This window comes from Osmerus mordax, chromosome 6, assembly GCF_038355195.1.
Source record: "Osmerus mordax isolate fOsmMor3 chromosome 6, fOsmMor3.pri, whole genome shotgun sequence".
Taxonomy (NCBI): domain Eukaryota; kingdom Metazoa; phylum Chordata; class Actinopteri; order Osmeriformes; family Osmeridae; genus Osmerus; species Osmerus mordax.
In genome coordinates, this window is record NC_090055.1 from 12,005,026 (window position 1) to 12,149,204 (window position 144,179).

Sequence of the window (144,179 nt, forward strand, 5' to 3'; positions counted from 1 at the left end):
CGCTCTCTCCCCCCCTGTAACCCACTGCCAGGGTGCAACTAGAGAAGCCCCAGGACTGCAGACCTCCAAGAGACCGATAACAGCCAGATAGGAGAGTGAGAATGAGCGCGAGAGACATACATCAAGTCACAAGGCCACAAACAGCATCCAGATACACAACACTGATGTAAATCGATGCAAGGTTCACATTTGAATCAACTAGTCTGTTCCGCCTTCCCAGAAAGCTGCTAGGCATTATCTGTTGGACGGTTTGAGAGCGTACAGCCACTATAGTGCCAGCCTGTGCCAACCGTGCGCCCCTGCCCTGCACTGGGTGGGATGGCCTCTACACGAGGAGGAAGCCGAGCGCATGCTGATCACATCACCAACGCCTCCATGGCCTGTGGACACTGGGTTGGTGGCTACAGCTGCTGACACGCACACACACACACACACACGTGAGGTTACTTGAGCTTGTCTCCCCCCAGCAATGCCCACAACAGCCGACTGCTCTCCAAAAGATGTGTCAACATCTGAACAAGGTGTAGGAAGTGGAGGATTTACTGAAGCAAGACTGGGCCGTTCTCTGTGGTTGTGTGTGTGTTCTCCTTTCCCTTGTCCTGTCAAAACCCCATTGTCACATTAGGTCAGTTACCCTTTATGACAGAGAGAAGAACATTATTGAACTAGTGGGGATTAAACACACACAAACATGCACACACACACACACACACACAATCACAGGCACACTCACAGGCACACGGAGGGCTGTGTAAAGCTGTCAACTATATGAACTATATGAGTCCAAGTGAAAAGCTCACATTTCTTCCATCCTGTACCAACCCCTCTAAACTTTGTGTGGATACACAAGGCATAATTCTACCTTCACAGCAACAATTTGGATGCAATTCTTTTTTTAACGTTTTTAACAGGTTAAGAAATGCCAGTTTGAGATATTTCAGTGTTGCAAATAGAAAACAATGCAGTTTTACTCTAGTTCTACTGAATAACACCTTGGCTGTCGTACCCAAATCCGACTCCCATCACATTGCGGAACCACAGTAGCAGAGGGGGTTTGGAGCACCACTCTTATAATAAGACGGTGCTGTCTAAAGCATCAACTAACGCGCTACGAGCTAACGCGCTACGTGGGACTCAAAATCAAGAATTGTCAAAGCCTTGTATCCTCAGTCTACGTCGGACCATGAGGCCACCCTATTGGTCTAGTGGTAGATGGGAGAGACAAACTCACGCACACCCACCAGCTAGTCACTAAAGTGCTCCAAATGACCAGCCTGGGAAAGTTCCATTGGATTCCTTTAGCCAGAACAACAGGGCAGAGGTAAAGCATCATGGGGCTGCAAGGCCGAACTGTATTGACATGTGCTCAAGGCAAAAGTCTACTAACAGGTCTGGACACACTGGTTGTATCGTGTGTGGTTCCTACTGAAAGTGTGCCGGTGTGTGTGTGTGTGTTTGACGAGTTCACTGTTTAACTGGTGAAGCCGTTTCAGAAGAGCTGGAAACAAGGCCAAAGGCAGTAATCAGCACAGAAGCGGTAAATATAGGTAGAGGGGGACCATAGACTGTCATTTGGGTAGCACACACACACCTCAGACACATACACTAAGAAAAGCACAAAGAGACACCGAGCAGAAAGGAAGAGGGGATTTTAATCTATTCCACGGTGGTTTGCCATATGTCATCCTGATGAAAGATCCCAGAGCGCTCGACAGATTTGTGACTCAGTCTCCTGTCTCTGGGTATCTAAATATACACCGCTTAAAATAGACACCCAGCTGGATAGGCCATACACATGCTTCTGTGTGTGTCTTGCATTCCATCACATTATAGTACTGGTATACCTTGTAGGTGAGTCACAGTGTACAACGGACCCTCGGGCTCACCAAAGGTCGGCCCACTAACAGAGGCTGGTGTATTGGCTGAGTTAGCTCATTAGAACTACAGTGAATGTCTATTGACAGGAGGGTAAGCCGTCAGCAAGGGTTAATGTTTGGGGTCATATTCTGTATTTGGCTCTCCTGTTTGACAGAATAATTACATTGATACATTTAGCATAAGATAATGACAACAACCAGGTCAAATACATTCAATGAAGTTATCAACTGAGAGGGACTGTGTCCTTTGAATTAACCTAGTTTTCTGTCTGACCTTATATTGGGCTACACATTTGAATGAATTGTGGATGGATGGATGGCTGGATGTGCTTGCGTGAAGTGCGTTTGAGCTTGGCATAGATACATGAGACGTTACTAAAAAGACGTGTCTGGCCATTGACCAACTGATGAAGACTGGTAGCACTTTAACAGAGGACCTCCTTCAGTAGAGTTTGTGGGCAGTGGGAACAACAGAAAGCTCATCAAATAAACAGCTACAGCTGCAGCTAGCTGAAATGGAGGATGGGGTCGACCTGACCCATGATCCGATCCATATAAGGGCATGGCATGGAAAACCAGAAGTCATACCCGTGATTCTGCTGACATTTATGACATAAGTACATTGTGTTCACACTTGGATTCCCTCATAAACAAATGAACAGATTAGGATCCACGGGTTCCAGCTAGTCCACAAACAGAGCCTTACCTAGGTAAAGCAGGTTATTATAGTTAGACGTCTAACGGTCCTAACAAGATAAGATTATGTTTATGGCTATTGTCAGCCATGCCAGAATCTGTTTTGAGTGATCGTGGTGTCTGATATTTGAAGCAGAAGACCTTTGGTGTGGACTATGCACCAGGCAGCCAACAGCTCAGTCCTTGTTTCTGGAAATCTTCATGGAGGCTGGGTGTGTTTTAACTAAACAAGGGTCGCCGTTTACCGACTGTTCCAACACAGACTGTGAGAGCTGATTTTATCACTGGCAGTGTGTAGAAAGATAACAGGCTCATACAACACTGATAGGGATCAATGATTTGAGAACAAATAATTCAATCAACAACCATTTTGTATATAATTCCTGTTCTTAATGTTTAGTCACATTAATGTTCATAGTAGGTCTAACCTATGAAATACTATCTTCTGCTCTGCCTTGTACTGTAGAGGTTGCTTAAACTGTCTAATACATTGTCATCTAAACCTTAGCTTTCGAATTTTCTAGCTTCTTTGTTTGAACTTATTGATATCCACTCAGTCCCCAAGGCCAACAAGGCCCACTGTCTTGCACATGTTCATCCAATTGATGTACTTCCTCCTATTGACCTCCACATGCTCACTCGAGCACACACACACCTGGCCCATTACACCACAGAGACTTAGATTGTCAATGTCAATAATCAATACCCTGGCTATTCCACTAGCAAAGTACTTATAAGGACAGGAAGCACAGTGAAGGGAATGAATTACCCTAAGGTTGCTCCTTCAGCTCGCCTTTCTGTAGCTAGCCTCTACCTTTTCTAGCAGGAACACTTTGCAAAGCGAGTTACGAACAACTGAAGTTACTCTTAAGAAATTGTTCCACCGTGCTTTCTCCCAGCTCTCAGTTAGAGAGGTCCTTCACCTCCCTCAGGAAGTCTCTCCACTCCCATTATCTCACAGAGCCCGTCTCCAACTGCATTTCTCTCTCACGCTCTCTCTCTCTCTCTCTCTCTCTCTCTCTCTCTCTCTCTCTCTCTCTCTCTCTCTCTCTCTCTCTCTCTCTCTCTCTCAGACTCTAACAAAACTAGTTGGAAAAGCTCTTAACTGACCTGGCCAAACAGAAGACCCTTGAGCCAGGTCTTAACCCTTGTGTTATCTTCGGGTCGTTCTGACCCATCAGTCATTGTGACCCACCGTCGTATTGCGACAACTTTACCGCATACAAAAACAAAGTGAAGCATTTTCTTTTAACCATTGGGCTGTCTCAGACCCCCCACATTGCGAAGGTTAAAAGAAAATTATTTTTTATTTGTTTTTGTATTGGGTAAAATTGGGTAAACACAAAGATGGTTCGTTATGAACCTTTGGGTCATGTGACCCGAAGACAGCACGAGGGTTAAGGGGGGGTCTCCTTAGCTACTATTATTTAGTATTTATACCCTCTCAGCAAGTACCACTGCTTACAGTACAACACACCCAGGCACAAAGACAGATTTTCTGAGGAAGTGCGAGAGACAGTTTCAAGGCAGAATTATATTAAATATCTAAACTACTTTAGAGGCATGCTCTTACTTCACCATGGGCCTACATTTCCCAACTGCCATGAGGAACATAAGAGAGGCTTTGACCGACACCACCCATGTGGTCTTCAATGGCAGTTCAGTAACGTTGGGAGCTGCCGTCTCTGCTGTGGTGATAGGAGGCCAAGAGGGGGGAAGGCTGACAGACAAAAGCTTTGCTTTACAAAGGAGAGGGCCAAAGCCCCGAAGAGAGTCCAGCAGTAGATCCAAGCTATTGTCAGGCAGGCAGGCAGGCAAGCAGGCAGGCAGGCAGGCAAGAAAGCAGGAACACAGGCAGGCAGGAGAAAGAGTGCCAGGATGAGGCAGCACGGCAGGCAGACAGGCATGCAGGTTGGTGGGCAGGCAGACAGACAGAAGTAGGCAGGCAATTAAGGAGTAGGAAAAACAAGGATGCCGGCTGGCAAACAGAGAGAGAAACAAGCAGATTATTCTTTTAGGTTGGTGGATGAAGATGTGTGCGCATGTCAAACTGTCCTGAAGATTTAACACCAGAAACCTTACCACAACAGTGCTCTTCAAACTGCTCAGCAACACCAACAAAACATTAATGGTTGCTGACCGGTTTGGGCTTCCCATGTATACAATCTAGCACTTCATTTTAGAACTCCACTCCTCCAACTTAGGCCAATTCCCATTCCTTATGATTTTATCTCCTTTTGGAAGCACAGATCTTACACTGTGACAAAAACACTTCTCAAAATGTTGTACATCTTATAGATTAGAAAATAATTAATAGAAAGAGGATGTTATAAATCACACAACACTTAATTTCTTGTCAGGCAGAAAATGCTGCCATGTTAGACATAACCTCTGTCTAGTCTAACCTTAATGCACTAGAACAGACCCATTAGATAGTGGGGGAGTGGGACTCACTCACATTAATCCATTAAGTCTGGACAACAGTAGGCCAGACCCAACTAATCTATCAGACTTGCATTTGCAGGATTGGATTTCACTTGCCGACACAACATCATGTAGTACTGAATTATAGAGACACTCACTCCCACCCATGGGGGAAACCAGAATGAAAAGGGGGAGTGGGCTGAGAGGGGGGCTTGAGAAAGAAAAAAAACAGGTTGAAGGGTAAGAAAGAGAGAGAGACAGAAGAGAGAGAGAGAGAGACAGAGAGAGAGAGACGGAGTGAGAGAGAGACACATTATGAGTATGGGATCTGGAATCTGTCAAGACACAGATGTCAACACACGTAACGTGCGGTTGAACAGCGGAAGAAATCATGCAGAAGAAAAAATGGATGGATGAGACAGAAAAGATGAAAATTATTGTCCCAGACATTAGCAAACTATGACCAAGATGTCCCTAAAACGCTTAAACCAGGGGATGTCACATTCACCCTAATTCACAGTTTAGATCAACAGAGATCTTCAGGAACAGTGTGAGCCCTTTAATAAGCTGTGTGATATTACATAATAACCTTCCTTCCCTTCCGTTCCGTTGGGAACGCCAAATCACGGTGCCTGGGTGTTTGGATCTGCAATCTGTTTGGAACACAGGGATTATGAATCCTGCATGCAAGACCCCATCTGAACCTGCCTGGCGTGGCCGTCTCCTGGGCCTGCACACGCTCTGCTGCTTTCACTTTCACACACGAGGCCGCTTCACACACACACACACACACAACACGTTTCACATGTCACCACTGTAACAGAGGTGGTTCAATGGGCCTAACCTGGGGTGAGTAACTTCATGCTTGACACCGGAAGCCGTGTTCTGGCTCTCTGGGGTTGGAGTAAAGGCCAGGGCTTTGGCTCCATGGGCTAAACCAGGGTGGAGTTTGCATCAGGGTTGCAACATCATTACCACAGATCAGTGCCAAGGAGTTCGGGTGTCCAGTGTGACAAAACCCATGTAAATCCCGATTGATATAGATAGAGAACGCCCACACTGTTCTGGTAAACCTAGCACACAACCCCATTATCACACACACACCACTGTGATCCAACACAAAGGAGGCAAATATACACAACACAGTCTGGCTTCAAAGCAAACATTAATATCACAGATACTAATATCACAAATTTATGCCTTTGACTGATCACCATGTGCCTGACTGAGGGCAGGTCAGGCCACACGGGCAGTATGACTAGTTATCACTGCCAGTTCCAGCTATAACGGTCTGGGTCTGGTGCTGGCCAAACATAGCCAGTCATGTGGACCTGACACCTTGTCTTGAGAAAGGAAAGGGGAATAGTGGGAGTACAGCCAATGCAATATGCTCAATTCTAAATGTCTGTACATAATGCACCGTCTGACGGCTGCTGCTTCAGGAGAAGTAGAGATTAATTTATTTCATCGGTATAAAAAATTTAATAAACAAATTAGGGATGTGATATTTTTTCCTACCAGACCATCCATTACCATGGAACTCCCACAAGGACCCCTTTCCAAAAGGATATAGCACGCATTAATAAGCGTCTGTATCAATTATTGTAAACTGAGTTTTGGCTAACACCATAGTAAAGACAAGCAGATTTACTGTAATCTGATCTGCGTAATCGGCCTGGTTTCGAGATCCCCTATTAAACACTGTCCAGAACCGGCATCAATGTAACTTAAAATTAAATGTAGCCTAACTTAAATTAAAAGTGTATAGGGCCTGATGTATTTTACTTGCCATATTGTTTAGAATTAAAATATAACTTCACATCACGAATACACCACTACACGATCACCTGTGCGAACCTCCTCGGTCAGAATAATGAGAGATCAAGGTTTAAATGTAACTGCGTTTGCTACAGAATGGAGAGTACTCACCACTCTTAAGCAAAAGTGGACTAGGCTACCAATCGTTCAGTAGCCTAGGTGTAAAATTTGACGAAGCTTTTTCCGTATTTAAAACGAATCAGATCCATCCATGCCGAATGCGTAGCCCCGTAAAGTCCATGCGCTTTTGTTAAACATTCAGTTTAAGTGTTTGATGTTTTGGAAAAAAATACACACAAATAAATATAGGCTTCGCAACGCCACTTGTAAGATCCCACGTTTGAAATAAAGCGGTCAAAACTTCTTAAGCGACGCAGAATACCGATTTAAGAAACTAACTCAGATGGCAGCGAGTTTATCGCTTTTTTTTGGGCTTTTAGCAGCGGTCAGTCAGTCGCAGGCTACTTTGTGGCAGGCTTAAGCATATTGCACTCAAAAAGAATGTAGTATAGTCTCCTACAGTATATCAAATTGAATCTCAGAGGATTAATACCTTTAGACTAGCCGGAATTATCCTCGGAGCAAAGAAAGCCGGGTGTATCCTACAAGACTAGCGACTAAACGTTCGAATGCATTGGCAAATGACATCACTCTACCCACAGCTGGAGGGTGCTCGTGTGAAAGGGGTGCTAGGGTAATTTTCCACTATTCTGAAAAGTGGTTGTCTCACGTTTAGTTGTCGAAACTGCCTAGGCGTAAATCTGTAATAAATACGGTCATTTGGGGCATTTAAAATACTCGATGTACTGTCTACTGTTTTAAGTTACAAACTTACACTCTGCTACACTGCAGATTGCATTTGGCATCTCATCTCTGGCATGTCATCATGGCAGCTATTTTAAACGATGTGCGTATACGCCTTTATCGAGATCAGCGTCGAACACACACACAATGATATATTGTTACGGTCAGAGAAGAAAAGGCCATTTGACAACTCTAAAGGAACATCTGCCCTCTATCTTGCCTGAAGCACTTTGCGTATGTCTCACACTACTGTACTGTATATACAGTAGCCTACCCTTCTTCCTCAGTTCGGTTGGCTGGCTGGCCATTAGAGTCAATCCAAGTTTATAAACAAGACTCTAAAGAATTATAGATGTTCCGAGGTTATTTATTTAAAACCATAAATGTTATATTGTGATCGGTGTCCATTGACAATATTTTAAAGCATGATTGATTAAATACGTTGAGAAGTCTGCAGGTACGCGTGTGTCTTGTATCCTAGCAACTGAAGAATAACCCATTAAGAGGTATTTTAAATGAAAAACTTGTTAAAAAAAAGTGTTAACTTCATATACAAGTGCCCAATTTAGACACATTAGTGTAAATATATATCAGGATTTTAAACATAGTAATATTATTTATCGTGAGAATGTCGGGAATTTGAATACGTTACGTCACGAGGTGTACTTGCTTCCCCTAAACATGGAATGGAACAACCCAAAATTGTTTCCGGTAACAGTTAGAGCGCGTTTATTGTTAAGAAGTTTGTGACTTTTCGAGGTACAGTTGAGCTAACCTGACGTTTATTGAAGCAATTTCAGTATGCCATAATTATACTGTTTGAATAACATTAGCGCTACATCACGTATATTAACTGTTGCATGCTGCCAAACTGTTATATTGTGTTTCTTAGTTTTTCAAGAACGTATTTCATTCATTGCTTCCATTCGGGCACTACTAAACTGTGCCCAGTAAGTAGGCAATGTTGTGCTAGCTAGTTGTGCTAACAAACCCAGCTACGTCGTAAGGCTTGCTTTCTAACAAATTATGCCGTTTTTTGTGTATTTTTTTAATGAATGACATAACTTTAAGAATAAGCTTTAATGCTAGAATAATCCAGTTATAGCACATTGTGTAAGTATGTTGTTGACAAAAATACCAGATATACCTTCATTCTTCCATTGCATTACAGATCAGATGGAGAATTTCGTGTTGTATGAGGAGATAGGAACAGGCAGCAAGTCAGTGGTGTATAAAGGACGGAGGAAAGGCAGCATCAAATTCGTGGCCATCATCTGCAGTGACAAGTCGAAAAGGCCTGAAATCACCAACCATGTAAGTAATCATCAACAGAATGTTTTACTATGTTGTAACTTTTGACTCATCTCAACTTAGCAATCAACTTTCAACTGAGCTCATCCTGGCTATTTCTTAGGTACGACTGACCCACGATATCAAACATGAGAATGTGGTGACCTTCTATGAGTGGTATGAAACCAGCAACCACCTGTGGCTGGTGGTGGAGTTGTGTACAGGTGAGATACAGAGGGGTCATGATTATGATACATAAAATCGAACATCTTTAGGTCATGGTGCGCCCGTAAACCACATATTGTTCTTCTACTATACCATGGGTATTGACAGTGTTTAGGCTTGTGGAGTCTTAGACCAGGGTCTTTTACGATTCAGAAATACTTGATGAGAATGTTGCATTTGCTCCTGATTGGTTTATGCTGTAGGGGGCTCTTTGGAGTCAGTCATCACCCAGGATGAGTGTCTGTCAGAGGAGGTGGTCCGGGAGTTTGCCATTGATCTGATCAAAGGCCTCAGACACATCCATGATGCTGGCATTGTCTTCTCTGACCTCACCCCCTCCAAGGTGCACTATAGAGATTGTCCAGATAATTTAAGAGGCTCTATGTACAGTACAGTATATGATCTGTTTGCTAACCATTATGTACTAATTAATGTATCACATACAATCTTATAAAATCTACTAAAACAGTATTCAGATAAAAATGTAATTTGGTTAAAAATCCAGTGCTTCTCTCCAGATCTTGTTGGATGGACCAGGGACGTTGAAGCTGTCTAACTTCGTCCTGTCGAAAGCAGAAGGAGAGAACCTGGAGGAGTTCTTTGCCCTGGTCTCTACCGAGGAGCCGGGAGGAGAAGGCCAGGAGAACACCAGCAGGAACATCAAGAATAGAACACAAGGCAAGGAGTGTGTTATCACTTAACTTTCCAGGTGTCTTTCAGCTGACACTTGTTTAAGGCACTTGTACTTGTAGAATGTACATTAGGTTTAGATAATTTACGCTCCACAATGCTGTTAGACTGGAAAGCAATGCTTATGTTAGAATGGACTGAGGACAGTAGGTATAAGGTATCGTCTCGGCTAAGAGCTGTGTCTCTGCAGGTTCTCCTCTGTTCTGTGCTCCAGAGGTAGTGAAGGGAGGAGAAACTACTGTCAGTAGTGACCTGTGGGCTTTGGGCTGTATCCTCTACAACATGTATTCAGGTACCAAACCAACCTCTCACACACACACACACACACACACACACACACACACACACACATACATACATACATACATACATACATACATACATACATACATACATACATACATACATACATACATACATACATACATACATACATACATACATACATACATTAAGAGAATAACACAACCAGATCTGTTTATCTTCTCTGTGTTTGATATGTTCATATTCTTAGATATGTTTTGCTATAATGTGTGCGTCTCAGGAAAGCCGCCGTTCTACTCCGAGTCTTTCCCTGAGCTGATTGAGAAGATTCTACATGATGATACTCCGTCTCCAAGACAACCGGGTAGAGTGATAATCCCTCCTATATATATATATATACTATATACTATTAGTCTTCATCACATGGCCAAAATATGTTTTGTTCTCAAAAGGGTCTTCCTCAAGCAAGCCTAGTAAGGAGTTCCAAAGCCTTCTCAAAGGTCTGCTCCAGAAAGATCCACAGAAGAGGTGAGCCTTTCACAATTAAGCTAGCTGAGTCAATGAGCAGAACCTTTTCATGAACCGTAGACGCCAAATCTTCCCCTCGCCTACAAAGTCTGGATTGGAAAAGCTCTAACTGCTTTGCATTGTTTTTCACTGGGATTGTGCTCCAACCAGAATGAGCTGGCCTCAGGTTGTGGCTCACCCCTTCTGGACAGGAGCTCTCACTGATGAGGAGGAGAGAGAGGCCTCAGTCTGCTCCAGGTGGGGTTGGTATTCGACAGCATCAGATTTGCATTGTGACAATCCGAATCAATTTCCTTTTATCCGCCACCAGAAATGTATAATAATGTGAACCAGTGTGGCTTCCTAACAGGAGGCTAACTCTCTTTCCACCTCCTGCCGACATGCACCATTTCCACCTATTGTAGTTCCCAGAACAACAACACAGAATGTTGTGCTGGGTCTTTTGTACTTGAAATATGCGAGGCGGGGCAGTCGCAGATACTGGACTGCATATTAGGGTCACAGGGGCCATTTCCATGCACCGAGTCGTACATGATGATTAATTCAAAGCCATGAAAATCGTCAGGTCCCTGTCCTGTGACTTTTCCACATGTGCCGATGTTCTGGGTAACTGAAGCCTGGTCTGGTAACGGATCCTTGACCCATGTGTTTTGCCAGCATGGAGAGAGAGGGGGCTGGGCTGCCCCCCCCCAGCCAGCCAGCAGAAGCCAGACCAGCCTCAGGGAACCTCCCGAGACAGGGTTGGCCGGGGACAACAGTGGCAGCTGGTGTTGAGGAACCAGTTGTCATGCACCCCAATAAGTCATTTCGATTAGGTAATGCTTTCAGTGAGGGCTGGGGGCCGGATGGGGGCAGGGTGGGTCCGTGGAGACATGTTGTGTTGCACGTAGCCCATAAGACATACTATGGCTGTGCTGTACATTGGGTGCGTGTACGTGTGTGTAATATGAGTTGATTGTCAGTTGAACATGAGGCCAACGGGGTTCGGGCGGCCTCCTTCAGAAGGGAGAATATGCCTAGTTATCAGACAGCACACATTTCAGGCATCAGCATCATGGTGGTTTCTTCTTCTCTCCTGTCTAGACAATGTACCAGAGCTCAGACCTAAGAGTGCGCTGGATGGAGACGCCAGAGAATCCATTTTCCTGCTCAGGTGCTTTTTCTGTCCCATTTCTTTTTGTGCCCAGTTGATAAAGCATAAGTCAAGTAAAATATCTTATATCAACATATTTTTGATACTCTAATGAATTTGAAATTGGGGCTGACCCCCATTTTATTATTATTACCAATTATCTAAGGATCAATATTGGGAGATAACATACACATATTCTTCTATTCTTCTATTTTCATGAATCCATTGTACAGATACAAATGTGAAAGATAAGTGAACATTCTTATCTTTATGTGCCCATACTTACTACTATCTAATACTAAGGGCAACACCATTGTAGATATGATCAAACAACATCAGTCATTTCCACATTTCTCTTTAGAAGTATGGCCATAATATGACAGGTACTTGACTATATGGTCGGCAGTTATCTCTAAATCCATTTTGCCGTAGGTTTCAGTTTGAGTGCAACTTTTAAAATGAAAGTGAGCTGTAGTGACAAGAAGATGAACTCGGAGGATTAAAGCATGCAATAAAAAAATTACAATCTGTAAACTACCGGTAGTTAAACCATTAAAATATAAGCCATTATACTTTAGCTAGAAATAATGATAATTGTCATGGTAAATCAGATATGTATAGCTATATATTTGTTGTTATCCAACAGTTCCCGTCCAACTCCAAGAATGAGTTGCACTGCCAGAGACACAACTAGCAATGCACCAAGTTGCTTAACTCAGGTGAGTGCAACATAGATTAGATAAGAGATAAGATCTGTCTTTGATCTCTGATGTCTCTAAGATTGATGTACTGTAATGTCTTAACAGTCAGAAATGCACAGACTGTCCCAATGTGAAGTTGTAACGGCTGTAGAAATGAGGTCTAGAAATGTTACGCTCAAGCACGTCTGTTTTAGGATCATATTCCGCCCTCTGTTGTTTTGATGGTGAACTACAACCACCATTTATTTATCCAAAACCCTAATTGGGCGTTCCGATACTTTGTGTCGCACACATCTTCCCTACAAGTTTCCGAGTCACCCAGTATCTGAAGTACGTTTTTATGAAAGTATATAATGACAATAACAACTTGTTCTACATCATTAAACCAGCCCTGTCCCTAACCCCCCAGGAGAGCCTACTGCTTAGTGGTGTGGGTGACATCACTTCCTGTATCAAGGAGCTGGTCCACACTGAGGCTGACCTCACCGTGACCCCTATTATGGACAACCCCAAGGTGTGTGTGTGTGTGTGAATAAGGCCTACAAACACATATTTGGGTGTGTTTGCGTGTATGCACTCTTTTCTGACGCAGCGTGTAAAACACTTTTCCACAGATTCTGAAAAGTGCACCAGTGCGATATGACCCCAAGACTCTGTGTGTCCCAGCACACTCAGGTAAGGCCTCTGATGGAACATCTGTCGCCATTCATAAAGGAGCCGATGTGAGATACACACAGACACACACACACACACATCTCCCTCCCACTCTGTGCATGTGTGTACAGTACACACACACACACACACACACACACACAAGCAGGGGTCCGCAGCCTGCAAACACATTTCATTTTCTCTTTCCTCCCTTATCTTCTCTTATCTCCCCTTATCTTTTCTCTTTTCTCCCTTGCCCCTCTGCAGTGGAGAAGCTGGTGTCCATGAGTCCCGGCGATTGGTCAGCTTTCCTGCAGCAGCTGTGTGCCTGTCTGGAACCTTCCCCCGCCTGTGCCGCCTCCACCCCTCCCGGCCTCCACCCGCTCCAGACTCAACCTGCTCTGCTACCTCTGCTCCGTGGCTGCACACCGGGCCACCGCCACCCGCCTCATCAACTCCAAACTGGTGAGGGATTAAAGTTGGAGACTTTCAGACTTCGATTCTCAAGGCTGAACACACACACACACACAGTGGGCAGCTCTAGTCAGACTAATCGAAGTGTGTTGAAGTACTACTGTGTCCGATTGAATTCTTAGACGCCTTTGTCATTCTCTCGGCCTGAAAGCCTTTCTGTACAAAGGGATGGTGCAGGAAGTAGGAAGTACAGTGACTGTCCTATTTCCTGTAGAAGTGAACAGACTGTCACTTCCTGTGCTTTAATCAGCAAACCTTCACCGGTCATGTAACACAATACAATACAACAGCCACGCCTCACGTCTGCACAAACTATGTGGAGGTTGTTGTCAGGACCAAGTTGCAAGCTGCCCCACAGCTGATGGAAGGTTTTATATTTCAAACACATTGTTTACTTCAAATACAAGTATAAATACTGTATTTCATCGATATTATTAACCTAGGTCTGATGCTATTATTAAATACATTATACGTTGGTAGATGAGTTTCGTTAAGAGATTCCACACTCTTATCACATTATTAACTGTAGAAAGTCAAGCTTTAGAGAGAAGTAGAAAACTGACTTAAACAGCTTTCTAAAAAAAAGATTAAGACTTAAGACTGGAAAATGTAAATGTGTCTTTTGATCATTGTAAATCAATTCGATTTAAAAACAAGTCCCACAAAATATTCATATCCAACCACTAGATGGACCCGTAGATACATTTGAACAGATGTAAACAGAAATGCTACTATTATTACTAATATATGATTTCAACTTAGAGAAATAGACCTTACACAAAATAAATTGTTGTATTAACTAATCTACTATAGAATGCTCTTTCTGCATACCAGTCAAGGTCTTTTTAGACAGAATGTGATTGTGCAGAGTTCAGTGTTTCCCCTAGGTTTACAGCTTTGGGGGAAAGAGCAAGCTATAGACCTGTTTTATAGGAAAGGTAACCTTAAATGACTTATTTTGTGGTCTGGCGCTATATATATATATATATTTTTAATATAAAATAAATAAATAATTGTTTTACAAAATTAACTTGACCTTCCAGCAGGGGCAGGGGGTGCCGTTGGGGGGGCGGGGCGCGCCCCTAATATAATGGTAGGGGAAACACTGGAGTGTGCCCCGCGCTCGCTGGCAGGTTCAGCTCACAACTGACTAGGAGTTCATAACTGACTAGGAGTTCATAACTGACTAGGAGTTCATAACTGACTAGGAGTTCATAACTGACTAGGAGTTCAGCTCACAACTGACTAGGAGTTCAGCTCACAACTGACTAGGAGTTCACAACTGACTAGGAGTTCAGCTCACAACTGACTAGGAGTTCATAACTGACTAGGAGTTCACAACTGACTAGAAGTTCATAACTGACTAGGAGTTCATAACTGACTAGGAGTTCAGCTCACAACTGACTAGGAGTTCATAACTGACTAGGAGTTCAGCTCACAACTGACTAGGAGTTCACAACTGACTAGGAGTTCACAACTGACTAGGAGTTCAGCTCACAACTGACTAGGAGTTCATAACTGACTAGGAGTTCACAACTGACTAGGAGTTCATAACTGACTAGGAGTTCACAACTGACTAGGAGTTCACAACTGACTAGGAGTTCATAACTGACTAGGAGTTCACAACTGACTAGGAGTTCATAACTGACTAGGAGTTCAGCTCACAACTGACTAGGAGTTCATAACTGACTAGGAGTTCAGCTCACAACTGACTAGGAGTTCACAACTGACTAGGAGTTCACAACTGACTAGGAGTTCAGCTCACAACTGACTAGGAGTTCAGCTCACAACTGACTCGTGGCTTTCAGGGCGCGGTGGTGCCGTTGTGGCGTTCTGTCTGAAAGGGCCTTTACACTTGCTACCAAACTGTCAAACTATGCTGTGTGGTCTGTTTGGCTGCTCCACATTAGTGAGCCAGTGGGGCCGGGACAGCTGTACTAGATGCCACAGATGCACCACGGTGGTGTCCAGTGACCAGTGTTGACCAGGGTGACCTTGTCCTTCTCTTCCCCTGTGCCCCAGTTCCCAGTGCTGACCCAACAGCTGAGACTGGCTCCTAATTGGGATGTGTGAGTATGCAATAACCTCTACCCGGCACCAGGACTCTATATAGGATAAGGTCCAAAAAGCTGATATTGTCTTCCAACCGAGAAATAGTAATCCCAATAGTTATTGGAAAAGGTAGAACAAAAAATAGAATATGTTTTTTCAATGATCACAAGCCCCTCAACCGTGAAGGTAAATACAGGATTTATCTTAACACGGCATAGTTTCGATTTCATACACTTACACAATTGACAAATGTAACATGTAGGGACTATTGAAACTATGTAAGTAGAAAGAAAATCAGTCTCTCCATGTCACCGTTGACAGTGTACTGGACGGCTCACCCGGTCGTCAGCCCACTGTAAAGGCGTTTCGATTCCCTGTCAACATTCTGCATGGGGCCATCGGCCCAGCATTCTCACTCTTAGGATTCTCCCTACGTTAACGTGTGGAAGGAATGTGTAGCATGCACTTTACCATGGAGCCCACTGCCCTGTGCTGTGAAATGCCAACGTCTAAGAGGACATGCCTCCGATCACGTAGTCACTCGGATAGACGACTGGATGTTAGAGGAGTTGAGTTTTATAACAATTTGGCAGCGTGGGCAATTGCATGATGTGATTATTGTGTGTGTGTGTGTGTGTGTGTGTGTTTCAGGAGAACCAAGGTGATGAGGGTTCTGGGTCTCCTGGCCCTACACTGCACCGACCTTTCAGAGGAGACCCCTGTCACTGAGGTTGGTTCATATCGCATAACCCAACACACACACACACACACCGCTTTCCAGTATACCAGGCTGTAATACCATGAAGCTCCACCAGGTATCACTATATGTCAGTGGTCGTGTCGCAGGCGGCTCCACTCACCATCGCCCCCCGAACAGACTCACCGAGCCCATCAAAGATACACACCAACGCGCGCGCGCGCACATACAAAGACATCACGCCTAATCATTTCAAACCCAGGTTTCTATTTGATGTGAAATCTGGCTCCTCTCGCCCTTGATCCACGGCTTTGTGGTGGTTTTGTCGCGGCGTTCTTTTCACGGCTTCCGTTCTGGCGGAAAGCTAAACACCTCGCCAGGGATGGAGGGGAAGAGGCTGGAAAGCGCCACAAAATGGCCGACAAAGGCAGAGTAGAGGTGTCCGGCGTTGCGGAGAGCGTGGGTTTGGATGTGTGTGTGTGAAACGTAGCGGCGAGTGTGTGTATGGCGCGGTCGAGTGTACGTTTGTCACGTTGTAGAAAGTGTGTGTGAAACGTAGCGGTTTATGGCGCCGTGACTTTTTCCTCAGTTGGCGCTGGGTCTTCCCCTGGCCCCCCCGGGCAGAGCCAGCTTAGCTAGCTTGTGTTGGTGCGTGTGTTTCTATGTTCTATGTGTTTTGGATGTTTTTCGTGTGTTTCCGTGGTCTCCACAGGGGGGCTGTGTTTGAGGGTCGGCTGCAGTCATGGCGATTTGAGTTCCAGGGCAGGGGGCTTTGTTCCCCAGATAGGAGGGGGTGGTTGGGGGGGGATTCAGAGACGCTCCACCTTCATGTGTCCCTGTCCATCGCACCGGTCCGCCATGATGGTCAAACTCTCCCTCTCTTCGTTCTCTCGTTCACTCCCCGGCACGACTGCAGTGTCCATTCTGTTTGACGCAGAAGTAAAGGACCACTGCTGTAATGAATCGTAATCACAATCGTATCGGTATTCCCGAGCTGTCATAAATACAGGCACTCTTTTAGATCTATCTCTCTGTATATATGCAGCTCTCTCGCTCTCTCTTTCTCCCGCTCTCTCTGTCTCCCTCTCTCTCTCCTGGCAGGAGCAGGGCTTTCCAGTCCCACCAGCCCACACTTGCACGTTCTCCTCACCACGCACTCCTCAAGCCGAGGATATACGTTCCGAAACCACGAGTATTCCAGTGTCTGCGCGGGGGTGCGGTCATAAATGCGCTCACCAGAGGGTGTACGTGTGGATCCAAACGGCTCGGATAGCTGGCGCGGCCGTCCCACTGAGATACGCTCTGCGATCTACTGAGCGCGTGTGGAATGTGTCCTCCGAGCGGACACCAGGAAGTACGAGCAGAGCTCGTACTACTTCAGCGTCCCTGGCTGCTTATGGACGCGTCTCTTTGGAGTACGTTCCGCAAGGTTCTGTATGACCCTCTGCACCATACCCCCCTAGCTACCGAATCCACACCAACAAGCATGCTACTTGTCAAGCGGACTTGGCGTCAATAGCATCAGCCCAGAGCCAGCGACCTTGTGTTCCATTGGTAATCCATGAGAGTGACCACAGGCTGCTGTGTGTAGCCAAGGCTCTGGGGTCAGCTGTGTCCTCTTGTCCCAAGTTCCAGCATCAAAGCCCGGCCCTTCTCCACACACGGCCCATTGATCTTAACTCTCCTCATCGTGGCAGGTCACGTCCAGTCAATGTCTAGCTGGTATTATTAGCCCCCCCACTCCCTCCATCCCCCTCCCTCTAACCCGTTCTCTGTCCATCCCTCAATAAGACATCGCTTCGTCCTATCGGGCGCCCAAGTCTCCATAGGCCGATGATGACGTCACTAAACTAGCATCCCTGTCAGCACCCAGTCATGAATTCGGACTTGCTACATACTCTGACAAGGACAACCAAAAATACTGATTTTTTTCCCTCCACGAATGCCGGAAATTTACTGTGTGTTATTGTCTGGTTGGAGTTCAGCCTAATACACACGCCTTGGTTGCTACCAAAGGGATTTCACGTTGTCTTGACTAACTATTCTTTGTCTGAGTCGTGCAGACGAGCTGGGAAATGCTGGGTGGCCTTCACCCGCCGCCTCTCCACTTTGAAGCCCTGCCTCCTTATGCGAGGCTGTGTGTGTATGCTTGTTGTGTGTCTGTGCGTCTGCCTGTGCGTGTGTGTGTATTGTATTGAGGGTACAGTGCAGGGAAAAGATAATGATGCGTTTGGGGGGAAATGGCCGTGTGGTGTGGCTCCAAGTTTGGTGTGTTTGTTGTCTTGAACGGCAGATCATCTCCACTCAGCAGCGCAGAGACAGAGAGAGCCTCCTGCCGAGGCGGCGAGGCTCGCATCGAAACGCGCCCGCAAACATCTGTTTGCTGCAAAGTCATCATTTATGTTATTTAGCGGGCGCAGGGCTCGTGCAGTCAGGCAGGAGGACAGACAGACAAGTGAGGCAGGCGGAGGATGGGCTAGCACGTACGCAGAGGCAATAGGAAGGGCGAGTGGCAGCCAGAGGCAGAAAGACAGCCACTTACCGAGGCGAAGAGGCAGGAGGACAGGTAATGGGCCGAATGAGAAGCAGAGAGAGAGGCAGTTAGAATGGTAAACAGGTAAAGAGGCTGGGTGGCAGACTTTGCAAGCAGGCAGCTCAAAGGCAAAGAGGCCGTGGCCAGCTCAGAGGCAGGGAGGCAGCTCAGAGGCAGGGAGGCAGCACAGAGGCAGGGAGGCAGCACAGAGGCAGGGAGGCAGCACAGAGGCAGGGAGGCAGCACAGAGGCAAGGAAACGGCAAGGCAGCTCAGAGGCAGGGAGGCAACACAGAGGCATGGAGGCGGCACAGAGATGGAAGGAGGCAGCTCAGAGGCAGGCAGGCAGGGGATTAACACAGGCACCCTGCTGGGAGAGGGAGCTGCTGCAGAAGCGCCCGTCACATCCTCGCCACATCACACACTCTGGAGGAGGAGAGATGGGGAAATACTCATTTCAGAAACGAGGCAATCTGTGTATATGTGTGCGAGTGTGCCAGTGTGCGCGCCCTTGCATATAGGGGCATTTGGGGGTGTGCGCACGCATAGATTACGTGTGAGTGTGTGCCCACGTACCGCAGGTGTGTGTGTGTGCGCACACGGTGGGTGTGTGTAGAGGAGGCGTTCCGCAGCTGTGTTAGTGTGTGTTCGGGGGAGTCGTGTTTGGTGGCGTCTGAGAGCGGGTGGCTACAGTTTCGCAGGAGTCCGTGAGAGCTTGTGTGTAAATATGCGTGTTTGTTTCAGACATGAGGTGATTACTTCCAGGATTCTTCAAGAGCTTTAATGACGCATCACGCGCTAATCCTCACGAGCCTCTCTCTTTTTGTTCAAACCTCAGCCAGCCAACATGCTAATTCCATACACTGAAAAACCAATGTAACCCATCCTTACGTTCTGTTGCTGTGTGTCTATCAGGATGCAGTTAAACAACATAGAGGCCTGTTTCACCTCACCTAGCACGATGGTGCTGTTTCGCTCACACAATCCAGTCAACATCATATCCAAAACGGAATGTGAATAGTTCATAGTACATGCAGCCCATTAGACATGACTAGAAATGCACAATTCTAGCCATACAGTAGTATACAGTGCAGTACATACAGTGGTTATTTCCCTGCATTTCAAATTGATTGTATGTGCCACTGTCCCCCTCTCCAGGCGGTAGCTATGTTCACCGAGCTGATCCGAGAGAACTTCCGGAACAGCAAGCTGAAGCAGTGCCTGCTCCCACCACTAGGGGAGCTGCTCTATCTCATCGCCAGCCAGGTAGGCACAGCCAACAGCGCTGAGTTACCTCAGCGCTCGCCAATAACGTCCACTCACTTCCGTGTCGAGATACAGAGGGCTTCTGTTGGCTATTTCGTTGTTTTTTCAATAAAGTTTGTCTGGTCTCCCAGAGCTTCTGGAAGTCTTTGCAGACTCAGGAGAAGGGCATTGGTTCTGGGTTGAGATATTTCCGGATGTTTCTGGAGAATTCTCATCCCACTCTGAGCTGTTGGTTTGGCCTGGGTTACTTAGCGACACAAAAACACTGGCGCGCACGCGTGTGTGTTTACGGTTTCTTTACACGCATGTACAGTCACACACACATGCACTGTTTACACACGGACACACACATGCACAATGTGAATTGATTTCAGCTCAATATCTAATTGGCAGGAGATTACAAAGTGCTCTTTGTCCACTTGGCTTATTTCCCACTGAAACGTTTAACTATTTTTAGATGCTTTTGCTATCTCTACCACAACATGCAAATACACACTTTTGTGGTACTCCTTATGTCATTGATGCACATAAATCAATGACCAACGATTACCAATACCGCTGTCTCAATACCAGTGGAATTACAGAGAAAGTTTAGTTTTCACTCGGTCCTGCCTAATCCCTATTTGGAGGTTGGAGCACAGGAAGAGTGTTGAAACGTACGTGATAGATTTTTTAGCGTTGAAGGTTGCGTTCGAGGCCAGCGTAGATCTGTGTAGCATGAACAAAGCAGCAGTCTCTGAAACACGTTGGAGCGTTCTGCTACAGTGGTACACAATCACAGATCCATACTTTGTTATCACACAAACAATTCACGGTTTTTATTTATTTATTTGTTATTATTCCTGATGATTGCTACCAGTCGGCGTAGACCCCAGAGGCCTTGGTGTGAACAGGTTGTGTGAATAAAACCTTCTCTTTCTTAAGTTTATCTTTGCTCCTTCAGATCAATGCTGCACGGTGCGAGATATGCAATAATGAAAGTTCGACATTCATGTCCTGAAAAACAACTACTGCACTGTACACATTTAAGCAAAAAAGAATTTGTCAAACCACAGCAGCAGTAGGAATAATATAAAAATACATATATAAAAAATAAAGAGAAACGGGAATAGTAGATTAGTTAACCTAAATGATTTACTTCCAGTAGTATTATATGTGCAACTTGGATCCATGCTGGTACAAATTATAAGGTATTTTCTACTGCATCCCATTCTCCAACCTCTATTTTACAGTATACATGTACAGTGATCCATATTCCCCAGCTGAGTCCTACAATTGACGTTTGGGAGTACATTGTTATGTTTATTTCGCCTAATTACGATCTCTGTTGATTTGTTTTGCTCTAATTGTTCCACCAATGTGCTGTGCAGCTGTACAGAGCTCCGTATGACTAACAGCTTCCTCCCCTCCTCCCTGTTTTTACCCTCACCCCTCTCTCTTCCTACCTCTGTTGCCCTCATTTGCTCGCTCGCTCTCTCTCTCTCCCCTCCCCCCACTCTTCCTCTCCTCCCATCTACTCTTCCTCCCTCCCCATCTCCCCCTTTTTTCCTCCCATTGCCCTTCCCTCTCCTCCTTCACTCCCTCTCTCGCCTCACTTGCTCACTCCCCCCCTCCTCCCTCAACATCCCTCACCCCTCCCCTCTTCACCTCTCCTCGCTTTCTTCTCGTCCCGTCTTCCTCCTCGCATCCCCCCATTTCCCTTCCCATTCCTCCCTCCTCCCCCCCCCCCCCCCCCCTGTAGGAGGAGAAGAAAGAGCACCCAGGAGGATTGTGGGTCGTTCCCGCTGCCTCCTACACTGTGTTAATGAGGTGCCTTCGGGAAGGGGTAAGACTGCACACTGCAAGCTCCGTGCTCAGCGGGGAGTGTGTATGTGTGTGTGAGAGTGTGTCTGTGTGTGTTAGGGGGGGGGGGGGTTCTATCCGTGCAGTAATGATACCGCCGTTGCCGCGGCTGCTGGAAGGCCTACAGGCATTGTTTGCCAGCCTGCAAGTCAAGGGCATGCAGCACAGCGAACCTCTGTCACAAACACCTGCATCAAACACAGCCCCTCAGCACTCCCCCGGTCTGACCTCTGCGGCAATTAGGGCCCCGTAGACACGCGCACACACACACATAGACACACACACATAGACACAGAGGCACCACTGTGCAAGTCACAGAGACAAGTGAGTCTGCCAGCCAGGACTGGTGGGTACAGCTCAACTGTAGCCGTGCCTCATGTCTTTATTTGGCTAATTGCCAAACTGAGTTTATTTTTTTTCTCCCCGAGTCAGAGATGCTTTTCCTCCCCCAAGGGGGGTGTTGGTTCTGCACTGTATGTTGATAGTATTCATTAGCCAAAGTTCATTAGCCAGTCTTTAGACTGGGCTGCTCCTACCAGTGTGGAGCTAATTGATTATGGAGATTGGCACATGGGGGAATTATGGGTGTGTGTGTGGGGGGGAGGTTGTTTTCATGTGCCGGGACAAACACACCAAAAAAAAAGTAGGCTGCTGTAGTCCAGCACAATTGGGGAAAATAGCGTAAGCATAAAAACTTGGTGGCGAGGGAGTTTCACATGTGTGTGTGCGGCGCGTGTGTTTGTCTGTGCCATGAATACAATACAAAGTAGCTGAGATGAGCTGGACTGCTAATTATCAGTTATGAGTGATGAGAAAACTGACAACACAGGGTGTTCCCCGAGGAACAGCCGTACCCTGTGCATCTGTATACACACACGCAAACACATACACACAAACACACCCACAGCAAAACATGAATGTAAAACTTTCTCCGAATGATGGGAGTTTCTCTTGCTTTCGATTGGCTAGCGCTAGATTCTGTGATTCCTTCGACACTTATGTAAACAAGAACATATGGCAATTAGGATCAACACCATAGCAACCATATAGGGGGTGCATGTTATATTTATGGGGGGCTGTGAATTCTATTCCCTTCCATCTAATTACAACTTGGCTGTCATTCCATGTCCTATAAATATCTATATATGGATATATATATATATATTTCACTGCACGGTTTCACAGCTGAATTGAGAGTGGATGTGTTGTTTCTTGGTGGGATCGGAGCTGTGATGGTCGCGGGTGCGCGCCAGAGGGTCACAGCCAACAGTGGGGCTCAGACCCCCTGAGTGAGATGTCAGAGAGGAGCATGGGGTCCTGTTGAGGGCAGTCCCTCACACACACACGCACACACACAAACGCACACACGCACTGCCAGGAGGCACCAGGCATGGGGGTGGGGTGTGAAAACATGGGGGGAGACAAGGGGATGGGGCAGAGAGAGGGGGAGAGAGAGAGAGATGTTCGAGGTGGAAAGAGAGAGACTGAGAGGAGGCGGGGGGGGGGGGGGGAGACTGTGTGTGAAAAGTAGGTGCGTGAGAAAGAGGGAGGGAGGGGTGGAGGCAGAGAGCGACAGAGAGGTTTCCAGGCCAGACTCGAGCGGCTGGAAATTATTTATGAGTGTGAAGATGATGTTGGCACTGGCCGTGATGAAAGGTATGTGTGAGACAGAGGCTGGGGTGTGTGTGTGTGTGTACCAGGCATAGAAACAAACCAAGGGGACACCACCCCCCTACCCCCTGGGCATCATGCCTTCACAGACAGACACACACACTCACACACACATTCACCAACCCTATGCGCCCTTGCTCGCTGATCCAGGCCTATTAAACATTTATCAGCGAGCTGACACACACACACACAATCACACACGCTACAGGAACAGAGAGTGTTCCGCTCCTCTCCAGCAGGCTCAGCCTAATCCTCCTCAGTAGCTGTGTGACCTCGGGATATCGAGGATTAATAACCAGCTACTGTACATCACACCTCCACTGAATTATGCACAGCATACATACAGTATGGTCTGGAATAGAGATAACGCCCTGTGCAGTGCTACACACAGCATTCCAATAACCTACACACTCACAGAGCACCTACTGCATTAGGATGGTGTAATGCAGGACTTTATATTTCTCCTTGAATATACCGGAAAATGATGATTTGATGATAAACAGGGGTAACACGCGTATACATTGACACACACACACGCGCGCGCTCTCTGAAGCTGTGTGAGGAGAGGCCGGTGTGTTGAGTGCAGCGTTGCGTGTTGCGGAGCGTTCGTCTGTTCCAGGTGCTGCTCCTTCTGAAGGACCTTAATTACCGTCTGGCTCCTGTTGCTGCTGGAGGGGAACCACAACATCCTCACCACCAGGCCCTGCACTGTTTGCAGAGCTCTCTCTCACACACACACACAGAACAGACATACAGAACTGAGACACAGACACACACACGGAACAGAGACCCACGCACAGATCAGAGGTGCGCACACGCACTAGTCAACACACTAATCTTGTTGAGGCGCCGCACAACCTCTGATGTACTGCTTTCTTCTCTGTACTGTGCTGTTGGTCCCTCAGGTGTGCAGACGAAGAGCATTACTGTGAAGACCATGATTTAAAACAGGCAGTTTGGACTTTGTTTCATGTTGAATTATTGCTCTTGTTTGAACCTGTTTTTCTTCAAGCTGAACCAGTGAATTGGCCCACATGAATGGAGCTGGAGTTGCATTGTGGCCTAGTCATGGCTCGGGCAGACGACTTTGTGTTACCTGGGCTTAGCCAACGCAGATACAACTGATAGGCCAGTGTGCTAGAGGAAGATTGCACCAGTCAGTGAAGCTGTGTTCTTGACTGAGGGTTTTCACTTAGTTTGTTTGGTTCTTGTTGTTGTGAGAGAGGTTCAAATGTATTCTTCTACACGCCTCTAGCTGTGAGGCGGGCCTTAGTGGTGAAGTACCACAGATACAAAAAGTGTGTTTTTAAACGCCTGGCCCTTTCCCTGTGCTGTGATTTAGGATCGTCGGCGTAGGAGAGGAACCTTAAGGCTGCTGTGTGGAATGTGATTTTATTTTAATTTTTTTAGGATTTCAATTTTTTTCCTGGTTTGTGCTCCCTGACTGGAATTTTCCGTCTCTGAAATGTTGGCTGGTACTGACTCGCCCTCCAGCATTGTGTCAATCACTGGCTGTGTCCTCCTACTCAGCTAGCCTCTCATCCAGTCTATAGACTGGTACTCTAAACCATACTTCACAATGTTACACCACACTGCACAACACTACACCACAGTGTACCACAACCACACTATACCACACTACACTTCAGTGCACCACACTATACCACACTACACCACGCTATGCCACACTACACTTCAATACACCACACTATACCACACTACACCATGCTATACCACACTACACTGCAGTATACTACACTGCACAACACCTCATAATACCGCACAACACTACCCTACTTGTGTTCAAGGCAGACGTGATTCATCATCATAATTGCAGGCTTTCCAGACTAGGTTTTTGCATTGCAGATCTCATGGTGGACTTTTACAAGAGTCCACCCCTCTCCACATGGGCTCCAATTCCCCCACTGATCGCTACTATAGCCAGTGTGTTAATCTGTTCAAGCTGGATGTTTTTGTGTGAGGACACATTTTGAATTTATATCACATTTAAATATATCTTCGTAGCACCGGCATGCGTAATTCAGAAGCGTACAATGCCTGCAGTCAAGTTGAGAAAGAGTAGTTCCATGATGTAACACAGGGAAATACAGATAATAAAGTGGCAAAAGAACTTTTTACAGTGGAGGTTTTCATTCTATAAAAACCTCCACAGAAATACCTTATCATATCGAATGCCTTGACAACTCATTCTTACTTAATATTTCATGTTTTGTCCTCATTTAAGTCAGGCAAGTCTTTGTAGCGGGGTGTGGCGATGAATAATAAAGGATCAGTTTAACGGGGTACTACTTTGATATTACTTGTGGCAAATCAAGTCGAAAAATATATAGTATATGTAATAATTGCAATATTTTGAATGAGTTAATAACATTTCTAGGAGTAGAGCAGATTGTAACAGTGATGAACACGCAGGTTAAAATGCTATTAACAAATTCTGTATTAAAAGCAATTAAGTAAAAATGAACTCCAGTTTCAATTATAAGAAATAGTCTTAAAGAAAGGCAGTAAATAGGGGTTTGGATCAAGAACCGAGTCTAGGATTTATCTAAATAAATTAGATCATGTGCAGTCAATCAATGTCCTATCAAAATCATAAACATAGCTCACGTCAATGCTCGGGGAGAAGAGGGCGTTAGACTAGTTTCATTTGATCAGGGTTGATCAATTTGAGGCCTCAGCCTCTTTTGATTGTGCGAGAGGCTCATTTAAAGAAGATCTTGAAGAAGGAGGAATATCCAAAGTTCTGCGATGTAGGTGAGACTTGGAGTTTACAACGAGAATTCCGGTTTCGAAGGCCTTGGTAAACAGTCCTGAAAACCCTTTTAATAGTCTATCCTTACAGTGTTTTGGGGAAACTTAGGTTAGCAGCGTGCCTTGGTGAGATCCTTTGTATTCGATGGCGCTTGCAGCACTATCGTCTTGGAATAGATGGACTCAAAGATGTGTTATCATCTCAGAGTTTTTATGGAGTTCAGGAAGTGTCCTGTACCTGAGGTCAGAAGATGACTGGTCAAGAGGAAAGCGGGGCCATCCTGTCTCCCCCTCTCTCATTCACAATTACTATAGGTGTGATAGTCTTACAGCTCTGTTCACTCCATTCAGTGGAGAAGTGTGTTGTTTTGTTTGGAAGGCCCGCCGAGGCAGCAGTGAGTGGGAGAACTGGTGACTGGAGTCAGGCCGTCTGGATGATCCTTTGAAGCTCCGTGGGAGAGATGAGCAAGCTATATCACGCAGAGTGGGGGGGGTATTCCCCCTGTTCGTTCCTTTGTATAGCCAATTGGTGCGGTGTCAAGAACACACTGAATGTTGAAGAATGCTGATTGTGTACAGAAGATGTGGTCAGACCAAGCAAACCACCATGTGGTTTACCAAGCAAACATTCCTCATTCACAAACAGCAATTTATAGAGACGAGTGTAATGATTCCTGTGGATCCTTTTGGATTCAGACTTGACCTTCTGTGTTTTGTACTGAGCTGTGCTTCAGGTATAAAGCCTCTCATATGAGTTATCAGTGTACACAATCGAGCTAAGGTTGAGTTTATTTTTCTGTTCTGTTTTCATTTGATTCCGTGTGTGTTGAAGAGTGAAAAGTGGGCTGGTTTAGTGTGAATCAGACCATTGCACACTGGTCAGAGTGTAAGTTTTATGGATTTATTTGAGTTCTGGCAGCACAGGCAACAATAAGGGTTCCAGATGATTGACAGTTGTAACTCTGAATTTCAAGGTGGGAATCGTTGTACGTGGGTCTGTGTGGTGAAAGCTCTACATGTGGGGTTTTCCTCTATAGCATACAAAAGGAAAATATAACAACACACAAACTAACACAGGAAAAAGTGCAATAACTAACAGAATATTGGTAGGGTTAAAGGGGAAATTAAATACATATTAAGGATATATAGGATTTAACTCAAACTTACCAGTTCATAAATATCACTTCCTTATAAAACTACTGAAAGAATCCAACCTGTGTTCCCAACACCATGCTACCACACAGGGAAAGTGGATTCTTCAGAGGTGAGTGAGTGGGAGAGCTGGTGAACGGGGCCAGCTGGTGATCTAGTGTGAGGAAAGAGGTGAGGAAGGAGCACCCTGGGGTGTGAGAGGACGGAAGGGTACTTCACATTGTAGTCTTTAGAACAGTGTGTATGCCTGTGTTTTGTTTGTGGATGGATGCTTGTGTGTGTGTGTGTGTGTGTGTGTGTGTGTGTGTGTGTAACTCTGTCCGTGTGTGTGTTTCATTAGGAGGAACTGGTGGTGAACCACATGGCAGCTAAGATTGTGGAGAATGTGTGTACCACAGTGTCACAGTTGGCTCAGGGCTTCATCACCATGGAGATAGGCCCCATGCTCTGGTACCTGTTCACACACTCCACCGTGGATGCTCTCCGTGTCACTGCCGTCTCTGTAAGTGTACACACACACACACACACACACACATTGATTGACTTAGTATCGGATGTGCGGTGCTTAATGCCGTCGCTATTTTGGATATTGATCGGACCTTATCAAACCACATGAACAACATACAGTATCGTATGGCAGATTTCTCCAGGTTCCAACACTTCCCACCCCCCTCCTCCCCTACCTGCCCCCCAGGCCTTGTGCAGAATCACACGCCACTCCGTTGGAGTCTTTCAGAGCGTGATCGACAAGGTGGGGCTGCCGGCCGTGCTGGACAGCCTGGTGTCGGGTATTAGCCGAGTGCAGCAGCACCTGCTGACCATGTTGGCCGCCATGCTGTCCTCAGGCACCCACACACACAGGCTGGTGACTGAGAAGGTAGGTCGACAACACCGGGCATAACAAACTCAGGGTGAGCTTTTGCATCCGCTTTCTGGGTTGAATAAACCCTCATCGGAAAACTCGTTTAGCCATCTTGGAAAGTTTTTGCTTGTCCCAGATTGGGCTTTGTTTGCATCTGTTTTAGCTAAATGTTATTCTGTTTGTTAATGGGGTCTTTGCCACTTTTCTATTCTCACCTTGACTTAACAAACATGCCTTTAGTAGTGACAAACAATGGTCTATAAATATTCATTCAATGCTTTAGGAAGCACATTGTTTCAGGGTAACTTTCTGCCAGTTGACAATCACTAGCCTATCTCAGTCAAGTGATTTTGCAGAGTAATGAAATGAAGAATACCCAATTTGTCAGGAAGGAGAGGCTACACTTTCATAACGTGGAGAATCTATATCTGGTAATCAATTGGAAAATCAACTGTGTAAATTGATTTAAGAAGTTACTGTACGCTCCCTTCAAGGTTCTGTGCAATTACCATTGGTAATTTAGTTTGACCTGAATTAATTTACATGTAAATTTCCAATTTAACTCAAGAAAACAAGTCTTTGAGCATACAAAACTTACTGCATCACCTCTGTACCAATTATAAAATGCTATACATTTTACTCCTTAATTCCCTTGACAAATGGGAGTCCAGAAAGCCCGCTGTTTATTCATGCATTGTCTGGCAGAGAATGTTAATTTCAATGAATCTCTGAGCAACTTTGCTAATTGGGGCAATGAGCTGCAACAATCTTGGAGTGCAGCTTGGAATACTGTTGATGTAATTACAGTTTATGCAGAGAGTCGATGCTTTTGAAATTAATTAACTCACAGACAAACACATGCACACACTTTTCTGTATTTAATCACAGTGTTTTGGTTTGGTCGTTTTTGCCATCATTTTCTTATTTTACCGATAGTGAAGTTAATCAATTCTGCCTAATTTGCTGCCCTGGAAATTCTGTTGAGTCAATTAGTCTATTAACCTTTGGTTTATGATGAGGGTGTGTTTGTGTGTTTGCTATTGAGACATTTCCCCTCCAGCACCTACTTGACAAGTGGGAGTGATAACAACAGATTTGGTCTGGACTATTGGATACTCACTAACGAACTTATCTTAGAATTGCGCAAGCGTAGCACAGCATAGTTAACAAACTGTAAGCCTAGCGTAGTTAAGCATTGTGTAAACCTATCATAGCATAATTTGGACTAATGTATGCCTAGTATAGTTTAGCATAGTGTAAGTCTAGCCGAGTCTAATCTCAGTCTAAAGCAGTGGTGTTTATTGCTGGAATGTTGCTGTTAAAGTAAATAGCCAAATTGCTCAGAAATATATTTGTTGCTAATTCCATACATAGAATAATAATTTACAATGAATTGAAAGACCAACATGTGGGCCATGTGTCTGACACATGTAGCATTAGCATAGCTTTAACCCAGACAAATTCAGGGATGTCACAGTGAGCATTAAGTAAGCATCATGTAGCAAGGCTGGCGTGCTCCTTGCAAGCATGTACATCTCACCTTAGCTCCCCATTCATCCCCCGTCCACCTGCCTGCTGTAAACCTGCAGTGGAGTGGACAGCATGTACTTCCACCCCATCGTCCCAGTTGGAATGGAAGGCTGCAGCAAGGAGCATCAATAGTGCCTTAAACTTGTCTTTCAACTCAGTGGAATGTGTTGTGTTGTGCTTTAGGAGTTTGTGTTGAAGGTGATGCGTTCCCTGGAGAGCCCTTCCCCGGCTATCAGGGCCAAGGCCTTCCTGGTGCTGCTTCTGGTCCTCCTCAACAACAGAGACATGCTGCTGCTCTGCTGCAACTCCAGGTACTGTCACTCTCCAGACATGTACACACTACCGTGTGCTAGCACGCTGCTTATTACTGCAACATCACGACAACATACGTGTACACACTACCGTGTGCTAGCACGCTGCTTATTACTGCAACATCACGACAACATACATGTACACACTACCGTGTGCTAGCACGCTGCTTATTACTGCAACATCACGACAACATACGTGTACACACTACCGTGTGCTAGCACGCTGCTTATTACTGCAACATCACGACAACATACATGTACACACTACCGTGTGCTAGCACGCTGCTTATTACTGCAACATCACGACAACATACATGTACACACTACCGTGTGCTAGCACGCTGCTTATTACTGCAACATCACGACAACATACGTGTACACACTACCGTGTGCTAGCACGCTGCTTATTACTGCAACATCACTACAACATACATGTACACACTACCATGTGCTAGCTTATTACTTCAACATACATGTGCACATTCTCAAGTACAGCGCATAAAGTTGCTGGAACAATACAACAACATCAGTACAACATACATGTTGACATTTCTGGGTACTCAGCAGTCAGCACACTGTATACTGCAATGTTTACAAGTTCACAATGAAAGGTACACCGTTCACCATGACAGCCATCATGGTTGTATTTACACTAAACAAATCCATATTTATATACACACTTGTAATTTCCTGATTCCTATATACAATTGGGTTCCACTTTTAGCAGATAGAATAAGCGTCCCTATGTCACTTGTCAGTTTTGCTTCCACCCTCACTTCAATGGGTTCGATTTCAAATACTCCAGCTGTAAACCTTTGACCAACTTTTGAAACTCCCGTATCAGCCAGCTAACCAATCAGAAAGCTAGCCGTTGGTTAGGCGGTGGTCTGTAGAGTGTTTCGAAAACACATTGAGCTCTGTTACAGAAGTTGTCCACCATTGTGTACAGTCAGTCATGTTTTCCCAGACAGGCTTAACAATGAAAATGTACCGTCGTCGAACCGTGTCCAAAGTGGCCCAGAACCAATGTTGGTGTTGTGTGAGAAATTAATAAAACGAGTTCTGTGTAAGCACACAGAAGCAGGTGAAATGGTTTCCTGTCATAAAAGCCTCATGTTTGCTCAGGGTAAAGATGGATCGAATCCAATTTCCATGTCGAGTGAGAGGACTCATCTGTGAGGCCATTGTCTGTGACGGAGATGATGAAAGAGGGGGAAGAGTTCCAGCTTTAATTCAGAGTCACAGAACAGAAGGAGAATTGATGGTTATTGGAGATGTTTTCAGTAGGCGGTAGTTGTCCTCTGTGTCTGCTGGCCAAGAAGTAGGACAGCTTTGTAGTGCAACACTGCTCAGCTCATCCCTCACATTACTAAGAGCGACCTAATCCCAGCTCTGACTCGCTTTTTATTTTGAACAGATGCTCTGTGAAATAATTCATTTTCAAACGTCCTGGATACAGTGGGATGCCCGTCCATCGTTGAAGCCTACATTCCCAGTTATGACTGGTGTGAGGAAGTGCTGCCTGCTGTTCACACACTATCCCCTTATGTCTGACTGTGATCCAATCATGCTAATAAAAATGGAACAGACTTGGCCTAGTTGCTGTTTAAACGGGACAGATGTGTGTGTGTGTGTTTGTGTGCGCCTGCCTGTATGTACAGTCTGGGTGTATTTGCTGTGAGTGTGTGCACTGTATGTAGGCAATAGCCATGGTGTGTGTGTGTGTGTGTGCGTGTGCAATAAATGGGTCCTCCTTTCCTCAGCCAACTGACATTAGCTCTTGGACTCGTACAAGTATTCCCACGATGCACCCTGTCAGCACTGACCCTCGTCTCCATCTCCCAGCGAGCACGCCGTCTGCCTCCCTCGCCCAAATGCTCGCCTAATTAGCTCCGCTGTGGCACGCGTTCGCCTCGGCCCCTCTGATAACCAGCACGTCCCCACTGTAGAGACGTCAGGCCCGGCGCTTTGTGGGGAAGGGTTCAATGGTGGAGAAAGACACACAGAGACACTTGTGGCCCAGCCCAGGCAACACTCACTGACAGTTTATCCAAGGAGTGAGAGAGAATTGCACTGAAGAAAAGTTAGCTAGCTAGGCCTTTTTATAGACAAACACGCCCTGGAAAATGTTATAAAGGGTCTTGGACGTGAAGAGGACAGTCTAGGCCCAGTTTGGGGTGAGGAGTTGAAGCAACCACCACCAGAAATCATGTTTATCATCTTAACTACTGTACTCTATGACCAGGCATGATAGTAAATCCTCTATAACAGTACTTCACATACATTATAGACAAAAGCCTAACAAGTACACCTGCTTATCAATATGGAATCAGATAATCAAATATTAGCCCTCTTACATTATGACCCAGTTCCCCAGACATGTAGTAGTCCTAAAGTAAGAGAAACATGTAATGAACATGTAATGAAAAGGTTTTTAGTCTAGGACTAGGCTTAATCCATGTCTGATTGTCTAATTATTGTTTATACAGTAGATCAGGTCAGTTTAATTGCAAATAATATAAGGCTTCCTGCCACTCCCCTTGACATAAGACCACTACTGCCAAACAAATCCAAATATTTGGAAAATATGCAGGTTGATGTCTGTTCTGAATACATTTTAAATATAGTGTGATTGCTTCACCAAATATACCTTTAGAGCTGCAGCTTTTCTTATCAGTTATATTAGTTGCTTTGGTTTTGCATCATACCATATTAATACTTTAATATATGTTAGACACTTCCTTGGGGTCATTTTGAAAGATCTGTATTCTACATGGTTAAACCTCACATTACCTATGTACTTGTTAATTTTTGGAAAATGTATTGGATGCTAAAATCCCATTCTGTCAAGTAAAGATGTACTGTAGACCATAGACTCAGGAACGTAGGAAGAGTCCAAAGGGAGATTTTGCAGTCATGTAATGTCAGTAATGCCAGTAATGTTTTTGAGCTACATACCTTTTTCATCTGCTTCTATCCTGATTGTTAGATGTTGGTGCAGCATATAATGAGGGGGATTGCTATGCACTGATTCCGATAATATCTTAGACTGCAGAGAAAGCCCTGATTAATAACATGCACACACACACACACAGAGCCCTGATTGGGTTATTGCCGTGAATTGTGAGCAGGGCTGAGGAAGAAGGGCTGTTAATTCCAGGCTCAGTGTTAATCTATCCGTGACTGCAGAGAGGGAGGCAGAGAGAGAGAGGAGAGTGAGAGAGAGACCAGCAGTGTGCTTAACAGTAACGATGATTGTGGAGAACGTCTGTCATCAGCGGAATATTCAATTCTCACCGTTCTAACACACTCACGTCTAGTTTGTAGGCCAGACTTTCATTCCTCTACGTCTAGCAGTCTATGACTTTAGTCCTGTTCCACCCCTGCTCCCTTGCTGTTCCAATTACAGAGCGGAGGCACGTAGGCTGTTTGCACCTCCCAACCCTGACACCTGGCAGGAACAGTCATTCACTGGAGGGATCACACCTTTCTCCCTCTCTCTCAAACACACCCTTTTCCCCCCACTTCACCTCCCCTCTCTCTTCCTCTCTCTCTCTCTCTCTCTCTCTCTCTCTCTCTCTCTCTCTCTCTCTCCCCCCATCCACCTATCTATCCCTCCCTCCTTCCCTCTCTCCCTCCTCAGGTGATATATCAGTAATAATGCTCTGGCGTCTTGATCCTGACAAGCTGTAATGAAAGTACATTATTATCATCCATACTGCCCTGGATGTTTCATATCCTCCCCTTCCCTCCAGAGACACAAGCTTGAAAACCCCTCCTCTCACACTTCACCATGATGTAACACATTAGGCCCATAACACCAGATATATCCTCCAGCACAGCGGCTGTCACCGTGACAATCTGTAAAATCACACTTATTTACCTGCCTGCCTATTTCTGTACCTGCCTATCTGTTTGTATACCTGCCTATATGTTTGTATACCTGCTTATATGTTTGTATACCTGCTTATATGTTTGTATACCTGCCTATATGTTTCTATACCTGCCTATCTATTTCTATTCCTGCCTATCAGTGGCTATACCTTACTATTTGTTTGTACACCTGCCTGAATATTTATACACCTGCCTATCTGTTGCAACACCTGCCTATCTGTTTCTATACCCACTTATGTATTTCTATACCTGCCTATCTAGTTGTATACCTGCCTATCTATATCTATACCTGCCTATTTATTTCTATAGCTGCTATATCTGTTTGTATGCCGTCTTCACTGCCTATCTGTTTGTATGCCGTCTTCACTGCCTATCTGTTTGTATGACGTCTTCACTGCCTATCTGTTTGTATGACGTCTTCACTGCCTATCTGTTTGTATGACGTCTTCACTGCCTATCTGTTTGTACACCTGCCAGACTGACTGTTGACAGCACAGCCACCGTGTCCTCGGACCTGTTCTCCCCTTATTATCCACGTATCAGTCAGGGCTCCAAACCAGGCCCTTAGCTGGCTCCAACACATCTTTTGTGTCAGTCCCGACTTTTTAAAACCGGTCCGCATCGATTTGGGAATCCATGACCTCTTTCTCGGATCCAAATAGTTCTAAACGAATACAATTCATCTACAGTAATGTTTCGGCCTCCTTTGGCTGTGGATGGGCGATATGGATCGGAGTTAGATGGGTGCCAGGGTGATGAATGGTAATGTGTGGTCTGGGTGCTCTTGCAGGTTGGTGATGTACACAGAGAGAGACATCAGAAAGAGCACACCTTCACGGGAGCAACAAAGCAGCAATGAATACCTGTCAAAATGCCTGGATCTGCTCATCCATCACCTGCTGCAGGAGCTGCCCAGCATCCTGGGTAAATCAATCAACAACACACACACACACACACACACACAGGCTCATAATCCAGGCACGTACACACACACACAGACCAACACAGAGGTTTTTGTGTGCGTGCATGTGTACATGCATCAATGCCGATTTGATTGGCCCGGTCTTTAATTACCTTTCTGATTGGATCCCGGACTGATGGGCCAGGTATTGACCTGTTCTTGGCGTCTGGTTGGTACATCAGTGCTGCTACACGGCACACAGGGTGGGGGATTGAGGGCCTCCACCTTCCGTCAAGAGACACCCGGTACGGGCCTGGTTCTGATCTGGAAGGATCCAGTAGATCCTGTTTCCAGTTTACATCTGTTATTTCTTTTTTTTTTACATGAGACCTTTCCCGTTTATAAGTCATCTTCTCTTTTCTTTCCTGTTCTCTCCTGTTTAACTCCTCCTCTTCTCTCCACCAGAGGACATCTTGGGAGCTCTGGGCAGCATTGTGGGAAGGAAACATCCCTCGGCCTCCCAAGCCAGACAGCTCAAACACACCCTTCCCATGATGACTGTGGTTCTGCACCTTCTCACATCCCAGGTTCGTGTGTGGCCTAGGGTGTTTGTCGAGATATGGGTGGACCCATATGTGCTTGAACTATACTGAAGTGATCCCCTGTGGAGATGGTATCTCAATCAGCCCAGATTGGTGAACGAAACAGGTCAGGACAGTTCTGACTTTCAGACACATACTCTGAACAGCCCTCAACTAGCTTTGAACATCAGTAGCACTGCCACACTCCTGCCGTTGTCATCAAGATGTCATTCAGTCATCCTGTGAAGCTTCCCACAGATGCTGGTTGATAACCTAAAGTATTTTAAAACATCAGGCTATATTATTACGTTTCTAAGATAATATCCATGGTTTGAGGAAGTATATTATCTTCTCCCAGCTAGAGCTAATGGTATAGAGAAAGAGAGATTAGCATCAGCAGGTTAGCTTAAAGACAGACACGCCTGCCTGTTCCTCACTCAGATCCTTATCAGCCTATCACAGAGAGTAGAGACCACTAATCAGCCAATCCGAGCAAGAGCAGAGAACACTGCCAGACAGAACACCCAGAGCGAATTAGATTACAGGATCCTGGTGCTGTATACACACCCTTACCGTCACACACACAGCGTCAGTCTCACAAACACACCGTGGCACACATTAGCTGTCACACTCATCAAGGAGGGAAATAATCACCAGGGCAAATAAGGGAAGGATGATTTCTGGGCAAATCAAGAGGAAAGGATATTCACACACCCTGAAATGTGTGACTCAGAAATTGAATTGACGTTGTCCTTCACATGTAGTCATTTTGCGGAGTCTTTTATCCAAAGCAATGGACAAACGTGCAGGAGATAACCAGCTAGAATAGGAGTGCACAGTTCGAACAGTATTACACTGATTAGTGTCAAGGAAAAGTCTCTTTTTTTTTTTTTACAAGACAGTGCAATCATATTTCAAGCACAATATAAAAACTTTTCACAGATACAGTCTGTACCAAAACAATATCATGTTAGCATGATTTCTCAAGTAATGCACAGAGTCGTCGGATTCAAAGAAAGTACAATAGTTTAACGCTTACCAGCAAGGAGACAAAGTCTGATTGCAATACAACGTTTGTCTGCTAGCATGTTGTGCTAGCTTAACTATTTAAACAGACGCGCTCTTGACTGGTATTGACTGGAAAGGCATGCAAATGTCCCATGGCTCTTCTTTCATTGACTCCCTTGCATAGACCTTGCGCGCGTGTGTGCGTGCATGTTTACGCGTGTGCGACATCAACCCTAATTATAGCACAACAAAAGAATCTCCGGTCCTGGGGTCGTAAAAGCTCCTTCACATATGGGTCCAGCAAATGGTCAACAGACCTCGCGTCTCCATCTAGCCCTTGTCAAACAGTATCTCTTTGAAACAAACAAACCCCCCACATCTTGTATTCTTAGTCAGTAACAAATGCTCACCCTTCCCCCAGGGTGATAAGAAAGCATAGAGTTTAGTTTGGGGGGCTCTGTTATCTGCTAACAAAGAATGCTAAGCATCTGTATAGTTCAGTGTAAAACATCACATTCTTAATTTCTCCGACATATCATATCACAATTTCAACGTAAAAAAGCAATATGCTTATACCAATAAAAGTCATGTACGGAGTCTGCATATACATATGTTGCCCTTACATCCAGTGATTAGTCATTTTAGAGTCTGATGAGGTGAGACGTTAATCTGTAACCTAAGCCCAGGTACATTTACCAGGAGAGACAGGCGTAGCCACGGGCAGACCTGGGTAGGCACAGGCCTACCCAATTTGTTCTAAGGCATACCCCAAAACGTAAATATCTCCGAAAAATTATGCATCCGGTGCACATCGCAGTGAATAAGGGAAAAAACTGAAAAGATGCCTATTCATATATTTCAAGGCCTACCCAAAAAGATTATTCTGGCATTTTGTTAAGTTGACACCCAAGCATTCGTATCTTTCAATTAGTCTTCTTTCTGATGGTCTCAGCTCAACGAGGATATGATTGACAGGAGATTTCAGCAGCTGTGTCAGGTAACACCAGAGCCTGAAAAACTAAATGTCTTCATTCCGGGTATATAATTTCCTAATATGTCATCATCGCACTGTGAACCAACAGATTGAAATGTGGATATTAAGTCGGAAGTAATTCAGTATCAGAGTTTTCTGTTTGGCCTAAACTCTATCGTCCCTTTGTCAACAAGTCGTGATAAGAAATGTGCAGAGTAGTTGTCTCAAGTGTCTGATAGATTGCATTTAGAAGTTATTTGGATTAGTCATTCTATAGTCAATCAACCACATTATGGCCAGTTCTCAAATGATGCTAAGTAGGATTGACAGGACATGCAGACATAGACAAGTACACAGACATAGACAGACAGGCAGATACAGACAGACCGACAGGCAGATACAGGCAGACAGGCAGGCATCGACAGACAGACAGGCAGGCAGACAAGCAGGTAGGCATAGAAAAAAGTCCAGGCATAGATAGACAGGCAGGCAGACAAGCAGGCATGGGTAGACAGACAGGCACGGTTGAAGAAAGGTAGGCTGGCATACAGGCAAACCAACAGACAGACAATCAGGTAGGCAGGTAGACAGGGAAGCAGAAGGATAGTTAGACCCACTGTGTGAGGGCTGAGATAATTAACCGTGTCGGACCCTCAGAGATGCCAGTAAACAGCAGGAGGTAGGAGAGCCACGAGGGTTAAACAGCTCTTCTCCCATTCGCCTGTCCATTTCTCACGGTGACTAAGTGCGCTCATAAAATACACTGGCGAATTGAGCCATCTCATTTTTGAAAGTAATAACATGTCACTCTGATCTATCTCCTCCGCCTTGAGCTCATTTGATAAGGTTGCATTTAGCTGTCCATTACTGTGGGTGACAGATAGCTGGAGCTAGCTAGCCCGCTAACCGCTCTTGTCAGTAATGAGCTGCTATTACAGCCGGGAGCTGCAGATGCTTCTGCAGTAGGCCACAGTTAGCTCAGATGCGTTACACAGTCATCTTCCTTCCGGGCCATTCCGCCGACTCATTTAGTGTGTGTGTTGGTGGATGTCTGTCTATGTGCAAACATGTGTTTGTGCGTTGCAGTTGTCAACAGGAGATTAGGATTTTTGAGGTCACAAACCGGTCAGGGAAGTAATCATTTTCTTCTCCCTCTTTCTCCCACACACACACACACACTCACACAAACACACACACACACACTGCATCTAGATCTTCCGGCCCCAGGTGGTGAACAAGGAGTTTCTTTCTAAGTTGGGAGCCTTGCTGGTAAGTCATCCCCAAAGACACAACAGGTCAACGTGATCAGAGACATCCAGGTCTAGCAGGCCTCCAGAGCCTTGGGAAGTACTTCTCCAGTGCTCTCCTGTGACCAGTCTATCTCCCTGTTATGTTCTGCAGACTCATACCGCCTCCATAGACATCAGTGACACCAGTCTGGGCACTGCTGTAGGTGAGTCTTTCCTGGGTTTTGTCACTGGACATAGTCTGGGCAAAACCTTGTGGCTGCATGGATTTGTGTTGAAATGTCTGCCATGCATGCAGGTGTAGTGTACTGTGTTTGTGCGAAGTGTGTGTGATTGGGCTGAGTTGTTCTGCAGGTTCTGCTGCCTCCGAGGAGCTGGTCAGGACCAGCCTGGCAGCCGTGGAGGCCATCACCCAGCACCCTGCTCTCCTCGGCCCCCACCACAGCACCGTGAGTCTGCCTGCCTGCCTGCCTGCCTGCCTGCCTGCCTTTCTGCCTGCCTGCCTGCCTGCCTGCCTTTCTGCCTGCCTGCCTGCCTGCCTGCCTTTCTGCCTGCCTGCCTGCCTGCCTGCCTGTCTGTCTGTCTGTCAGCCTGCCTGTCTACCCTCCACGCAATGCACACAGGGTAACGTGTCTACGGGGGTGGGCTGAGAGATGTCAGGATGACCGGGCTCATGTCGGAGGTAGAAGTAATAATGTATTGAGCTGGGGAGGCTTGCTGCAGAGGTGAGTCTCGCTAATGAATATTGACAGCAGCCGAGCAGGAGACAGAGAGAGAGAGAGAGAGAGAGAGAGAGAGAGAGACAGAACGAGAAGGAAAAGGAAAAGGAGAGAGAGATGGAGGAGTATGAGATGGCCCAGTCAGGAAGCACGGGAGCCAGTCCTCCGGTAGACAGTAATACAGGAAGGCACTTTAATTACTGCCTGGCAACTGTGATTAGAGTCTGCTGAGGCTTCACACACACACACACACACACACACACACACACACCATGGGAGCGGAAAGCCAGAACTCCAGAACTATAATAGTGTAGATGACTGTCCTTAAACTGAATAATTGACTATTTACAAATCAGTTGACACTGTACTGTATAACTGTAGTTGCCATTGCAACTATTATCCTCTCTCACCCTGTCTTCAACCCCAGGGAGAGCGAATAAACACCGGCAACTACTATTATGCACCAGTAAATGAAATGTAAAACAGGTGACAACAACACCCATCGCTTCACAAAGCATCACAAAGCCGGGTCTAACCTGTCTCTTTTGATGGATACTCTAATAAAATATAAAAGTAGTTCTCTCTTTCTTTCTCACTCTCTCCATCCCTCCCCCACCTTTCCACTTCAGGCTTCATATTCAAATGACGTGCATCCTGTTCTGCATCCAGCCTCATTGAGACGGGCGGGCGCGAGACAAGCACTTTTTTTGTCGTTTCTATGGAAATAGCCATGCTAATTCAAATCCATTGTAATTAGAAAAAGCGACAGCATCAGGTCTTTTCTTTGTGTGTGTGTGTTGCTGTGTGTGTTTGTGTGTGCATGTGATCAAAGGACCCACGCTAACAGCGTATTTACATAGAAATTGGACCTCTCACAAGCGCTGTGTTTCATCGCTCCCAGCTTTTTATGGATTAGACTGTTCTGCTTTTTAAAGAAATGCATCCCTTATTAGGAATTTGCATGCCGCGCATAAATGGCCCTGGCACTCAAGGAAGCCAATGGGAAAGGATAAACAGACTGCGAAATGTGTGTGAGCGCACGTGTGCGAGTGGGACGTCATGTTTATGCATGTCTGCCTGTCTCCTTTCCCTCGAGGTGGTCGATGTCATCCTTCCCCCCCTCACCTCCCTTGTCTTCAGTAAGAACGGTGAGTAGACATCATCCGCCGCACACCCGCATCCGTTCGTCTGGAGACGACTTAGCATGTCACCTATAGGAATGTCACCTCTAGGAATATTTATGTCTGCCGTATAATAATACAGCCGTAGGAGGCCCTAGGACATGATGGGCTGGCTGTCTAGGCCTGCAGGCTACAGGTGCGGGGCTGGCAGGCTCCCCTGGGGGTGACGTCACCCGCGTGCCCTCTGCTGCCCTCTCTGGTGGAGCTGCAGGACGACACGCTGCTGCTCCACCTGCACCCTCCCCCCTCAGCCGCTCTCTGTGTCAGCTTGGCAGCACGGGAGCGATGTGTGTGCGTTGAGGCTGTGTGTGTGTGTGTGTGTTGGGATGTGTGTGTGTGTGTGTGTGTGTTGGGATGTGTGTATGTGTGTGTTGGGCTGTGTGCATGTCGGGTGTGTGTGTGTGTGTCCGGGCTGTGTGTGTGTTTGTACGTGTGTGGATGTTGGGTGGGGGAATGCGTGTGACATTATAAGTGTGTGTGTGTCTTATCACTGTGCTGTGTGTTCCAGTGGAGTGGTGTATCGTCAGCTTGCGGGTGCTGTCAGAGATCACTCTGCTGCTACTGAGCCAGGAGGCCATTGGGGAAGGAGAGGGGGGGGAGGAGAGGAGAGAGGGAGGAGGACAGGAAAAGAAAAGCTCTTCAGCCAGCACACTATTGGCTGTCATCACTGATGCACTTTTTCCACGGCAAGTATCTTTGTTTCCTTCTTTCCTCCCTTCATCCCTTCTTTCCTTCCTTCCTACCATCCCTCCTTTCTTCCCAGCTCTCCCCTCTCCTCCATCTTCCTCTCATCTCTGTTTCCCTCCCTTCCTAACCCTCTCCTCACCCCAGGATCCCCTCCCTCTCTCCGCCTGCTCTCTCCATCCCCGTCCCTCTGCTCCTCACTAGTTTGCGCCGCTGCAGACTTTCTCATTCCTGCACTTCATAGGACGCCGCTAATGATGTGGATGCATTATAGAATAGAACCCATCTGCATCAGACATCTGCAGCTTCACACAGGGAAAGTCTGTCTGTCTGTATTTCTATCGGTGTGTGTGTGGGTGTGTTAGTGTGTGTTTGGTCTATGCTGTTTCTGCAGGGATTGATGAGTGTTGTTTGTAGTTATGTAACCGTTCCACATATTAGTGGATGTCGGGGCGTGATGGTACTGCACTCCTCTGCTGCTGCAGATCATAACAGAGGCTTATTGAGGAGAGACCTGTGAGAGACCGGCAGACTGGGTCGGCCCAGACTGGGTTTTAGTTAGTCACTCTGATTAGTTTGACTTTGTGACTTGGTCCAAAATAGTCCATCCCTTGTCACTTTTACATAACTTGTCTGTGTGTGTGCGTGTCTTTGTGTGTGTGTGCGTGTCTTTGTATGTGTGTGTGTGTGTGCGTGTGTGTGTGTTTGTGTGCATGCTCCCGCCCCCCAGGTATGACCTCATCCTCCTGGAGCCTGACCCAGTTCCAGTTTACGCTCTCAAACTTCTGGTGTCACTGAGCGAACATAGCACCCCTGTTAACAGGTAACACACCCTGCACACGCACAAACAGGTACACACATACGGCACACCTTTTACCAGGTAACACAACCACCGCACACGCACAAACAGGTACACACATACAGCACAGCTGTTACTATCTAAACACAGAACACCTGTGTTGTCTAAAGGTATTATGAGACTCAGGCTGTACTGTCTGGATAAAGACAGAATGAACGATGGAATAAGTGAATAAAGTTGAAACGTCCTCTACCAGAGAGCTCGGAGGCCTGTAGTTGGAGACGACCACCTTGTGTTTACCTCAGTGCCGAGCCTCCTATCACTGCCAAGCCACAGCATTCTGGCCTAGTTAGTATTCACCACACACTCACCACACGCGCACACACACACACATACATACCCCAGGGCAGGACCTGCATTTCGTTCAGACTCCTGGATCACAGTCAAGTGTTATGTGGTAACAAGCAGGAGTAATAGCCACTGTTGAGTACATTATCAGGCCCGGTGCCCCATTCTCTGGGAGTTCACTGCTCTCCGACAGTCACTGCTCTGTGATGAGTCACCTTTGTGTGTGTGTGTGTGTGAGTGAGTGCGTGCGTGTGTGTGCAGATTCAGGGTCTGATGGATGAGATGGGGCAGGAGCAGACATGAATCCTCCCCTCTGTCTGGAGAGAATGAGGATGGAGAGAGATGGGGGTGGAGAGAGATGGGGGTGGAGAGAGATGGGGGTGGAGAGAGATGGGGGTGGAGAGAGATGGGGGTGGAGAGAGATGGGGGTGGAGAGAGATGGGGGTGGAGAGAGATGGGGGTGGAGAGAGATGGGGGTGGAGAGAGATGGGGGTGGAGAGAGATGGGGGTGGAGAGAGATGGGGGTGGAGAGAGATGGGGGTGGAGAGAGATGGGGGTGGAGAGAGAATGAGGGTGGAGAGAGATGGGGGTGGAGAGAGATGGGGGTGGAGAGAGATGGGGGTGGAGAGAGATGGGGGTGGAGAGAGATGGGGGTGGAGAGAGATGGGGGTGGAGAGAGATGGGGGTGGAGAGAGATGGGGGTGGAGAGAGATGGGGGTGGTGGAAGTAGAGAGGGATCGAGGGAGAAGCCTTGGCCTGGTAAAGCGACTGATTGAAGTGTTGAGAGAGAACAGGAACAGACATGTAACCCTCTGTCTGAGGAGTGGATGGGCGAGATGCAGTGGGAAAGGATGGCAAGGAGGGAGGGAGGGAGGGAGGGAGGGAGGGAGGGAGGGAGGGAGGGAGGGAGGGAGGGAGGGAGGGAGGGAGGGAGGGAGGGAGGGAGGGAGGGAGGGAGGGAGGATGTGTGTGTGTGAATATGGATGAGGGTGCGGGAATCCGGGTGTTTTATATCTCGTGTGTGCAGGCATTTCTGTTTGTCCCCCGTGTTGCATTTCTGTTTGTCCCCCGTGTTGGACTTCCTGCGCGACTGGCGTTAATGATCCGCGTTTTTGGGGGGGCAGGAAGGTGGGAGTTAGTTAGCTAGTGAAGGTACCGAAGGTGCCCAAACCATCCCAGTCAGACATAGACTTGTAAACGTAAGGATCACATTGACTTCACAAACCAAGCCAGCAGCTCGGTCAGGTCAGGAGCCTGCAGGACTGAAGGAGCCATGCCAGACTCGAGCACTGAACCAAGAGAAGAAAGGCGACAACAGAAATCCCGGTGTTTGCCTCAGAGAAGGATGCGGTCATCATCGGATGTCATTAGAGCGCATGCTTCTCTGTGCTTCCGGCGGGGAGCATGATAAGGAGGAGGAAGATGGTGATGAGGAGAGGGCGAAGTGCTGTGGAACGTCTTCTTTTATAGAATTATGAAGGGTAGTAAAAAGTCCCTATGTCTCTTATCTCCTTTCTCTCTCTCTCTCCGTCTCTCCCTTCACCGTCTCCTTGGCAGTGAAGGAGTCAACCGAACTGAACTGTTAAATTGATGTCAGCAACCTGCCACCCCCTCCTGTTGCTTGTGTTTCCCTGTCTGACAGACTGCTATTACATTTACAATGAGAAATTAAATTGCATTTGGCCACGGCTTGATAAAGTCCTAAAAAAAAGTGCAGACCTCTCTCTTGATGGCTCCCAACCTAAATTAGATTGCAAATTGGGACATTAACGGGCTACGCACAAGTATGTCTTTTCCCCCTCATTATCAGCTGTGATACGAGTTCAAACTTTCCAATTATGGGAACCTCTGACCGTTGGTGCCTTTGTGTGGTCTCAGCCTGCCTTAGCAGACGCACACACACACACGCGCGTAGATACACACGTGTGCACACGCACATTGATGGCGAGAGACACACACAGAGAGAGACAGCACCAGGCAGCGCTATCAGCCTGAACAGTTCTCCGGTGATTAGCCGAGGCAGGGAGAGGCTTTCATCCCCTCTGCAGCAGTCAGCCGAGCTGAGCCGAGCCGCGCCGTCAGGCTAACCGCTCGCAGCGCAGATAAACCACGGCCGCGCTGGGAACAGGTTAACGAAGGTTACGCGCTGACTAGATCAAGGCGCATGCTTACACGTCCACCTATTACAGTCGATTTGATTGGAGTTGGATAACGCTGTGTCGGTCACTGAGTTTAGCTGGCCGGCAGTGCTAAGTGGACGATCGGTCACAGGTCACCAAGTGGTGATCTCGCCTGGTCTACGCTAACTACCAAGTGCACTTGTAAAGATTTGAATGGATGGGATCCATTTAAAGGAATAGTCCCAGGATTCTGAGTTGCCGACACGCAACCTCACAATTCCTGTCCCAATCCTCTCCTATTTCAATCCTGTTTTCTTTACTAATAAATCGTTTGATGAGATGAGCTGGCAGTAGGAGGGGGGGGGGGGGGGGCACTCCAGGTGTTCCCTCTGTCACCTGTACGCTGCATATCTCTCTTCGGCTCCTGTCTGCTCTGCTCCAAAATGATTGGACTGGACATCAGTGTGGGAGCACTGTCAGTATAAATTTGACCCCTGTCTGTGTGGCCTTGTGTGTGTGTGTGCGTGTGTGTGTGCACCTGTGTGGGTTTGCGTGTGGGTGTCTGTATGTGTGCCTGTGAGCACCAGTGTGTGTGATAGTAATCATTTCCGACAGATGGTGGGCCTGTGTACCTGTACTGACTGCTTCAAATTCACAGCATGAGTGATGCTTCATGCCGTCGCCGTTCAGCATGAAGCCAGTGTCTGGCTAGGTGTACACACTGTACAACAAGCACTTCTAGGATTCATCTAGGCTTTTGGCTCATCAAATGAACATTATGTGAATGTTGTTGGATGTATTTCTAGGTCACTACTGATGATTTTAGAATATTCCAGTTGGTAACAGAGCTGTTCAGTTCCAGTCTATTTGTGCACTGGTGGTTATTGGCCTTGTGGGGATATAAGTGAAGATAAGAGTAAGTGTCTCAGTGTGTTGGCATTCTGCAGTCTGGAGAGCCTGTGCTTGCTGGCCTGAGTGTCATGAAGGCAGGGGTAATCGTCTGAATCTGCCACTTTCTCCTGTCACGCACGTCCTATAGGAAACAAGACCAGAGGGGCCGTCTGGCGTCATGGTGATGGGGAGCGTGGCGTCCACCCGTTTATGAAGCGCTAGCGTCTCCAGGCTGACATTTACACAGTGCAAATGCCACGTCCTCACTCCGCCTCACTTCGCCACGGAAACGGCTGTTTATGTCCCCTTAATATGTTGAAGATCGGGTCACAGATTACAGTCTAGACCGACTGTCTGCTAGCCTGGAGAACGTGTGGTACGATCTGAACGACTGAGGATTGAGTCGCAAACCTTTTGGGGAAAAGGGAGAGGATTACATGCCATTGACTTCTTCACTCATGTTTGACCACACGTGTGCCGTGTGGTCAAATGTAAGAAGATTCACTCTGTCTTACAAACTGAGGCATGTTGACTTAATGTTACCCAGGCAGTCCTGATCTAGCTGTTCTACAAATCAGTGCCATGCTGTGACGGTGGTGTGAAATCATGTTCATTTAACTCGGGGTGCTGTAATGAGGGTCTAATGGAGCATCACTCTAACCAAGAGCCAGCCAGTGTCACGGGGCCATGGCCTGGTGTTTAGCCTCCTCTGTAGGCCTGTCAAAGGGATACACAAGCTCATCCATCAGCCTGGGCGACTCCCTATCCATGTCTGGAGCCAGGATGATTACCGCCTGTAAGCCAGTCTTCTAGCTTGCGAGGCAAGACATAGCAGTGTGCTCAAGCAGGTCTTGCTTTGCAAGAACATTTTGGTTGGCCCCACCAAAGTTGGCAGCCCTGCTACCCTACCCAGCCAGTTAGCCTTCCTAGCTAGCTACTGTCCCTAGCTTTGAAGCCTACCTAGCCAGCTAACTCCCTAGCTAGCTACTCTCCCTAGCTTTGAAGCCCAGCTAGCCCCCCTAGCTAGCTACTCTCCCTGGAAAGCCCTTCTCCCTAGCTTTATCAGACCCAGTTTAACCTCACTGAGGATGCATCCTCCTCTGTCAGCATTGCACTGACCAATAGGAGGTCAGATCACTGACGCTGAGCATGTGACGAGAGAAGGATGGGGGGGAGGGAGGAACAGGTGGAGAGAGAGGGAAAAGAACGTTTGAAAAGAGGAGGAGAGTGTAGGGTATTGTGAGGGTCGTTCCAGGTTAGCTTTCTATGTGACCTTCATTTGAGTTGTCCCACTGCAGCGAAGATTTGCTCTAATGCAGAGGTATTTAGCCTTATCTGGTACTCTCCACAATGGTTCGACTGCAGCACAGAAACCATTTTTCGGAACTGTAGAAGGGAGCCTCCAAGGAGGCAGACACCAGAGAGCTCTGGAGAATGTCTCCCCAGCCTCGCCATACATCATACTTATGTGGAGAGCTTCTGTAATTAATTTTTTCTGAGGGTGACCTCTAGCTCATTTATATCTACCCAGACTGCCTCTGTGCTAGGTTTGGTCCTCTGTGCACCTCCACACACACACACACACACACACACACAGTCTCTCAACCAATACACACATGTACCAGCAGTAATTGGTTGGAAATCAAAAGGCCTTAATCAATAAAGTAGGGCTCGTCGGGAGAGTGGCGTCATCTCTAATAAAGACGTCCATTACTCCTGGGCACCGAGGTGTCAGACGTCTCTCGCTCTCCCCCGTCCCGCCATCTCCCTCTCCTTTCCTTCTCTACCTCCGTTCCCAGTCAATCAATCAGAGGAGGTTTCCTCACATGACTGATCAGAGCTCTCCTCTGTGCGGGGCTGGGACCCAGCACAGATTTCTAATGAACTAGTAGCCCCCCTCCGTAGCCCTGCAGGGCCCCAAGACGGCATCCTGGGCTCCGAACTAATGAAGACAGAACAGGCCTCTGTGTTGTACGGCGGTAAACACGTCTGTGTTCTGACGGGAGGTAGCGCTCGGCTGGATTCTCAGACGTGGGCCTAATGCCAAAGCATGTAAAACATCTCTGGGAGAGAACATGGCCTGAATAACTATCGGGAGGCGGATTGATTAGTATTGTCTGCCCGTGTTACGTTGCTTCTCTTTAACCTCAACGCTTCTCAGGGCTCCGCGGCAATGTCTGTTGTGTTTCTCTCTCTTTCTGCAGGCTCATCAGCCAGAGCCGCATCCTGCCTGTGGTGTTCCAGATCATTGCGGTAAGGATCCCCTCTTTCTGTCTGTCTTCCCTCCACCCCTCTCGGTCTCTCTATCTCGGCCTATTTTTCTCTCTATTTGTCCGTATCATCATTTCTGTTTCTCTCCGAGCTCTCTCTCCTCCAGTGTTTCCCCTGTCTGCCTCAGTCAGGATTTATTTATCACCTCCACTTTGTCTTTCTCTTGTGGTCGAGCAGGAAAGCTATCTTGGACCAATAAATGGTTTGTCAAATTCCCACTACAATACTGCGCTGCTTCTCCCCGTCTTACAAAAGGCCCGGGGTGTAAAATGCAGCCAAAGGAGCGATGGGATGAAAGGGCCATTACAAACCCTGCTGGTTCAGTCCCCTCTCTTTCTTTCTTTCTTTTTTTTTTTTTTTTCTGTCATGAAAATATATGACTCACATTGGGCGGGGAGGACTTTGGGCTATTGGAACATAATTCAAAGTCTTTTTTTTTGTGGGGGAATTCTGCTGGGCTAGACTTTGTAGCTCGTAAATGCCCCCCCCCCCCCCCCTAGCCTGGCTGCTTCTCTCTTTCTCTCCCTTTCTCTCTTTCTCTCTTTCTTTCTCCATAATCATCTCAGCCTGTTTGCTGAAGCTTTATTGATTTATTATGCTAATGCATTCGCCACCGATGACCTATCAGGGTGCATGTGTAATTGAGTGACAGAACGGAGGGTGGGGCGGGAGGGGAGCTTTGATTAATGGAGTGAAAATATGAAGTCCACCCACATTTAAAATGACACACACACAGGTTCCATATTCAGCAGACCAGAACAATTTATGTTGCGGTAAACATTCAGTCTCTCATCCTGACCTCCCTGTCCCCTGCTGTAGTAAAACATAGCGTTTAATGAACGCGACGCTCCACTGCCCTCGCCGACACCACACTGCAGCCTGTGAAATGCCTTGCTTGTAAAAACAGCGCAACACACTCTGAATTACCCAGGCGTGGATTGATTAGTGCTGTCTGCTCTCCATAACCCTCTCGCCATTAAGTTAGTTAGTTTGACTCTCCTTGAAGAGTGTGACATGGTATCTCAGACACACACACACTCACCCTCCCCATACGTGTGACTTCCCTCATCTGTGTTCATAGGTTGTGCTTTTGTATGGGATAGTAATTGTGTTGGTCGGTTTTTGGATAGTTTGTTTTGAATGTTGTGTAGAACTGTTGTCAGATAATCATTGTATTGTATATTGGTTGTGTTGGTCTGTAGTTATGTTGCACTGGTGGTTGTCTTGGACGTTGTTTGTGTGTGAAAACGCAAACAACGTGTTGTCTTTGGTAGTACCGAACCGTGTTTGTGCTAAATAGGGGCCGTACTGTAGGGTAGTGGTTGTGTTGGGTTGTGTTTATCCAAACCACTAGCCTCTGCAGAAGTGAAATAGACCTCTTCTCTCTTACTCTAAAGTCCATTTCAGCAGTTTCCCAGTCAAAGTGACATTGATTTGGCCCCAGAGTGGTCAGGAGAAGAGAGGAGAGGGAAAAGATGGGAGGAGGAGAAAGCCTAATGGAGATCAGTAATGAGTGCAGCGAGGAGAAGCCGATGTGATTGGCAGGGCCATTGATTAAGGCTGGCCGCATCAGCACTCCTGATCCTTAAAGAACAGCCATGGGACCGTCCCTGTTCTTACCTCCGGCCCCTCGCGCCCTGGCCAGCACAGCTAGACCCCCGCCACTCAATACCCACTCTGTCTCTCTCACTGCCTGTCTGTGTCTTTGGAGTCCTGGCTTGCCTGTGTGTGTCTCTGCCTGTCTCACTCTCTGTACGCCTGTGTGTCAGCCTGTATGTCTCTGCGTGTTCACATACCTGTGTGTATATCTTTCCGTCTACGTGTCTCTCTGCTTGTTTACCTACTTGTCTGTCTCTCTGTTTGGAGTAAGTGCAGTGAGGGAGGGGCACCGTGCTTTTAATGACTATCGAAGATAAGCTTGGACGGTTAACTGCTCTGACTGTCAGTTTGAGACACATCAACAGGCTGTGTTTAAAGGCTAACGGCAGCAGTCGACACGAAAAGCACAACAGCAGACCGCTCCACCTAATTGCTCCGATCCCCACGTGGCGCGTGCTGTATGTGTAGTGGAGGTGGTTTGGAAACAGTCAGAAGAACCGAAGGAAGCTCTGTGCTGTCTTTCTGGGTTCGATATAAAAAATATAGTTTGTGGAAAGCCTCTCAAAATGTCATGCTCCCTCCAAGAATGATCAATGTCATTTTACAGTGCAAGACGCCACGCGGTCGGTTTTGCCTCTCTGATTCCCTCTGCTCTCATTAACAGGTGAAAAAAAAGAATCAACTGAAATGGGAAAAAAGGACTGCAGTGCGACAAATATCGATCTCGGGAGCAAATTATCTCTAGAAGCAAGTAGCTAGGCCCGGAGCGGAGTTAAACACAGTCTCTCCATCTCACGGCAGCTGTTACACCTCACGGCAGCTCAACACCTCTGCCAGTCATCCTTTGGTTAGGGAACTGTACTGTACAGTAGCTATTAGTGAGGCAAGCTTAGCCGAGCCATTCAGGTGTGCAGGTAAGAGTGTGAGGGGTTGAAACTATGACAAATACACTCAGGTGTGCAGGTAAAAGTGTGTCCATGCATCCTGAATTTGCTATATCTTTACACAGTGTAAATAAGACCATAAAATGCATCTAATATTGCTTTTTGAGGCATTTTAAAATCAGTTACTGTATGACAAGTGACATGCACTGCTCTAGGTCTGCATTGGCAGAGACCTGAGAGACCTTGCACCAAATGGACTTTCATGTTAAATGACAATCACACCTTCCAGCTCACACCCCTGGAAGAGTGGTCTCAGCAGTTGAAGAGGAAGGTGAACTGAGGAAGATACCAAAGTTAGCATTTCAAGTTGTGCTTGTGTAAATATATACCGGTCAGCCACAACATTATGACCAACTGCCTAATATTGTGTAGGTCCCCTTTTGCCGCCGAAACACTCCTGACCCGTCAAGGCGTGGACTCCACTAGACCTCTGAAGGTGTGCTGTGGTATCTGGCACCAATGCGTTAGCAGCAGATCCTTTAAGTCCTCTAAGTTGTGAGGCGGGGCCTCCATGGATCATACTTGTTTGTCCAGCACATCCCACAGATGCACGATTGGATTGAGATCTGGGGAATTTGGAGGCCATGTCAACACCTTGAACTCGGTGTTGTGTTTCTCAAACCATTCCTGAACAATTCTTGCTATGTGGCCAGGAGTTAGCATGGGCACCCTGACTAGTCTGCGGCTACGCAGCCCCATGCGCATCAAACTACAAAGCCCTGTGTGACACCTTTCTATAAGAACCAGCATGAACCTTTTCAGCTATTTGAGCTACGGTAGTTCGTCTGTTGGATCGGACCACACAGGCCAGCCTTCGCTAACCACGTGCATCAGTGAGCCTTGGCCGCCCACGACCCTCTCCCCGGTTCACCGCTTTTATCTTCCTTGGACCACTCTTTGATAGGTGCTGACCACTGCAGACCTGGAACACCCCACAAGAGCTGCAGTTTGGAGATGCTCTGACCCAGTAGACTAGCCATCACGAAGTGGCCCTTGTCAAAGCCGCTCAAATCCTTACCTTGCCCATTTTTCCTGCTACTAACTTGTCAACTTTGAGGACAAAAATGTTCACTTTCATGCCTGATACATCTCACCCACTGACAGCTACCATGATAACGAGACAATCAGTGATTCACTTCACCTGTCAGTGGTCTTAATCGGTGTAGTTCTAAAGAGCTTTTCATGTCATGTTTGATATGCTTTTGTTTCTTATTTTACGCGTGACGTGTTAATATTGGGTCCAGTCTTGTACGATTGATACTTTACAGGTTGTGCACAGTTAGTGCATGCAGCACACCCAATTGTGTCTCCATATTCCTTCGTCTTCCAAAGGTGTCACGTTTGGTCTGCTGCAGCCACTGAGCAAGCCGTGATGGTCCAATTACAATTTGTATGTGTCTTTCACATAGCGGGTGTCCCAATTTTAGTACGCATATTAGATGTAGTATATAAGGAGATGGTCAACCAATCACTTTGAGTTTTGGGTATTATACGAATTAAGGTGCGTTATGCGCCTAATACAATTTCATTGCGACTGCCTTTGTTCATGGTTTCTCTGAAGATATGTTTTTGTATTGATTTGTTTCATTATCAGTACGTATTGATTAGGTTATTATTTAGCATGTCAAGTTACTGGTTCTCCTCGTACGTATCTTACACACTAAGGCAGTGAATACACTGAGCTAGTTGGATTGATACGGCTATTAACTGTTCATAGACGCTTTCGAACTAGGTCAACTGGAGGTCTCTGAATCATTATTTCAGTTGGGCTTTCAATGCTCCCTAGTTTTACCGTAGCCTCTGGGGGTCCATTTGTGTACTGTGACGGTGGTTTATTCCATATCCACAAAATAAAATTAACAGCTGTTTAGTGTATAAGCTTGTCTTGAGATCGGTGCCCTGATCAAGCATAGGAATGATTCTCACCTACGTCGGAGATATATGTCATTGACCGTTTAGCGCAGGATGTTACAGGTAACAATATATGTACTTTTCTTTGTTGGAGTCAGATATTAATAAGTAAATCTCCCTGCCATCAAATTGTCTTCCTGTCGGGGATGAGCAAACTCAAACGTCTCCGTCCTACATAGCTAAGACTCCTCGGTCAAGTGGAGGGGTATCCTGCTTGAAGAACAGGCCATGATGCAACTCCCTGCGTATTGTAGAAAACTTACCATACAGTGAACGCCCACTTCAGATCTGACACACGTGGGCATGGGACAATGTGAGGATCTGGAGATGGAGCTGACTGTAGAGGGCCAGCGCTGGCTCCGTCACCCACCAGAGAGAGCCTCATCTGAGCCGGCTGCCAGGCTGGGTGGGGAGACCCTTGACCTCCAGCACAGCCACACTCTGGTCTGGTGGGGTAGGGTGCTGAGGAGGATCTGAGCACGGCTTGGTAGACAGACAGATAGGCAGGCAGACAGACAGACAGACAGACAGACAGACAGACAGGCAGGCAGGCAGGCAGGCAGATAGATAGGCAGGAAGACAGGCAGGCAGGCAGGCAAAGATCATGTCCCAGCTCTGGGCTCCACAATCCCACCACATATTACACTACTGATCAGATAGAGGGAAGAAATCCAGGGCATTGCAGAGAGGGAGGGAGGGTGGGGGAGGAGGAGAGTTGAAAAGTTGCTCTTTTCCCGTTATCTTGTTTCCCGGAGACTTGAGAGTTGAATCTCAACCGTGCGCCGGAACGGCATACTGTTCTTTAGTCACATTTCTTAAAGGTTACACTCCACCTGCAACGAGGATGCTAACAAGCTGGGAGCGGGCCAGTCAATACGAAGCGATGTTGCCATGTATGTATTCATTAAGGACTTGTAATATATGCATGACCCTGCACCCTGCTCCTCTCAAGTGGCCTAGCCCAGATAGCTGTTCCGGACCTGGGCCTTGAGACTCCTACACTCCCCCTGTTCCTCCAGGGGACTGGGGTGGACCTTGGGGAACCTCTCTCTCTCCATCTCTACCTCTCTCCCTGTCAAGTCTTTTTGGAGCACTGTTATGCCTTATCCCAGACCTTAATTATGGCCTTCATTGATTTTCTTGTGTGTGTGTGTTTCTTTCTGCCTGTGTGTGTGTGTGTGTGTGTGTATCCCTGCCCTGCTCACTAGATAATTATGCAGTCTTCAGACAGGAAGTCAAGGATCATCAGCTCCCCCCATGTCCCAAAGTAACCTTCACCTCTTTCTCCTCCTCTTCCCACTCCCCTCCATCTCTCCCTCCCTCCCTTCCTCCCTAGCCAGACCACACTCCCCTTCCTCACCTGAAACCTTGCATCTTAGCTTAGCGTGAAGAAAAACTCAATTTCCCACCAAGGAGCGCTGCACACATGCAGATGACTGTGTTTTCTTTTAGCACAAAGTGCTTCATCACCGCTGGGTCCTCCTGCCAGCAGTCGTGGCAGTAATGTATGTGATGCTCAGGGGAAGGCAGAAGCTAAATTCCTGTACGGGAGGGGTGGGGGGGGTGGGGCAACAGCTATCTTCCCTCAGCTGCAGTCTTTATGCTTGTGGAACCCCTGGTGTTGTGTTGATGGGAAGGGAGAAAACAGGGTAGGGCTGGGTATGTTGAGCCTATAGAGAATCACAGGCGTGTTGTGTGTGTGTGTGTGTGTATATGTGGGGAGGGGGTGGATGAGGGTGTGTTTGGATGAGCAGTCGTTATGTAAACAAGCCTTCTGCAGCGGTGTTGCCACGGTAGCTCTCGACTGAATCCTGCCCGCAGGCTTTCAATATTTGAGGATTCGGAGGAAAACCGAGAGAGAGAGAGACTGCCCCGTGAACTTCTAACTCTGCTTCTCTACCTCCCTCTCCTCTTCATCCCTCTGTTTGTCCTCTCTCCTAGTGGAAGTGTGTGTTCCCCATGCATTCGAAAGGCAGGGATGAGAAGAAAATATCAACACACACACACACGCAGGTCTCCTATAGTTGATGTGGTTGTGGGTGATAAACCTTGCCCACACACTCCTGGATGAAGACTACAGGATTGTTGACCTCATGTTGTTTTCTTTCTGTGTGTTTCTGTTTGTGCAGGAGCACCAGGAGAACCTCTTGGGTGGAACCATGCAGAACGCCATGGCTCTCCTCTCCAACCTGACAGCCCACTCAGACACAGACCTCCGGCCTCTCTACCAGCTAGGTAACGCTCTCCTCTCCTTTTCTCCTCTCTTCCCCTCTTCTTCTCTTGTTCCCTTTTTTCTCCTCTGTTCTCCTTTCTTTTCCCTCTCCACTCGAGTCTTCTCCTCATATCCTTTCTTTTTCTGCCTCTCTTCTCTCTCCTCCTCTCCTCCTCTCCCCTCTTCTTCTCCTCCCTCCTCTCTCCTCCTCTCTCTCCTCCTCTCCCTTCTTCTCCTCCCTTCTCTCTCCTCCTCTCCTCTCCTCCTGCCTTCTCCCAGCTCTCTCATGTTTGAGTCATGACTTCACAAACAGACCTGACATTCCACATGCTCCGCAGAGAAGTTTGCAGACAGCTCCTCTCCGGTCTGCCCACTGTTTTCTGGGCTGTGTGTGTGTGTGTTTTCTGTTAGCAAATAGTCTGAAAAATGCTAAAAACATGAAGGCACTTCTATTGTGATCCATGCCACACGGCGGCTCCTAAGATGAGGGGGCTCCACTTGTACACACTGTGTAGGAACTGGCCTGACCTCGGGAAAGATAGGAAGGGGGGAGGAAAGCTAGAGAGGGAGGAAAAGGAATAGGAAGGGGGGGGGAGAGACAGCCTCAGTGGGTTCTTGGAGGTAGTAAACTCTGTTGATGTGGGTAACCGTATTCCGTCTCATGTTGCATCACGCCCCCGCATGCCCTCCATGAATTATGGGTGTGTGTGTCAGAGCGCTCCGAGCTCCAGCCATTTAATTGGTCCAGAACAGGATATCCTGATTCTTAAACAATCAGGTCCCCCGTCCCCCCCGATTTTGCGGCGTCCTCTCCGGAACTAGCTCTGGACTTGAATGACTTCCTCCCTCCTCTGCTTCCCCCACCCCCTTCCTGCCTTCCTACTGTGTGTGCGTGTGTGTGTGTGGAGGCAGGGGGGGGGGATTCATCTCTACGAGGTACTTCATGAAGTCAGCATCATTATGCGCCGATGAGCTCGTCTCCTTTCTCAGGGAAATGTTGACCCAGCACTAAATATAACCCCTGCAATTAGGTCTCTCTCTTCTCTCTCCCTCCCTCTTTATCTTCCTCCTCTCCCGACCTCTCTCTCTCGCTGTCCACAATGCTGGGTTAAAGCCCTCTCCATGCAAATGCAGTGTGTGTGTGTGTGTGTGTGGGGGGGGGGGGGGTTGCATGGGACAGGGTGGAATACAGGTAGGTAGGGATGGTGGTTGGGGCGGAGGAAGGGAGGCAGGGAGAGGGGGGGGTGAGTCAGGTGGGAGGCCGCGGAGGACAGCAGGGGGGAGAGGGGGGTAAGTGGGTATAATTGGCTCTTTTAGGTGTGACTGCGAGAGAGCAGAGATGAGGATGCTGCGTGGCAGGGAGAGGGAGGAAAAAGGATGAGATGAGGTTTATAATTGGCCAGATTTCCCTCAGCCCGAGATAAGAGCCCCTTGGGAGTGGAGCAAAAGGAGGAGAGGAGGAGGAGGAGGCGAGGCAGAGGCTGAGACGCTGCTAAGAGGAGGAGGCTGAGGACAGCCGTCTCTGGGATGCTAATAACCTTTTGTGTTTCTCTATCTCTTCCTCACTCTCTCTCTCTCTTTCTAGCACTTTCTTTCTCTTCCCTCTGTCTTGCTCTTAATTCTTTCTCGCTCCATTTTTCTCTCGCTCCCCTCTTTTTTTCTTTCTCTCTCCCCTCTCTCTCTCTCTCTCGCTCTCTCGCTCTCATATTACACTAGCCAGTATTCACTAGCCAGGGCCTGACTTAGACACAGACTCGAAGAGCCCTGGATGATGCATGAGCTGACACGATCATGGTTTTAATCAGGTTTTCCTAAACTAGGTCGCCATTGTTTTGCACAAACATACTTGTCTCCGCTGGCTCTATAACTGCCACCACACCCCGGGCTGGCATGATGCAGGATATTGAACGGGCCTGGCAGGATCGTCGTGGTTCTCATCACGATGCTGTAGCCGAGACACCAAGCAGCCGTTGTCTGACTGAAGATATCCAGCTGTAATTTGATTGTCTCCACTCGCTCCTTCGCATAGGGCTTAAGTTTTTCCTCAGTGGAAATCTGGCCCATTTCCACCACTCTCCTGGTGCCAGAGTTTCTGGGTCTGGCTGTGTGGTCCATTCACCAGAGTCGTGTGTGTGTGTGTATGTGTGTGGCTGCTTGAATCTGCGTGTGCATATTTATCCCTGACTGCCTTTCTGTGTGTTCATGTTCAGTTATCTCTAGTAAGGCAGAGACAGGCACACGACTGAAAGGCTACTGTGTGACTGATCAACGACCAAACAACAGTGTCTCTGGTCAGCTACTCAAAGCTCCTACAACTCTACCCAGCTGCTATGCGGACATGTATTCCTACTGAGTTGGTCTCTACTATTTCTCCTATGACATTACTATCTTCGAGGGATTTCTGGGAATTGTGTGGCTTACCAAGTGAGGACAGCAATCAGCCATATGTTAGAATGCCGTATTCGAACTAACTTGAGGGAGATGGTGTGTGTATCTCTGGATAAGAGCGTCTGCTAAAAATGACTAAATGTGTATGGTTTGACAGGGACTATTGTGTGTGTGTGTCTGTCATTGATTGTTGTGTTGCTCCTCACAGCCTCCCAGACGGTAGGTGTTCCTCTGCAGGGTTTATTGATTCGACATTAGCAGTGTCCAAGTTAGTGCTCCTTTCATCAGCCTCTGCACATTCACACACACGCTCGCTGAAGACCACCGATCGATGCTGTTTTTACACGTGCACGTAATATATATATATATAAATATATATACGCAGTACGGTGTCGCGTATGTGTGTGTGTCTGCGTGTGACTTTTGTCAAATGGCCATGAAATGAGCCTTTAACCATGCATCACGCACCACGGTTCAACCACCCAACAGTGTTATCCACACAAGATGGATCCTTCCAGCTGTAAGAAGCAGCCGGTGCCTTCTACAGAAAGTGTCCCCCGACTAGACCTGTCTGTCTAATGGGAGGGGTAGAGAGAGGTAGAGAGAGAGAGGTAGAGAGAGGTAGAGAGAGAGAGAGAGGTAGAGAGAGAGAGAGGTAGAGAGAGAGAGGTAGAGAGAGAGAGGTAGAGAGAGAGAGAGAGGTTGTGAGAGAGAGACTGAGAGACAGACAAGGGTTCTCAGACCACAGTTCAACTCGCAGCCCTGATCCGAGGTGACGGGTGAGAGAGACGAGAGGCCGGCGAGCTCTGAAGGCTCAAACGGCCTCCGCCGTGTGAGAGCGTCTGATTATTCAGAACCATCTCAATATTTCAACAAGCGCAAGAAAAGGAAGGAGACGGGTGGAGGCAAAGGTTTCCCGTCTTCTGAAAGAGATCCTATCTCCGCACCTCTCAGTAATTGGAACGGAGGAACGACCCGATCTGTATCTCAATGATATTAAAGGAGAACAATGTCTGGAGGAGCCACGTATGAAAAGACTCAGTCTTGCATATTTTTTTTTTCAAATGTTTTTTATGGGGACATCATAATTTTTTATTCTTCCGTATTCTGCCCTCTGCATAGTCTACATTTCTATGGCCTGACTTGCAGATAGGACCCCCACACCCCACCCCCCCCACCCCCTCAAAAAAAAGAAAAAAGAAAGCTATGGCTGTATGAAGGTGGAAAGCACTTCCACTGAAGGTTTAAGTCAGTTCATGTGCGTGTTAAACGTAAGGAAGTGCAATATCATGTTAGGCTGGAGGAGCAGTATTGATGCTTTGTAAAACACAAGTTTGTACTTAACTAGGCATGTCATTCACTGTAGAGCCCTATGTATTAATGACGGCAAAGGACAAAGAACAGGGCCTGAATGGAACCTTTTTTATGTATCTGCCAAAATTAACCGTTACTTTTTCCAGGACCTTGTTGTAAAATATTTCAACCAGCACTTTGTTTACTTATATATCCACTTGTGCACTTTGTCTTATCTGTCATGGTTAATGTCATGGCCTTGTTTGGTGAACAGTCATTTTGTAATTCTTGTACTGTAATGTTTTTCAGCTATTGGTGTGTTTGTGGTGAGCATGTAGACCTTCAACCCAGTTGCTGGAGAGCTACCTTCCTGTAGGTTTATGCTCCAACATTAATCCAGCACACCTAATTCTAATAATTAGCTGGTTGATGTGTTAAATCGGGTTAGTTACAACCGTGTTTGGAGCAAAAACCTACAGGCAGGTAGTTCACAGCGAACAGGGTGTCTGTCTGTGCTCGGTTGGCCAGGTCTGATGGAGGTGGTGAGCGTGATGAGGATGGTGCTCAATCTATGCTCTGTTGGCCAGGTCTGGTGGAGGTGGTGGTGAGAGTGCTCTCTGATGCTGCTCTGCAGTACCTAGAGAGGGACGAACGCCCGGGGAGGAAGAACGTGCAGGCGATCCTGCTGTCTCTGCTGGAACTCCTCCACAACCTCCTGAGGAACATCTCCACAGTGGTGCGTCTGGCCCTGCAGGTAAGACCTTCTAGAACTTACAGTACCACGCTTTCTGTTACTGATATAGCTTGTCAGCTATTTGCTAAATGTTCTTTTTGTGGGCAAACCAGACCATGGCTCTGGACCAGCTCTGGTAGGATATAGCCTGGGACACTTGACTCAGGTGTGGGACCAAGACCTTGACCAGTCAACAATGAACTGTACCCATCTCTTTGTCAGTCCACTAGCCTGCTAACCGTCGCTAGCAGACGTGTGACTTACCTCATCTGATTGGTGTATCTGAATGATGGAAGGTCCGTCCAAGCATCTTGTTAGCGTATAGCGTAGCGTATCTCTGGTTCACCTCACTATACAGTAGGTCCCAGTCAAGGTCCTCCTCTACTAGACCTTACCCATGTCTGGGAGCCAGACCAAGCTAGTACCCCTCCACCTACCGCAGGGGACGGCGGCTCGCGTAGAGCAACATCTATTTGTCCCCCCCTTAACTTATTTGCGGCTGGGTTGACAGCGGCTGGGAGCGCGTGTCTCCTTGAAGTCAATCTTCTGAGTGAGTTTGGAGACCAGGAGCAGGTCCCCAGCCCCAGGGGCCCGCCGCCTCGTCCTCCCCCCGGCCCTCATTATCTGCCGAGGCCTCTTTTGTCCTCAACACACCAGCGAGCTCCCAGGAACCCCCGCCCCCCCCCCCCACCATACATATTTATGACTGGACATGGGGAGAGAGAGAGGGGAGAAGGCAAATGCGCAGCGGAAATCAATTCGCTCAAAGAAAAAAAAATGCAAAGCTCATTAAAAGACTTCGGCACTAAACTCAAATTCATTTGGGTAATAAACCGATAAGGGAGGAGAGTACGTGCGCCGCACTTCCCCAAGTCTCTCTCTCTCGTCTCCATCCTGTCTCTTTCTCATTCGAATACTCTCTCACTTCTACGCTTTCTCTCACTCTTTTTCTGTCTGCGATCCCCTCTCTCTCTCTTTCACTCTCTCTCTCTCACTCATTTTCTTTTTCACACTAGCTGTTCCTCTCCCTTTTTTTCTCGCACCCTCCCTCTCTCACAGCATCCTCAGTGCATCTCTCTTTCTCTCTCCCTCTCTCTCTTTCTCTCAGTCACCCAGCATTAATATTTCAAATAGATGAGGCGGTTAATGGCAAAAGTCCTCCACGTCTTAAATTAAAACAGTGTTGAGAAGAGGCAGACAGTCAGAGTCACCTCACAACAGCCAGACAAGCTGGATAAAGTTTTTTATGCAGACAAAAAAAGACTGAGTTAAAATAAGCCAGCAGGCTCAACGTACGCGTGTGCGTGAGTGAGTGAGTGTGGGAGAGGGACAGGGAGGGAACTCGACAACCCACCAGACAGAATGTCACTTTCAGTTTAGAACAATTCCACTGCCGTCTCGGAAAAAGCGAAAGTTTGCCGTGTTTAGTGGTGTGTTTTCTTCTAACATCTATTTTAATCAGCCGTGCTGACAGAATGACAGATTTGGTCTGGAAAGCGTATCTCACTCGCCAAAGGTTCGGTGTTCATTAAGACTATTAATGCCCTTCTGTTAGTCTGAAGGCAGAAACTCCACAGCCTTCAAGGCCTGAGGAGAGAACACACAAACACACACCCACACTCTCCCGGTCGCACACACACCCAGTCTCTGTTGAGTCCTGTAGTCTCTACGCCCCACTACAACTGTCAGGCTCTGGTACAGCACTCGGGTCACACAATGACAGCCCATCTCTGAGCTCAGCCATTATTAAACACGTGTGATGAAACCCCTGTCTGTCTGTCTGTCTGTCTTCATCCTCTGTACTCTGAAATCCACGCGCCCCTCTCTCTCCCCTGTCTCCGCTGTAATCCGGTGTGGCAGAGCCAAGAACATCACTCTACACACAGTATTATTGTCAATCAAGTGAGTAAATGACCTCAAGCCTTACTCTTCCTGCGTGTGTGTGTGTGTGTGTTTGTGTGTGTGTTCTCTCCTTAGGCCCAGCAGTCCGAAACAGGAGAAGAGACCCGGGCTGCAGAAGAGCTCCTGTTCATCAACAAGCCTTTGACAGACCTGACCAGTCTGCTCATAAACATGGTGAGACGGGTGTGTGTGTGCGCGCGCGTGCGTGCGCCTGTGGTTATTGTGAGAGTATGAGTGTATATAATTAAATGTAGTTCTGTTTGGGTTTGGCTTCAAGCTCGAGGCCCAATATTATTTCATTATAATCTGCAGTTTTCACATCTGGCTGTCTGTATTCGTGAGTAGAAATCTCCAGGAGCCCCCAAACTATCACCTTGCAGTGAGAGGGGGAAAGGGAGAAAGAGAGAGCATGTGGGAGAGGAGAGAGAGAGACAGAATACAATTATCATGTTTCAATCCACGCTAGCGTCGGATCTCGCCACCCCAACCTCGCCTCGGGTACCTCGGAATGCATCCCGCGGAGGACATTCTAGAGGAGGGGAGAAAAACCCAGCCTAGACCCTCAGCAGGATAGGATCAATTCCAACCACCTGAAATATTCAGCAGCCCCTCGTCACTGCCAAGGTCTGCGCTGGACCTCCACCTAACCGCTCTTCTTATGCAACATGATTAAGACGATCGGTTTTAGATTCCTCGTCGATAACGCTCACCCGTCGGACTCGATAAGTCCTGCAGGCGTCTCTGTTTGGTGTGGCCTGAGAGACCGTGAATGGAGATACGGATAGCCATGACTGAAGGTAGATGGGCTCCCAGCATGCTGGGTTGGAGTTAGGTTGTTGCTGTTATGAGCCCTGTCTCCACCGTGAAACAGGCTTAAGCAAGATGAGAGCCTGCGTGTTTGGAGCCCGAGTGCTCGTTTATCTCCAAGTGATTTCTCGTCGCATGTTAACATTGCCTTTCAGTTGAAACTCGATTTGAACACTCCCAGGCACCTGTGATTGAAGACGTGCATTAGGGTGTTGTGCTATTCGCTCAGAAGGCTCACTGTAATAATAAAGTGCGCGCGTGCACACACACACACACACACTGTTGTTAATGTCCCTATAGGATGTCCCACATTCTTTTTAATTTCACATTTAGCTTTTTGTTGATTGGTGTTCTATACTCTAGGCTCTAGTGCAGGGGTGGGCCAATAATTTTTTCGAGGGGCCACATGAGAAACCTGAAATGTGTTGGAGGGCTGCACCAACAATAACTTAAAATTCTGCTCACTATTCATTTTCTCCCATTGTAAAAAGCAGTACATTATATATTTTGATTAGCTGCTACTGGTTTTCAGAAGAATAAGGATATTCTGTAAATATTTATGTAAATATATGAAATTGTGGTGTAAGTCAAATAGGGAAATACTCCTATAGAAGTAATAAACAGTAAAAACAAAAACAATCATTACATCAGTGTTTCATTTTATTTTTAACTAGTTAATCTTAACAAACACTGAAAAGGTGTTTTGCAGTATGTTACAGATATGAAATTGATCAACTTTATACAAAAAGAAATACATGCTTTTTTTTCATTTTACTTGTTCAGTGAGAGAAATCCAGTCTGGCTTGGGCTTGAACAAGTGCATTGAAGTCTGGTTGAGTGTCTGAGGTAGATATGCCAAGGACAGCTGAGAGGTAACTAGCAAACCATCAGCGGCCCGCGGCCACTGAATAAGTCAAGTTCTTGTATTTGTCCGCGTGTTGAGTCCGGTAGTGCCGATTCAAATTGTAATCCTTTAACACAGCGACCTGTTCTCTACAAACTAAGCACACAGCTTTGCCTTTGACTCCAGTAAACAGATACTTAGAAGTCCGTGCCTTGTTAAAAACTCTACATTCTGTATCAACCTTTCTTTTTTTTACCGTGCACGTATATTTTCGAGGGCTAACCAACAGCTAATTCAGTGTCTCCTGTCGGTGAGGCTGCATGAGCGAACATACGTAAATCGCCTGATCACTGTCGTCTTTCAAGACTACAGATGAACTACCGCTCAACACATTTATTTATTTGTAATTTTTGATATACCCCGCGGGCCGGATTGCGGCCCGCCGGCCGTACAATGCCCAGGTCTGCTCTAGTGTATGTGGGTGCATGCATGCATGAGTGTGTTTGAGTGCTGGTCAGTGTCTTTGTGTGTGCCAGTGCAAGTGTGGGTACAGGGTAGAGCCCGACTGATAACTTATTTTTAAGGCCGATATCGAAAAAAACTATTTAAATATTCATTTATCGGCCATTATAAATTATACCGATATCTTGGAAAATGTCTAATATCGGCCCGCCGATAAATCGGTCAGGCTGTAGTACAGCTTAAATTGCGACCATCTTGGTCGCATATGCTCCTGAAGTTGTATCTGTGCGACCTCAAAATATATTTTGGATCATTTGTGCGAGTCATTATAGTCATTATAACTATAATCATTATAGTTTGACCTGTTTTCATTTCTTGACAAAACGCTTGCTAATCTCTAATGTAGCTGGACAAGTTATCCCTTACTATTCAGCATGAGAAAAACAAGGTGTTGCAAAATGGCTGAAATGTGAGACTTGAGAGCCCTGAATTAAACTAAATCTGTACGTTCTAAACTTTAATGCCGATTTTAGATTGGTTAATATTAGCCACTATCTGTTGTCACGTGACAGGGAGCTAACTAGCGCGCAAAATACATCTATAACATAAAGAGTTGTGGTACTTAATATTTTGTGGACAGACCAGGCAAGAAGACAGACCAGGCAGGAAGACAGACAGACCAGACAGGCAGGCAGGCAGACAGACAGACCAGGCAGGAAGACAGACAGACCAGGCAGGAAGACAGACAGACACACAGACCAGGCAGGAAGACAGACAGACCAGGCAGGCAGACAGACCAGGCAGGAAGACAGACAGACAGACCAGGCAGGAAGACAGACAGACCAGGCAGACAGACAGACAGACAGACAGACAGACAGACCAGGCAGGAAGACAGACAGACAGACAGACAGACCAGGCAGGAAGACAGACAGACCAGGCAGGAAGACACACAGACCAGGCAGGCAGGAAGACGGACAGCCTGGTGAACAGCAGCAATCTGGGCTCTGGTTTCTGAAACTCTTGAGCTGTCTGTTAGCAGAGCACCACAGTGATCCTGCCCCCTGCCCAGCTGACCTGGCCAAGTCAACACAGCCCAGGGCCCCATAGCACTGTGTCTGTGCATCTCACCAGCATGCTCTGATCCTAGTGTCCAAATGGCTCAATGTCCAAACTGGACTCCCCCAGCCCAGAGTCCTTAACCAAGCCCTAGCAGCACGGCCAAGTTCTAAATCCCTCTGAACCACAAGACAGGGTACTCGTTACATTTCCCCCTGGTGCCTGTTCCTCCTGCTGCTATCCTCTGTGTCCTGTCTCTGCCCCACCACACACACACACTGACTGCCAGCCTGGTCCAACAAAAACCCAGCAAGGAGAGCCATGCCAGGGAGACAAATAGCCGCTCCGAAGGTCAGAGCCTTCTTGTAGAGTCTAAACCTCAGCCCCAGCCTCAGCCCCAGTCTAAACCTCAGCCCCAGTCTAAACCTCAGCCCCAGCCTCAGCCCCAGTCTAAACCTCAGCCCCAGCCTCAGCCCCAGTCTAAACCTCAGCCCCAGTCTCAGCCGTTCTTCAAGCCCCAGAGTCAGGAGCCTCAGTCTTACTTTCAGCCCCAGCCTCAGCTTATCTCTGAAACAGCTTTCTGTTTCCCCCTGTCCTTGTTTACCTTTCTACTACATCTATTAAGAGCCAGATAGAATGCAGTGGAATTACATAACCCTCAGTTTCTTCAGCTATGACAGCCAACACACACATTTATGCAAATACGATTATCATCTTTTTCTAGAGCTCTCAAACTGACAGTGTGCATTTTCACTGGAGCTGTGTGGTACATTAACTAACGTTTACACAACCTAATGATGAAGACTGGTGCTTGCAGTATTTGTGTTACATTATGTAGCCCCGCGCCAACACATCGAAGCACCACCACTCGTCTGTTTTGGCAGAGCTCGCTCCTCTCTGGGAACCTTAACCAACGATGACAACTCAATAGGCAGGGAAAGGCTCCGAGCTGTGCGTTTGCTCCAAACGTCCACGTTTTGTGCGTGCGTGTGTCAGTTGGGGGGGGGGGGGGGGGGGGTCATTAGAGGGCAGCGCTGCCACACGTCGTCTTTTCGCTCTCGCTCCCCCTCTCTCTCTCTATAATCCTCCCATCCTCCCCCTGTCAGATTCATGGCATCTCATCTCTTTCTCCCCTCAAGCACCCAGCCACCACTGTTGAGTAAACATGGGGGTCTTAGAAATCCGGCTAAGCAGGTGTTAACTCGTGCCTGTTTTGACCAGCTATTGGCACGTGAACAATACCCCCGGCCAAAGCAGCACCACCACCACACTATAGGCCCATTCAGCGGTGGGCGGGGCCGGGTAGAATGTGCGGGTGGGGGGGCGGGGTCTCTGGGGAGATGGTTGAGGTCGGAGTCACTGGGTGGGGGGTGGGGGTTTGGAGTTGTGGGCGGGGATGACAAAGAGGGAGGCTGGATTAGGCGTCTCCGTGCCCCGCCCTCTTTGCCCCCCCCTGGGATTAGGCCGAGCAGAGGAGGGATGGAAGAGGGGAGGGGAGAGTAGGATCAGGGTTAGAGGTGGGAGAGGAGGGGGGCAAATTGAGCCAGGCTGTACCTATTCCAACGCTTTTAGTCAAATCGATGGGAGTAAGGGAGAGAAATGGAGGGATTGAAGGAAGAGTAGGTTGGGGCTAGGGAAAGAGAAGGAGGGAGAGGGAGGGATGGAGAGTGTATCATTATTGTACTGCTCTGATGGGTCTCTATTGAAGGGGTTTGCCTCTAACCCAGAGTGTCTCTCTACCTGATTATCTTCAAAGACCCCAGCCTCGACACAGGATCCACTCAGCCCAACCCCGATACACACACACACACACTTTCTCGCTCATCAATTTACACACATACACACACACATGCTTGCACACACACATACAATTATCACACTGACTATCCACACTCGATTGTCAACATGACATACACACAAAGAGTCCAGCATCCATCTCTCACTCAGACACACATACACACACATATTTAAACACACACATGTACAACCACCAAATCCTCACTCCTTCTCTCTTCCTACCAGAACAGTTCATACAGACCAAACCACACCTATTTGAATTTGCCATTGCTTTATTTGTTCAATCATTGGGACAGTTGTAGGGTACTGTATATGATCCTCACTCAGATCAAAAGCTTGACTGACCTGGAACCCAGAAGGATTTACAACTACAACCAGCTCATTCCACTGTACAGCCTTAAACAGCTTGGAAATCTATACAAAATCAAATACGAAATAACATTACGGACATTTTTGTCTTATGGAAATACGATTAAGTCACATTTTTGAAAACGCCTAAGGGCAAGGGATCTGTTTTAGTCCGATATGGTTCCGGGAGCCTGTTTGTCTTCAGGGAAGAGAGGAGATACTGGCAAGCAACCAGACAGGCAGACAGATAGACAGACAGGCAGACAGACAGGCAGACAGATAGACAGGCAGAAAGACATGCAGACAGTCAGTCAGGTAGATTTACTGACGACAGCCGAGGTGATGAATACGCTCGCCACCGATGAAGCCGTCAATCAGACTTCTGTGTCCCTGCCCTCCGTCCCCCTCTCTCCGTCTGTCTCTGCGTCGCTCTGGAGAGGAGGGCAGAGATGAACAGGGGACGTCAGTGGAGTGATGGAGGGTTCCCATTCTCAGGGGAAAAGAATCACTAGAGAGTCAAAGGGGAGGGGGGGAGCGTGTGTGTGTGTTGTTTTCCACATGTTGGTTTGTGTGTGCCTTACCGCCGTGTTACTGACGTGTGTGTGCGTCTCCCCCTCCCCCCAGCTGCCCGGTGAGGAGCAGGAGGTGTACGAGGAGGCCAGTCATTGTGCGTCCCTGCTGGTGCAGCTGTACGGTGGGGACGCCCCGGCCTGCCTCAGCCCCGCCACCCTGCGGAGCCTGGCCCTCAGCCTGCAGCGCCGCGCCCAGCCCCGACAGCTCCGCCTTCTGCTGCGGCTCCTCAAACGCCTGGTGGGTGATGAGCGCTCGGGCCAGGACAGGAGGGGGAGGGCCCTTCTTCCCCTTGTTCTGCCTGATTTCCTTTTCCCATTCTGTTTCTCTCCGTATCTGCTTTTCGCTCCTCCGGTATTTTGTGTGTCTGTGTGTGCGTGCGTGCTGCTGCTGCTGCTGTGTGAGTGATTCAGTTGTGCCCTGAAGGAGAGACAGGACAGGTGACCTCCTGTCTGACCTCTTGTCTGCCTCTTCCTCCCTCTCTCTCTCTCTTCACGCCTCTCCTTCCCCTCCCTCCCTTCTGTCTGGGGAAACAGGAGAGTCAGTCTACACCAGTCCTGTATAAATGATTGATAGACACGAGGACCATTTAAGAGGCACTATCACAGTGTGGTCCAGTACCATATAGGAAGCACTGCTGTGTGGTGTTTACTATACAAGCATCCAGGAAGATTGGACGTCCTCTTAAAGTGGCTTAGTCAGATCTAAGAAGCATGCATCACTGTTGAGAGGCAGTATAAAAGACATCTTATTTAACATATGATCAAGTCCTATCCTAGGATTAAGCCTCAGATAAGATGTTTGAATGGTTGTAGAATCCACAAGGTCTAAATCGCACAGATATTTATATAGCTTCAAATTGTGTTGGGTTGCCATGATCATATCTGGCCTGGGTTTAAGTTTATAGCGCTGGTTTAGGTGAATATATAGACGTGCCTCCGAATCTGGGAGCTGATCAAATGCACTGGATGACAGAGGCAGGAGAATATGGGTTTTGATAGCAGTATGAAAGCAATTAGTTTGAAAATATGAGATTTTCAAAGGAGCCTCTGGCTCCGGAGTGCTTTTATGATATTAGACTGTTTCCATGGCAACTCCTAACCATTGTTGGAAGTGGCTGTGAGACCAGAGGAACGAAAAAGATCAGACCCATACCCGACTGGTCTCTCTGAGCTTGAGAGAGGAAAGGTGTTCGTGTGATGTGCACAAATCCATCTGTGTGCGTGTGTGTGTGCACGTGTGTGTGGTGAATCATTGTGTGTGGAATGGACGTATGGTGTGTGTGAGGTATGCACATCTTAGTGTTTGGAGTCCAGGTCTGTGTTGGTGTGCGTGTGTGGCCGTGTGCGTGTGCGTATGTGTGTATGTGTGTGCACCTTTGTGGAGTGGAGTACCTCCTCTGAGAGGCTAACTGTCAGCTAGCAGGCAGTGGACAGACAGGCAGGCGAGGATGAGGAGTGAGGAAGCTCTCTGACTGTCCGAGCACAGGAGTCCCTCAGACCTTTCACCTCATTACTGTGGCAAACTACACACACACACACACTTCTTTGCCTCTTTCCCTCTCCCAACACTCAATTGTTCTCTCTCCTTCACCTAGCTCTCTGTCTGTGCCATTCTCACTTTCTTTCACTCCGTCTCCCACATCCTTCTATCTCTCCCCCACTGGCAGCACCAGGATTAATTAATGACTGTGTCTGTTTGTGTGTGTGTGTCCTGGTCAGGTGTGTGTGACATGGTCAGACAGCAGCAGTCACTTTCTGGCTCCACATCAACGGCAAACCACACCAGACTCAGACAGAGCAAATTATATTAAGCCTACTAACCAACTTTAACCAAACCTACCAACACAACCACACCAAACTATATTGACCCGACCTACCAGTATTTAGCACACCAACCAAAACAGACACAGCAGCCTATATGACCTACGCCAACCAAAGCTTATCACAACAACCAATATTATCCACTAACCTTAACCCAACCAGTATTAACTACACCAACTAATACCGACCTTAACCCAACCAGTATTAACTATACCAACTAATACCGACCTTAACCCAACCAGTATTAACTACACCAACTAATACTGACCTTAACCCAACCAGTATTAACCACATCAACAATTGCTAACCTTATCCCAACCAATCTTAACCATACCAACCGATATTAACCGTGTCAACTAATGTGTACCACTTAAACCAGGATTAACCACAGTACCAAAAGCTAACCACACTAGCTCGTTAGTAAGCAGTACTTGGCACATTAGACTGAGCCTCCAGACAGCGCCTCAGGCACACAGCTACCCTGAGAGACAAGCTGGTCTGTAATGTCAGGTCCCATGAAATATTCCTATTCAATGTCCGGCAAAAAAAGGAGAAATTGGATTCTAGTCATTTCTCAATTGATTGAGAATATATATTTAAAAAACAAGTTTTTCATTTCAAAAGTTTTTTCCCCCCAACTCATGGATTGGAATTTCAAATGAATTGCAGCAGAATTGACCTCAACCCCTCCGACCAATCCCCTTCTCCACTCTCTCTGATGTATTGTTGGTTTCCAGAAGATTCCCCAGGGTTCTTTCTTTCTCTCTGGCTCCTCTCTCTCAATCACTCAGCAAGCCTCGCTCTCGCTTTCTGTCTCCACACAGTGGAGTTCAATTCACATGAACCAAACAGATACACTGGATCTTAAATGGCCTGTAGGGAGGCAGCCCAAGGGTTCCCATTGGACCTGGCCATAGTTTTACCACAGCAAACAACACCAACAGTAAACCGTCAGCACCAAATACACAAACAAAACCAGTTGCATCCAGTATTATTGTTTCAAGTCCCTGTAAAGGAAGTTTTTCTGCAAAGTATTGCTTAAACATGTTACAAAGACTGTGAACTATACAGTACTGGATTGTGGAGTTAAACGGTTCAACAGTTTTTCAAAATTGTCGTGTTCAGGATTGGTTGAGCGGGGCTGAAATCAAAACTTGAATGGAAGCACTGAGCATGGCCCCTCCCCTAACGCTATAGTAACGAGAGCGCATTAGCATCAGTTTTCGCCAGCTCAATCCTGAGTTGCTGTCTTTTCAGCCTACAGTTTGCTAGTTCGTTATGCCTTTGTCCTTGGATGCGAGAATTTAGGGTAAGGGAGATAAAAAAATACTATTCTGTTGCAGACCGAGAAGGATTCTTGGGTAGCCGGTCAATGTCTTCGGAATTGGATTCTGGCTCTGAGCTCCAATTTATATGGCTGTGTAAATCCAATCCTGCTAAAGGGAGAATCCATTTTCGTTGTAGCAGTATTTGACAGTCGAGAGAGGCACAGCTTTCCCGTGAGTGGGCGTGGTTTCAGCCCCTCTGTGGACACGCCCCCAGTGTTTGAGATCTGATACAATTGCTTATTTTTTCAAGATTTTGATAACTTATTCTACTTATTTTTTTCAATCATTAAGATTTGTCTGGGTGGTAGTAACACATTTTCTGTGGTGTGACAAACTCAGAACACATATTTTATCATCACTTTACAGGGACTTTAATTATTTAATGCCCACTCACATCAATTAGTCTAATTGAGACCATTTGTACTATATTATGTAATTCAAGAGATATTTTATGTGAATCTAGTATTATTTTTGATGTATGATTGACTACAAAGTAATTACACTGCCATGTTGAGAAACAACATTGTAGTTACGAAGGAGCGATACAATATTTGGCCCCTCTGTGACATAACTTGTAAAATGGGCTCAACAACCCCCCCACCCTTTTCAAACCCAGCTCTGTGTGTGTTGAGTGGATGTTTTGGATCCAGGCTGCAAGCATCGATTGTTTCAACCAGGTGTGATTGGCTTGACAAAGTGAGTAATCACCTGTATAAACAGGCTGCAACTCGAAAGAGAGAGAGCGAGCCTTTAGGCTAAACACGCAGAGCGCTCCAATCTCTATCTGTCTTCACCTGCTGTCTATCCCAGAGGCAGCTCACGTACTTCGGCCACGCTAGCTAGCGAGGTAACGTAGGATGAAATGCCAGTGTGCAGGCTAGAGGGTGCTTCGGCAGAAACATCGATCGGTGTAGATTGTAGCTGGACCGGTCGCTAACACCCTTAAGCATGACGGGAAGGGATCATTGTCCTTGTAGCTGGAGTGCCGTCATGAAGACCTAATTTCACACACACAATCTGAAAGGAAGATGTGCAAATAGATGTTTCTTTGTGCCATCGATTGAGTCTGCTGTGTGGCATAGAAAACACAATGGGGCATTGTGATAACAATTAATTATCTTAAAAAACATTAACACAAGCAATATCCAAAACTCACGCAGAATTTGAGCTAGCCAGTCTTTGACTGAGTGTGGCGGTCCTACTGTGTGTGTTGGCATCCGTGTGTGTGTGTGGGGGGGGGGGCATCCGTGAGTGTGTGGGGGGGGGGGCATCCGTGAGTGTGTGTGTGTTTCTCTCTGTAGACGATAAATCCAGTTAAGAGTATTTGCTTCAGCTCCTGGCCTTCCCTCCCTGCCTGACTCCTGGAAGCTGGCTGCCTGCTGTTAATATTGTAGAGGAGGCCCAAGGCTAATTTCTCATCAGACACGTTATTGTATCTTCGCTACTCACCTCACTCGCTGAAAGGTTATTAAGTATTAACAGGCCACGCTCTCTGGACACTAGGTGGACTGGGGTAGACAGATCTAGTACTCCCTCACTCCTCCTCCTCTCCTTGGCTCAGCTAATGAGTGCAGTGGTTCTACCTTGGTGAATAAAATATACCGCCTCACCTTCCCAAATGTTGGTTACTGTTACTGCTGTTTGCAAATAATATCAGATTATTTTGGGTGTGCTTGACTAAACTCCAATGCCACTCAACTATTCAGTGGCAGCTGTGGTTCAAATCAAGTGTACCTCTAGTACTCTCCAATATTTGACAGTAAGTGATCTGTTATTAGTCTAGGTCTGATGTGTACTTACTTATGAGTCTGCGTGTGTGTGTGCTTGTTAATCCTGACTAAACCTCGTGGTCTTGCGAGCTGCTGCCGTTGTCTGCGGTCCTCCCTCCCCTCCTCTGCTCCTCCACCCGCTAGCATCTCATCACCCTCTCCGAGGCTCGTCAGTTAGCATGTATATATCTGAGCTCCGGCTCTCCTTCACAGTTACAGTACCTCGAAATCCCTCCATCTTCCTTTTTAATACACTCATGATCAGAGCGCGCATCTGTGTTAGCGTGAACACTACTGCCAATTAGATGGATCGTTAGTGAGGTGCATTATTAGCCCGTGACTGACAACAGAGAGGCAGGCACCAGTTGCTGTTGTTGTTGACAACAGCATCTCCCCCCCCATCCCTCCGTCTAGTGTTTACCTGTTCTGTCTGGTTCTGGAAACACCATCCAGGTGATCTCTGTCGTGTGGGGCTTTTCACATTCAGAGCAGCCGGATCCCATTTGCAAGGAGGATAGAGGGGCCGTGGGGTGTGTGTGTGTGTGTGTGTGTGCGTGCATCTATTAAAGCGTCTCCCATGCTGAGGGGCTCCTATTGATTCATAGCTGGCCATCCCTCTCCTAATTAGCCCACAGCCTCTTCCACCTGAGTGCTAATAGAATTAACTGACCTGTCCTTATTCAGCAGGCCCTCACTTCTCAGCCACACACACACATACACACACACCCACACACACAGCTGTCTCCAGGACAACAGCCTTCTTTGAATGCACTGTGCGGAATTTAATTACCCCCCCCCTCCTTTCCTCACCTCACCCCTACCCCCTTTCACACTTACTCTCTCATCCCTCTCTCTCTCCCTCTCTCTCTCCCTGCTCTCTCACACACACACAAACACACACCTCCGAGAGAGTTGTTCCCTCTCCAGCAGACTCACAGCCAGGTGCGTTGCCCTCTTCCCCGTTTACGCCCCCTCCCCAGCCCTCCACCTCCACCCCACCGCCTGTGTCTCTCCATCCCCATCCCCATCTCCCTCCAACCCCCCCTGCCTCCCCTCTCCGTCCCTGTGCAATGACTCACAGACAACACCGCAGTGCTAAGAGCCAAACGAGCCTCTGTGTATGACATCACCGGCCCTTGCACCAGGATGTTTGTGTTCCCCAGGCAGGGCGGGGTAAATGCCGGGACAGAGCAAAGTGTTCGGTGGTTTACGACCCCCGACACATTATGCGACCCCTTATTTGCACACACACACACAGTTCTCTCCCTCGTTAACTTCTCCGAGAGAGACAGAATTGCCCACAGCTGGTGTGTGTCGAGGCCAAACGAAGACATAAACATCCACAGACGTGCTATTATCACAAATATTGAGTCTACTCGCTTTCTAATCACCACCCGTCTATACGTCTGCAGGAGACAGCGCACGCACACACACCCGGGGCGTGGCTGAGCCTCCATCTCGGACAGCCCCAGCGCCTACAGGGGAAAGCGCAGCCTGGGCTGGTCTGCTGTATTGACAGGCAGGCTTTGTCCGTTCTAATCCCAACTAACATATCAATCCTCTGCCTCGATGGAGGTGGATCCTTCTCCTCCTGCTAGTTCTCCCTGTACACATCCACTCCTGCGACCTACGCTGCTCTGCCTTCCTTCCGTCCTGTTCCGAGTCTGTGGGTGTGGATGTGTGTGTGTGTCTATCCCAGTATTGAACATATGAATTATTCAGAGCGGGGACAGTGGGAACAGAGCAGCGGTGTAGGCAGACAGGGAGCCAAAGTATAACCCCTGTCTCTGGAGACGTATAGTATTGGTGCTCATTAAGTCCTGTGGACTGTGTGCGTGTGTGTGTGTCTATCAATCCGGTTGTGTGTCTGTCCGTGAGTCTGTCTAGGTGTGTTTGTGTGTGTGTGTATGTGTGTGTGTGTCTTATCAGTCCAGTTGTGTGTCTATCCGTGTGTCTGTCTAGGTGTGTGTGTGTGTGTCTATCTATCAGTACAGTTGTGTGTCTATCTAGGTGTGTGTGTGTGTGTGTGTGTGTGTGTGTGTGTGTGTGTGTGTGTGACAGGCTGGACTACAGAGGGGGTATTGACCAAGGTATAGCCCACCGCCTCAGGCCACTGGTCAGACCTCGCTGCTGGGAAGCTGCCTCCCTCACACCTGGAGAGCTCATTAAATATGACTGCACTGACGGAGGATGGAAGACACAAACTGGAGACAGGAAATCATGTTTAACACCTTTGTTAAACATGCACTGACAGCTTCCAGTTCTTCATTTCTTGTATTCAACACGTTTTTTTGTTGCCGTTGCCTTTGTGCTCTGTTACAGGACGTTTTAGTAAGCGTTGCCTTTTGTGTTCATTTCAGTGACTAAATGACTTCAACGTTAACATTCTCAGTCATAACAGTTGTTATGACAGAATGTTGTCTGTCAGTGTCCCGCGAACCAGCATGTTACTGCATCTCTTAGAGCAGTCAACCAGCTATAGATAGATGTCTAACAGGAAGTGTTTAGGAAGTGACTGAACCACCATGTTGCCCTCCAGGGTCAGGACCCTCGCTCGCTTGTGTTCGTCCAGTGTGTGTTCATCTACAGGGGCTTGGAACAACCGGGCTCTCTCTCTCCAGCCCCACATCCCCCTGACACAACTGTTGAACTAGAGAGGGCCATATGGTGGACCGCTTCCTTCGCTCTCAGAGCTGCTGTGTGTGAGTGTGTGTGTGTGTGTGGTGATGGAGCCAGGCTCTGGCTGCTGCCTGGGGGTGGTAGGGTTAGTCTCCAGGCATGGCTGGGCAGAGAGACACCAGTAGACCAGATGGAGCATGTGTGTGTGTCCATGACTGCATTCATCTCGTCTGTCATGGGACTCGGTGGTGATCATTCAGGGCTAGGGGCCCACGGCCAGGAGGGGGGGGCTGAGGGGGGAGGTGGGGTAAGGAGGGCCGGGGGCGGGCTGGGGGGGGGGGGGGGGGGGTGGAGGCTGGAGGGAGAGTAAATAACAAGATGCCAGCTGAATTGTGGTGGGAGGCAATAGTTGTGGCCATATATGAGTGGTGGCCAGAGACTTAACACTGGCCCTCACTCCGGACACAAACACACACGCATATAGAAACACAAACACTTGCATAGACACACTCCACCACTGTGTCTCTCATTGGCTAATCTCCAGCTCCTCCTTCTGTCTATCAATGTAGTACCCCCCCCCCACTCCCATCTGGGAGAGATGAAGCCATCAAAGACCATCCATCTAGAACCCCCCCTCCTACACACACACCTTCACAAAGCCTCTTTAATTAGCTTACATTCATTTAAGCTTTCTGGTGATCTACCCAGGCACTCTCACTGTATCAAGCCCTCATCAAAAACAACACTAACAGGCTGCTTATGTCAGAGAGGGGGTCCGCGCGTGGCTCCGGCACCAGGTCAGAGTAGTAACAGAAAGAAGGAGGCGGGGGGGGGGGGGGGGGGGGACAACAACCAAGAAACAGAGAGAGAGGCGAGGTACAGAAAGAGAGGAATGCCGGAGGAGACGGAGGGAGAAGAGAGAGGGCGGAGGAGAGAGAGAGAGACACCAGTTGTACCCACTGTACGCAACGCATGTCCAGCCAATTAGCACACAAAGAGACACGCGCCCAAGCCCTCCGGGGTTCCGAGTCCCTTCCCCCGGGTTCCGGCCGGAGCGGACAGGACGTGGCAGGTTGCTGCCTCATCCCTGGTCGTGGGCCTCATCCCCCCCCCCCCCCCCTCCCCCCACAGTCCAGGCGCAGACAGCGGGGGCAAAAGAAAAAAATGTGATTAGCATGGCTAACAATGTACCCCCTCCCTCGCTGCCCGCCGCTCCTCGTTCAGTACCCGTGCCGCTCCAGTATTCATCTCGGGAGCAACTCTGGCTAATTGAATTGAGGTTACAAAGGCCTCCGCCAGCGACGAAACTTCCTGTAATTGGATGTTCTGCCGCACGGAGTTCTCTGTCTCTCTCTATCTTGCGAGAGAGAGAGAGAGAGGGAGAGAGAGAGAGAGAGAGAGAGGGAGAGGGAGAGAGAGAGAGAGAGTGTGAAAAGTTCACCAAAGGATAGGATAATCTGTTGCATTTATACATCAATCTCATTTAGACGGATTATAAGAGTACAGCGTCGCCGCTGTGCGTGTGTGTGTGCGTGCGCCCTGTGCCCTATGTGTTCTTCTGTGCTTGTGTGTTGCGCTGGGCGCCGTGCTTGGTAAGCAGCGGGAGTTGGAACGTAGCCGTTCTAGGATGTGTGGGATTGATTGGGTTCAGGTCCAAATCCTCTCATCTCTGCCCTCTTGTCCTGGCGTGAGCATGCAGCTTTAGACTTACAGCGTGGGTGTGGGTGTTTGTGTTTGGGGGGGGGGGGGGGTTGGGAGAGTGAGAAAGAAAAGACATAAAGGAGATGCGTGTGTGTGTCCTGCTAATATCCACAGTCATGTTAATACGCTGGGTAATTACAAGCCCAGGGTTTACCAGGCCCATGTCAGGCTTTGATGTAGCGAGGCCCAGTGTGCATGCTAAACATCCTGGAGAACACACTTGTGAGGGGGGGGAGAGGTGCAGAGCAGAGGAGAGAGGTGGACAGGAGAGGAGGGGGGAAAGGAGAAGAGTGGGGGGGGGTGTAGTGGGAGAGGTAGAGAGGAGAGAGGGAGGGTGTGAAAGTTGCAGACGAGAGGATGAGCTGCGAGCGTGTGTTGCCAGTCAGCATCCGCCTCTGTGTGTGGGCTCGGGTCTTGTGTGTGTGTGTGTGTGTGTGTGTGTGTGTGTGTGTGTGTGTGTGTGTGTGTGTGTGTGTGTGTGTGTGTCTGTGAGAGGCAGCATAAAGTGATCCAAGCCCAACAGGAAGCGGAGACCTAAAGCAGCTTAACCCAGATCGACATGTGATCCAGACACACACAGTCACCACGAAGGGAACAGTCTGGACAAAGCAGTCTCCCACATCATCAACAACTCTCTCTCTGCCTTTTTTCACTTCTAGTCTAGCTGCTACCATTTCTCCTGGTATCTGGCCTAGTTCCTATCCAGTCTGTCTCTCTCTCCTCTCCCTCACCCTAATTTCCCCGCCTGGAGATTAATAAAGTGCTATCTTATCTCTCAGTCAGTAACTCCTCCAATCGCCGTCTCAGAGAGGGACCAGGTACAGAAGGGTGGCTGGTTGGAGTTCATGGACATGCTTGTGTAAAACGCTAGACCCAGAAGAAGTTTGTGGAGAGAAGCTAGATTCAGCCTGCCGTCTCCCTCACTCTCTCTTTCTCTCCCTCCCGCCTGTGGTTGCTTTTACACACGCAACACACACACACTCTCGCACACACACAATCCCGCTGACTCATATAGACTCTCTCTGTCAAACACACACATGCTCACATGGACACACACACACACCATCTCTCCTGGAAAGCCCCAGTGTGATAAACAAGCCAGTGCTTGATGAGGACCATATTGCTCATCAGGTGTAAAAACCCGCTCCCTGCTGTGACAGCTGGCTATTTTAAGCCTCCATTTCTCCGATGTGCCTCCCGCACGCAACCAGCCAACCCACTTTCCTTACTTTCCTATCCCGTCCTCTCCTATCCTGTACTATCCTATCCTATCCTGTACTATCCTCTCCTATCCTGTACTATCCTCTCCTATCCTGTACTATCCTCTCCTATCCTGTACTATCCTCTCCTATCCTGTACTATCCTCTCCTATCCTGTACTATCCTCTCCTATCCAAACCTGTAGTATCCTCTCCTATCCAAACCTGTAGTATCCTCTCCTATCCAATCCTGTACTATCCTCTCCTATCCAAACCTGTAGTATCCTCTCCTATCCAATCCTGTACTCTCCTATCCAATCCTGTACTGTACTCTCCTATCCAATCCTGTACTATCCAATCCTGTACTATCCTCTCCTATCCAATCCTGTACTATCCTGTCCTTTCCTATCCTCTACTATCATATCATATCCTAACCCTCCTACCCTCTCCTATCATATATTGACTTATCCTATCGTCTCCTGCCCTGCCCTATCCTATCATATCCCATCTGGTACTTTCCAATCACCTATCCTATCGTCTTCTTTCCTATCATATCCTATCCTGTACTCTCCTTTCCAGCCCTATCCTCTCCTATCTGCTCCTATCCTCTTCTATCCTATCCCCTCCTTTTCAATCCTGTGCTGCCCTCTCCACTCCTTTCCTATCCTGTACTCTCCCATCCTATCCTCTCTTATCATCATCTTTCAATCTTCCTTCCATCTTCTGGATCTTTTCATCTCCTCTCTCTTCTCTCCTAATCTTGTCTTTTTTTCCATTACTCTGGTTGAGAGAGAGAGAGAGAGAGAGAGAGAGAGAGAGAGAGAGAGAGAGAGAGAGAGAGAGAGAGAGAGAGAGAGAGAGAGAGAGAGAGAGAGAGAGAGAGAGAGAGAGAGAGAGAGAGAGAGATGACTGCAGAAGCACAGCTCCTCCCACTCTCTCTTTATCCGTCTCTCCCTCCCTCTCTCTTTCTGTTCATACTGTTCTATTGGGGTTACACAGCAGAAGGAGAGCTACCCAGGTCTCTCTCTCTCGGGATGGGGGGGGGGGGGGGGGGTTAAGTATCGTGAATCATGATGAGTCAAGAAAAAAAATCCTTTCTATTGACAAGAATCCCCGTAAAGAGAACCCAATGGCGTTAAAATGAACTCAGGCTGGTTTCAGGGGCGGGGGGGGTGGTAGTGTTAAGAGCCGCCGTAGTGTCGGGGAGGTGGAGGCAGAGAATTAGGGAAAGTCTCCCTCGGAGGTAAGGCAACCTTGTTGCCAGGCAACGGGCCTGCCTGCGGTGGCGAGCCGGCGGGAGGCGGCGGGCTGGCGGAGGGTGGCGATGTGGCAGGAGATTACACAGGAAATCCATTAGGCTGCTAGGAGAGCCGTTATCACCGTGTCACTGCGCCGGAGTAGACAGCTAGTTCAACAGGCAGCTGAGAGTTACTTTGTCAGTCAGTTAGTTTTGGGTGGTTGGTTAGTTAGTTTTGTGTATATATAACGAGCTTATCTTCCTCCTGTTCCAGGGTTAGAGACCCTTTTTCTCATGTTGCTTCTCTTTCTCTCACACACACATACTCAAGCAGTGATGGAGATCCACACTTTGGCCCCTAGAGCTGTGTGACCCTGCGTGCGTGCGTGCGTGCGTGCGTGTGTGTGTGTGTGGTCACAAGAACCTACTGGCTGAATATGCTGCAGGCCCTGTCTCTGTGACACAGACACCACTGTGACCTGCCCCAAACACCGTACTAGGTTACACTGTCCTCATCTCCCTCTGTGTACTGTGTGTAGGTATGCATATGTGTGGGTGGGTGTGTATATGTGTGGGTGTGTCTGTGTGTGTGTGTGGGGGGGGGGTCAGCTTCACGCTAAGCCCGAGATCACACACAGCCGCTGAAACACGACACCCTCTGTAGTGTGAATCAGCTCTCCTCCGGCCTCTTCCCCCTCCACCCCCCCCCCCCCACCCCCCCCCTTCTTCTACACTTTCCTCCCGTCGGCATTCCGTCACAGATGAAGGCTCTTGCCCCCCCAACACCCGAGGAAGGGGCCTGGCAGGGCGTGTCCGTCACCTCTCTGCTGTGGAGGGGGGGGGGGGGCCAGCACTCACATGACCGCTTCTCCTGACTCACTCGCTCCTCACTCACCCTGCCTGCCTGCCTGTCTGCAACAGTAGGCACTTCTCTATCTCTCTCTGTCTCTCTCTCCCAGTCTCTCTCTACCTGGGTCTCTCTTTCTCTCCCTCCCTCAGTCTCTCTCTACCTTGATCTCTCTTTCTCTCCCTCCCTCAGTCTCTCTCTACCTTGGTCTCTCTTTCTCTCCCTCCCTCAGTCTCTCTCTACTTTGGTTTCTCTTTCTCTCCCTCCCTCAGTCTATCTCTACCTTGGTCTCTCTTTCTCTCCCTCCCTCAGTCTCTCTCTACCTTGGTCTCTCTTTCTCTCCCTCCCTCAGTCTCTCTCTACCTTGGTCTCTCTTTCTCTCCCTCCCTCAGTCTCGCTCTGTCTCCCTCTCTCTTTCTGATATACAGCCGGGATGTGTCTGTAGAGTGGAGAGGCTGGTAGGGTGGAGCTGCCACTGGTACAGTGGAGGAGGGAGGGAGGAAACACAGGGCACCTGTTTCCCATTAGCGCACACACATTCCAATTCTGTCTGACTCCATTTTGTGCCCCTGTGGAGTTTTGGAAAGCTCCAGTGAACAGTGTGTGTGTGTGTGTGTGTGTGTGTGTGTTGTGTGTGTGTGTGTGTGTGTGTGTGTGTGTGCGTGTGCGCGCGTGTGTGTGAGCTCTACATAGTACTCTACATGTGTACTACATGTAAATGAAGCTCAATATAACTAGCTGTTGTGAGAGTAAAACCCCCAAATCAATCAGCTCTTTAAAGAACTTCCCAGACTCATCCACCAATCAGTTTAATACATTTTAAGCATAGGTGTATGTTTTTCATGATATATGTGTACGTTCTAGTGTCCTGTGTTGTTAACCGCCGTGGTGATTCATGTGTTTGTGCCTCCTCTCTCCCGCAGGTCTCTGCGTGCGACGGGGGGGTTTGGAGAGACACCCAGGAAGGTTGTGAGCTTCTGCAGGCTCTACAGAATCTGAGTCACTCCTCCAGGTGTGTTCCCCTGCCCTGGCCCCCCTCGCCCCCACCCACCCACCCACACACACACACACAGCCCCTTAGTAGAGCCCCTTGTCTCTGTGACAGGGCCAGGGCTTTGATCCATTCTCGTAGAGGTCCAAGACCCTGGTCGTGTGATGAAAGATGCCTCCAGCCGCCCGCCTCTCCCACAACACGGGGATAGTGGCCCATTGTTGCCCTCCCCTCCCTCCTCCCCTCTCTCTCTCTACCTTTTTTACCCCTCCCTCCTTTTTTCTTTCTTCCTTCCTTTCAGCCACCCTTTCTCTCGTCCTCCCTCCCCACCCTCCCTCTCCATATCCCTCCGTCTCTGCCCCTCCTCCGTCTGAAATGAAAAAGAAAAACCCACATCTCTTTGAAGTTGCCTAGCCAGGCTTGTGAGGCAGGGAGCCTTTGACAATATTGGGTTTGGGCTGAGTGGCTGGCGCTCTGATTCCAAACTCCAGACGACGTCATCGTTCTTCTCCATGGTAACCGGGGGGGGGGGGGGGGGGGGGGGTTCTTTTGAGATCCTCCCTAACAGAATACTGAATGTGTCTGAAGTGTCTTACAGCAATGAAGAGTGAGAGTCAGTGTGTGTGTGTGTGCGTGTGTGGGTAGTCTTGAAGTGGGCAAGTGAATACAAATAAAATACGCAAAAGGGGGGGGAAATGAAGACAAGTGAATAGTTGCATACTAATCAACACGAGCGCCATGTAAGTTAGAAGCTGCCTAATTTAATGACCAATCTTAGAAGTCAGATGTTGGCCAGTAGAGGACACAATCAGCCACACTTGAGTGGTTTTCAGTGTGATGTTTCAAACCGTCTTTCATTCCACTCAGTAATTATTGAGAAAACCACAATCAAATCATCCAGGCTCCCGGGTTGCAGCAGCCCTGCTCACAAGTGATTGCTCCGCTGATCAAATTAATTAGCTAGCAGTGTTTGAATGTCTTTGTAAGAGCCCCTTTTGTCAGACCAGTCTTCAGTTCCAACTCCATCAGAATGCTCTGGAAAGTTTTGAGTGTGTGTGTGAGGGGCAATGTGGGGGCAGTTGTGTTTTGAACGAGATAAAAATAGCTTTTTGAGGAATGTGACTGGTGTGCTCATGCTTCTCCCCCCAGGTGTCAAGCTGATGTTGCCGTGGCGTCGCTGGCTGCTGAAATCCTCAGAGGGTGTGGCCTGTAACACCCACAGCAACCCACCATTTTCTACTGTATAGCTGTCAGTGTATTTAATTTATAATAAAACTGATCCTGTTTGATCTTGCATTTCTAAAGCTTTTTGGAAGTCAAATCAAATTTATTTGGAAGTATAGCCATAGGTCATATCTGCACCATCCTACAATTCACAAGTTGTATTTTTCCCACAGAAAAGAAACATTGACAAGAACTGTAGGATGTGTCAAACCAGCACCAATAAATAGCATGTCCCCAAATCAGCCCAATTCCAAATTGTTTACCTCAGAGCATTGATTTCCTACTGACCCAATGCATCTAATCCTTCCATACATTTTGTATTTGGGTAGATGGACCGCAAGTCGTAGCTTTCAGTTCATGAAATGAACCAGACAGATGAAATTAAAGTCCATTTTATTGTTTAGCCATGTCATAACCATGTCTCCAATAAGCACAGCAGGCTACAATAATAAGGGAAATCTTTTCACAACCCTCGACAGCTACCATCAAAAAAGACAGACCATAATAATCACCTCTGCCCCCCACCAAGAACATACCCTTTGGAACTGTTGTGTCACTAGAACAGTGCACCCTCGTTAAAGCAAGAAAATAGTTGATATTTGGACCGTTTTCCAATTCTTGGTTTTTTTTTTTATACAAAAGCTACACAATGTTACACTTGATCAGAATACAATTCAACTGATTAATTAGTGTTCTACACCATAACTTGATAAAATCTTAATTGATGGAGCATTACCACTATAACTTAACACTACGAGAGACTAAAAAGGTACAAATTACTGCAAAAAAGGAGATGAGTATAATAAAGCAGGCTAAATCAGTCACCATTACAGACTGAAGAATCAGAATAAAAAATAAAAATAAAATGTAAAAAAATACAGACAAAGGGGTTTTTAAAATTCCATCTCCGAGATCCACTTCGTGAGCCTTCTTCCATCTTTTGAGTGAGCCACTCTGGGAATTCCTTTTAGCGGGTTTCAACTCCGACAGAGACCAGAAACAACGTTTTGTCCTCCTCCGGTTCCCATGGGAACCTCAGCTTGTAGTAGTGTGTGTGTGTGTCAGGCACTTTCTGAGATCCACGCCCACCTCCCCACCCTTCCTCTCAGCAACTCTTCAGGCCAAATCACAATGCAGGTTCATTCAGATCAGACGATACAGCTGGGAGGAACAAAAAACAAAACAACTAAGGGTTAACATGGGACCACACACACGCGTTGAGACAGCACACACACACACAACACGCTGCATTAGTGTCTGCATGCGACAGCGTGTAAAAATCCCAAGCAACACCCCCTCCCCAGCCTGGGTATCTGTGGCGGTCATCTTGTCTCTTACCTAGAAAGGTAGGGGGGGGTTATTTACAAGTCCGTATCAAACCACGCCAGCTGGTTGCTGTCTCCGGGGGGCAGGCCATCAATCAGATCCTGGGCGTGGCCCAGGTCAGGCAAGCCGTCCACGGGGTAGTCAGGCCCGGGGTGGTGCTGCCCCATGTCATGCTCCATCATGGGGTCCATGCCCAGCGAATCCTGGCCGTAGCCTCCAGAGTGGAAGGAGCGGTAGCTGGGGTCTGAGTGGGGGGGAGGGGGAGCACACACACTTTGTTAGAGAGCAGGTTAACAAACACAAGCAGCCACACGCACTAGTAAGGGTCATCCAAACCGACGCAGTCTTAACCTCCAGAGCCCCCCCGCCCCCGGAGGCACAAGGCACGGTTACACGGTTCGAGTGTTGCACACATGCACTGGACCCCCCCCCCCTCCAGTCACATCTGTTCACTCGTCTCCAGGAGAGTCAAGACTACCTCTGGACAGGAGTGAACCCAGAGGAGGAGGGATTCAGATTGGGATTAAGCCCAAATCTCTGAGTGGTCAAACTGAGGGAGGAGGAACAGAGAGAGAAGGGGGGGTCCTTACCTTCCTGGCGGTAGCCCAGGGGCTCTCCCTGAGCACCGATGTCCAGACCCAGGTCTCCAGTCTAGAGAGACACAACCACAGCAGATCAGAAGGGTGCTCCGTCAGTCCCAGCACACACAGGTGGCACTACGCAGTCATGCTGGCTCATGTCTACTACCAGTCTCAACCTAAACTGTTCTAGCAGACAGCAGCGTGTGTGTGTGTGTGTGTGTGTGTGTGTGTGTGTACCTCGTTCCAGGTCATGGGCTCTGTTCTGAAGAGGGAGCTGGTGAGCTCCACAGAGAGGCGTTTCTTGTAGTCCTGGGGCTTGTCCTCGGACATGCGGAACAGCACGGCAGCAGCGTAGGTGGCTGGAGGAAGCACACACAATCAGCCTTACACCCCAGCACTCACACACATCCTCCATCATTGCACTGGGTTTAGGTAACAGAGCGTGTGTGTGTGTGTGTGTGTGTGTGTGGGAGGGTGTACTCACCCACGCCCTCGTTCCTGGAGTGCAGCAGCTCTGTGAGGGGGGCAGTGGCTCCCTCGGCCTCGATGGCCTCGGCCGCCTCCTTGTCCTGGGCCAGCTCACACAGCACGCCGGCCGCCACGCGCTGGATGTTCTCTATGGGCGAGTACAGCAGCTGCACGTACACACACACACACACACACACACGGTTAACACTGCCCTCGCCATACACTGCATTGGAAACAGATAAGATGGGCCATTTGCTTGGACAGAAAGAGGCATGTTGAATGTAGTGCAGGTCTCTACCTGTACAAAGAGTGGAATGGTGTTGAGTCCTCTGATGACAATTCTGTTGTGGACGTCTCTGGCCAGGATGTGCAGCGCTCCAGTGCAGCCCTCCACTATTTCCTCCATACGAACTCCCTCCTGCATCACACACACAGTCAGAACTGGACTGTCTTGACACAGACTTCCAAGTCTCCCTGGAACCTGGTGGGTGTAGGAGTATCTATACGTGTGTGTGTGTGTGTGTGTGTGTCATACCACGAACTGCTGTTGCGTGCCTCCCATGGAGGTGCGTCTCTGTGTGTCCTGGTGGGCTCGGACCAGCAGCTGGACCAGCCTGGGGATGGCCCCCTGCTCCCTCAGAGGGGCGTGGTTGGCCGGGCACAGCGCCAAGTTGCGGATCAGACCTACTGTGGCCTGGAAGGAAGGAGGGGGAGAATATGTAAATAAATACATCAATGAGGAGCACGTGATCAGGTTTAGATGGCCCAGACAGTTGCCAAAGACCAAAACTGACCACTCTGCTTCTGTTGAAAGTGACAGAAGGGGCTTGTGGGTAAGGTCATGAGTTTGGACATGGGACAGTCACGAGGATAGGTAGAGGCGCGTGTGTGTGTAGGAAGGGGCATGTAAATCTCCAGACTGTGGTGATCAGGCAGTGTCATGGCAAAGAGATAATGTGTGTGTGTGTGTGTCCAGCACAGGGTGCGCTCATTTTGCCACCCACCTTGATGAGGGGCCAGTGCGAGGGCGGGTGCAGCAGCTTCACCACCACGGGCAGGCCGTAGTGCAGGCGCACGGCGTTCTGGGCCATCTCGGCGTCCTGGTGGCGCGAGGTGAGGTGGCGCAGGGCACAGATGGCGGGCTCCGTGATGTCCTCGCGGTCGCCGGCCCGCAGCACGGTGCGCACCAGCGCCTCGATGCCGCCCACCTGGCACACCATCATCTTGTTCTTGTAGTTGTTGCACGTGAGGTTGGACAGGATGCCGGCCGCGCACGTCACCACGTTGATGTCGTCGCTGCCCAGGAGCTGCACCAGCGTGCCGAGCAGCCCCTCCATGCCCTCCTGGAGAGAGGAGGAGAGAGCGGGGGGGTTAGGGGGCTCCAGGAACAGGACAGGGGGCGACCCTGCATACAGAACAAACAGCTGAGGGCGGGGAGGATGGGGGGGCAGGAGGAGACGAGGCAGGCAGGAGAACAGAAAGGGGGGGGGGGGGGGGGGTAGACGTATTCGCTCTCTTCCCTGTGTGTACATTCACAGACGATACACACACCGATACACACGGCAACACGACCCCTCCCCGTCAAGCGGCACCCCTCCTCCTCTCCCCAGACAGGCTTCTAAACTCCCTTCCTCCCGTGTGACAACCCACTAGTCAGTTGCTGAATCTCTCCAAGCAGGACCCACCCTGTGGCCCCCCCCCAGCCCAGGCCCAACTCCCCTCCCCCCCCCCGGCCCCAGGACACAGACGAAGGCAGGAATGGCTACTGTTTACCTGCATCACATCTACTTCAGCTAAGGCCAAGCTCTGCTCCACGGAGGAGAAAGGAGGAAGGAGGGGAGACAGACAGAGAGAGAGAGAGCTCTTATGTAGGAGGAGGGCAGGGAACCAGTCAGGATAGAGAGTAAAGCCAATGGGAGGGGGGGGGGAGGGGGGAGGTCAGAGGAGTAAAGAGGAGGCAGGACGCTACCTGTTTGGTGGCAGCATCTGATAGGTTCCTGAGGGTCCACAGGCAGTTCTGGACCAGTCTCTGGCTGGGGTCGTTCAGGTGGAGCCCCAGGGCCTGCATGCCACCTGGGACAAACACACACTTTAGGAGGTGGCACATGTAGGCCAAGGTTTGAATACAGCAGGCTGTACTGGTCCAGGCAGCAGGTACGCTTAAGGGGGAACCTCACCAGCCTCGACGATGGCAGGCTTGTTGCTGGAGCACACCGACAGGACCTTGAGCACTCTGCTGGTGGTCCACAGCAGCTTCTCGTATGTGTAGGTCCTCATGATGTTGACCAGAGCCTGGGGCCCTCCGCTGGCCAGGATGATCAGCTGGGGGAGGAGGGGAGAGAGGGAGAGAATTCAGAACCTAAGTTTACAAACCCTGTAAATCTCAGATTCAAACTACTTTATTGATCCCAAAAAGACCATTCAAAACCGGTTAAATCATACCACCAAATCAGGCGCAAGTCCAAGAGCATAACTGAGCTTATGTTTTACAGCTATGGAGTTGCATTTTGAACGGAATGGCCCTTTAAGACGGGGAGAAGGGCCGAGGGGCTCTCACCTTGCTCTCCTGGTTGCCGTAGGCCAGGATCTGCAGGCAGTCTGTGGTGATGGCCAGGAACTTGACGTTGGTCTTGTTGAGCAGGGCCACCATCTTCTGCAGGCCCCCGGCCAGGCGCACCGCCATCTTGGCCCCCTCCTGGTGCAGGAGCAGGTTGTGGAGGGTAGTGATGGCATAGAACAGCACAGAGTCCACTGGAGACCTGAAGACACACAGCAGGGTTAGGACCTGGATACACTCCACAGGACCACTAGTTGAGACCTGGCAGAGCAGAAACCCCCATCACCTACATAGGACCATCAACAGGAGGTTGATTCTGATCCAGATGAACCAGTCAGTACCAAACAGCTAAGAACACTGCCAATAGCCCAACTCATTACCCCTATGACGCATCTACCCACTGCCCCCCCCCCCCCCCTCCATCCCTTCGCGCTCCCTCCTCACCCCAGCATCTTGACCAGGGCGGGGATGCCCCCGGACTTGAAGATGGCGAGCAGGCCCTCTCTGTGGTGGGACAGGTTGTGCAGGGTGCCGGCCGTGCAGCGGGCCGTCTCCACGTCGTTGGTGTTCTGCATAGTGCGCACGATGGCCGACACCATCTGCGGCGAGCGCATGATGGCGTGGCGCGACGCCTCCTTCTTCGACAGCTGGTGCACCATCACCGCCGCCTTGTTCACCACCACCTGTGCGCGGGGGGGGGGAGGGGCCAAGGGTCAGACGAGCTGCAGAATCTCCACACACAACCACGTCTACGCCTGATCACTCATCAATAGTATACTTATTATCTTCAAAGATATGCGAATTTCATGGACATATCATTTAAATGACCACTTAAGAGTTACGCATGTGTAGTGGGGTCTTTTTCCCCAATTCCCCTCGTCTGGATGATTTGGGGGATGGGGGGGGAGGGGGACAACAGTGGCCTCACCTGGTCCTCGTCGTTGAGCAGCTTGGTGAGCTCTGGGATGGCGCGCGTGGCCAGCTCGGCGTCGTCTTGGTAGTTGATCAGGTTCACCACGGCGTGCTTCAGCATCTGGGACGGCTCGGCCAGGCGCTGCACGTTGGTGGGGTGGGCGCCGTCAAACTGCGTGGTCGGGATCTGCATGCCCTCGTCCAGGGTCTCGGGGAACATGGCCGCCCGCACGCGCTGGGCACGCGTCATGGCGTACTGCCCGTCTATGTCTGGGGGGCAGAGGGGAGGGGACCGCTTAGCTGGTTGGACTCTGTATTAAAGGCTAAATGGGCCAAATCCAATTCTAGCCCCTAACTACATCCTACCCCTACCAGACGTGGTATTATTAATTCATACCTCAATTCTGTGATACAAAACCCAATTGTTTGGTTTTAGAAGCTTCGTCCACTGTGCGTGTGGGACTGTGCGGTGATGAGGGTGAGTGCTTACCTGCCACCTGGTCTTGAGAGAAGGACTGGGAGAAGCCCTGCTCCCACTCGTACAGCACCTGGTTGTCCACATCCTCCTCCTCTGGGTTGCCCTTGCCGCTGAGAGAAGGGGCGGTGGTGGTGGCCCCAGAGTGGATGCCAGAGTCCAGGTAGGACTGCTGCTGCCAGTGGCTCACTGCTGCCTTACGGTCGGGCTCCATGGCCATGTCCAGCTCCATCAGGTCAGCTGGCACAAGCAACATTGACATTCATTAGCATCGTTATCGCTCAATATTCGCATTTTGTTGGGTCACACTGATTCAGCATTCACGGCACAAAGCAATTGTTTGTAATGGTACTGGAACCCCATTGAAATGCAATGTGCTATATATAGTTTACAAGAGATGCAATTATTATATATAGTTTAAAAGAGATGATTCATTCTTGGCGACATTCAAAAATGTATTCAAAGTGTTGGATGTCCTTGAAATGTGATTAAAATTGTGGTGAGGCTTTTGTGTCTGCAAGCAGGTTGCTCTGGCATCTTCACTATGGCAAAGTCATTTCTCTCATGCACAAATAAATACAGAAATTCAGGTGATGGGTGAGACATTCAAAAATTCTTGAGGTTGAGTACTTCAAAGGCAGGTATTTAAAATCCTTGGAATTGGGCAGGGTTATGAGAACTCACCCTGGGAAGCCATGATCCTTTCTCAAACCGCAGCCTGCACAGCTTCCTGATCTGAAACACACAGAACAGCGGGTCTCTTTCATACAGCAATTCCTGCATCAGCCAGGGCCAAAAACACACTGCACAAAGCAACCTTTTCACTAGGTTGAAGAGAAGCCAGGGGGAAACGATTTACGGAAGCTCAAGGAATCCTCTGTGCGTCAACTAAAATGTCACCCCGAAACTGACGAGACAACAGCAGTCGGTTCGAATTTCAAACTAATCCACTTGAACGGTCTGCGGAGCAATAACTGCTTTTATGGCGTTTCCGATTCGTAGCCTATTCCGAGACGTGTGCAGTGGTTATTGTATTGAAATATCAACTGTAAAGTCCCCGACCAAAACCTCAAAACAGAGGGCAGGAAACAGCAAATACTGCAATTTGACTCATTCGCCTACATTAGTCACAAATAGTCTCACTGCATTATCTCATTTGTTAAGTAAACACGTCCTGGAATGTTGTAAGTCACAAACCATTTATAGAGACAAGCAACTTTTGATGATGTGATGACGTCGCGGTACCCAAACATCTACATGCAAAGTCCGTCTCACTAAACTGATCAGAGTTTATGCCATCCCAACATAATGTCCACCGTGAGAAAAGGTATTCACCCCGGAGTAACAACTCACCGTCGGCGAGTAATAACTTAAAACCGAGAAAAATCTGTAGCAGCAATATGGGGTATTTCCGGAGCGGTCCTGCCGAGTTTTCTTCAAGATTTTCCACCAGTGCGATTGGTTCAGTTCCCCACCCCCACAATCGTGTCCACTTCAGTCTGCCTCACTTTCCTACAGCAACACACTAGCGACTCAAGTTTCACTCAAGCTCCTCCTCAACATCCTCTCAAATCACAACGGTTGAGGAATTTTTGTCGGTCTTTGTTTAAAAGACGACTAAACGCCTGGCCAAAGAGCCTTACAAAAACAAATGAAAACTACTCAATAAGTCGAATCTAGCTACAGTAGCGTTATCCATTTGGGTTCGGGGGAAAAACGAAAACATTTTGTTGACTTTGCTAGCTTTGATAACGTTAAAACTAGCTGGCTGGTCGACCTCATGCCATGAGCATAAGTGAGGTCAAACATGTTATCAATCTATTGAGTCAAATAAGTCAAACAACTCAAATGTAGCACCCTTAACACCATCTTAATGGGACGGGGGAACGTACGAAACTACTACTTTCAAAACAGTCCACAAATGCTCATTCTAGTTAACAAACTCGAATCTATTACCCGAAAGTTTTACGTACACCATTAATAATATAAAGTAATTAGGGCTTGCAGCCAACATCACCACTCTAATTAAATCCGTTTGCTAGACTACAGTACTTAATCTACAACAAGTATTATGAAACCAAACGCAACGCGAGTCAGAGCGATGGAATGCAAAGTGGTCCGCCAGCTAGACTGACTAGCACTAACCAACTTCTGGTTATATTATTATCAGCTAGCTTACTAGCTGTACACGCTACTCACTCATATAGCTAGAGCTAGCTGGATAAGCGAGGACAAGACACTATGGACCACAGTACTTAACCTTACTATGGCAATTAATATGGAGGATAACACTGGAATAACGTGTTACCAAACAATTTAAATGACTATCGGTAAACCGTATTTTCGAAATCCAATCCCGCATGACTCGCGTTGTGATAGTTAGCTTTGCTAGCTGGATAACTGAAAATACTCCGATACTAGGCGGTGGCTGCGGAAACCGAGAAACCAGCTGGCTAGGTAGTAGCAGCTAGTAGCTAGCAGGCTAGATACCACACCAGTCCACACAACGCAGTCCGTTCGATGAGAAGGAAAAGGAGTGAAAGAAACTTATACAAAAATTTGAATTATTTGAAGAAAAGGCATACCCTTGCAAAAGCCGTAAGTCAGTCCCCTCAGTTAAAAAGAAAATAACCAATATCGCGTTGAAAAAGACGGAGAAAATGTAAGTACAGACAAACACCAGCGGGTAGTCCAACCACCCCCTCCGCAGTCAAGGAACAACTTGGCTCTAGCGGCTGAATCAGTGATTTAAGATGGCGTCGCATGAAATGGACCGAAGCACCGTTCTTGTGGCAACAATATCCTGCCGCACGTAGGAATAAAATAGACACACGTGGTCCGTGTTTTTTGTGCATCGAATTATTTTATATACAAAAGCAACTTATGTTACGATGCCACAAGGTCATCATAAAACTCATCAACCAAAACTGAATACAAGCATACCAGCACATACTATTTACTAAGGTCTGCGTATGAATACCAGGGAGATAAAATAGGGGGCCGGCAAAATACCTTTTCCATACATTGGAAAACCAGGCAGAAATGCATTTGGGGAGAAGGGCTTGCAGACTGCAGAGTAGTTTAAATTAATTGCAGGAGACCATTCTCACAGAAACAGATATAGAAGCCGCTTGAAAAAATAGAAAATAAAAATCGAACATGAATATAAATCAACAGATGTTGTTATTTCTTTCTTTTTATTGTAAATACAGTTAAAGTGACTAACACACAGGACTTCATGAACCCTGTATGTTTACTATTTGTGTTTAAAGAGCACTGGCTCGAAACCACTTGATCATACCACTTCTACCTCACCTAAAGAGTTTATGTACAGACCTTGAAACTGTAGTAATAAGATACTTTAACGTTTGTTTTGTTTGCTTGCATATAAAATAAAAACCAATCTTGACTCAATGTAATAAAAACTGAACCTTACTCAATTGATTGTAGGTAAATGAATTAACTGTCCACTTTCAGTATGAACCAACCAAATAAAAGAGATCCTTCAAATTGTGTCACTTAAGTTATAGCTCTGTAGCATAGGTACACAACATAGATAAGCACAGAGAGTGCTAGGATAAAATATGAAACAGACTTTGCCAGTGCCCTTAGCTTTCATGGATGAACGGTTGCATGACAAGATAGCAAATTCAGCAGTAGGGTGTGGCAGTCATTGATGAGCTACTAAATATAAGTTACTTGGGTTTTGAGAAGGTTTTGGTTGTCAGCATAGTTGTGATCACAATTAGAACCATGTCACAGAATGGATCAGTTAAAGCTATGGTATTGTGACTTTATTTACCTTGATCGTCCAATAACTGTTATTGCATAATAGGCATCGACATAGGTTCCAAAAAAGTAAATAATATTGGCTATTGTTAGCCTGTTTCCATTATACAGATTTAGTATAGAACTGGATTAAAAAAGGACTTATATCTGAAATCATCAATAACAGCAGTTCTAGAGGGATTGACTCAAAGGAAGAACATTTGTGGACCTGTTTCTTGGACTCAGATACAAACCTAGATTCCAAATAAAAAGAAGTGTTGTCTGATACCATCTGTTAATTTTTCATTTGTTTCATTACATTTATTTATTCAATACGCTAGAGCAAGTGATACTTGTGGCATGTGTTCCCAATGTGTTTCAAAGTATAACAAATGGAGAGAGAGAGAGAAGACTTTTACCAAAACTTCTATAGAAAGGTGTTCTATGAGCACTCATTGGCTGGAATTCTGTCTTGAAGAATGATTTGTCATTTAAACAATTGAATCAAATCAATCAACAGGTATGGACAAGACATGGACAGTGTCTTTATTGAAAATAAACATAACAATAACAATATGTTACTCAACAATATGTATTGACCAATAAATAAAAGAGAAGTCAAGTGGTTAAATTTTTTCAAATAATTTCTCTAGTGTTTCTCTAATTAGTTTACATCTAACATTTAGCGAAGGTGGATTTATATTACAGTTATATCTTGCAAGTTCTATCTTACTTAAGTAAATTTTTTACATTTGGACTAATGATAAAGATATGGATGATATTGTGACATCTTACCGAATAATATAAAATGTGAATAAATACATCTTGCTTAAGTACTGTAGAACTGTCATCACCGAATTTTGTTTGTTTGTTTTTTATTATTAAATGGTTAATCAAGAAACACATAAGCACATTAAATATAATCCTTAAAGTGTTGTCAAATACCCTGTCAATATTTATTTCTATGATGGAATATGAGACTAAGGTTTGATAAAAGAAAATAGATTTTGTAGGCCAATTTAGGGAGTAAGGAATTTATTTGTTTTTTTGTATTGTACTGTTCTATTCCTTTATTTCAAAATAGTTTATTGATAAGTGATCATGCAATCAATCATCATCCTTTTGTTAAATAAACAGAAAGGAAATACAACTTCAAATGTATTCTGCATTCATGGTTTCAAAGAAATACTAATTATCCTCCATTTTGTGAAAAATGAAATATTTAAAAATAAATAATTTTTAACATTGAATGTGTACTGTACAGTCCTTACAATCAAGGCCAGTTCAAAAATGTGTTTATTGACCATCATCATGACAACTGTGGATAATATATGTTCATGTGATGAATAGAATTGGTTTTGCAGATAATTCGTAATACACTTGTGCTTTTTTGCATTAAAAACATACACATTCAATAACACACACTCACACACTTATTCAGTAGACACAGGCCTGGTGATAATACAGCAGAAGTGTCGTCAGGCCTTTTTTTCATGTATCATGTAAGAGGAGGAGACATTCCCATAAGCCCACATTCTCCTGGCAAGAAGAAAAAGTCAATGCATCCAGAATAAACATAGAAAGGAAGATTACATATGCATTGACTGGTTCACTCCCAATAGGCTCCTATATAGAGTGGAAGTCACAGGTCTTTCTCATTGCCAGCAGGGTTTACCAGCCTTGGGGTCACAAAGCTAGCTCCATCAAGCTCTGTTGTGATTGGCTACATAGAGCCATGTGTGCATGCGTGTATGAGTATGTATTTGTGTGTGCGCTCAAGTGGTTTTATTAGATTTGTGTGTGTGTGCGTTCCTATGAATGTATGTATGTCTGTATGCATGTATGTGTGTATTTAAGTGTGTGTGTGTTATGTATACCAGGATGATTGAGAAAGCCCTCACTCCCTGGGGAGGCTGTTGGAATGGATGCTGTATGCTGAGGGGAGGGGCTCCTTTCTTTCCCTGTGAAAAGAGGGGGCAGGCTAAACCCACTTGTGTGCTCAGAGGATTGTGTCCCCCTGACCTCCCCTCAACCAAGGGTCCTGAACCCACATCCTTATGAAGACAATAGTGATAGGTGGAAGCCACCAGGGCCCTGGGCTCCACAATTCATGTTGGCAACAAGTAGAGAAAGAGAGCGAGAGAGAGAGAGAGAGAGAGAGGGAGAGAGAGCTTTTTTGATAGTGTGTTTTTGTATGTATACACATGGAAAACTCAGTCTCTACCTGTAATGGTGCGTCTATTTGTGGGGTCTCAGTGAGTCATCAGCAGCTCTCTTTCACCATAGACAACATTAGTAGCACTGCAATCCATCAACATTTTTATCAATATAGAAAACTGTGTGTTGTAGTATGGTGATTGTACATAAAACATTCAATTAACTTGCGCTAAAATGTACAATTCAGTTTCATTCCAAAACTGAAATATACATTTAAAGGTTGTACAGATTGTCTATTATTTTACGGGGAATTTGATACTTTATATTTTCATAAGGGGGAAAATGTTATTGCGTTTATGAAGATGGAGATTACCACTGTGGTTGAAGATATTGCAGGAAAATGGAGGATGCAGTTTATAGGTAATCAACAGTCTATTAGATCCTTCCATAATAGCATGAAAATGCTAGGAGGTAGAGTTCACACAAATAACATGAATGTGAGTCCATTTCCACCTGGTTTGTACAACCATCACCATTTTTATCATCCCTTAATAGAATTATCTTTTGAAATAGGAATGATCCTAGTTCACCACAAATATGATATGACATCAAATATTGGGCTTAAATTATTTTGGGAAAAAACACCCTTTCATTAATCAGTCATTTCAAACCGGACTCAGATGTTCCATGAGATAAAGTCTATAATCAATAACAACAAATCTTTTCCTTTATAAACAGATATCATATGATACTCAATCCCATGAAATTGCATATTAACCCTTGGTATGACTATAGTGATTTATTATATAAAATACTAATGGTTTCATGGTTGCTGTGAAATTATTTTAGCTGGATACGCTATAACAAGCGCTATTAGGGTAAACTATTTTCTTCGTTGCACGGAATTTGTTGCCATAATATAGCATCAGATAAATAATGTTATGTCTCTCCTGAACCATGCAACTATTTCCAGAGGTTTTACTTGTAGCATGGTATCACGTTGACAACTCTGACCGGAAAGTCTCAGCAAATATCCTTTCTTTGTAAAGCTGCTTAGAGAACAATGTCAGGCAGGGAGACAGACGCTTTGTGCATTGAACCTCATTGTTAGTTTGAGAAATACAGCTTAAAATGTTGGTTTACTATCCTCTGCACATCAAACCACTTTGTTGTTATTCCACACTTTACTCAGAACACTGCAAAAATAAACAGCTAATAGACTGACCAGAACAGGAATTACAGTAGCCAACCTGTGTATGTAACGTTTCATCATTTCATCAGGATAAGAAAATAATTCTAAAGGCCATTATATCTTTATATCAGAATATGACAGGATTCTTAACTGAATATACATTACATACAGTGTGCCACCTAAGTACAAGGTTCTATTAATCTGTTCTGTAATGATGTCTTTACATCAAGGTATGTTAGATATGGAAATACTGTCTCATAAAGAAGAACACTATCTGTCATAATGAAACATATCTTATGTTCTCATCTTCTAGGTAATTATAGTAATTTTCAAATGAACAAAAGATTAAACAATAATATTGTGTGAGTGACAAAGATAGAAAAAAATATATGTGTACAATTTTACTGTAGTCAGTTCACCCTTTTATATAAAATGCTGGTTCAAAAAGCACTACAATACATTTGTTCACATAGCTTTATAAAAGATGGGTTAAGCGGTGTAAGGATACACAATCCTTCATTATAGTTGATTACATCTGTAAGGGGGAGATGAATTAATAATGTCAAATGTACTAAACAGGACATTATACTGAAAAACATGCATGGTCAAAAAAAGAGAGAACAAAAAGGAAATAAATAATATCACCTTTTATGAAAAAAGAAATCCCAATATGCCAATTCATTTAGCATCCAATCATTTTTCATAGAACATAGTATTGTTGGGAGCTGAAAACTCTATTTTCAGATTGCAGTCTTGATAATATTTTTTTCATAGTTTACAAAAACGGTGTACTTGTTTGTCCTTTTCAAATACTGTCTATTTTAAAAGTCCTTTCAAATATCTCCAGAATTGGGTGCAAATAGATAGAAGTAAATGCAGTACATTTGACATTAAGTCATCTTCACCATGCTTTTCAGGAAAACTGTACAGGTTCAGTATACTACAGGATTTTGTTCTCGGTGTCAGATTGAAATTTAAAACCTCTCACAACAAGGATGAAAGTGCTGAAGAGGATGCCTCTCTCTGAGCCCTTGTTAAGTCTCCATTAAGTTAGTATACTTTTGACTACAGCCCATACAGCTGCCTTGTGTCACAGCACCCTGGTTTAAACAATAGTTGCATTTAGGAGCTGTGTTGTACTGACCATCTCCTTAATCCATTTAGAGGACAAAGGACTCCACACCATTACCCATGTAAAGTCCTCCTCTGCAGTATTTTACTCCCACATACTTCATTATCGCAAATAGAGAAAAACTAGGCTATGGGAATGAAACGTTTCCTTCCCACAAACGCCATCGACGATGAATTATGAATTTTCAAGTAACTACTTGGACGAGGGGAAAGTCCACGGGAAATCATAACGAATCGGAATTGTTCGATTCAACTCTATTGAATGGTGTCCTCATCTATTGACGATTACCTTAACAAAAGGTTCTTGAGAGTGAAGCTCTCTGTATAAAGAGGACGCACAAAATGGCTGAATGGTGCAGAACATCCACTGTTTGTTCCCTTTATTCGGAAGCTAATCACCGCACAACACAATTTGTACATGCACAAACACACACACGCATACACACACGCATACACACATGCTTATATGACAAATGCAGATGTTTAATTCAATAACGTTGCCTTAAAATGTGTTGTGTAAAAGAAAGAACTTCGTAATATGAAATATTCCATATTTTGTTCCGAACTCTGCTTACAAGCTAAGAGAAAGGTTCTTCACCACTATGGAGGTAATTCCACCACCTATAGGCTCATGTTGTGAAGGGCTTCACTCAGGGACAGCAGCAGTAACATTTCACATCTTCTTGACACATATCTTGATTGGCACCCAACTCACATCTAGGCACAAACAAGATCCAATTAATTCAACTTGGACGGTTTCAACAGTTAATTGGTGTTTTTTTCCCTTACAATTTCTTGACGGTTATAATTTGCAAATCTCCCTCCGCCCCAAACCATCCCTTAAACAAGACACATTTGGACTAATACTGTTTTGAATATTTTCCTGGTATAATCACAGTGCCTGCCACATATTCTTCCTGACGATAAACATTGGAGGATATTCTGCTTGCCTTGGTTGCCATATCCTACCAGAGAGAAGCAGGAAGACAATGGTGTTGTGCTTTGGGGAATCGACCCTGCCTGTCTGCCTGGGCCACCAGGCACCCAGTCTCTTGTCTAAAGCATGACGGGGGGTAGCGAACGCTGCAAAGGCGCTTTTTGAGAGACAGAAAATGCCAGGTTTTTTATGTTGGGAGAGAGAGAGAATAAGACAAAGAGAGAGAGAGAGAGAGAGAGAGAGAAGGAGGGAAATAGGGAGAGAGAGAGAAAAAGGGAGAGAGATAGGAGAGAGGAGGCTGGGAGAGTTTAATCTCATCATGCAAGGTCTGTGGTGTCTATTTACCCCAAATGCAAAGAGGGCAGGTTCTTTAGGACATCCCTGCTGTGCCTCCTGAAAGACAGAACCAAATCAAAGACAAGGCGCATCTGTGTTTCTACTTATGACACAATAGAAACCCCAACCCTCTCCAGGCCTTTATTCTGCTTTATTGTTATAGAAAAGAAGCGTTTCCAATCAACTGCTTTCACCTCTCTTTGTCAATGCTGATGATAATTAATATGTTTTGCTGTATGCTTACATTTGTTTGTTTGTATTGTACATGTTTTTCTGGGACTTGTCGTGGACATGTGAGTGTCTGTGTGGGTTCTATGTTGAGCTGTCCCCCCTGTAAAATGACAACTGTCAAGCTGGTTTCTGGTTGTGCTCTATGGCACAAATTTGCTTGGTACAAATTGCCTCTGCTGTGTGTGCGAGTATGTGTGTGGGAGCAAGAAAGAGAGAGAGAGGTCTGTGAACTGGGCATTGTTAACACCTAGGTATGAATGAGTCCAGCAATCTGTTTTTACATTGCTCTTGTCGACATACAGTAATAATTTGAGATTTGGCAGAGTGTGTGTGTGTCTGAGTGTGTGTGTGTGTGTGCATGCGTACCACGAATATGTTTCAGAGTGGGGGTTGAAGGTTATAGCTGTGTCTCAGCCGGCTACAATAATCAAAATTCTCGGCATCTCTCTCTTCAAACCCCCCCGTCTCGACACTCCCATCCCAACCTGCCCCTCCCCACATGATAAACCAGAATACACTGCAAGACACCCAGCTACGTAGTCTTGGACTGAAAAATGCCTCATGCTCGAATTTTAATGACTGTTTTCTTTTTTTGCTGCATAGTTAGACACAGTGACTGCTTTGAAAAAAGACAGGCAGCCATCGGCGGGATGTGGGTGAGAAGAATACACTGATACTAAATTGACGAGCCTCAGCATCTCCTTGAATAAACCCCCCAGAATACAAGCTCCCTCAGACCTCCTGTCACTGATTCTCCATGAAGCAAATTGGTATAATAATGTAATGAAATACTGTGTGCAATGTAAGCACCATTTTCAAGGTGTTGTGTCCTATTGACCACATTGCTTCTTCATCACACTGTATGTAGATCTGATTGTATGTCAATGAGAGTCAATGCAGAAAACGACTCAACCGCTACGGTAGAAGAGCATTGTGAAACTGCTAGCTGCTAATTGCTACGACTGGAAACAAAGGCAATACTCACCTTCTTCATGGCGTCGCTAACCAGTCAGAGAGGACAGGCTTCATGAGGCCTGCAAAAGCCGGCCATAGTTTTTCCAGAATGCCCTGACGAAAACATAGCTCTAAAGATGGAGCAAAAACAAAAGGTGTAAATCGATTTTTTAAGAGAAAGGCAGCCTTGTCAGCGTAAGAACTGGCTTTTTCAGTGCAGAAGCTGATGCCCTCTTTTTCTTGTTCCTGCTCTCTGCAACTTTCATGTCCAACATGACAACAGCAACAGATGCCGTGGTGGTTTGAGACAGCAATTTTTTGGGGGCGGCTGCACCTCGATATTTCAAGGTCCCCCCCCCCCCCCTCCCCATTCCCAATTTCTATGGCTGTTATTTTAGCATTGGCCCATGATGCTCTGGGTGCAAGGCGTTTGAGGGAGAAGGCTGGACACAGCAGGGGCCATTAGACATGGTGGGGTGGGCCGCATAAAAGACTCGCCAAAACCAAGGTCGAATGGTGGTGGTGGTGGGAGGGGAACTCCATTGCACCCCACTAAGAGGGGGCCACTAGGCCCGAAACCAATTCTCTCTTTAAGTCCTTAAAGTTCCACAAATACCTAGTTACTGGTTCAACAGATTGTTCTCTTTGACCATCTCATTCCATGTGAAATTCCATCCTACGTGACCATCTCACTCCTTCCTGCAGTTCTTTTCAGGATATAAACTAAAGTGAACTAAACACAACGTAAACATCATTGATACATCTTTCTACATCTTTTTACATCTCACAGCACATAAACACATCCTCAAATACATCCAACCACAGCACTCCCCAGCTTTATTGTCTTTATTGTCTTCATCACAGTCATTTGCCCTTCTTTTAATTTCATCTTACTGTGTGAAACAAAAAAACGAGAATGGAAAACCAAGACTTGTGTAAAACCTTGAGTCAAGTGTGCACCCATTCAAGGATACACGGAACGAGTGAAGAATTAAATAAGTAGTTTGATTTTGTGCTTTCTCCCTTCGCATCAGACATAGATTTGAACCAACTCTGTGTGACCAACATTATTGGCAGTTGGGGGGCGACCAGAGAGTTATTGAGTAGCTATTGAGTGCAACTTAATTAAATTGAGACAAATGGGAATGCTACAGTTCTTGGACAAAAAAAACCCTGCTTTCAACATTGCGAACATGACAGATTGTTGGGGAAATGCCTTGTAAGGAGTGTGAAAGAAAGAGAAGGAGAGCTAGTTAATTACAAGATGAAAAGATATAGTGGCTCAGCCTGACCATAGCAGCTTTTGTGTCAGCACTGTAAAGACATCCTAATTCACACACACACACACACACACACACACACACACACACACACACACACACACACACACACACACACACACACACACACACACACACACACACACTGTACGTACATAGACATGCATAGACATAAGCTCAGGGTGAAGAGATGACTATTGTTCTTACCTTATAAAAGATTTACCTCCAATATGTCTGCTTATCGTATATAGCAAGTATATAGTCTAAACAAAAGATGTGACCCTCAATCTTTCACTTCCACACTTTACAATTCAAACTGAGCTTCATAATTACATAAACCCATTGTGCCAATCATATTAGAAAAGACTGAGATAAAAAATAAAGACATAAATATGGCATGGAGAATCATTGTACAAAGTCCAACAGCCAGTTTTAATTTTTGACAGCAGCTTAAACAAACCTTGTTTTTGGGGAGTTAAGGAGAAGTGGAACACAGGATAATATTTGAGCAGGCACCATGAAACATTCAGGCCTCACTGCTTTGTTGTGACAGCCTGCTAATAATTTTGTAGCTTGACTTTCAGAGTTCTCACTTAACCGCCCTGAAACTTTCTGCATTTCTCCCGCTGGCTTGATCTTTCTGGGGTCCATGTGTTCAGCTTTCCTCCCCCTTGGAGCCAACAGCTGACTGTTTGTTTCCAAGCTTTGTGAGTGTGTCATGTTCCCTGTCTGAAGACCAATATGGCGGCCTCATCCGTGCACCGCAGTCGGCCTGCATGAGTTTGTGTGTGTTTGTGTGTGTGTGTGCGGCTTTGTGCCTGGCCCTGCCTGCAGCTCCCAGCCCAGCGGGGGGGACCCAATTACACCACTGATTAAAACACTATGGTGAAGAGAGTTCTAATTGGCTGCCAGGCACAGGAGACCAGCTATAGCTGGGATTTTCAGCCAGCCACATGAAAGATCATCGTTAAATCAAAACTCAGCGCTTCCACTCTTTCTTTTCTTCCCCCATCCTCTCTCTTCCACTCTCTCTTCTTTCTCTTTCTCAGTCTCTCTTTCTCTCTGCTCTCTCTTTTTTCTCTGCTTCTCTCTCTATTTCTAAATTGTTTGACACTGGCTGTTGCCACTCTCTCGTCTGACAGGTTCGACCATGTCGTGGAAGTGGATGCACAGTGAAGCTCATTGGTTGTCTGAAAAATGTGTCCTCGAACCAAACAGGTGAAATGTTGCAGTTAACAGCTTTGAAGAGATACACACATGAATCCCTGCATCCTATTTTTTCTTTCGTTTTTTTCCCTTAACCTCTCTCTCTATCTCTTTCTATCTCACTCCATGTCTTTCTATATCTCACCCTTTCTTTCTCCTCCTCCTTATAGTTGGAAGAGAAGGGGTACCAGAGAGAGAAAGGGTAAGTCATAGATGGAGCACTGCATTTGGGGGAAGGTTGGTGGAAGCTTCTGGAGGCTGGGGGGAAGGGAGGAAGACTTCAGTGCTGATGACATTTGTCCATGGCTTGTGTGGAGGGCTCCCTGCTGCGTTCACACCAACCTCAAAGTCGGTTTGTTCTCTCAGCGCAGGCCTCTGGCAGCTCAGAGACCCAGTCCACCCAGCCCCCACAATCTCCACTCACATACGCAGTATGAATAGAAACTATGCTACACACAGGCACAGCTCATGCAAGCGTGCATGCACACATACACACACACACACACACACACTCAGACTTGTACATGCACTTCCACAAACAAGTCTATTTATCTGGAGGTGGTTTAGAACCAAAAAGTATCCCTGTCCAAAAATTGCTTGGATCAAACAGATAGAATCTGAACTCCTTTTGGACTGATGTACATATCTGGTATATGGCAAACGAGATTGGGACATAATGGTTTAGGCCTAATCTGGTACACAAATATCCATACTAAAAATATAATTGCTAAGTCTACATTCTAAGAAGGCATTTTCACTCTGCGCTGAAAGTAATAAGAAGAAAACACTGGAACAATTGAGAAACATCGAACAGCTGTTTTTTTTTAAGAGAAAGGCAGCCTTGTCAGCGTAAGAACTGGCTTTTTCAGTGCAGAAGCTGATGCCCTCTTTTTCTTGTTCCTGCTCTCTGCAACTTTCATGTCCAACATGACAACAGCAACAGATGCCGTGGTGGTTTGAGACAGAAATTTTTTGGGGGCGGCTGCACCTCGATATTTCAACGCCCCCCCCCCCCCCCATTCCCAATTTCTATGGCTGTTATTTTAGCGTTGGCCCATGATGCTCTGGGTGCAAGGCGTTTGAGGGAGAAGGCTGCACAAATATCCATACTAAAAATATGATTGCTAAGTCTACATTCTAAGAAGACATTTTCACTCTGCGCTGAAAAACACTGGAACAATTGAGAAACATCGAACAGCTGGTTTTAAGAAGCTACAAAACGGTATATGTACACCAGGACATGGTTCATTAAAATGATTTCACATTCAAACATGTCCATCTCAGTAAACACTACTGAAAGTCTGAATATTTAGCACCAAACACTACTAATTCATTGTAGATAGATGTGCTAGCCATGTGCTAGCAGGGTAATCATAATTTAACCTAAATTTCAGCTTCCAAGTTTATTTCTGTCTCACAGATGCCTCGAGCCAATTCTGTGAGCTGCGTTCACAGCCGTCCAGCTACCAGTAATTCTGGGAGCAACTTTACTCTGCTTCGGCAGCCAAATGAGATGTGATCTGCAGCTTGTCTTTGTAGTGGCAGGTGAGCAGCTATCTGCAGAGCTCACAGCCCTGGCCCCCTGCTGGGTTTAATCAATAACATTAGAATGCCAGGGATTGGTCACTCACGCTGCAATCTCCTCTCATTCTGCATACTACCTAGGGATTACTGTATGCGAGCGCACACACACACACAGACTCACACACACACCAACGCACTCACGCAGGCAGGCACGCACACACATACGCACACACACACATATCCGCTTCCAACCACCTCTACAAACACAAAGTAAACACGCATACACACACAGATGTCGAAACACACACACGCACACTCACAAACACACGCAAACACACACACAGATGCCCAAACACAACCCTTACATGTTTACTATACACTTTGCTGTTTCATGTTCGAAATGGATGTTTATAACTTGGCAGTTGTGGAGGGAGATGTGTACTAATTAAAGCTATCCTCTGGGGGTTCTGTAGCAGGACCCAGAGACAGAGAGTTGGGTGTATATCGATTCACCACTGTTGCTCATACCTCTCCAGAAGGGAGGTTGAGCAGAGAAAAGACAGCAGGAGGAGGGGAATGGAGAGAGGGAGAGAGAGTGAGAGAGAGGGAGAGCCAGAAGGAGAGTTGGACCAGGAAAGAAAAGGAAGACATGAGGATAAGACAGGGTTATTATGCTGCTTCTCTACTCCAATCTTTTTCTCTAGTGAAATGCTCTAGCTTCTACTGCAACTAAAAACTTAAATGTAATAATAAACATTTGTAATGGCAGCCAGTTTGTGTGTTTAATAGTATTTAAATGGGTTTTTAACCGCTGTTACAATCATTAGAAATTCCATTAAGTTTACAGGGAGTAAACCCCTATCACTCTAAGTGTGTCTTTGTAGAGGCCAGTTATTAATTCATGGACAAATGTTTCATGGACACATGATGACAATTTAGTACAGTTATGCATCTAACTGTCAGCAAACCACTGCTCTATGGAGTTTAGAGCGAACACGATTTCACTTGTAATTTTATGTAATCCACTTAAATATGTCATTGCGCGCATGTCAGTTTTATTTGAGGCAAGTTATGAGGCTCCACCAATAATATCATCTCATTTTGAATTTCTTTATTTTTGACCCTTTTGACAGTATGTTTACCTTTTCTCCAGCTCGGGGAAAAGAAATACCTGTCTGAAATGATCACGAGGATTTATGAATTATGTATAGGAAAGCAGTGCGCTTCTGTGTGCTTGAACATATGATATGAAATCCTTTATAGCTGGCCCACTCACTCATGTAATGGACTTTCCGATAATATATATTTTACATTCTTATTTAGGTTGAGCAAAAGTAATGTTTTTGATATTGAAAAAAATCATATACCTTATGTAATAATTTGATATACTGGTGTTAAATCAGTGGACCTGTAATTGAAGGATTTTTGTACTGTATTTCACGGGGTAAGAGATTAGGATTAAAGCATTCAACCTCCTCAGGTTGTGTTAAATTTTCCACGAATTGCTGAGACTGAATAATGCCTGGCTGGTGAATTGCTTTACATTATGAGGCCTCTATCCTCTAGGCTGCAAATTCTGACCATATAGTCCTAACTGTAACTATATAATATACTGTGGTTCATTAAATCAAGTGTTGAAAATGCCATTGCCGGTCTATCTGTTTGTTCTGAAGGACAGTCACATCTTCAGTCATCTTTGGCCAACTGTGAAAATATAGGAGAGGCTTTAGAAAAACATAAGTAAAGGTATTTATCAGTACAAAGTATTCCGTTATGTTGTGCTTCTTTACTACAACATTATTGTTTTCAACAAATTGTCCTAATTTGTGGGTCTCAAGATTTGTATTTGGCCATGCTATTAAACAGCATGGAACCAAAATATTTTAACTTTCTAACCCAAAATGTCAATACATTCAATTATATTACATATTGCAATATTTTAACATGGTGCAAAGTTACTGCATATGAGGCTCAAACATAATTCAGCGATTAGTGGTGCTAATAATACTAATAAACAGCAATATTTGTTTTAATTTAGACAATTTTAGGAGATTAAATGCACAATGTTTTAATTTGACATTATATTATACTAGAGTTTGTATTATGAGAACTGTATACAGTTTATTTGAAAAGTGTCATACACTCAAAGCATACTCTGCATTTATGACCAAAATTGCCGTAATTGGACAAAGGTATCATAATATCTTCAAATATAGATAACAAATATACATGGTTTCAATTAATCATAGTATTTTTGTTATCATCATAAGTGTGAAAACAGGCAAAGACCATACCATGAAACATACTTTCTTGACATGTTGCAACTAAAACTGAATAAATTCAACTTAAAGAAATGTGTTTTTGTTGGTCACGCAGATTTTCATTTACAATAAAATGACATACGTGTTTGAAGTTCATCCACTACAATGAATGTTTCCATGACTATTCTGAAGACATTTTGGAACCACGTAAATGTGTCAGCTGAGTCATTCAAATATAGCAGAAAACACTGTTATTCAGTTTAAGCAGCATGATGAGATTAAAGCAAATATTAATTTGTGATGTTCTAACCTTTGAATAATTCCAAAAAGTGTCTTTATGTCAACGAATAAACCCATTTGATACATACCCTGATATAGATCCTATGGATTGTCATTACTCTTTCATTAGTTTTATTTGCTCATCCGCAAGTGAATCCATGCTTGTAAGTGTATCAATACCCATTCTGTTTTGAGACCCTACAGTACAGTATGAATGTCCTGTTGACTTTTCTTGCAGAAGGAGCTCAGGGTGCTAATTCACCTATGTCTAACCAGAGGAGACAGAGGGTCACAGAGCAGGTGATTAGAATGCAGATGGTTAGAAGAGAGAGGGAGGGAGGGAGGGAGGGAGAGAGGAAGAGAGAGAGAGATAGCAGGGTAATGAGCCACCATTAGCACTAGCCTGCATGGCACCTTGGCAGGTATAATTGTCATGACGTCGGGTATAATTGCCTAGTGCATCGTCCCAGTGTGTTGGAGCCGTCGCTGCACGGCGGACACATTCTGCATTATTTAGGAAGAGAAAGGGGAGACACAGTCAGGTAGCAATCCCCTTTCACACTGCATCACACACCACTGATCCAAAGCTGGCACCACTGCCGTAAGATCCTCCACCAGCACACTAATTATACCTCATCAGTCACACTTCCTTGCCCTCTCTTCGCGGCTAGCCGAGGCGACTAGTGCAATGCAATTACAGACGTTGTGCCAGAGATCTCCAGCTAATTCATGCAGCCATGTCCCAAATGAACCTTCTACCCCACTACTAAAGTGTGCATTATTGACCGAGAGAGAGAAAGAAAGAGAGAGAGAAAGAGAGAGAGAAAGAGAAAGAGAGAGACTCAAGCTCTTCTAATCTGGTCTCAATGGCATTAGGTCAGGGGCTTCTCCATGAAAAGTAATTAAATAAAGACTTGCACAAACTTTCCCAAGCCACACACAGTCTATTGAGACTTTTACTGAATCAAGTGGTAGCAAACCATTGTTATTTGTATTTTCTTTCACTTTTATCACATCGATATTTGCCTGTGTGTAAAACCTCCCCATGTAGTCTCATTTCACAGAACACAAATAAGCCAAATAAGGTCAAGCACCAAACGCTGTACATTGCTTAGTCCAGACTTTGCATGTATTCCCTTCAGAAATAATAGGGAATATTAGATCAGTCCCAGAAATATGAAACAAAGCAGATATTCTACCTACCCGGCACTGGCTGTGGAACTCACTACAGGAACAGGAACCTCAAGGCTGAGTCAGCTCTGGTACCACATCCAAAATGTCCGCCCATTGACAGTCAGGGAGGACATTGTCTCTCTTTACTCAGCAGAAACGGTTCTAACTCGGATAGGCTACCCCAAAAAGTAACATCAGACACAAGCAGAGGAGTGCTGGGTGTGTGGTAGCTTGCCCCTGTGATATTTGTGAGCCAAAGCCTTGAAGATGCAGCTTTTCTTTCCTAATTCCGTCGACTTGGAGCTTTGATGCCCCCCAACTGTGCACAGTATGGTCTTTGAACCAGGAAAGAAACTCAAGATAGGAACTGTGAATTGAAAGCATGAGAGAGAGGAAACTTATAACAAGGCACACTGAATATTGTTCCAGCTCTCAGTTTTGTTATGGAATGAACCAGAAGAATGATTCTCTCTGCAAAATCTTCAACGAATCATCAAGCTGGCTGAAATTACCTGTTACTTTGTAATATCGATCGATTGGGACATTTGAAAATGTATATAAATTGGTACATTTACTGTCTTTTAATTTAATTCTGAACACAATAAAATAACTATGAACCCCTATCTCATAACTATCACACAAGATTAGGAAAACATTGCATATCTCATAACTATCACACAAGATTAGGAAAACATTGCATTCAATACATAATTTAATATTTAAAAATAATGTATGTATTTTATGTTAGGTTTATATCTATTCAAACTACTTTAGACATTGAAGCATCCATCTTAGGCTGGCAGTTGTTTAAATATAAAGGGCCTAAAAAGTGGTTTACCCCTCAACATTATTTGTGTTGTGGTAATATTTAAACTTGAAAGTATCTTCATAGACAAAGATATGAATAAAAAAACTGGAACTTTTTAGACATTTCTGAAAAATTGTGCAGAGATCTGCTTTCTAGAAGAAAGGGCATTAGTAATTTATTAACATTACCTGTCAGTGATTAGTGAAAAAATAATGAATCAAACTAATAAAAATACAAAGATCATACTCTCCCCCCTACTCTCTGTCAGACATTTAATGACTTGAACTCATCTACACACAGTCACACAGCATCTCCTCTACTACTGAGCAAGCCGTCTAGTCCCCAGACTCACTTCAATGGCTCCTATAGAGTCCGGCCATCTTAAAAAACACAAAAACCTACAACACTGCTGACGTTTAGGCTCTTTCTTCTGTGGGCCGGACCAAAGCCACGCCGGGCCTGGTGAGAGCCTAAACCAATAAGAGAATAATGCACTTTGTTGGAAAGGCCTAATGTTATGCAAATGGCTGTGGGCTGAGTTGGTTGTCTAGTTTTTTTCTGGCTGGGCCGTCTATAACCTCCATTAATAGAGGATTAGGCAAATGTTGATGTTCTAGCGGCTTTTGGGAGGACACCAGCCCACAGCCGCAAACGCTAATCCTCTGATCAAGTCTCCCCCTCGCAAATGTTCTTCAACTAAAGGTCCACTAGCTCACTCTTGTCTCCTCGCTACAAACGACTAGCCATTTGCTAGAAATCCTCCAGACCTTTCCTCCTCTGTCTTGTTCACTTTCTCTTTGTTCTGTTCACAATCAGCTATTGCCCAATCTTGCTTTGGAGTTCCTTGTGTTTCTGCTAATAGATGTAGATGTTTCATATAACCGTATATATATATTTTTCTTCATTTCATTTTGACTATTGATTTATGTGTCAGGAAAGTATGTTTGTCATGTCATTTTTTGTGCCTTTGTTTTATTAGTGAAGCAAAGGGTTGGTTTCAGTAAGTAACTGTGCTACAGGCCTGTACTGGCATGGTTAAAACAAACTTTAAAAAAGGGACATTTTGCTCCTATGAAAAAAGGTTCCACAAACACTTAACAGGCAAGACCATTACTGGTCTGATTTAAAACGTACATATTAAACCCTGTTAAATGTTATGCAAACCCATCATTGTGCAGCATCAACTTAAGTTTCATAAAAAAAATGGATACAGAAAATAATCTTTCAAAATGCTTTTTCAGTTTTTTACTTGAACAACCCCTGCCATTTTGATGTTATCGAAGTTATATTTATATGTTCTGCTCCTCTCTCTCACCAACCGTGTCTGGAGGAGGGGATCCCTCTCTGAATTGCTCCTCCCAAGGTTTCTTCCATTTTTTCTCCTGTTGAGAGTTTTTCTGGGAGTTTTTCCTTGTCTTCCTTGAGGGTTTAGGTTGGTTGAGGGGCAGTTCTATGGGCGTATGTGAAGCCCTCTGTGACATGCTTGCGTGTAAAAATGACTATACAAATAAATTTGATTTGATTTGATTTATTTCTGCCATAGCTGAGAAACAAATATATCACAATTTCACAGACCGGGGATCTTAAATTATTGTGATATTAAGCGCTTAGTTTTCTGCTGTGGTGCTTGATGAACTACACGGTTGCAGTGTAAATACTCTCAGTATGGGTGCCTTAAATTTATAAATAATTTGTTGCATGGCTACACCACATTTGGATCAATACCTTGCAAACCTTAGAATCAAAAAACATGGACATTTTAAATGTTGTGAATTAGGCTGTATTTACTGTCGTGCAAAATATGCCAATTTACAACCTATTTTGTCACAGAGTAATTTGCACACAACATTTTTCATTCAATTCACACATAATAAGATTTGTTTCAATTACAAGAATTGTTATGTCTGTCTGACAATAAAACATAAAGAATTTCTAATTTCATTTTAAATTAGCATAAACTCAAATGCTATAATATTAGGAAAAGTGTTTCTAGGTGAGTCTGTAGAATGAAAAGATAAGAAATGTCACATACTGCCATGAACAATGCCTGGGGACATCTAGAGTAGAAACAGGTCAGTAGTGGTAGCCAAGTATGCTTGTTGGTTCTATGTTTCATTTGGCCTTGCTACAGTATGTCAGTTGTATGTATCTGTGAATCGGCTTCTGTTCTCTTGTCCACCCGATGTGATAATGTGATAATTGAGATTCCCAGATTCTCAGGGACATTGACAGCAGTGTAGCCCTCACCACCACGTCCACCCCCACCACACCTCTGAACCCCCCCCCCCCCCCCCCCCCCCCCGCCCTGAAGCCCCTGTGCCGGGGAGCTGCACACACACACTGCAGGAGGTGGCTTAGAAAGGAGTGAAGGTCTGGACAAACGACATTGAGAACATGAGACCAAGGGCACGGTAAGCCTGAAACGCATGAGAGCATAAACAGACTGGCAGATTGAATGAACTAATTTACTGCTATGTGAAATAACACATTGCAGACATGAAACTGGCATTGGACTCATGTTTAATGACTGATCCAAGGCTGCGAGAGGGCCTGCTGTAGTTTTAGCTGAATTGCATAAGCAAACGTGTTTCATCAAACTGCATTCTATATGATTATTAGGTAACACTTTATAATAAGTCAACGCTTTTTGGCATTTACAAAGTGTTAACTAATAGTTAGTTAATCCTTTATAAAACATTTTGAAACATTAACAATACATTATTAAATAGCTAATAAGCTTATTATTAAACACTATGTTGATCATTAATAAACACTGTTAAAAATTATGTATTTTATTCATAATACAATTCATAAGGTGTTTTATAACTGCATTATCATACTTTATAGACAGCTTGTTAATATAGTTGCAAACCAGTAGTTTAAAAGGTGTTAATGGTACATGAGCTGGTATAGAAAGCATTAGCAAATGGTGAACAAACCATTTACATTACCTTTATAAAGCATGAGTAAATAACTAACAACATATTTACTTATGTCTTTAAATTATGTATGCCAAGTCGAATACAGGATGTACACTATGCTTTGCAGATATCTTAACAACTATTTTATAAAGACTTACTAATGATGCAACTTCTGATTAGTACTGCAAGTTATAAAGCATTTACTAACTGTTAGTTAAGGCTGTTGCGTGACCTAATCTAAAGTGTGAACTATTTATGCCTTATTAAAGCATTTATAGAAAGACTATAGGCCTATAGATGTTGTGTTTTTTTTTTTTTAGAAGAAATAGCTGTTAATTTATTTACCTGGGTAATAAAATAGTATTTTATTTCCATTAAGAAGCGATACAGTAGAATTGGTATAAAAGTTGGTTACCCAAAGCTGTATTTTATTTTCAAAAAATGGCTGTAATAAACTGCAAATGTTTAGCTACTCCTCGACAGGTCTGCAAACGCCTTTGAAAGCAGAGATTTGTTCAAACGTTTGTTAACCGAGACCGTAGTTCGAGGGTTACAAACAAACAAATCGTTTTAACAAATTGAGGCGACAAAGCGTTTGCTGACCTGTCGAAAAGTAAACATTTGGTTTCTTATATACTACAACAATATGTGGGAAGATCCCAAATCAAACACGGCGAATCTGGAGCAGACGCCATCTTGTCAGAGCAATCAGCGGCACTTGTACTGGTGACGTCACTACATCTCCAAGGCAACATATCAACAACTCTTTTGAGAACGTCTTCTGAACCAATAAGAACAGCATATTGGTTCAATTGCAACAACAGTACGAGCGTTCTGATTGGCTAATGGGTAGTCATGCCAGCCGCGTATTAAGTCTTTATATTCTATGCGCGTATTGACCTGCGGTCTGATACGTATTCTTATTGCCCTCCGTTGATGTCATCTTCTCAATGAGCGAGATCGAGGAGTTTTACTATCCAGATGACAATGAAGACATCAACAGCGACGAGGAAATTCTTAACTTTCTAAAAGAGCAGAAAAGTGTGAACACAGAGAGATAAACGACAAGCGCTAGGCAGATTGCTAGGTTTGGTTGCTCAGATTTCAGATTGGTTGCTAGGTACTGTACTGTAGGTGCTAACACCTGAAACACACCGTGTGAAGACTTGAGTAGAGCTGAACAAAACGACATGTTTTAAATGAAAAGAGCTAAAAATGCCATATAATAAACAACTTACTAACCTCGACCGTTCGGTCATGCCGGGAAATATCAAACTGAGGTTATAAGTATCGACCGCTGTCACTCTCGGCTAGTAGAGCTAAGTACTGTAGTTAGTAAGACACATGCCTGTCATTACTTCAATAAAATAGTAATTTTGTGTATCACATTGTGTTGTGTCTGTTTCCTTTTGAGAAACGTATGTTCAGCCTTTGTGAATGTGAGGTTCGAGAATGGACAAGAATACCTTAATAAATAACTTATAAATGTTTAATAAGGCATAGATAGTTCACACTTTAGATTAGGTCACGCAAAAGCCTTAACTAACAGTTAGTAAATGCTTTATAACTTGCATTACTAATCACAAGTTGCATCATTAGTAAGTGTTTATAAAATAGTTGTTATGATACCTTTGTGAATGTGAGGTTTGAGAATGGACAAGAACACCTTAATAAATAACACAAAAGCCTTAACTAACAGTTAGTAAATGCTTTATAACTTGCATTACTAATCACAAGTTGCATCATTAGTAAGTGTTTATAAAATAGTTGTTAAGACATCTGCTAAGTATTAGTGTACATCATGTATTCGACTTGGCGTACATTAATTAAAGACATAATTAAATATGTTGTTAGTTATTTACTCATGCTTTGTAAAGGTAATGTAAATGGTTTGTTCACCATTTGCTAATGCTTTCTATACCAGCGCATGTACCATTAACAGATTATAAACTACTGGTTTGCAACTATATTAACAAGCTGTCTATAAAGTATGGTAATGCAGTTATCAAACACCTTATGAATTGAATTATGAATCAAATCCATAATGTTTAACAGTGTTTATTAATGATTAACATAGCATTTAATAATAAGCTTATTAACTATTTAATAATGTATTGTTAATGTTTCAAAATGTTTTATAAAGGATTAACTAACTATTAGTTAACACTTTGTAAATGCCAAAAAGCGTTGACTTATTATAAAGTGTTACCGATTATTATGACCAAAAGCCCCAAATAATAATTTTTACATCATAAATGTACACGGTAGAATGTACCAGACATGACTTTGCTGCAGCCCTTGACCATCTTGGACCAGAGCCAGACAGAGAGAGCCAGTTGCATGTTGTGTCATCATGGCAGACACTCGACTCTCAATTTACGCTATTAGTCTGTCTAGACAGTCCAGTATCTTGGCCTGGACAACCTTATGCCGCCAGCACCTCAGTTCAGACACAGCTCCATAATGTTGCTATTCATCTCAAGGGCAAAGACAGACAATGGAGCCCACAGGTGCTTTTTGTAAACAGTCTGATGCAATTTTCTTATCTAGACGGTGCGAGACTTAGTCTTTGAGGCATTCTATAATATAAAACATTGAGCTTTGAATTTTGGATGGCGTTTGTTTTTGATGTCAATGTATGTTTGGGTGATTTACAAAGGAATATACAGAAATACTACACTTGTAATTCTGTAATTTTTAACTATGAATTCTCTATCTTACTGAATCACAATATCATCAGCTGCTGCCATTAGTGTGATAGTCATCTATTGGACAGAATCTTTGTAACATCATGTGAATAAAGTAATGGAAGTCTGTCCAGTGTCAGAACGGAGCATTCCTCCCTTGATGTTTCTCAGCCTGCCCGGCTTCTCGACTCTACTCTACACCTCCTGCACTCTGGCTCTACTCTGCTTCTCCACTCGTACTCTTATCACACTGTTCTTCCTCTCCTCTCTTGTATCGCAGGGCTGCACTGATAGGCAGTCTCTCACAGCGGCATGCCATTGGAGTCACAGCATTCCAACACCTCAGACATGGGTACAACTGACTACACTTAGACAGGGCCCTCCTATCACTCACACACACACATACAGAGGCAGAGACACACACATGCAAGTACGCGCTCAAATCAAACACACACACGAGCACACATGACTCACACATTCATCTCAAAGTGCTAACCCAAACTGTGCCGGGATACATAGGAAATCCTAAACGAAGGAATCAGAAGGAATGCTCAGCCCCGGCATATTGACACAGTTTCGATTGTGACAAACACTCCTAATCTCCCCGGTGACTTGAAACAGTCACTCCCAACCCAGCACATCTGCTAGTGCTACAGAATGACTGTAATGATGGTAAGTGACTGGGACTGTGGTCTGGGAAGCCTGTGGCTGTGGTCACACCACACACACAGAGAAACCCGCTCCACTGTCCCAATATGATGCAACCCAATATGACACGGCATAACCAATGCCATATTAATATGATACAATAACAATTTATGATATGATACCAGCAGTAAAGAGAGTGTCAATGTAGGACCTGTGCAAGCTTGGGACTTGGAAATATGATTGATTTTCCTACCTTTCCTTATTCCTTATTCATTTCTCCTTCTCTGTACAATGACACCCCATTTAAGCCAGGGGTTGGTTGTCCAGATATATTTGGATTGATATTTAAACAGTATGAAATAAGAGAGAGAGACTGAGACTGAGAGTGAGAGTGAGAGAGAGAATGAGAGAAAGAGAGGATGAGAGAGCAATAGAGAGAGAACAAGAGAGGGAAAGAAGAGAGAATGAGAGAGAGAAGCAAGAGAGGGCAGAGAGCAACATCGAGCTGGGGGAAGTGAAGGAAGTATCGTGAACTTGTGTCTGAGGGAATTCATGGAAGGACATTTCCTTGTTCCACAACACAGAACCTTTCCCTTGCCATATTCGTTGGCATTCTAGACCTGTAACAGTGTTACTCCCTCTGGAACCTTCAACTAAATACAACCCCCTGTATTGATCTCTAGTACCTGATGACTCTGCACCTGTGCCGGGTAGAAAATAGATGGAAGGTGGCCTCCTTCAGGATAGATGTTTGGATTACAGCACTGCAATATGCTGAGGGGACATTTCTTGATGTCACAGAGCCTTCAAATGAGGAGTTTTCAACAGGTAATATCTTGTATCTAGTATCTTGTATGGAAAACAGAAATGAAGTTCGTGACACATTATGGTTTCTTTATCAAGTGTGATGACAGCATTTCCCTAAAATCATTTGAGTGTTAATAAGTTAAATTCAGGCCCGAACACACACACACACACACACAGCGGCGCTTTATAACGCTCCTCCCAGCAACCGGTCCAGATGAGGGTGATGAATGACTCCTCATTACACGTTGTTATTTCCCGGGCCACACAGGGGCCGCACCTCCCAGCCTCTCACCGGAGTTTATGAAATACGTAGCGCCGGGGATGACAACCCCTACTACTCATCCCATTATTCAGCAATAAAGCCAGTCATCCAGAGAAGATGGGGTGCGGCTATGTACAGAACATGACCCGATGTGCAGTGATCTGTGGGTGGGGGTGGGAAAGTGGACTGGGAGCGGGGGGCGCGGTGGTCAATCATAACTCGTGTTGTAGCTTGCCCCTGAACAGCCCCCACCCCACCCAACCCCATCAGTTCTTCCGAGGCTGGTGAATCCCCAGCCTGTACCTCACCAGCACAGGATGCAGGCCTCTCGGACTGCTGGGGACAGCTCCAGGATGATGTGAACGAGGAAATCAATACTAATATACTTGAAACGCTCCTCTCATATCCCTGAGATTGACTGTTAATTGCGATGGGGGTGTTTTGTTGACTCATCCTCCCCCCTGTGTCTCTCTGAATCTCCTCAGAGTGTGTTTAGTTTAATGTTTAATTTGAATCGAAAGATGAATCGGATCTGCCTGGATTCGGGCTACCTAATTGGATAGCTGGTCGACCCAGCGGAACATGAGGGTTCTCAGAAGTAGATATGGATGGTGGTGAAGAGAAAGGAGACCAGAGAGACACAGAGGATGATGAGATAGAGGGAGGAGCAGATTTGATCTCTTTCTAGTGAATTTACAATACGTAGTTGGGTAGTTTAGGATAGAAAGGTAGGTAGATAAATAGATGGTTAGATTGATAGGATATACTGTTTAAAAATGTTGGTGAATTTAAGATGTGTCCATATCATTGCCAGGGTTGAAAACCTTTCCCGCCATTTATTTCAAACTTTCTCTACATGAAGGCCAATCAGATGTAGGGCTATCCATGCCATTACAATGAAGAGATAATGCATTCCCCCTTCAGCTGAACTTCAAATAGATCGAACCCACTGAACTCTTTCACTCTTAAGCACCAGTCGTTAGCATTTCTAAGCTACAACCATCTGGCCCATCATTTCCCAGAACTTGGGGCCCAGCCCTGCAGCTTGAATCTGGGCCTGTAATTATCTCAGAGCCTGGCTAGCCACAGCTCCTCCATCCCTCCATCTCTCCACCAGCCCACCCCCACCACAGCCCAGCTCTGTGGCTCTCTGGACCAGTATTTACTGGCACTCCTCTTGCACACAGGCCTCAACACCACAGCGGCAGCAGCAGATGTCAGGGATGCAGAGGAAGGTTCCCCATACAGTCGAGAGTGGACTGGGATAGTTGGATAAGGTAGACAGTAGGATAAGGGTAGACAGTAGGATAGGGTTAGACAGTAGGATAGGGGGTATATAGTAGGATAAGGGGTATATAGTAGGATAGGGTTAGACAGTATAATAGGGTTAGACAGTAGGATAGGGGTAGACAGTAGGATAGGGGTAGACAGTAGGATAGGGTTAGACGGTAGGATAGGGGGTAAACAGTAGGATAGGGGTAGACAGTAGGATAGGGTTAGACAGTAGGATAGGGGTAGACAGTAGGATAGGGGTAGACAGTAGGATAGGGGGTATATAGTAGGATAGGGTTAGACAGTAGGATAGGGGTAGACAGTAGGATAGGGGGTATATAGTAGGATAGGGTTAGACAGTAGGATAGGGGTAGACAGTAGGATAGGGGGTATATAGTAGGATAGGGTTAGACAGTAGGATAGGGGTAGACAGTAGGATAGGGGTAGACAGTAGGATAGGGGTAGACAGTAGGATAGGGGTAGACAGTAGGATAGGGGGTAAACAGGGACAGTCTCTGCAATTCAGCCATTAACTAATCCTCCACACTCATATCAAACTATTTCTGCTTCAACAAATTAAACCCATCCTAGGGGTTTTTCTCAAAAAGACAACAGAGCGCATACTTATACAATTTCAAGAACTGGATTGACTAGATTTAGTCTGTATGGAGAAACTGGCCTCCCCATTTTACCCTGCCCACGTTGATGAGAGTCTAATTTTATGTCCACAGAAGGCTTCGCTTCGGTAGAGGTAAAAGGGGTCCAAAGTGAAAGTTTTTCCTTTCTACACTACACACATGCCGGCACGGGCGCACACACAGCACACACAGCACACACACGCACACAGACTCATGAACTGGATGCCCTGCCAGCTAGGCTGATTCATCTGCTCAATCCAGGATCCAAACACAACACTCCCGCCTGCCAGCTATCCACAGCTACTAGGGAGGGGAACCACGTCCAGCTTGGGAACCGTGGGAAATCAGTGAGTCAACCAGAAGCCGATAAACAGTGGGATCAATTATTCCGTTCTTCTTCATCAGGAGCACACGCTGGCATTCTTGAGAATATGAAGGCTAATTGTGCTGTCTCAACGCGTGTCCCTGTCACCAAACTTTTGGAGGAACTTTCCGATGTGTTGAGTCCAAGGCGTAAAGAAACGTCACTGACTACAAGTTAATCTCAGGCATCATTTGAACCACCTTCGTTTGTTCATTCCATGGTGTTTCAGTGTTTCATGCAATCTAGATTTTTGGAGATCATCTTTCTGGTAGACCTACAGTAGTCTGTCTTTGGCCCCTAGGGGACTGACGGACAACAGACACACACGTATGCACACAAACACACACACAGACAGACCATCTGTTGACCTGAGCATAGCTGGCCACTAAGCTACACACACACAGACACTCCAACAACAACAGTCCTAAGGAGTGAAGAGAAACGTCTCCCGTGCACAGAGAAACCAGGTGGGCTGCTGGCTGGAGCAGCCCGACCTATCCCAGCTACCCTGGGAGGTGACCTCTACTCCGACCAGATGGGTCACAACCAACATACACACACACACTGCACCAATCCCCCAACCCTGCCTCTACCCCCCCTCCTCTACCCCCCAACCCTCCCAAGCTCTCCACCTCACCTCCAGCCATGACGTCAATGAAGCCCCCCACACCCTCTATCCACCCCTCTCAACCTTCTGGCATCACTTAGCCACTAGGACAGAACACCGAGAGCTTCTCTAATCTCCCCAAACCTGGAGCCCCATCTGATCCTGTGGGGCGAGGGCAGGGAGGGGTTGGGGGGGGGGGGGGCAGGGCCTCTGGTGCTCCTCTTCCCAGGCTGGCCCACTCTGTGTGGGCGTGGGCACAGCATGCCACCTGGGTCAAGGGGCGAGAGGGGCAAAGCAGTCGAGCGTGGCTAACAGCTTTGCCGCTTGGCATGTTCAGGGGAGGATGGAGTGGGACGGGAGGAAGGGGAGTCAGGTGTGACGAGGCCAGGGCCAAGCCTGTCACCATGCTGAGCTCAGCTGAGGACCTCTAAGACTAAGGAGGAGGGAGTGGGGACTGGGGGGGTTGACTGAGTTGGATGAGAGAGAGGGATTGTTTTCATTAATCGTTTGATTTTGAGTGACATCTCACCTTGAAAGTTTTGACTCTTAAGTTTGACTCTTAGTTTGACTCTCTCATCGTGGAGGGAAAAAATTCAAACTTTGAACGCATGGAAGTAAGTCCGTAAGGAGCGAAGAAATAAATCGTAATATTGGCCACATCTTCTTGCACAGTCTATGACAGCTATGTCAGTTTTTAACTGGAAAAGAGCCTCAAGGATAACTATTTGATTTTGGATCCCTGACCTCAGTTCTATGAGCTAAGAGATCTCTTGTGTTTACTCCTGCAGACCGCCTTATTCAGAGCTAAAACACAGTCCTCTCAGCTTACAGGATAACCATCTTATAAAACGCACACAGACACACACACAAACACACATACACACACACATACACACAGACACACACACGTACATACACACATGCTGTCTGCATGCAAAGCTGAAGTTCTCACATGCACACACACCCACATTACACGTGCACACACACACAATTTCACACACACACACACACACACACACATGCACCACGCACAAAGAACGTGCACACCCAGAGCTAGATAGGTGCATACGCAGCTCGCTGTTCCAGATGAAAAGATCTGATAAGAGCCTAACATTTGATCAGATCTGCTGGGCTCAGCGCAGAGATAATGCTGTGTGGGCAAACAGAGGCACGCAAACAGCAACACCACTAAGCTAATCTGACCACACCACCATTTCCTGTAGCATTTCCATGGTACTAGAGAGGATGTCGCATCGAATACTTTCCAACACAACCCTGTCACTCTAGGTCAGGCCGTCATTGGCTAATTGCGTTTCACTGACGAAAAAGGTCGTAAGCTGCCGGAATCTCGTACCTGAGGCAGCTTTACAGGAACTGATTAAAAGCTGATGTCAACGGATGTCAACGTGCAGCTTGTGAGGAGTGTGCGCCGGTGTCGTTTGCGAGGTGTGTGTCGTTAGTGCTCACGTGTGATGTTCATGGCCTGGTGGAGTGTGTGAGGTCTGGGTCAGGAGTGTGATGTGCATGGCAGTGTGTTCTCATGGCGCATTGAGGTCAGGTTAAACAAAATCCCGACCCCTAATCTGATTGAGCTACGTCCACAGGATGACAATGCTGAATGTCACCATTTCTGTGAACGCGAATGTAGGATGAATAAAAACTAATGAAAAACAAATCCATTTTATGTGGGTCAGGCCAACAGACAGTATTTTCCTATTTATTCTCAGCATCTTACAGTAAAGGTCTTTGCAGGTGAGAACAATAGATTGGAATCACACCACAGTCAAATTAAAAACTAAGTCCAGCATTTAAGGCATGGAGTGTTGTGAAGGATGGTGTGTCAGTAAACATGAGGTCCCTGACACTTTCTGTCCTCATTTCACACCCGGTAAACTGCACATTAATTTCTACTTCCTCCCATGACTTGCTGTTCGCTGACCTTAAACAGCCAATCAGTGTTCTTCTTGTCGTTTTTCATTTTGGTTCAGTTTGTTGTTTTAGGGTGTGTGCATGTGTGTTTGTATCTGTATGTATGTAGTATGTGCATGTGTGTTTGTATCTGAGTGTGTGTGCATGCGTGTATGTGTGTGCTTTGTTTGTAATGTACGGTATTTGCCCATGGGTCTCCACATGCGTGTTGTCCTTGTCACAGGTGTGTGGCGGGGCCCGGTGTGGCCGAGCGGGGCTCCAGCTCCAGGAGAGAGCACAGGTGGCAGGGAGCCGTGGCACGGCCCCGGGCAGAGCCGCAGCATGTGGCAGCCAGCCAGCCACTCACACAGCATATGCCAGGGCCTGGGAGAGAGGAGAGACACATAGGGCCTGGCACAAAGAGAGACCAGAGAGGGAGAGACAGAGAGAGAGAGAGAGAGAGAGAGAGAGAGAGAGAGAGAGAGAGAGAGAGAGAGAGAGAGAGAGAGAGAGAGAGAGAGAGAGAGAGAGGGAGAGAGAGAGGGAGAGAGAGAGACGAGCGAGTTACTCATACACAGGTCCTTTACCTTGCTAGGACCTTATGTCACCTTGGACTCCAGTGTGTTTTGTCTTATCTCCTTTATAAATGGAAGATTTGGTCCCACAGAAGTAGATTGATTTTGAGATCAACACTGTACTGGGAGTCAGGTGGCTGAGTGGTTAGGGAATCGGCCTAGTAATCTGAAGGTTGCCAGTTCGATTCCAGGCCGTGCAAATTGACGTTGTGTCCTTGGCCGAGGCACTTCACCCCACTTGCCTCGGGGGAATGTCCCTCTACTTACTGTAAGGCGCTCTGGATGAGAGCGTCTGCTAAATGACTAAATGTAAATGTACTGCACATGAGTGAGGAGAACATTTGTTTTAACCACACAGTTTGCCCAAGAGAGAGATTGAGGGAAAGCTTTGGAATAGCAATAGACAAAATCTGTATCTGATTTAGGATTGTTGTCATTTGAATCCTTGTTTGTATTTAATTGAGGTAAACAAAAGTCAGGACTACAATTCAAAGCTTGGTTCCCAAGGAAGATCCATTTGTTCTTTACAGAATGAGCCCTGTTTTTGCTCAAATGACAACTGCAGCGACAAGGAACCTGTGGAACCTCAATCCTAGAACACAGACACACTCATGAAGATTCCTTACAAGAATCCCCCCCAACCCAGACAACATCCAGATGGTCCAAGGGACATTTGGACAGTGACAGGCCTAAGGTTTTAGGCTGCTTCTCCATGGTGAACCACCTCAGCCCCAGTGCTGTTCTCGTACCCCCCGGCCTATCAGCAGCTAGCATCGACAGCCTCCAGGGGCTGGATAGCTGCTATACGGCCATCTCCCTTGATATGCAGCCATACTCAAGCCCCCCGAACCACCATCACCAGCTTGTCTTATTATCATATTTCATCAATTATGTAAACGACGGTGTGCTGCGGAGAGGCAGCGACCGGGCTGCGTTCAGGTTCCACCCTCAGAAAACGAATGTTAATGAGGCTGCCGTGGGGTGAGGGGTGACCTCCGCCTCGCCAATCCTCCCCCCCCCCCCCCCCCCGCTGACCCCCCCCTCCCCTCTGCCCGCCCCCGCCTGGCAATGGAGGAGTGAAGGAGGGGGGATTCACTCCCACATGCCCGCCGTATTTTCTCCAAAACGCTGCTCTTTAAAGCTTGCGCACAAGCACACACGCATGTTCACGAGTACATGCGCTTACATATACGCACACATAGATGTTGGCCATGGGGAAGGCAGCGGATCAGGACGAGCTGTTATCTGCGAGCATGTTTTTAATTCATCTTCATGAACTTGATCTTGGTTACTGCACCCAACTTTAGTCTGTTCTCCAAATCTATACACTTTCTGATCCCTTTCTTGTGTGAGTGTGTGTGTGTGTTTGTGTTATGTGTTTGTGTTTACATGGCTGTGATACAAAAGGCTCAAAGTCAAACAGAAAATGTTTATTCAGTGAGTGGAGGCTCATGAATACTAGTCAATAAACTGCTGAAGAAGCATCTTTGATTGGCACGGTTTTGAGTGGGCGGGGCTGTCAGAATTCCTTGTGTTTCTATACCTCTTTTTACACATAATTCTTTCTCTCTCTTTCTTTCTCTTTCTCTCTCCCACTCTCTTTCTCTGTCTGTCTGTCTCTCTCTTTCTCATTCTGTCTTTTGGCTCGGAGGTTGTGATGAAAGACTGACAAGTCCTCTCTGTGGACACACACTCAAACACACAGAGAGACACAAGAGTTCCCTGCCAGGTGAGAGTGGGAGTGAGACACAGTCAAAAGTGATTGAATCTTCAGTGTGGAATTGTAATGTTTAGCATTTCAAATGGGCCCCTGGTCAAGTGGCACATCTCTCTAATCTGAGCCGTCAGATAGAGACTGTAATTTGAGTTAATGGTTTGTTGTTTTAGGGCTTACTGTTTTGTCCTGATACTGTGCGCTAGGTGTACAGTTACCCGTATGCTCTTTACAAGCACTATAGTTATGATATTTCATTATAATATGATTGAGTCTGCCTCGAAATGAAACCTACTCTAACTGTACCATTCACAAAACAAAGAACACACACATCACATGGGATAGGCTGGAATTAACCGGCTCACTCAAAACTCCCTCAAAGTTGTTGATCGAGCGTGTGTGTAGAGGCGTCCAGGAAGCATGTTTGTGAGTCATCCTCCATTTTGTCTTATCAAACATGTCCTCTGTGGCACAGAGGAGGACATGGTCTCCTTGTCGAGAACGGAGAAGCGTCAAAAAAGGCTTACAGTCGGGGTTTTTTCCACATTTGTGTCTATGTGTGTCCCCCCCCACCCCGCTCTCTCTCTCTCCCTCGCTGCCTCACTGGATACAGACTATGGTGTCGCTCTGGACCCCTGAATGGAAGAGAGGAGTCAGGACTTTTACTGTTTCATCTCCCATCACCCCCCTCCACACACACACACACACACACATACATACACGCACACACACACCACACACACACACCACACACACACACACACACACACACACGGACACACACACACACTGCACACACACACGCACACACACCACACACACACACAAAACTCCCCCTCCAGTGCCTGTCTGATATTCATCGAGGGCCCTGAGATAAGATTACAAGCAGCGCCAAGAGACAATCCAGAACCACAATAGGAACCAGACCGGTCACAATGAAGGCAAGAAGGTAAGTGGCAGAAAAACCCTTGAAAAGGCCTTTGTTTCGTCGATCGGAGAGAAGCGGAAGACTTCTCGTCGCATCAGCAGCTGTCTGGGAGTGAAATTACTGTAAATGTTTCGTGAGGAGAGTTTGGTGTGAAAAAGGCGGTTGGCAAAAGCCGGACTAAACTGCTTCATCTGCTAAAGTGAGTGTGCTGAGACAAGGTTGCTGAAACCGTTTCCTCGTTTGAACTGTGAAAATGTCAGCAAAATAATGAACAAGTCAAACATTGACTTCAGTTAGTGGATTGTTTAAGATGGCTGATCACCGCGACTTGTGGAACGGTGTAAAATGCCTGAATGAAAACAGTGTGTTACGTAATGTGACAGACAAGATGGCTTCCCCCTGAAGGCTTGGTTAAACTAGCCAGGCTGTGTTACATTGGTTGGGATGTAGCCTACTCTGGCAGGTGTTGACAGCTTTAACAGATAAAGCGTTGATATGAAAGTGGGGGCCGAGAGAGAGAGAGAGAGAGAGAGAGAGAGAGAGAGAGAGAGAGAGAGAGAGAGAGAGAGAGAGAGAGAGAGAGAGAGAGAGAGAGAGAGAGAGAGAGAGAGAGAGAGAGAGAGAGAGAGAAAGAGAGGCATACAGAAAGTCCTTTAGAGGAAAAGGGGAGAGAGAGAGCACAGCAATGCAAAGACTTCAACTGCAGGAAGGTGAGGTTGCACCTCAGTTATTGATGTCATATCCATTCAACATTAACAAGCCAGAGGTAAAGTCTAAATGACTAAATGTAAATGTAAAGCCCAGATTCCATATTTCAATTACAATGGGTTACAAATTACAAAACTAATGACATATCAATTGCTGTATAGTTCTTGTTGTTACAAAACAGCCCAAACATAATGGATCTGTTCAAGACCAATATTGATCTACACATAGTATTGCAATTAATTCACAATTTTTCTCTTGCAGCATAGGGAGTCAATTTGTAATTGTATTTTGAATAAGAATTTGTGTTTGTTTGTCTCCTCACAGAAGCAAACTAGCCTTAATCTATTATGACAATCCATCTCCCTCTTGTATACCCTGGCTCCCTGCTCCCCCCTCAACCCCCTGCCCCCTACGCAACAGTCTGTCTCTGGTGGCTCATAGAAATGCAGAAATTCTGCAAAGACACACTCACACACATCCCAACTCTGCCTCCAGCTAGAGAGAGCAGGGGAGTGTTGCCAGCGTTGGCACGAATACGTACTCAGCAAGCCCAGGGGAATAGAGGCTGAATTACTTGGCAGGAAGACTGGAAGTCCCACCTGTGTGGAGCTAGCTCTCTCCCTCTCTCCCTCTCTCCCTCTCTCTCTCACTCTCCCTCTCTCTCCTCTCTCTCTCCCTCCCCCTCCCCCTCTCTCTCTGTCCTGATGGAGGAGGCATCAGCTGTGATGAGTGCAGGCCCCACACAGACACTCTTTCACCCCTCACCCCAGACTCTCTCTTTACCAGACTCACCCTTCTCTTCTTGTCTCCTCGTCTCCTCTCCTCTTCTCTCCTATCTTCTCCCATCGTCTCCACACTTTTCCTAACCTCACATTCCTTTTTTCTCCCCCTCTGACCCCAGCTATACCTCTCTCTTTATCTCTCCTTCCCCTCTTAGCGCAATCACCAATTTTTCACCATCTAATTTTGTGAACATAAAAAATGAGATGGGTTCTTAGAACTTTTGAACTCTGATTACCCAAGATGGTTACCATGTCATGACACGCAGAGTAAGGCTGAAATAATGGAACTACAAAGGCTTCAAGGTATCATCTAATCACTACGGTCACATAGGCCTACTAAATGTTCCGGGCAAAATGGAAAGAATTTGGAATCTTGGTCTCGCAATTTACCCGGGAATTGTATGACTGAGTCATTTGGGTATACAGTATAATCTATAATCAGATGTTCAACGTACAAACTTGAGTTGTGTGAAAATAAGTGAGTAACCAGAGACGCCTACATTCATCAGTACTGAGATGGAAGTTCACCAACGTAGACATTCCCAAAAATTATTGAAAGTTAACTGGCACAAAGAGTGTGCGCCAGGTCTAGAGACAGGAACTTCCAGTTCTTCAGGTGTTTTCGATACCATAAAACGTATGTTGCTGTGAAACTTAAAGTCGATCGATTTGCAGTCACCTATAACTGTGTGTAAAAGTCTTCAATTGATTAGAATTATGTAATTAATCTGCCTGAATAATCAATTCAATCCAAAGGAATTCCAAAGAGGAATTATGTGTTAATTAATGTCCTTGTCCCAGAGACCCTGAGTTATCAGAGCGTGTTATTCCTCCGCCGACGGCAATTTTGTCTGAAAGAGAGAAGTCGACCCAAGCGAGGAGGAGGTGGACGTGGCCTTCATCCAAGTCTGCCTGGATGAGTTTAACATGACAGAGCTGAGCCGTATGCTAAACCCATGGAACTTCTATGTCTCCCAACCCAACCGCATGGGGGTTAAAATACAACATTAAGATTGTCTTTTTATGTGAATAAAAGTTTTTACATTAATTGCCTATGGGCTTTTCCAGTAATTCATTCTATGGGCAGTGATTTAGGAAAATTTTCGACCACATTTTGCCTGTTCTGTGGGTGCAATGCCCTGCTATTTTACCACCGGCTAACCTTCTAGTTCTCCCATCAAGTTGCCTAGATCATGTATCGTTTGTAATGTCCAATTGGCATTCACTAGGCACATTGATACATTTTTGATTAACATAGATGGCATAGTGGTCTATTACAGTAATAAGTGTGTTTGGTTGATTGGTTGATGGTCCATATTCGAATTGTGATTTTGGAATGATTGTAAATTACGCTGTGTAAGAAATCGCTGATGAAGAGTAAGGTATGGCGCTTCCCCCAACACCGCAGACTGGTGAAACAAATGCACCAGTCCAACATAAAAGAGAGCATTGGCCATTAGACGCCAGCTAGACCATAGACTGATAGCATGGTCGCCCCTGAAGACTCCAACCTATAGTTAGGCTACCTAGCTAGGTATTAGGCAAGATTGCTTCAAACTGAACATTTGAACAGGTTTGACTTTGCTGATTGGTTCCTCACAGTGTAAGTCTAATTGTAAGCACCCTGAACTATAAGAGGTCAATGTAACTGTCATAGTCAGTTACATTCTAAAGATTTCTGGCAGCTTACTCAATTGTGTAGAATAATTTCGAAACAAAGAATAGCTACCCACAGGCACACACATGCCCACCCCCATGTCCTGGTGTAAGTGTATTACCTAGAAACCAGCTTTCTAATGAAATACCTCCCTACTCTATGTCCAAATGCTGTAGTAATTTACGAACGTAAGTTACTGCTACTGAGCTGGTCTCCCTCTGGCAACCCAGAGAGAGGCCGAAGGGATACTAAGGAGAGACCAGACAGAGACAGAGTCCCTCCTGCTCAGTGCTCAGTATCGGAGATCAATGATAGCCTGGTCTGGGCCATTTAGAACCGGAGGAAGGCAGAGGGATGGAAGGGAGCATTAATGGTGACTTTGTTTAAATCAAAGACAAACGCCACATACATAAAATACACACATACACACACAACCGAACTACACACGCACATGCACCCACACACAATGCCAGCACGCAAACACACACCCGAGCACACACAGTCGCTAATACACTACACATGCAGACACACATGTCCGCACACCTACGATTAGTGGTCCTATTGGTTTGATTTAACAGACGCCGGCCCTCTCTAATATGTGTAGATAACACACGAGGAAGGAGACATCGATTCAGCATGTGTTCATTAGGACTCCAAAACCCTTCCTTCATTTCACAGTACAATGGTGAACACATTTCTCAATGTTCAGCGCGATTACATATCTGCCCAGATTAACAATAGTAAGAACTCCGTCTAGCACCTGAAATCCCTCTGTAAACACAGGAACAACCATCTTTCATTGACATGCGCAGAGTGATGGGTTGGCCAATCAATTTACCTATAGTACAGCTTAGAGCAATGACAGTCAAAATACAAAGTGAGAGTCAGTGAGATTAGAGGAGGGGGCAACTGAAGGGCTCAGATCTGGGTTCATTACTTTTTGCAAATACAGTCAAACCCTCGGGGTGCATTTGATTGATCAAACCCTGTGTGACACAACAGTCAATCCGTCCCGCCTACAACCATAACTGTGACTTAAATCAAACACACCTTAAATATTCTCAAAACACCGTCAGGAAATGGATCTATTAAAGTGACCCAGGGCTGCTAAGAGTCAGCAGCCAACTGAGTCAGGGGTCTCCGCGCTAAATGCTCACAGTGGATTTTCTGATGCCTCTGCTCTGTGCTCCAGTTTGGGAAGCCGAATGTGTTTTCTCACCAGTGGGAGATTAGGCTTCCAGGACAACAGCCAATTACTGTGCCTCCTCCAGAGAGGGCTGGGGCTCTATTGACAGTGTTGTGTGTGTGTGTGTTTATTCACAGACACTGGGGGCGACAGCTCTCACGTTGCTGCTGGCGTGATTCCTCACCTGGAGTCAAACGCTAAGGCATTTACGATGTAAACAACACCTTCAGTGCCTCGGTAGCGCTGCGGATGGGTTGTTTTTTAACATGCCGTGGATCTAATTATGAACTCATTATGTCTCTGTTTCTTTTAAAAGGCTGGGGTATACAGTGGAAACTGCCGGAATGCAATTAGACTGGTTGTGCAGCAGGCAGTGAACAAAGATAACACATTTGATTTTGTGAACGTGGGTTGATGTCTGCCTTACAGCTTGTATCAAAGTAAGAGAGAAAAGTAGGTGGCCTTTTTTCACAGAAGTGAAAGTAAAATATGATTTGCTTTTTTTTTGTCTTTCCATGTACCAAATGACTGGTGAGAAGACAACGTAGCCTACTTTTGAAAGGTTTGATTTTTGCGGCAGGTCTTTGAAAGGAGCAAAAATGATTTATTTCCCTCTTGGAAAAATCTGACCATGCTTAATGAATTTAAGCGGACAATAGCTTCACCTCATCGATGTATGTAGAAGGAATGCCACGGTAGTCTTAAAAAAAAAAAAGATAGCTTCAGCTCTCTGTGCCGTCGAGCAGTAACTTCCTTCCAAGAACAGGATGGGTGTTAAAATGTAAGAACCTGCCATATTTGTGAAAACGAATTAACACAGGTGACCGTTCAATACAAAGAGACCATGCTAAAAAACTGTTCATGACCATGTGAAATCACACTCATACTCTTTTAATAGTGTTTGTTAGTTTTTTGTTGTTGTAGTTTTTCGAAGGGGGGGGGGGTGGGGTTCAGCAAGAGCACAGGATCACCGCGCCCTCGCTTCGAAAAGCAAACTCATTCTCTGTGCCCGACGAGCAACAGCAACAATGTCAGTTGGATCAAACGAGGAATGTCATTGAAGTCCAAGGGGACAAAGACTCCAGAGGCTCTGGGTTTGGTGTTAAACCCTTCCACTCCCCCCCCCCCCCCTCCCCACAGCCCCCCGGCCCAGCCCAAGCTCAAGCCTAGCCTGGCTACTCAAGCCCAGCCCCTGTGAAAGGAAGCCTAAATCCTATTGAGGCTGCGGCATAGCCGCCCCCAGTCCTATTGAGGCCTTTGTCAGAAATCATTATGCAGAACCACAAACAGATTTACGTTGTCCTGTTATGGTCAGAAGGATCGACTGACCACAGAATGGACCTCCCTTAAACTCCACTGCAGATCACTTCGGCTCCCTGTCGTTGACTGTGAATCGAGCGCCGTGTGCACATGGAGAGAAACGCAAAGAGAAGATACAGCAGAGATAAGATGTGTGGAGTCCAAAAGATTTTCATCAACAGATGTGATGTGTAATGGAAAATGTATCGAGTTTAAACAGTAGGAAAAAAATGATGTGATGCACATTGGCCATTAAGGTGTCAAGGTTGGCCCATCAAAGCCCTAGCGGATGCTTTGATAGCTCAGGGCTATCGAAAAGTCAAGCAGGAAGAATCGGTTGCATCTGAAAATTAGCCAATCAAAAACTGGGCCTGAAATGTCATCGATTTGAGCCAATGTTTACCACAAAGGGATAAAGTGTCCATCAATACAGGATTGAGTGGTCAGTTATTGCTGATATGCTATGACAATATTTCTCTGGCCAACTGGTCAATGGAACTATATAGATTTGGAGGAGGGCACATAGATTGAAAGAGAGTAAGGAAGACAGACAGATAGAAGAGATACAGAGTAGGTGAGACAGGCAGACTTCCAGATGGAAAAAAACGTATAGAAAGATGTCCCGATAGTAAACCCCCACCCCCCTCCCCCCCCACCCCCCCCCCCCCCCCCGCCATCCTCAGCTCCTCCTTCCTCTCCTGACATTTCAGTCTGGGACCGCAGTCATTTTCCTGCCAGATTGGACACCATGATGGCATTTTCGTTTGGGCAGATAGGATGCAATTACATTTATGTGCTGCAGGAATTCCAGCTCCGAAATCATAATTTCTCTCACTTCTCTTCCCTACTCAGCAACTCTACATGCCATGCTGTCCAGCCATTTCAGATAATGAGTCATATGCACAGTTTGATATAATGTGTAGTAGTTGTGTGCTTTATGTGATGCATAATTCCAGGTACTGATCTGATTGAGCAATCAAATATGTGAAACGACCACTGCAATTATGTTATTTCGGGACACACAAAAACTGCATTTCACCAAAATGTGAACTTAAACATGGAAAAACTGTTGCAAGACTGACAGCAAAATTTATGATATTCACGCAAAGTGTTGGTCTTTAAATAAATATTTCAATAAGGTGATAATCATCTCTGGGCACCGTGTCAATATTTTAGTTGCAGTAATGTGTAACAATTTAGGTTGCACCCATGTGTAACAAATCTACTTTATCTAGAAAAGTGACTGTGTCAAGTGGGTGGTTTCCATTTCAACAGTCCTGGTGCATCGCTTAGGATATAAACAGCACTCAACACTGACCTTTTCAATATGGCCAGCAAAGACTGGTCTACTGCTCTGTGTTCTGACAAGGCTTTCTCACCCAGGGCTGAGTGGAGGAAAGAACAGAGCCTGCGGCCTGTGTGTGTGCGCGCGCGCGTGTGTGTGTTAGTCTCTGCATCCGTGTGTGCGTATGCCTGACAATGTGGATGTGTGTGTGCCAGAACTGCAAGAATGTTTGTATGTCCGTGCCTGCAGTGTGTGTGTGTGTGTGTGTGTGTGTGTGTGTGTGTGTGTGTGTGCGTGTGTGCTTCGCACATATGCGTGAAGAATTTGGAGTGTCTTTGGACCTATTGGGCACCATCAGATGTGTGTTATCAGGGCTGGGCAGACCCTGCTGCTGCACCACAGTGTTATGAAGCACAACCAAGCAATACTGTCATAAAACACAGAGGCCGACTATTACCAGGCCTCTCATCCTCACATACACGCATACACACACACAGCAACACACATCCTCATCACAGATCTGTTTGGCCTGGATGGGTGTGAACAGCAAGGAAATAACCTTGAAGAGCTATATGTGGCCATGCATGCCTATCCCCGAGATCTGTAAAGGAGAGTTAATGAGGTGACGTTTAAGGGACTAGCTTGTTGGAATGGAATGTGGTCTCGGGACTCAGTCACGGTCTGATAAGTCCACTCCTTAGTAATGGCCTGACCTTAAGGTGGCTATCTGGGATGCATTAGCCGGAGGGAGTTCAAGTGAATTGGCCCATTAGATGATATTGACAGATACAGGAGGGTACAGGGGGTGTGAAAGTATGTTGGTGCACATCTAGATGGACTATCTGCACCCTAAACACTTGTGTTGTGGTTTGTAGTTATACTTCAGTACATCCATTTTCACACATGATTAGGTCACTGTATGAACACGCGCTGTGCACAGACATAAACACACATATTACACATGCAGTTGTGCACATATGTATTACACACTCGTACACATAGACGCTGCACCGATTGATAGCCATCTATTAAAGGTCATATTAAACGGCCATATTTTAATGTTGCCTGTAAGTAGAAAAACATGATAAAATGCACCTTAAAGGCAAGTTTTTCCAGTTCTGCTGCCTCCAACTGGATGGCCATGAGATATTAATAATTACTGATAATACTACTGATTTCACATATACTGTTCACATATACTGATCTGAAACAGTGTCTTTATATTTTCTGCGAATGGTAGTAAACTGAATTTTATTTTGTATTAAATTTTTGGATACTGGGCTTTGTTTGGTAGTCAACAAAACAGACATAGATTTTTCTCTAAAACCTTCATTAAAAGAATCCTGGTGCTGTCTCTCAGTGGGATGGATCTGTGCGCCCTATGCCCAGGGGAACAGTCCTCTCTCCCCAGGGAACGACCACTCCGCCAGGCACGTCCTTAAACATTTCTTGGAGGTGACCAAGTCTCACTGTAGACTAAATAAATGTTCCTTTGCATTCCTCTGACTGGCAGTAGGGGTTGAGAGATTGTGACATTTTATGCCCAGAATAAACAATGCCAACCCATTTCCTAACACACCATGTAGTCCGTTTTTTTTTAACTGTGCATCACACTAAACTAATGTAACTATGTGTTACCTAGAGGATCATATAAGAGTTTTGAACATATTGTTGGAGACTTATGTATACATTTATGCATATATTTTTACATATACTGTATGAAAACACGTTTTTTCGACCAATTATTTTGATGCATGGATAATAATTGTAAACACTTACTGTTCCAACCGATTGACACTTTCTGTAAAAGTGAATGAAAGTTCATATAAACTTATTTCCTGTTTTATCACACTTGCAGCCCTCTGCACAATTTCTTTTTTACATAATCACATTATCTTCTATTCTGGTTCAGTCTAGAATGCTGTTGTGTATTCTGTTTTCATTGCCATTCATTTAGGCACGTAAAGATATATCTAGTATGGTTGTTCTTTTTAAAATTTATATTCCTCTATATATATTATAGTAGTATTATTATTTCATATTCAATTCTACTATTACTATCTAATTCAGCCAAGAGAGACAGTGATAGAGATAAAATAGCAGTAATATTATTTTAAGGGGTCATTTGAGGCGGATATTGTTCTCAAAAAGACTGGATTGAAGAAATGCCTCTGGCCTCCGGCCTACACTCCTCCACACACATTATTCAGCACTGTCCTATGACCTGTCCTAATCAACATGACTCATGTTCATTTATTTCTGTACCAGAGCCATCCTATGAACAATATTTTCATAGTAGTTTTGACAGTAAAAATATGTTGTTGAAGAAATAAGGATCAATCTATTAATAATACATCTTAATATAATACCTATGACATAAAATATTTATCAGCAGGTTTCAGTTCATACAAACTACACTTTTAGAAGAAATAACAATTTTACAAACAGTTCCAATTGGATTGTTAATTTTAGGTTATAAACAATCTCAAATTTCAACCTAAAAGGTATTGTTTGTAAAATGAGGATGTTTACAGTTTTAACAATACTCTTCATAATTACTTTGAAGAAAAAGGACCCACAAAAACCAATCCAGTTGTTATATATCTTGTTATTGTGTCTCCATTCAAATGGAGTTTCCCAAATCTTCAGAGCCTCCATGACAGGTGACACAGTACAGATGTGGATCCACTCCTGTGTGTGTTTTCATTGTCAAACATGGACGCTACCATTACACAGTCGGGGTGGGGGTGAGGGGACGGTGGGGCCAAAAACCACTAGTCGTTTTTTAAGGATTCAAATTCAGGAGCCATTTCTCCCCAGCTCCTTAAATTTTCGGGTCTGCGGCGAGACTTGTTCTTATTCAGACACAAACCCCCTCGTCTGAACGGCGTATCGACTGAACCGACAGGGAAAGAGAGAGCGAGAGAGTAGAGAGAGGAGAGGGGGGGGAGAGAAAGGAAATAGAGAGAAAGGGAGAGGGCTGCTGAAAAATTCATGCCTGTGCCAGCTCTCTCCATTCCCTGCCCAGCAGGGAGTCTGCTTTGATACCTCTCACTCCCCCAGAACAAAATGCAAATGACTCTCTCTCCGTAACATGGAGAGAATATCTCTCTTGAAAACGATACGATCTGTGGCCAAACAATGAATAATATAACCAGGGTTCATTCTGTGGGGTGGGGGGGGGGGGGGCAGGGGGTGGTGGATTCATTCTACACACATCTGCCCTTTTTGTTTTGGACATTATAGCTAACTGACTGACCACCCAAAATCTCCATTTCGAGATTTCAATACTGCATCAAAAATCATCAGGTCCACAAAATTCATGGCTAACGGAAAAATAAAATTATATGTTTGAATGGCTAACTACATTTAGTATCAAACAGTTCCTTTCTCAAGGTTACAAATAACCTTGGAGCACATTGTGTACTTGAGACGAAAAAGAAATTCTCCAAAATGATTTCTTGATTTTAAGAGTGGGAGAATCACTATGTGGGAATGAAGCTTTAATCCAATACTGGGATGATTATTTAATTAAAAGTGAGAAGACAGAGAGAAAAGAGAGAGAGAGTGCAGGAAAGAGAGGGCGATGAAGGAAGAGATATTGGCTTTGACAGGTAGCCCAGCAGGGGTCTTGCGCGCTGCAGTCTGACTGAAGATCTATTCCTTCACTATAGCGACGCTTCAGGAATGCTGATTAGATATGGCCTATCATTCAGCCTCTGTATATAACCTGACATTCAGCCCCTGTCTATAACCAGACATGCAGTCTCTGTATATAACCTGAAATACAGCCCCTGTCAATAACCAAGCATTCAGCATCTGTCTATAAGAAGACATTTAGTATCTGTCCATAACCAGGCATTCAGTATCTGTCTATAACCTGACATACAGCCCCTGTCAATAACCAGACATTCAGCATCTGTCAATGACCAGACATACAGGGTCTGTCCATAACCAGGCATTCAGCATCTGCTTATAACCAGACATAAAGCATCTTTCTATAAACTAGGTTATCTTTGTTTGTTTCGGCAGGGAGGGGTCAAGTTGACTGTGGTGTGCGTGTGTGTATGTGTTTGTGTATGTCTGGACACTGAAAGAAGTGTGTGTGTGTGTGTGTGTGCATGTGTGCATGTGATTGGGTGTGTGCATGTGTGTGTGTGCATGTGTGTGTGACTTTCACTTTGTTGGGACAACTAGTAACAATATCTACCCCACAGCAGGAAGTCATGGTGGCCAATTACGTGACAGCATCTGGGCTGGCATGTGACAGAGATGAAAGCTGGTGGCTTCTGCTGTGTGTGTGTGTGTGTGTGTGTTTGTGTGCTCACGTAGGTGGAGAGTCTGGCAGCTTTGTCTTTGCGTGTGCATGCGTGTGTGTACATGGTGTGTGTGTGTGTGTGTTTAGGCTACAGGGGGGCATTTAGGGGACAGATATGGATCCTGAATTCTCAGCGGGCTCTGGGAACTGAGAAGTGTGAGACGGCTACACAGTCACTCACAGACCACACCACGGATCGACAAACAGCTCCGCAGATGAGGGGTGTGGCTGACATATTACACGATGACGTAGCCTGGTAAAAACAGCGAACCAGGAACCAGAACGCAATACACACACCATTAGCTTCATTTGAACATAACAAAAATCTTCCATTTCCAGCACATAGGAGGATCCCAGGAAGATGTATGAAGATGTATGAAGTTACCCTTCCCCCGACAATGTTTTTTTCCAGATCCTAAACCGCTCAATCTCTGGATAGTAAAAAACAAACTCTCTTTTAAATAATATCTGTATATAAAACACACAGATAGGAATATGAAAACATCACACACATGCACACACACACTGATAATAAGCAGGGCCCCCTAGTTTGTCTGGGGGCCCTTCTCTGACTTGTTTACATTAGTGGTTGCCATGGTAAACATCTCATGCTGGGTCCGGGGCCAGGGTTGGTATAGGTGCCCTCTGTGCCTGCTGGCAAGCTAACAAAGCCAATGGAGTTGTCACATCTGGTGACAGGAATGTATGTTACATATGTAAATGTACACGTCTTTTTTCTGAATATAATAATGTAGCCTATGTTTAATTGTATTCATGCAGTCCAAAGCTCAGAATCTCACAACCAGAACAGAAACCTGCCTATATTTGCTTCACAGATTTGAAGTAGTTTGTTCATTCAACAGTTTGGTGAGTGATGCCAAGGTTTGTTCAGGGCCCTTTGTCTTCTCCCTCTCCTCTATCAGGTGAGCTGAAAGTTACACTGTATGCAAAGACTTGTGTTTACTGTAATCCAGAGAGGAACTGGGTCTCTGAGTGGGTCTGAGCAGACAGCTGCAGTCCTTCACAGACACACAGCTAATTAGTTCCCCTGGTGTTCCTTCTGTTTTAGACCTTCACTGGCTCACCATTCTGTTACTTCAGACTATATGGAGAGACAGGAGGCAGGAAGGAAGGATGGTAGGAAGGAAGGAAGGATGGTAGGAAGGAAGGAAGGAATTCTGCTGTTACTTTCAGTTCTATTATAGTTTCCATGGTCAGTTGTTTTGTATAGTATAGTATAGTATAGTATAATGTAGTGTAGTACAGTACAGTATTGTATGGTACAGTACAGTACAGTACAGTATTGTATGGTACAGTATAGTACAGTATTGTATGGTACAGTATAGTACAGTATTGTATGCTACAGTATGAGGTTTCATGAGGCCTTTATCTAGGATACACAAGATCATTCACTATTTTCTTAGTTAAAAAACGGATAAGGGATGATTTACATTAAGGTTACATTAAATGTACCTGTAACATGTAACAACATATAACAATACCAATAGCGAAAATATTGCAGGGACATAGGAAGGGCTGTATTAGTAAAATAGTATTAAATGTTACCAGTACAAGTTCTTACAATAGTGTAAGTAGCACAATATGGAGGAGGGGATAAGGCGTGAGGGGATATTGTGAAGGTGAAGAAAAAGATTGAGTTACCAAAATAAGATTGTTAAATGGTAGTTTATGTAACCTTAAGTTGTATTTTTCCAAATACATTATTCAAAAATCCAATTATGGGAAACTCAGATGGTCCACTTTAAAGATGATCATTAGCATCCTCTATACTGTTTCATATTCTGTAACATTTTATTTTTCACCAAAAATCAATTGTATTTATTAAATAATACAAGATATACTGTGTAAGGTCCTTGAACATTGATCACATTAAACTGTCTAAAACACAGCTTGCAAGTTTAGTATTTGACTTTATCCAGATTATCTGCTAAATCTCCTTGGTAATCTTGCCAGAGCTGCACCTGCATTACAATGCTTTAAACTGGATTACTTTACCCAAGAGTATCATTAAACAGTCATCTCTTTATGTATGATTACATAAAAATGCTTTTCTAAACCTTTAACACCTGTATCTCCGGCTAGACTTACTGGTATTGATAATAATTTAATAAATCTGATAATTCAAGGGAAACCAGTCAAACAATAGACTCTCCTTCAAAAATTACTCCACCAAATCTAAGAACATGTTACAAGGCAGGATTACATATTGATTAATGTAAAGCCTTTTTCTGCAGGTAATTATAACGACTTGCTGAGACTGACTGACATGACTTGGAATGAATTGGTTGTATTCTCAGGGTGAATCTGTCCATGCTCTCTGAAAATATTTAGCCGTCTGGATCATTAGAGCTTCTTTTCACTGTAAATCTATAAATCATTATACATTTTAAAAAGGTGTATTAAAAGGGATGGGTTTTTCACTACTAGGTTGTTTAGAAATCGGTCTGAAATACAATCTGCTGTGGATGTAAACTGCAAACCATGAAAGAGGCCAAGAACAGTTTACAGGGCCTTCATGTGATACAGAATAGCATACAAGAAGGTTCATCTGTCTGAACTAAGTATGATAAATAAAGCTATATCTTAAACTAGAGTTTTTGTTACAGTTTTTCTCAATTGCTAAGACAAATTTCTTGAATGTGTACTGTGTTTTCTCCAAACTGTAAACACATTATCATACTTACACTCTTTTGGCCAAACCCTTGACTTTTGACCTAAAATCAAACACTGTAGTCAAAACGTCATACAAACCTAACTTTGAATTCAAAATACACACAAAGCCCTCAAATAAAATCAACCTTCTGAATACCCTTTACACACTGCTGGGAGGAATTGAAAACACTATTATAAAAAGGTTTTCATGAACCATTGACAATAATGTGTTGCTGAATTTTAGATATGTTCCACCTCATGAGTTTGACATGATGTAAATCATTAAAATCACAAATATTGCAATTGTCCTTCTTACAGGATGTTTATTTTCTATTTGCATTATACAGCAATTGCATTTTGAGCTGTTGTTACTGTAGTGGTCACATTATACAAATAGTTGAGTACGCTACTGTACTGTTCATTCTTGGTCAGCATCCTGTCTCTGACCAGGCCTGAGCCTGGTTAAGGGCCTTACCTTTTTATTCATTCGAAACCCTTGATTGCTTTGCTTGTTTACACATGGATAATTGGTTGTTAAGGGTTTTTGAATTGCACTGGTTTGAGTTTACTTATCAAACGAATGACATAATGGTGACAATTGTGTCTGAAAGTGAGAGGTGTGTTTAGACTTTTGAAAAGAAGTGTGAACGAACCTGAGAAATGTGTCAAAAAGGGTAAATTGTGTTCAAAGACTTGGGTAGCCCGGGTGTCAGCCGAACTTAGCCCCGCCCACAAATTATTTTGGTCGGGAATTTGGGTCTGGGGTCGCTCGGTTGGGGAAAAACTATGTCCGAACAAGAGCTGTTCGGACCAATCAAATTGTCAGGGCGGGCTTTATACGATGATGGACAGATGATAAACAGTAACGTAATCAACCACGTCACCAAAGAGCGCTCGGTTTGAATTTTGTTTTCAACAAACAACGTACTACGTTGCTCTGATTGGTTGTAGGTCTATCCAATTGAGCGAAGAGGCATTTTTTTCCGGGTTCGGTTGAAACACGCCCCATACTCACAGCCCAATGGAGCGGTATCAGACTCATATTCTGACTAGAATTATGAGTATGACAACGTCAGGCTAGGGTACATGGTCTTTCTGCTGGGATTTGGCAAAATGGTTTTGGGAGGATGGCTTACACATACCATTTTTGTGTGTTAGCAATCGAGAAAATAGTTAAAGAAAATAATTTGCATCATAAAAAGTTTTCATTCTGCTGTTTCTTTTAAGGATCACAGATCCTTCAATTATGAAAATGAAATATTACAGAGAAATGTTTAATGAGAGAATCAAAATTCTATTCAACAAGTGGCCCTTGTTGAATAGATGCAATAGTTATTCAAAAGTATTTCATACTTCTCTGTTTGTATTTTTGAACTCACTGTGAGTCATTAGACTGCTGAAGGACAAAAAGGTTTTGTGACCCCTTATTTCATGTTTTACATAACTGCTACACTTCCACATCCTGTATGGTCTATAATACATAATCCTGGCATTGGCCTACAAACCTCCATTAGAGATCTTTGAGAAAAAGTATTGTGCTCTTACTGTAAGATCTGAGGCAAGATACTAGCAGCTGGAAAAGGCTTGGCTAGAGCAAAATGCTTCTGCAGCATTTTCACCTATATGTATTCATAAATAAACAATGTAAACAACAAAGTGAAAACTGGCTTTGATGTTGGGGTATAGATCACTACGGTATTATCGGACAACCACTCAGGTGGGATTTAATTTAGTGGAAGATGGATTCTTGATATGTCCTGATACGTATGCTACAGAAAACTATAAAAAGGTGCAAGAGAAAGAAAGATTGGGAAAGAGACAGAGAGAGAGGGGGAGAGACAGAGAGAGAGGGAGAGAGAGAGAGAGAGAGAGAGAGGGGGGGGGAAGAGAGGGGGGAGAGAGAAAGCGATAGAGGGGGAGAGACAGAGAGACAATGGGAGAGACAGAGAGAGAGAGAGAGAGAGAGAGAGAGAGAGAGAGAGAGAGAGAGAGAGAGAGAAAGAGAGAGAGAGAGAGAGAGACAGAGAGCGACAGAGAGAGAGAAAGAGAGAGAGACAGAGAGAAAGAAAGAAAGAAAGAGAGAGGGGGAGAGAGGGGGAGAGAGAGTGGGAGAGACGGAGAGAGAGACGGAGAGACAGAGAGAGTGTGCAAGGGAGAGCAATATATCTCCCGGTGTACAGGATTCCTTTCAAAATATATACTTGATGGTGATATGTGATTCAGCAAATCAATGTTGGAGGTTAAGTCTCCTGTTAAAGACAGTCAAATACAGTTATTCTAACATGCTGTCAATTCCTTACTTAATATAACGATTTAGGCCTATATTAACACCTTCTGCACTGCATTTCAAGGTCTGGGCATAAGCAGTTACTCCAAACATACACATGCATTTTTTTGGACCACTAGCTAGACTTGTGGCAGTTAAATAACCATGTATTGTTATTCCAAAGGTATGGTTATAATTGTATTAAATGTATATCTACATTTGTAGTTCATTCTCTTAAAACCCTGTCTTGGTTTTCTCAGTTTGTCCATTGAAAAAAAAACAAAATTGCCATGCGTGGAAATTATTGTTCCACGCATGGCAATATTCTGCCATCTGTTGGTGGGAAAAGTGAAATCTTCATTTACTGTAAAATAAACTAAAAATAGATATTGCTGTATTATATAGAGAAATTGATTGCTCTAAACCATAAAGCCCATATTCCTTATAGAGGAAGCTACACTGCACATGCACCTACCTGATAGGTAGATAGACAGAGAAGATCACTCTGCTTTACCCAAAGATCTGTTTTAATTCAAGGCAGTCAATGACATTGCCTCAAACACTTGTGGGCCTGTATGGAAAATTTAAATATAACCAAGCTGACTGTCCTAATGTAAATGACTAAATGTAAATGTAAATCAGTCTGAAACTGGTTTTGTCACGGCAACAATCCTATCATTGGACATTTGCCTAGTGCCCAGGATGTGGAAAGAGTTCCTATTTTTTTCCATTTGTACCATGATAGAAAGCCCACTCACGACAAAGTGATTAGGCAATGGTTGGATGGACTTTTAGCATCGGTCTGTCAGAAAAATGACAAGACATTTTTTTACGTTACACTGAGGCATTATTGTATCTCTTCCGTTAATGCCTGTGCAAATTCAGGACATCCAGGCCCTCTGACCCAAATAGACAGAACAACAGTGAAGATGGATGTTGTTGCTGCCCACACGGTGATAATAACTTCTAGGAGCAGTCCACCTGAAAGCTTTCCTGCCTCCACTTTGGCTGATGACAACAGCTTCATCCGCTCTTATTCGGGGGCCCTTATTTGCTTTGAAATGGTAAGAAAAATATTTCATGCAGATGTTGTTGATGAGCCTATATGTCAAGCCTAAACTCATTTTAACAGATGGGAGACCATGTATTTTGTCACATTTCACATCTTGATGATAGTGGGTGTTGTTTTACCTCAATAATCTACAATTTAAATACCGTGAATAGACCAGTTAGATATTATGCAGCAGGTTCATGCCTTTTCAGAAGAAAACAGTACTTTCTAGTTTCTCTACATAATCTCTGGCTGTCTGTGATGAAGGCTTTACTCCAGGCCAGCACTTGTTTTATTAACCAGCAGGGCAATAAACCAACCATGTTTATAAATATCCTTGTGGGTTATTTGGAAGTAATTTATTGTATTATATTCTAGTGGTGCTGTCATTTGCAAAATGTTTGTAGCAGGGAGAGCATGTAAAAAAGTAGGTAAAATATCACGCTAAATACAATTTGATACAGTTGTGTTTTCCTCTCTTCTCTCATTCTCTCCCCACCCCTCGCACCCTCTCCTTTCTTTTCCTCTCCTCTCCTCAGGTCTTTGGCTTGCTGGTGTGGACTCTGTTAGGAGGATCTGATTACTCTCTCATCCCAGGCTTTGGCTGGGTGATGTTCGTGGCTGTGATGTACTGGGTCCTCACTGTCGTCCTCCTCCTCGCCGGCCTGACTGAGACCAAGATCAGAAATCCCACATTGGTACTGCAGTGAACATCACACACTCTCACACACTCGCACGTACACACACATACAACACACGCATGCACACAAACACACACAGTGACAATCTTTTCACAGTTATGGCTGACTCCATGATGTACTCATGTTAAGTCCTTCTGTCCCCACTTCCCTCCTTTACAAACACACACACACACACGTACACATACCCACACACACATGCAGGGCCTGTGTTTCAACACCAGCGCCACAATATTCTACCTGGTGTCAGCAGCTGTGGACACAGCTTTCGTCAGGAAAGACATTTGGGGAGGTCATAACTTCAACTGCTGGGCAGCATCGTCGGTCAGTAAACACTGAGTATGGGCCAAATACAGATCATGTCTACCCTGGAGATGTAGTTCTTTTTTTATGTGTCTGTATGTGTCTCTATGACTCTAGCTATGGATTCTATTCAATTAGTGTATTGGGCCCAATGTTTAGTTTTTCCTTTTTGTATTTGTCATTCTGTAGATGCTGAAACATTCTCTGTATACATGTAAAGTGTGTATTCTGTGCGTGCCATTGGACTTTTATCAGCAATTTGTTATTCAAACTGTTTTTTTTGCATGTCGTCTTCTCTCCTCCCCTCCTTGTTGACTCTTCTCTGCAGTTCTTTGCCTTCCTGGTGACCCTTTGCTATGCAGGAAGCACCTATCTCAGTTTTCAAACTTGGCGATCCAAAGATGGCGAGCAGTAGAATGACAGGCTGCTTTGTGTTCTTCACTCTTGGGATTTTCAAGATTGAAAGGGTACACTTTCTTGTGTCCGAAGAGGCAAGAACACACGAACCATGTTGTCACTACAAAGATGTCAGTCGACTTATCTTCCTGGAATAAAGAAAATTGTGAACATTACTGTAATGAATATAACTAAAAACTCCAAAAGCCACTGTGTTGTATCGTGATAATAGAATAGTTTGTGATGAAAATAATTAACTGAATGGTGCTAATCTACCAGGCTACAGAAAAGGACACAAAGTACAAAAGAGTAGAAAACAGTAGACAAGGATTCCATAACTCAAAGATGTGCATATTATGGAAGTGGATGTGTAATTCCAGCCCCAGTATACGCATTGTGTGTACAGGCTGTTGGTGTCTGTAGACAGTATGAATTGCCCTGTGTCACCACCATACTCCTAAACAACATTGTAATCTAACAAGTAAGTTTGCATCTTTTTTTTGTTTTCACCACAGTCCATTCCTCAAGGTTTCAGATGTGTGTGCTGTAGACTACATTTCCCAGCAGCTCTGAGACATTTGGTGGCTTGGCTGTACCCGACCAGCTGCTGCAAACAGCACGGTGATCCAGGCCTGGGTTCAGAGGAGCCTCCTATCGCCTTCCCCTCCGACGTTACACCTCAGCACTCCAGTGCAACTCCACTGGTGCAGCATGGCTCCAACACTGCTGACGTTTGGTTTCCAACAAGGTGCTGGGGTGGGGCGAGCGGTCACACCCGTAAAACAGTTGCTACTATCAGCAGCATCTACCCACTATATGCATGTCTACATCGGTTACAAGCATTTGAAAGTTCTGTAAGGTTTACAGGTTAATTTATTTATTTGGGTTTAATCTACTAAATATATATTTACAATGTTTACACAGTTAACTACTTACATATTTGTGTTACACAGTTATTATATGGTTACGATAATCTCCAGAATAAGAATTTGAAAGTTCTTTCTGTGAATTACTGTAAGTATACTTCTTTCTCATATGAAGAGGTAGCAAGCTGCAATAAGAAACGTTTAGCTTTTAAGTAAGGGATTTTTATGCCTCTGAAGATATTTTGCTTAAAAGGTTGAGGTGAGGGCACGGAATATATTTGTATATTGAATTACTATTGATATAAACCATATTATGTGGTTTATGGTATACGGTTTTTGGTCCCAATGAGTGTATGTACAAAAACTATGTTCAAATTTCCTTGACTTTATTCCCCATTAGAAATAACAGTGGCATAGCAGTTCCTGTACATCAACTAAGTATTTATGTTCCTGATACATGCCTGTGTGAACCGATAGACACCCCTCCTTAATTCACAGAGTAATAGTATTCCTCCACACACGCACGCAGACTGCCTGTGAAACATGTAGCGTGTAGAGTGGAACAACTATGTTGTTTATGGTTTTAATGTATAAAAAAAAACTGATGGAAAGCAGCCAACTTGGATTACACACTTGAATTATTTGCATACGATGTTCCATTCCCGATGACTCAAACCTATCTGAGAATAGTTCACACCGTTTACCAGAGGTAGGTCAATGTCACCGTTTACATGGTACACCAAAGCTTGATCAGAACTGGGCCCACGCCCCAGATTCAAACCTATTTAAACTCAGTTTAAACACCCTAAATAGATAATGGTTGATCAATGATAGTCTTGCAGTCGCTGAAAGTCTTCTTTGGATACATATGGGTTTATGTCAATGCTCACCCAGGTCCAATTAAGTGACTCTTTGAAAGAGGTTGTGATAATGCAGGCAGAATCTGAGTGGAGCTCTGTTTTAGCATGTTTATCTAGTACTTTCTACCTGAGAAAGGCTTATCATCTTAGCATTGTAATAATATGTAATAATATTATATCCTAACCCTAACCACTTTATTAAGAAATCAATTCACTACTCTGCATTTTTCAAGGATCATGTACTGTAAAATCCTATCTGAAACACACAATAAAACTCAAAACGAGAACATAAAATAGTTCACACTCACTTAATACATCAAACATTTTACTCTATTTTGTCAAATATCTCTCACCATTTACTGATGAAAATAGATGTAGAACAAGGATGCAGCTGAGATTCCAGATTCCATGTTTAAACATTAGGGGGCAGTATATGCTATGGATCAGTTACCACAGAGAAGAGTCATTATAAACGGATTCCATGCATCCAGAGCTGATATTGGCTCTATGGGGGTGAGATGGTGGCTGATGAAATAAGTTACTTACTGTCTTTTCCAAAGGGACACAAGTCTGTCAGCAAACATGTCATCTTGCCGACTCTCAAAATATTCACAAGAGTTGTATACGGTAAATTACAGCAGTGATACAGGGGAAGAGAATCAGCTGCTGCCCCGTCCAGAGGAAAGTTGCGCTGGACAGGCATGTCAAATGAAGCACTCCGTCTCTCTCTGTCTCAGAAGTCAAGAGGCCGAATCATCATGGCGGTGGAGCGGAGAGAGTAGCTTGAGCCTTTGAAGTAGTGCCACCTGATGCCGTTGAGTTTGCCCGTGTTCTGGCCCTGAGAGTGATACATCCCATTCAGGTTGGAGGGCCCACACGCGTCGAACCACCAACCTGTGTGTGCATGTGTGTGTGTGTGTGTGGGGAGAGGAAGAGAGACCGGGAAAATGAGATGAAGAGAGAGATGAAGAGACAGAAGGGGATAGCGAGTGAGCGAGCGAGAGAGAGAGAGAGAGAGAGAGAGGGGAGAGAGAGGGGAGAGAGAGGGGAGAGAGAGAGAGAGATAGCGTGTGAGAGATGAAGAAAGAGACAGAGTGAGAAAGATCCTTGTACAAACATACAGAATGAAACCACAGACTCTCACTGAACTGCATGCGAATCTATTCTGACCCACCCCATACTAATCTATTGACGGGATTCTCTTTGTATTGCCTTCATCTACAATTCTGTGTTGCCTCATTGCCTTACTGTCTATTTTAAGTCTGTTACTAAAGGCAAGGGATGAGTTGGGGGTGAGGTGTGGATGCTGTGTAAGGGTGTATGAGGGGGAGAAGGAAGGCGCCCTGCTTTAGACATAAAGAAACACGCAGATGTGCACACACACACACACACAAGTACACACACAGATACACACTTAACAGCTGGCATTCCTGGAGCAGTTCTCACCCCCAGTCAGCATAAGGG

At 45.6% G+C, this 144,179-nt stretch overlaps 4 protein-coding genes across 5 annotated transcripts in view; 2 read left to right on the forward strand and 2 right to left on the reverse strand.

The window, feature by feature from the left end:
* The first annotated feature begins 8,795 nt into the window (after window positions 1–8,795).
* ulk4 (unc-51 like kinase 4) lies at window positions 8,796–81,506 on the forward strand. The gene is given in 37 exon segments (XM_067238682.1): window positions 8,796–8,933; window positions 9,034–9,133; window positions 9,338–9,477; window positions 9,653–9,812; window positions 10,015–10,116; window positions 10,369–10,452; window positions 10,541–10,616; window positions 10,767–10,853; window positions 11,274–11,431; window positions 11,700–11,769; window positions 12,395–12,467; window positions 12,859–12,963; window positions 13,064–13,124; window positions 13,368–13,440; window positions 13,442–13,565; window positions 15,597–15,643; window positions 16,278–16,356; window positions 20,013–20,120; window positions 21,862–21,945; window positions 27,898–28,059; window positions 28,252–28,434; window positions 30,133–30,260; window positions 34,945–35,078; window positions 35,521–35,642; window positions 38,830–38,886; window positions 39,019–39,070; window positions 39,219–39,313; window positions 40,680–40,731; window positions 41,273–41,450; window positions 42,179–42,271; window positions 47,811–47,859; window positions 54,461–54,566; window positions 58,812–58,978; window positions 60,935–61,033; window positions 66,798–66,983; window positions 80,189–80,277; window positions 81,406–81,506. Coding segments are annotated over 37 exon segments (3,885 nt in total). The 3' UTR covers window positions 81,470–81,506.
* A 350-nt stretch (window positions 81,507–81,856) lies between these two features.
* Window positions 81,857–90,522, reverse strand: ctnnb1 (catenin (cadherin-associated protein), beta 1). The gene is made up of 16 exons (XM_067237388.1): window positions 90,385–90,522; window positions 88,484–88,534; window positions 87,815–88,039; window positions 87,341–87,594; window positions 86,857–87,095; window positions 86,413–86,614; window positions 86,033–86,177; window positions 85,825–85,928; window positions 84,860–85,198; window positions 84,391–84,549; window positions 84,154–84,273; window positions 83,872–84,022; window positions 83,625–83,746; window positions 83,397–83,457; window positions 82,819–83,050; window positions 81,857–82,641 (listed from the first exon to the last, which is right to left on the reverse strand). Exons 2-15 carry the CDS (start codon window positions 88,494–88,496, stop codon window positions 82,842–82,844), a joined length of 2,343 nt encoding a protein of 780 aa, XP_067093489.1. The 5' UTR covers window positions 88,497–88,534; window positions 90,385–90,522; the 3' UTR covers window positions 81,857–82,641; window positions 82,819–82,841.
* A 48,872-nt stretch (window positions 90,523–139,394) lies between these two features.
* Window positions 139,395–141,148, forward strand: cmtm8b (CKLF-like MARVEL transmembrane domain containing 8b). Its single transcript, XM_067238725.1, has 4 exons — window positions 139,395–139,605; window positions 140,132–140,290; window positions 140,495–140,614; window positions 140,922–141,148. The coding sequence occupies exons 1-4, from the start codon at window positions 139,471–139,473 to the stop codon at window positions 141,006–141,008; spliced, it is 501 nt and encodes a 166-aa protein (XP_067094826.1). The 5' UTR covers window positions 139,395–139,470; the 3' UTR covers window positions 141,009–141,148.
* A 1,072-nt stretch (window positions 141,149–142,220) lies between these two features.
* Window positions 142,221–144,179, reverse strand: part of LOC136944616 (angiopoietin-1-like) — a 12,463-nt gene continuing 10,504 nt past the window's right edge. Inside the window, exons 8-9 of one of the 2 annotated variants that reach the window (XM_067238446.1) lie at window positions 144,162–144,179; window positions 142,221–143,553 (exon numbers count right to left, since the gene is read on the reverse strand). The exon at window positions 144,162–144,179 is cut by the window's right edge and continues 113 nt beyond it. In XM_067238446.1, the coding sequence (XP_067094547.1) occupies window positions 143,456–143,553; window positions 144,162–144,179 (116 nt within the window). In that variant the 3' untranslated portion in view covers window positions 142,221–143,455. Of the gene's footprint in view, window positions 143,610–144,161 lie in introns of both variants that reach the window. The other variant, XM_067238445.1, reaches the window with a different exon arrangement.

Excerpts from the sequence above, each read along its gene's own strand:
- ctnnb1 (XM_067237388.1), bottom strand. Across the intron at positions 84,023-84,153 it reads CCATTCCACTCTTTGTACAG|CTGCTGTACTCGCCCATAGA; the intron begins GTAGAGACCTGC and ends GTGTACGTGCAG. Across the intron at positions 83,051-83,396 it reads CCTGGGCTACCGCCAGGAAG|ACCCCAGCTACCGCTCCTTC; the intron begins GTAAGGACCCCC and ends CCCCCCACTCAG.
- cmtm8b (XM_067238725.1), top strand. The coding sequence starts at position 139,471 with ATGGATGTTGTTGCTGCCCACACGGTGATAATAACTTCTAGGAGCAGT. Across the intron at positions 139,606-140,131 it reads CCCTTATTTGCTTTGAAATG|GTCTTTGGCTTGCTGGTGTG; the intron begins GTAAGAAAAATA and ends TCCTCTCCTCAG. Across the intron at positions 140,615-140,921 it reads ACTGCTGGGCAGCATCGTCG|TTCTTTGCCTTCCTGGTGAC; the intron begins GTCAGTAAACAC and ends TCTTCTCTGCAG.